The 143184-nt window shown below is 37.2% G+C and overlaps 11 protein-coding genes and 1 long non-coding RNA gene across 18 annotated transcripts; 5 read left to right on the forward strand and 7 right to left on the reverse strand.

Moving 5' to 3' along the window:
• Nucleotides 1-36179: 36179 nt before the first annotated feature.
• On the reverse strand, nt 36180-37786 carry LOC107775825 (major pollen allergen Ole e 10-like). 2 transcript variants are annotated; one of them, XM_016595610.2, is made up of 4 exons: nt 37496-37786; nt 37304-37332; nt 36966-37200; nt 36180-36745 (listed from the first exon to the last, which is right to left on the reverse strand). In XM_016595610.2, the coding sequence occupies exons 1-4, from the start codon at nt 37545-37547 to the stop codon at nt 36720-36722; spliced, it is 342 nt and encodes a 113-aa protein (XP_016451096.1). In that variant the 5' UTR covers nt 37548-37786; the 3' UTR covers nt 36180-36719. The 2 variants fall into 2 exon arrangements, with proteins under 2 accessions (XP_016451096.1, XP_016451095.1); XM_016595609.2 differs by having other exon boundaries at nt 36195-36745; nt 36966-37203.
• Nucleotides 37787-47937: 10151 nt separating this feature from the next.
• On the forward strand, nt 47938-50389 carry LOC107775821 (fatty-acid-binding protein 3, chloroplastic). The gene is made up of 5 exons (XM_016595604.2): nt 47938-48261; nt 49238-49330; nt 49474-49629; nt 49711-49925; nt 50040-50389. The coding sequence occupies exons 1-5, from the start codon at nt 48027-48029 to the stop codon at nt 50196-50198; spliced, it is 858 nt and encodes a 285-aa protein (XP_016451090.1). The 5' UTR covers nt 47938-48026; the 3' UTR covers nt 50199-50389.
• LOC107775819 (receptor-like serine/threonine-protein kinase At1g78530) lies at nt 49877-53431 on the reverse strand. Of its 2 annotated transcripts, none has more exons than XM_016595601.2 (7): nt 53291-53431; nt 52434-52481; nt 52206-52347; nt 51790-52128; nt 51449-51703; nt 51238-51371; nt 49877-50592 (listed from the first exon to the last, which is right to left on the reverse strand). In XM_016595601.2, the coding sequence occupies exons 3-7, from the start codon at nt 52339-52341 to the stop codon at nt 50401-50403; spliced, it is 1056 nt and encodes a 351-aa protein (XP_016451087.1). In that variant the 5' UTR covers nt 52342-52347; nt 52434-52481; nt 53291-53431; the 3' UTR covers nt 49877-50400. The 2 variants fall into 2 exon arrangements, with proteins under 2 accessions (XP_016451087.1, XP_016451088.1); XM_016595602.2 differs by having other exon boundaries at nt 50276-50592; nt 51859-52128.
• A 1089-nt stretch (nt 53432-54520) lies between these two features.
• LOC107775818 (SH2 domain-containing protein A) lies at nt 54521-63045 on the reverse strand. 2 transcript variants are annotated; one of them, XM_016595600.2, is made up of 12 exons: nt 62707-63045; nt 61842-61997; nt 60968-61174; nt 60643-60732; nt 59716-59793; nt 59460-59624; nt 58555-58917; nt 57436-57719; nt 56363-56525; nt 55443-55780; nt 54829-54906; nt 54521-54739 (listed from the first exon to the last, which is right to left on the reverse strand). In XM_016595600.2, the coding sequence occupies exons 1-12, from the start codon at nt 62842-62844 to the stop codon at nt 54721-54723; spliced, it is 2079 nt and encodes a 692-aa protein (XP_016451086.1). In that variant the 5' UTR covers nt 62845-63045; the 3' UTR covers nt 54521-54720. The 2 variants fall into 2 exon arrangements, with proteins under 2 accessions (XP_016451086.1, XP_016451085.1); XM_016595599.2 differs by having other exon boundaries at nt 61842-62006; nt 62707-63034.
• Nucleotides 63046-64649: 1604 nt separating this feature from the next.
• LOC107775816 (peptide methionine sulfoxide reductase B1, chloroplastic) lies at nt 64650-67948 on the reverse strand. The gene is made up of 5 exons (XM_075236123.1): nt 67660-67948; nt 66828-66942; nt 65269-65334; nt 64963-65160; nt 64650-64880 (listed from the first exon to the last, which is right to left on the reverse strand). Exons 1-5 carry the CDS (start codon nt 67931-67933, stop codon nt 64853-64855), a joined length of 681 nt encoding a protein of 226 aa, XP_075092224.1. The 5' UTR covers nt 67934-67948; the 3' UTR covers nt 64650-64852.
• Nucleotides 67949-68674: 726 nt separating this feature from the next.
• On the forward strand, nt 68675-74017 carry LOC107775815 (ribokinase). Of its 2 annotated transcripts, XM_016595596.2 has the most exons (7): nt 68675-69458; nt 70806-70991; nt 71385-71580; nt 71654-71792; nt 72214-72263; nt 72386-72533; nt 73682-74017. In XM_016595596.2, the coding sequence occupies exons 1-4, from the start codon at nt 68730-68732 to the stop codon at nt 71743-71745; spliced, it is 1203 nt and encodes a 400-aa protein (XP_016451082.1). In that variant the 5' UTR covers nt 68675-68729; the 3' UTR covers nt 71746-71792; nt 72214-72263; nt 72386-72533; nt 73682-74017. The 2 variants fall into 2 exon arrangements, with proteins under 2 accessions (XP_016451082.1, XP_016451083.1); XM_016595597.2 differs by lacking the exon at nt 73682-74017 and having other exon boundaries at nt 72222-72263; nt 72386-72598.
• A 979-nt stretch (nt 74018-74996) lies between these two features.
• Nucleotides 74997-79111, forward strand: LOC142172497 (uncharacterized). Its single transcript, XR_012701752.1, has 2 exons — nt 74997-75500; nt 78205-79111. It is a non-coding gene; the product is annotated as an uncharacterized LOC142172497 (long non-coding RNA).
• Nucleotides 79112-90392: 11281 nt separating this feature from the next.
• On the forward strand, nt 90393-95885 carry LOC107775814 (mitogen-activated protein kinase 19). Its single transcript, XM_016595595.2, has 10 exons — nt 90393-91000; nt 91549-91957; nt 92063-92190; nt 92342-92401; nt 93046-93195; nt 93283-93438; nt 93554-93765; nt 93868-93969; nt 94701-94843; nt 95173-95885. The coding sequence occupies exons 1-10, from the start codon at nt 90977-90979 to the stop codon at nt 95598-95600; spliced, it is 1812 nt and encodes a 603-aa protein (XP_016451081.1). The 5' UTR covers nt 90393-90976; the 3' UTR covers nt 95601-95885.
• Nucleotides 95886-97133: 1248 nt separating this feature from the next.
• On the reverse strand, nt 97134-100117 carry LOC107775823 (uncharacterized). Its single transcript, XM_016595607.2, has 4 exons — nt 99830-100117; nt 98390-98988; nt 97534-98052; nt 97134-97435 (listed from the first exon to the last, which is right to left on the reverse strand). The coding sequence occupies exons 1-4, from the start codon at nt 100071-100073 to the stop codon at nt 97307-97309; spliced, it is 1491 nt and encodes a 496-aa protein (XP_016451093.2). The 5' UTR covers nt 100074-100117; the 3' UTR covers nt 97134-97306.
• Nucleotides 100118-100307: 190 nt separating this feature from the next.
• On the reverse strand, nt 100308-102172 carry LOC107775824 (uncharacterized). The gene is made up of 2 exons (XM_016595608.2): nt 101143-102172; nt 100308-100531 (listed from the first exon to the last, which is right to left on the reverse strand). The coding sequence occupies exons 1-2, from the start codon at nt 102031-102033 to the stop codon at nt 100478-100480; spliced, it is 945 nt and encodes a 314-aa protein (XP_016451094.1). The 5' UTR covers nt 102034-102172; the 3' UTR covers nt 100308-100477.
• A 1551-nt stretch (nt 102173-103723) lies between these two features.
• LOC107775813 (protein FLX-like 1) lies at nt 103724-110290 on the reverse strand. Of its 3 annotated transcripts, none has more exons than XM_016595592.2 (7): nt 110153-110290; nt 108151-108771; nt 107908-108071; nt 107155-107255; nt 106911-107013; nt 105434-105488; nt 103724-103896 (listed from the first exon to the last, which is right to left on the reverse strand). In XM_016595592.2, the coding sequence occupies exons 2-5, from the start codon at nt 108750-108752 to the stop codon at nt 106921-106923; spliced, it is 960 nt and encodes a 319-aa protein (XP_016451078.1). In that variant the 5' UTR covers nt 108753-108771; nt 110153-110290; the 3' UTR covers nt 103724-103896; nt 105434-105488; nt 106911-106920. The 3 variants fall into 3 exon arrangements, with proteins under 3 accessions (XP_016451078.1, XP_016451080.1, XP_016451079.1); XM_016595594.2 differs by having other exon boundaries at nt 103724-103892; nt 108151-108775; nt 110153-110285; XM_016595593.2 differs by having other exon boundaries at nt 108151-108775; nt 110153-110285.
• Nucleotides 110291-125861: 15571 nt separating this feature from the next.
• On the forward strand, nt 125862-126596 carry LOC107775822 (uncharacterized). Its single transcript, XM_016595606.1, has one exon. It carries the CDS (start codon nt 125862-125864, stop codon nt 126594-126596), a length of 735 nt encoding a protein of 244 aa, XP_016451092.1.
• Nucleotides 126597-143184: the final 16588 nt, after the last annotated feature.

Consider the following 143184-nt stretch of genomic DNA (forward strand, 5'->3'; position numbering starts at 1 on the left):
TGAGAGAAGCAACCAACTTCCTTGTTCTTTTTGCTTCTTCGTCTTTTTCCTTTTCTCCTTAAAATGGATTAAAGTAGACACTTGTTAGGAAACTTCCGTTTTACTATATTTTAAGCTTCAATATATTATCTTTGTAAATGTGAATAGTTTATATTTGTTTAATTAGATGTGAATGGTATCTTATGTGCTTGGAGACAAATCCATGACCTAAAATACTTTATGAATTCCCTTTATCACTACAAAAAATTAAAAAGAATTGTTTCATGGTAGGGCTCTTATTAAAAAAAATATTTATGCAAATAATAGTACTTTTTCTTTATTCCAAAAAAGCATATTCAATTTACAGTTATAGCATTTTTAAAGATTCCTTACCTTATTAAATGACCATTTATTTCTTAAACATAAACATTTAAACACTAACCCACAATTTAAGGGATTAGTTTTGAGCCATACAAATCTATCCACAATTCTCTCTCATCATTTATCTAAACTTACGGTTTGTCTATGAAATTTTTCTTCAAATAAATAGTTACTTTTAAAATCACATTTTCCATTATTATCTCAAATAAAAATACGGCAAAGGGCCAAATATATCCTTCTACTTTCGAAAATGGTCTAAGAATATCTCTCGTTATACTATTGAGTTATCTATACCCCTTCAGTCATACTTTGGGTTCAAATATACCCCTTATTTAAACGGAAGGACACGTGTCATCATCCTGTTGGTCAATTCTAAATATCTCATAATTAATTAAAAAGACTCATTATCCATACCAGAAAAATAATTTTTTTTTTTGTAAAAACTGGAAAAAACTAAAACAACATTATTACTAAAAATTGAAAAAAATGAAAAATATTTTTTTTTCTAGTTTTTACAAAAAACTGCTTTAAAAAAACTGAAAAATATTTTCTAAAACAATAGTTTTGTAAAAACTGAAAAAAAAAACTGAAAAGCAATTTTCTAAAGCAATTAAAAACTGAAATATTTTTAACTAAAAACTGAAAAAAAAATATTTGTTTTTTCAGTTTTTACAAAAACACTGCTTTAGAAATTTGCTTTTTAGTTTTTTTTAGTTTTTATAAAAATATTGTTTTAGAAAAAAAATTTCGGTTTTTTTAAAGCAGTTTTTTTTTGTAAAAACTGGAAAAACAATATTTTCGTTTTTTCAGTTTTTAGTAAAAAAAAAAAAATCAGTTTTTACAAAAAAAATTGCTTCAGAAAATTGATTTTCAGCTTTTTTGTTTTTGAGTTTTTTTAAAAATATTGTTTACAAAATATTTTTCAGTTTTTTCTAAAGCAGTTTTTTTGTAAAAACTGGAAAAAAAAAAATATTTTCGTTTTTTCAGTTTTTAGTAAAAATAATTTTAGTTTTTTTCAGTTTTTACAAAAAATATTACTTTAAAATATTATTTTTCGGGTATGATTAATGAATTTTTTTAATTAATTAGAAGATATTTAGAATTGACCAACAGGACGATGACACGTGTCCCTCCATTTAAATGAAGGGTATATTTGAACCCAAAGTATGACGGCAGGGGTATAGATAACCCAATAGTATAACGAGGGGTATTCTTAGACCATTTTCGAAAATAGAGGGGTATATTTGGCCATTTACCGATAAAAATAATACATGCATATCTTTGCATATCTTTTTATGTATAGTAGTATATATTTGATGTATAACTATTAAAAAATATATAATTATGTACATATTCAGTGTATATATTATATATTTAATGCATAATTTATCTATATTTAACAAAATCTGAATATATTTTATGTATATTTGACATATAGAATATATATTTTTATATATATGAGGTATCTATTATTTATTATTCAATATACATTATATGTCTAAGTATGGCAAGTAGGCCGGTACGGGCCCGCGGGCTAAGTGTGCTAAACAGACTAAATGAGCTAGGACCATTAGGCCCGCTAGAGGTGGGCTCGTGCCGGTCTCGTGGGCTGGTTCTTAGCTAGGAACCGTTGGGACCGGGCCTGTTTGGCCCGCCAAGAGACCGGGACCAGACGGTCCCTTGGCGGGCCAAACGGGCCCAACAAAATTTTATTTATTTATAAAAGAGCCGTTTGGATTTTGAAAAAAAGAGATGTTGGGGGTTAAAAAATAGTCGTTGGCTATTTAAAAAATATTCATTTAACCCTCCCAACTTAGTTTTAACCCTAAACTTTTTATTATTATATTTTTCCCTATTTTTTACTATAAATACCCCCTCATTCATTCATTTTCTTACAAATTCAATATCAATCTATCAAAATCTCTCTCTAATGTTCTTCTATACTTGCTATAATTATTTACTTTATCAAAAAAAATAGTAAAAAATTTGTGAGGTTGCTACTAATACTTACTTTATTCCAAAAAATAGTCAAAAAATATTGAGGTTGTTACAATTTATGACAAAATTGTGAAGTTGGTGAATTGAAGTCTTCAACGATAATCAATTTTCAACAAGTTATTCGTCAATTTGGTAAACTCGTTCCGACTCTTAAGTCTTAATATTATAATTTTGTTTGTTTTATTTATTTGCTATTACTTGATTAATTAAGATGTCTTCCTTAAGAAATATTTTTGGTAAAAATAAGAATAAGGGAAAATTCAAGACTAGCGAATCTAGTGGTACTGTTGTTCCTCCTCCCCTGCCCCCGGCTCCCCGAACCAAACCACATACCCATCTTACACCTGCTATTCTTGATACCGATAATAGTTTATTACAATTTAACGATATTGAGTTTTGCCATAATATTGCACCCAGTGAACATTTAGACCATGAATTAATGAATGCTCTCTATTCTAATAATTATAATACTATTGATGAAAATGATGAGGAGGAAATTGATCTTGATGAAACTCAACCAGATGATGATACACCCACTAGTCCTGCTCCTGATGTTGACCCAACTATTGATAACCCTGCTAATCCAAGTGATGACCCGTCTTATACTCTTGTTACTGCCCCTACTTTTTCTAGAGAACCTACCAAACGGCAGGAATCATCTCATGTTTGGCCTTTTTTTTACTCAACTAGTTTCAAAAAATAAGGCTAAGTGTAAAACTTGTGGTATGGAGTTAGTTTTTAAATATACCGAATCGCGGTCGGGGACGGGATATTTGGCTAGATGACAAGCGCAAAACACACACTTAAATTGTGCTTGCTAGTCAAAGATAGTATAGTATAATATCGTGTCCACAGAGATTGGAGTTAAACAGTGTTCTCGTAGTGTGTAGCTAGATTGTTATCCAGGAGGATCAACAGTTGAGATTTATATGACTAAGAATCAAAAATCTATAGCTATTAACTAGTGACTATCGAAACAAGGAACAAGCAATGAAGTTATCAATGGGAGAAAATAGGGGTTGATAGGATAGGTGCAAGATAATTATTCGGGATCTGACTCTAGATAATTCACTTCTAATGTTCAAGTGAGTCTCTCGAATTCACTTAATTATTAGTACAATTATTTAGTAGAAGCTCCTCTCTTGATTAAGACTCAACCTCACAATATGAACCAATTTAAGCTATGTGAAGATATGCAAGAATGCATAATGGATTAGTCTTTAGGAGAACCTTTCTCGATTATCCTCCTAACAAGGTTTAATCAATGATTCAACTATCCTATTTCGATTACTTAAAAGAATCCATGAACTCAACCAACAATATAATGCAAAGATATCACAAGTTATGCCTCTTTCGATTACAAAAACAAGTGAATATAGATGCAATAATTAAATCTTTCAAAAACGATTCAAATACATAAATATAGAGTTATAATCCACAAACAATCATCAATATACCAAATCTATCAAAACCCAAAAGGATCTACTCTATAGACATGGAGAAGTTCTTCACAAATGTAATTAAAGTATAGGAAAATATCGATTCAATCCAAACCCGGATCTTAAGCGAGGAAGGAATGATGAAATCCTTGTGCTTGTGTTCTTCCAACTCCTCCTTAGCCTCCTTGGCCTCCTTAGGTCGAAAATCTGCCAAAAGTCCCGAAAATGGTATTTTCCCGTGTATTTAAGCCATCCCCCAATAAACCCCGGACGAAATGCCCTTTTTAGCGAAAATGGGAAGATACTCTAGCATTTTTGTACTACCGCGCCGCACCATGCGACGCGCTTGTGAGGAATTTCAAAACGATTTGCAAAATGGATTCTGGGCAGATTTTGCATTGCCGCACTGCCCCATGTGATGCGGCTGTGCATTTTTCTCGGAGTAGTTTGTTTCTCCAATTTTTGATATCCGGACTTGATCCTCGACCCCCGAAAGCGATCCCGGTTTAATCCATTGGGCTTCTACTCAGACTTCAAAGCTCCAATGTGCTCGAATTTGCTCCGCAATATCTAAATAACTCAGAATCACTCCTACACGGCATAAAACACATAAAAAGTACAAAACACTACTAATTAAAGCTCAACATAAGTAAAGTGTAGTGAATTAGAGTGCAATAAGCGACTAAAATACGGGTTTCTAGCCTACCATCAACACCCCACACTTAAGCCATTGCTCGTATTCGAGCAATCAAACTATACTTCACATAGACACGACCTTTTTAAATAACTCTCCTAACTCATCACACCAACAATAATAGAACAGATTAAGCACAATACTGTAACATCCTCGCCTCAAGAGTTGACTCAACAACATCACGCATTTTTCATAACCTTCTCACTTACTCTAAAACAGAGGTCAATGACATTACCTTTCCTTCATGAATCAAGTGCCCTCACACAACAATAGAGAGTAGTTCCGCATACAATAAAATTCAAGAACACATAGGAACTCAAGATAGAAAGAATTAACTCACTCTCAGAAATAAAATTCATGCACTACAAAGAATGTACCATAAGCTTGCATGTAGTGTACTACTCTACTAATTGAGCTTATTCAGTCGAGGATCAAGTAGGACTTTATTTGGTTGTAATGTAGGCTGCGGGACGGGTAGGATACATTTGGATATATTGACTACACCTCCCTAAGCACTTTAATACATACAATTGGCCGTTCAAAATCCCACCCTTTTGTCAAACCATAACTCCACCCTTACATTCAATATATGTCAACTCCCCACTTCTTTAAGCACATATACATCAAAAGTTACCACTATCAATGAATATTTGCACAATAATGTAACTATATTTTTTTCAATTCACGTGGCTCTTATTTTTTCTCAAAACAATGCACCTTTCTCCTTATTTCATTAGTTCCACTCAAAATCCAACCAACACCCCACACTTTAACTTTTACAAAGTTCATAACAATTTCAAGTGCTCGCGAGAGGTAAAATAGGTTGTAATGTGGTTGCCAAAGAAATAGGATTACAGGCTCAAAGGGGTTAACTAAGATACATAACAATTAGTTGGGTACAACATATAAGTAGCTTAACAAAGAAACGCCTATATCACTTCCAAAACTGAATAAAACTACTATTTCGCTTTGCAAACACACATGGCAAGTTCTAGACATCAAATACAATGCACATAATACACAAAATCTCACACACACATGGCACAAAACTCACTCAGGATTGGACTCATCAAGACACTCTAATCAAAGTAGTTAAGCAAAGTTAAGATCATACAATTTAAGGTGCTTTTACATGAGTCAAAAACTGAGTCTAAGCATCACAACTAAAGCACTTACTATTCTCAAGGCATAATAAAGTCAAGAGATATTGCTCTCATTTAAAATCACTGCACAAGATCTCTTACTCCTAAAAAATAATAAAACTAACTACACTCGGTTCAAATAAAACCCTTGGAAAAGAACCGCGGTACAAATAAAAACCAAAGGGAAATTATTATACTACCTAAATTTTTTTTCGACTTAATCCCTCAACAAACCCGTCGAATGATATCTATCGTCGGAAAAATTAAAAAGTTCAAATGAATTACAAAACACACATAAGAAACGACAATAAATAGTAAACACACACAAGAAACAAAAACAAACAGTTATTTACATATTTACATCCCACCCCATACTTTAAATTATGGCATGTCCCCATGACACACAAATAAAAAGCAAGAGGTAAAGAAAACTCCCCTAGACTTTTTCCGTTTCCGAGAACTTGTGAACTCCACCCCTAATTCTGAATGCATTTTTCACTTTCGCTCCTCAAGATTCCTTATGGAGCTCATCATGCCAAAGTCCTTTAAGGATATTTGTAAGACCCGCTCTTTTCTTTCTTTCTTGGCCTCATTTTGAGCGGTGGATTGTTCTTGTAGGACCATCCTCAACTTGTTTCTGCATTCATTCACAAGATCAATCTCTGCATATTCCTATAAATCCCCAAAAATAAAATCTGCATGATCAAGGTTAGAATAAGAAAATGAAGAAGAAAGGTCATGTGAGTACTCTTCTGGTAAGTCTAAGACCATTTGTTCCTCATTTTCTTGTACTAAAAATTGTAATTGTGGATAGGTGGATGTGGGTTTGAACTCTTCTTGTATTGCTTCATAATCAACCAAAGCCTCATTTTTAATAATTTCAGTTGAAACAGAGTCCTCTTGCAGAGTGGAAAACTCTCTCTGTAGATGTTCATCATCTCGGGTGGGCTCATTTTCATACGATATCTCTTCCATATATTCACCATCACAATGCAACGAGCTAAGTCTATTTACTAATTGATTCACTTGAATTGTTAGGTTGTTAGTGGCTTCATCATCTTGTATAAATTTCTCTTCCACCTTATTTATGAACTTATACATAAGCTCTTCTAAACTACCATTCTCTTCTTGATGTGTTTGTCTCAATTCGCTTTCATTGCAGTCATAATAAGGGTATTCATCCCAACGAGAGTCAGAATTGTACCTATACGAATCCTTATACCTGTACGGACTAGAGACAAAGTGAGAGTGTTCAAAACATGAACCATAAGAAGAATACCTACCTGCTTAACAATCAACCCATAGATGATTTTCACCGCATTTAAAACACGTAGCACACCGCTGATAATATTCAGCCGCTAACTCTTTAACCGTTTTCTTAGGCTGGTTGTACTCCATCTTCACATCATTTAGAGTTCAATAACAAGAATATGCTCTTCAAGATTTCTTCAACAAAAGAAATCTTGAAGAGAAGTTAACATAACAAAACTAAAAAAAAAATTAAAAAAAAAAAATTAAAAGCTAAATCCTGAATTAGCACTACAAACTATTTCAAACACTATTGATTGCCAATCCCCGACAACGACGCCAAAATTTGTCGATCGCAAAACACACACTTAAATTGTGCTCGCTAGTCAAAGATAGTATAGTATAGTATAATATCGTGTCTACAGGGATTGGAGTTAAACAATGTTCTCGTAGTTTGTACCTAGATTTCTATCCAGGAGGATCAACAGTTGAGATTTATATGACTAAGAATCTAAAATCTACAGCTATAGACTAGTGACTATCGAAACAAGGAATAAGAAATGAAATTATCAATGGGAGAAAATAGGGGTTGATAGGATAGGTGCAAGATAATTGTTTGGGATCTAACTCTAGAAAATTAACTTCTAATATTCAAGTGAGTCTCTCGAATTCACTTAATTATTAGTACAATTGTTTAGTAGAAACGCCACTCTCAATTAAGTCTCAACCTCACAATATGAACCAATTTAAACTCTATGAAGATATGCAAGAATGTGTAATGGATTGGTCTTTAGGAGAACCTATCTCGATTATCCTCCTAACTAGGTTTAATCAATGATTCAACTAGCCTCTTTCGATTACTTAAAAGAATCTATGAATTCAACCAACAATATAATAAAGATATCATAACTTATGCCTCTTTCGATTATAAGAACAAGTAAATATAGATGCAATAATTAAATCTTCCAAAAATGATTCAAATACATAAAAATAGAGTTATAATCCACAAACAATCATCAATACACCAAATCCATCAAAACCCAAAAGTATCTACTCCATAGACATGGAGAAGTTCTTCACAAATGTAATTAAAGTATAGGAAAACATAGATTCAATCCAAACCCGAATCTTGAGTGAGGAAGGAATGATGAAATCCTTGTGCTTGTGTTGTTACAACTCCTCCTTAGCCTCCTTAGGTCGAAAATCTATCAAACGTCCCCAAAAAGATGTTTTCCCGTGTATTTAAGCCATCCCCCCAATAAACTCCAGACGAAAATACCCCTTTTTAGCGAAAATGGGAAGATACTCTAGCATATTTGTACTACTGCGCCACGTGTCGCATCGCACCATGTGACACGCTTGTGAGGAATTCCAGAACGATTTGCAAAATGGATTCTGGGCAGATTTTGCACCGCCGCGCACGCCGCCCCTGCTCTTTGCTTTCAAAATAAAATATTTCTTCGCATGTGATGCGACTGTGCATTTTTCTCAGAGTAGTTTGTTTCTCCAATTTTTGACATCCGGACTTGGTCCTCGAACACCGAACGCAATCCCGATTTAATCCCTTGGGCTTCTAGTCAAACTTCAAAGCTCCAATTTGCTCGAATTTGCTCCGCAATATCTAAATAACTCGGAATCACTCCTACACGGCATAAAACACATAATAAGTGCAAAACACTACTAATTAAAGTTCAACATAAGTAAAGTGCAGTGAATTAGAGTGGAATAAGCGACTAAAATACGAGTTTCTAGCCTACCATCAATGAGTGACAGTGTTGAAAGGTGCAGATCGATAACTTCAGATATCAACGTTTGAAAGCTCTGGCCGAGGAAACAAGTGTACCTAGTCCTAGTGAGGCTGACTCTAGTATCGGTTCAAATCAATTTCAACCGAAAATTAACACTGTTACCAGTGGTATTTTATATTATGATCCAAAAAAAGATCAGAAAAAATTGGCAAAACTGGTAGTAACTGTTATGTGCTTACCCTATAGTTTTTCTTCTGACCCTGCGTTTGTGCATTATATTAGAATTGTTTTTAATCCTACTTATAGAGGTTTTTCTCGCACAACCGTAAAGAGCGATATTTATAATTTATAAATATAAGCATGAATATGAATAATATTTGCGCTATTTATTTACTATTACAACTGATATCGGTATAAGTAACAATGACTGTGATTATCTTACTGTTACATGTCATTGGATTGAAGAGGATTGGATAATGCAAAAGCGCATAATTGCTTATAGAATAATTGCTTCACGTCACACAGGGCAGTTTATTGCTAGCACAGTTATAGATATTTGCAGATATTTTTGCATTAGTGATAAAATAATGTCGGTTTCAACGGATAATGCTACTAATAATACAAATGCTATAGATTTGCTTATCACTACGCTAAATCCTACATTTAGTAACATTTTTCATGTTAGATGTATTTGTCATATTTACCATTTAATTGTGGGTGATGGTATGCGAATTTTGAATATTCAAATTGAAAAGGTTAAAATGGCTCTTAACTGGATTTTTTATTCAAATCGTAGAAGTAGACTTAGAGAATATTTTAAAAGATGCGATGATTGTGGCCTAAGAGAAAGAAAGGTTCATTAACCTTGCCCAACTAGATGGAATTACATATATGAAAGTTTGGTTGTTGCATATGAATATAGAAATCCCATAAACTCAACGTTTAATGCACATGTAAGTGATGATGATGATTATCTTACGAATGGGGATTGGGCTAATATTAAAATGCTTGTTGATTTTTAATTTTATTTTCATATTCCTACAAAAGAATTTTCTAGGCAATATTGTTGATACCCAATTTTGCCCTCATATTTTTAAAATAGTATATATACTTTCAAAATGTCATTCCTACATCATTACCTAATTTATAAGAATTATACAAGTATTTTCTATAATTTTTCACATCTTTAGAGCTTCAAAATTGATTTCTGCGCATTTAAATTACTTGATTATTTATTAATTATCCCTTAAATTATTCTATAATGGTTTAATTATCTGAAGTTATTATTTGCATTAACATATATGTTTCAAAATATTTTATTTTTATTTTATGTAAGCATATCTGTGTTTTCTTAAGCTATTTACATAATTTTGCAATAACAGCCTATATTCATGCATAATTGCATTTTATTACATTATTTGTGCTAAAATAGAATTTTTATATTTTTATAATGTTAAGTTATTATTTTCAATCACTTTATTGCACAAGCAATATTTTATTATATATTAAATAGTTTTATAAATTATTTCTTAACAATTTTCGTGTATTTTAATTTATATAGCCCAATTTTGAGTTACTTTTGGCCCAAATCTTTAGCCCAACCTTCCAGCCCAAACCAAATAACCCCTTTAAAATCCGGGCATGACCCTTTTGAAACAACCTGCCCCGCCTTCTTTAAAATCTTGGCCGTTGATCTTAAGAGATCAACGACCCACGATTAACCCCTAACTTTTAATTACCCAACCCCAAACCCTAATCCTCACTATCCTGCGACAGATGCCTCTATTCTCTTTGTTCTTTTCTTCTTCTTCACAAACCCTAGCCTCCACACCCTCTAATTCTCTTCGATTCCGACCCTGATATGGAATCCTCCTACGATTTGCCTTCCATATATGCTTCATCTCCGTGTTACTTACACGATTATGGTATCACTTAGTACTTGCCTATTTTTGGCAAGTACCAGGCCTGGAATCATGTGAAAACCATCTTCAATCTTCAATATCTAGACGATATTCCGTCTGTATACAATCATGGTGAGGTGATATGAGGCCGATTCACCAAGGTCTTTGGTCGATTCTTTGAAATTCTGTCGAACTAGGGTTGAAATTTATACTTTTTCCTTTTACTAGTTCCATTAATGATAGCATGTGGTATTTTCTTCCCTTATTTATGTCTGATTAATTGTTTTCCTTGTTCGTTTATTCAATTTCTACTACTATATAAACCCTTCCCTAACCCCCTAAAAAAAGTGATCACTGATATTACACTTAATACCTCTCTCACCCATTATTCTTCTCTGAAATACTTGGCTCTTTGGCCGGCTGAAAGCCAAGGCCATAATACCATCTACTTGCTCCGGTGCAAGCACTACCCGGGGCCCTTACGAGGCTCTTGTGAACTCTGAAGCATCGAAGACCTGGGGTTCTTGATACCAGTATCCTAAGCTTCTTAATATTCTATTGCCTGTCTAATTTTGCTACTGGTTAGTGCTTTTAACCTTTGCAATGTTAAATATTTTTCTTCTGCATTGCTATATGTGTTTGAATCCTGTGAGCATGATTTAGTTGTGAATCCCTGATATTGCACTACTATGATACCGTTCAATACTCCCATATTATTCTATATTTTGATAGTTGAATGTATTTTAGTACCTGTAATATTTTCCTATTTGTTCTTAGTTTGTGTTAGGTAATATGTGTTCTTCACTATGGCCTGCACTTCTATGTTGGTTTTCCTTGTTCTCTTTTGGAATCAGTTCTGTACCTCTATAATTTTCTAGCATCTGAACATGTTTTAGTTTTAAGTTTTAATGCATGCCTATCTTATGTGTTCTTTTAAATCTGACTGTCATAGAATCCCCTTCATCCCTTGCTTTGGATACTACTAAAGCTCTATGAAAACCTCCCTCTACTTTGAATGAATAATTTAGTGCTGAGTCTTGTGTTTAATCGACCGTTCTTTGTATACTAGCCACAACTATATGGGTTTTATGTTGTAGTACTGCTTCCTTTGTATTTGTAATCTTGATTTTCAGCACCACCTAAGATTTAGATAAACATCCCATTTTCTCTCTAATGTATGTTAATGAGTAGCTAATCTACCCCTTTTATGCCATAAGTTTCTGTACTATAATCTATTTCCCATCATGTAAAGTCTTTCATGATATTGGCCAAGCTGTACCATGAGTATGTTGATATGCTATCTGGGACTTTATTAGAACTGTCATGCTAGAACATTCATTGTACTACACTGACATTTGAAATCCTTTAGGTTAATGCTCTGTGCACCCTTATATGTTGATCTTATAATCTCAGAAAACCTGATTCCCCTAACTCTCAATATATTTTCTTGCCAATGTGTCATCTCTTGCTAAGTGTTTGAACCTGTAATACCAACCTGTCCTCTGAGTCTTATTGATTCTCTTAACTGGCATGTTCTGTGTTTAATCAACTCTGCTATGTCTGCTTCTAAAAGTACAAGTGCACCTCTTTAGTTTCTATCACTTAATCATTGTTCTCTCACTCTCATCTATTATCTACATTATTCTGAATCTATCACTCTTGGCCGGCTAAAAGCCAAGGCCACCAAAACTCTTTCTATTGACCTTCCTAGTATGAGCACTGCTTGGAGTCCATTTGAGACCCTTGTGAACTCTGACACACTAGGATTTGGTGTCCTTTGGCCACCCTCTTTGCTGGTGGAACTTAAACTGTCTCTGACACTTAGCTTGCCTCTCTTATTGTGTTTGTTGAATCTGTAAACGGTGTTGCTTAATTGATTTTTGTGTGATTCGATAATTTATTTGGGTCATGTGGCCAATTTGTGACCGTTTGTCCTGGCATGAGTTCCTTTGTGACATTGGGCTGTGCCGATGGACATAGTCTCTTTTTTGAGAGATATTTGAACCCGGGCATGCTATTTGTGGAAATTGAGCTCGTTGAAGCCCCAGGCAACACTGGGTTACCTTCATTTTTTAGGCCTGCTCTTGGGCATGTAGCCTTATTCACGTGTAATATTTATATTTATATTCTCTGGGCCTATAATAATTTTTAATAACAAACAATTGGGGTGTTAGTGAAATTGAAAAAACGAGTATATTCTAATGTTTGCATAAAATGGTAGAAAAATATGTCTATAGATTTACATGACTTACTTGTTATTTTATTCAACCTGCCATATATGCTATTTAGTTTCCATATACACTAATAGAAACCATGCCTATAGGGAATCACACACTCAACCTGTTTTACTACGCCTACCACTTTGCATTATTAGACAACATGTCTATAGGAAATTTGTGTCAACAATTACTGCGGCATATTCATTAGATACCATGCCTATAGGATTATTATTAACTTATGTCCTACTGATCCTCATCTATATATCATGTCTATAGGATTTTAATTGATTAATTAGTTATTGTTATTACTATTTCTTCATATTGTTCGCCTAGAAAACATGCCTATAGAGATGAAGTATTACAGAATCAGTTTTCAATTCCCAACTATTAGAACCTAGCTATAAAATACTGCTACTCGCTTAGAAATAATGCCAATAGGATCAAACATGAGTAATTCTGAGTATTTCCAACGGTTTTCACTCTCCCTACTGTGTAAATCACTTATAGATCATGTCTATAGGTTTTAATAACTTATAATCTATAACCTCAGTAAAAAGCATGATAGTACCAGATACTCTTAAACTGAGTAGTTGTTTAGAAACCATGTCTATAGAGCTTAATGACTTCAATTTGCCTCAATTCTGAAACTATCTAGTGCCTAACGTAGAAATTTATTTGCGTGCATTTGTTGTCTAGGTATGGAGGCTAACTTGAGCCTTTAACTGTCCTTAAGTGAAGTCCTATTTGTTTTGAACGTCACTTAGTTTTATTATTTTGAGCAGCCTAAGTAAAGTCTAGAACCACCCAAATAGAGGTCCAATGCCTCCTGGACCATAGGCATGGGACGGGTAGTGCACGCATAGGACGCGACCTAGAATTGAATTAGAACGCTCTAATTAAACAACTTCAACATAGTAATCGGGTAGCAGGAGATGATAGTCTGTGCCCGCTGAATAATATGAGCAACTCCTATATAAAAGGAGTTGCAAAGTATTATTTATGTTGCACGGGGTGATCTTTTAGGCTAAAAAACTTAGGACCCTCCTTTTTCTTTATACACTTAGTCATCTAATATAGACCGTTATAGTTGTATCCTTGTAGTCCTTAAGATTTGTACCAATTCTCATTGTGTTATAATAAAACTCTTTGACCTTTTATTCTCTTTGTTTATTTAATCATCTTGCCTAATTATAATCCACATAGTTTTAAGTTCGGCCAGGACCCACAGTTGTAGATCTCGAAGAGTGTCTAACACCATCTGTTTGAGGTAATTTGTGCCCTTACACGATCTTTGGTGTCGCTGACTAGTGAAACAGAGATATTTGTAAATAGGTGCCCTAAAGCACCTTAAAAATTGTTAGGTGGCGACTCTCCTCTTTTAATAACTCCATTTAAAAGAGTTATCACACGTCGAAATCCGATTTTGCGAGAAAAAGGGGTGCGACAGCATGGCGACTCTGCTGGGGATTTACGCTTAGGCTCTTACCATAATGAACTTGGCTTATGTGGATTATTTTCTCTGTTACATGTTATGACATGCACATCCCTTCCCTTCTCCACCTTTATTTGTTTAAATTTGCTATTACATGCACATCCCTTTTCCCGTATTCGCCTTTTAATCGTTTAAATCTGTTATGACACGCACATCCCTTCACCGTTCACCTCTATTTGCTATGACTACTATTCATTGATCTTTATTTTGCCTAAGACTGCCATATCATGCCTCTCCCATCCCTACTCCCTTACTTACTTTATTACATTCTCGCATATACTCCACGAACTAACTTCTTCCTTTTGTCTTTCTTTTCTATGTTTTTCATATTTTACCTTACTACTGTATTTACTGCTTTTATATATTTATCGTGCAAATACTTGACAACGTATTATTATCTCTGCATAAACTCATACTCCATATCATACTCCACTCGTGCCAATTATCAACATACTGCCGCTTGATGAGTGTCTGTGCTCTTCCAAATTACATTTTTCAAATCGGAAAAGCTTATTTGCGGTAGACTAGTCAATCAGCGGTGCAATCGACGGTCCCGTGCCTTTCCCTCTCAATTTTTCCACATGGGAGTACCAATCTAAGCCATTCTAGTATGGGTTAGAACATTGTTAACGTAATAGCCCGCTAAGATAAGCCTTGTCCATTGTCCCATACCCTTGACTTTTATAATCCCAATGGACACTACCATGTTATATGCATTACTTGGAGAAAATGTGCCAATATATTGATCATTATTGTGTAAGTGGTCATATCTGGTCATTATTGTGTAACGATCCGGCCGGTCGTTTCGAGAGTCATAGCCTACTTTTCCCCATTTCTGCTTCTTTATGTATTATTTAGTCGTATTGTGTTGTATCGGGTTGGTTGGTTCGGGTCTGAAGTGGTTTCGGAGTGGAATGAGATACTTAGTCTCTTATTTAGAACCTTAAGTTGGAAAAGTCAACTGGATGTTGACTTATGAGTAAACAATCTCAGAATTTAATTCTGACAGTTCCGTTAGCTCCATAAGGTGATTTTGGACTTAGGAGCGCGTCCGGAATGTAATTTGGAGGTTCGTGGTAGAATTAGGCTTGAATTGGCGAAATTGGAAATTTGGCGATTTTGGTCGGCAGTGAAAAATTTAATATCGGAGTCGGAATGGAATTCTGGAAGTTGGAGTAGCTTCGTGTGTCATTTTTGATGTGTGTGCAAAATTTGAGGTCATTCGGACGTGGTTTGGTTGGTTTAGGCATCGGTTGTCGAATTTGGAAGTTTAGAAGTTCTTAGGCTTGAATCCGAGGGTAATTTGGTGATTTGATGTTGTTTTGAGTGATTCGAAGGTTCGACTAAGTTTGTATGTTGATATATGACTTGTTGGTATTTTTGGTTGAGGTCCCAATGACCTCGGGGTGATTCCGGGTGGTTAACGGATTTGTCAAAGTTGGAAAAGGCAGTTGAAGCTGCTGCTACTGCTATTTCCGCACCTGCGGAAGGAAGAGTCACAGGTGCGAGGTCGCTGGTGTGCAAGGGGAGTCCACAGGAGCGGGTAGTGTTGGGCTATGCAGGATGCGCATGTGCAAAGAATTGGCCGTATCTGCGAGCCCGCAGGTGCGAGACTTGGGGCGCAGATGCAGAAAGGAGGGCGTTGGGCAGGCTTCGCAGAAGCGGAAGAAAATGCGAAGGAGTGCCTTCGCAGGCGCGGGGTTTTGGGCCGGAGATGCGGAACCTGGGCTCCTAAATGAGTTTCGCACATGTGATGGATTTTTCCGCAGGTGCGGTGGCGCAGAAGCGTGAAATTTTCTGTAGGTGCGAAAAACCTGGGCATAAATCATAAATAGAACCCTTCGCGAATTTGGTTCATTTCCACAATTTTCAAGTCGGTTTTTGGAGATTTTGGAGTGATTTTTGAAGGGTGATTCAAGGGCTATCAGTGAGGTAAGTTGCATGAGCCCTAATACTTGTATGTATGGTGATTTTCAGTTGTTTAATCATATAATTAGTGAAAATGAGGGGTTAGGGCTTGTGATTTTGGAGAGTTTAATTTAAGGATTTGAGAGACCAAACGATGCCGGATTTTGATAAATTTCATATGTATCGACTCGTGAGTGGATGAGCTTCCTAGTTTTGTAAATTCTGTCAGATTTTGAAATGTGGGCCCGGGGGGCGGGTTGAGCCAATTTCAGGTTTTGGGCTAATTTGATAGTTTTTCTTGTGGAATTCATTCCATTAGCGTATATTGATGGTATTGTACTGATTGTGAATAGATTCGGAGCATTTGGAGGCCGAGTCGAGAGGCAAGAGCATTGAGGGGTAGAGATTTGATCGGTTTGAGGTAAGTAACGATTGTAAATCTAGTCCCGAGGGTATGAAACCCCGGATTTCGTATAATTCTACTATTTGAGGTGATGCACATGCTAGGTAACAGGCGTGTAGGCGTGCACTGTTGGGGATTGTGACTTGGTCTGTCCCGCAGCAACTGTGAAGTTGCATATTTTGTTGAAACTATATGATACTTATATGTTTTAGAAAGAGTTTCTGTAAATTGGGTTGAATGCCATGTTTTGGGCCTTGTGCTAGTGCTGTTTGGACCCTTAGGGGCCTTTTCTTACTATCCTCTCACTGTTTTTGATTGAAAATATATACTCAGTCATGGTTATACTTGTTTACTGCATAACTCAATTTTATGACTCTATTTTGATGCATATAAATGTTGTTTTGGGTTGAATGCCCTATTTTTACTGAAATGCCCGAGTGGCTTGAGAGGTTTATGACTGAGAAAGATCGAGGGCCTGATTTGTGAGGATATTTATGGGATCGGGCTGCACGCCGCAGCATGTTCGATATAGGCCGAGGGCCTGAGTGATTTATGCCATGATTTGGATTGATATAGCGCTTGGGCTGAAGGAGCCCCTCCAGAGTCTGTACACACCCCCAGTGAGCGCAGGTACCTACTGAGTGCGAGTGCCGAGTGTTGAGTGACTAGGAGGCATGAGTGATGGTGAGGTATGCCCGAGTGGCATGAGTAATTGTGAGGTGTGCCATAGTGGCATGAGTAACTGTGAGGTATGCCCGAGAGGCATGCATGACTGTGAGGTTTGCCTGGGGGACTGTATATGAGTGATGTTTTGCCTGAGGGGTTGTTTATGATTTCATCATTTGTTTCTCACCTTTGCATTTAGCCTCTGTTTAAAAATTGTTGAAAAATATCTTTAAATGATTTTACTGGAACTGGGTTTAAACGAGATGTTTTGATTCAAATCCTGATTTTAAAAGCATGTGGTATTTTATTGAGATTTCATGATATGAACTTTTTATGCTTTATTGCTCGTCACTACTGCTCAGTCTTTATTTATTGTTGTTACTTACTGAGTTGGCATACTCATGTAACTCCCTACACCTTGTGTGCAGATCCAGGTGTAGCTGGACACGGTAGCAGTTATTGATTATTCTGGTTGCAAATTCTCGTGGGGATAGCAAGGTAGCTGCTTGGCGATCGCAGCCCCTGCTCTTCTCCCTCTTATCTTCCTTTAGTTGTATTTAGCTACTTTCCAGACTATGTTAGTCTTGATATTGTCAGACAAATGGTAGTAGATGTTCATGACTAGTGACACCCCGATGTCGGACTTTTCTTTTCCGCACTTTTGTTTTGATTTGAACTCCTTTACGAAGGTTTTTATGTTAAATAGCATTGAAATTATCTTTGAAATGAAAATATTGGTTTGTTTTGGAAATAAGTCGGCTTGCCTAGTTCCACGATAGGTGCCATCACGACAGGGGTTAGTTTGGGTCATGACAAAAGGGCTAAATTTATTTGTTTGCAGAAAATGAAGCACGAATTCCCCAGGTTCGGCATGGTCCAAAACATCCCACCTCTGCTACTTGACTGGTGGAAAGACCTTGTGCCTTGCGACAAGAATCATGTGAGAAGAGTACTTGGTGACTTGCCATCTTTGCTTAATATCCAACAAAATAGAGCTTTGATTGAGGCTGCTACAATGTTATGGGATGAGAAGAGAGCGGTCTTCCGATTTGGTGACATAGAAATGACTCCTCTCTTAGAAGAAATAGGAGGTTTCGCTAAGTTGTTGTGGGATAGTCCAGGGTTATTAGTGCCGGAAAATCGCACCCCTCGCGGTTTTCTGAAAATGCTAGGTTTCAAGAAAAATGATGAGTTGCTTTGTTTGAAGAAATCATACATCCGATTTGAATTCCTTTATGAGCGTTATGGGCACAGTAAGTCATATCGCCTTCATCACGATGAACATGCCATTACTTCATTAGGTTGGACATATCGCCGGGTTTATGTGTTCATCATCTGCTTCTTGAGATTGTTGATATTTCCAATAAAAGGGGGAAGGATCCACACTCGTTTAGCTATGGTTGCAAGAACTTTAATGGAAGGTATCGAAGGGAAAACCTACACCATCATCCTTATGATCCTAGCCGAACTGTACCACGCTCTAGATTGGTACAAACAGGGGTTCGGACATTTCGAAGGTTGTAATCTATAATTGCAAGTCTGGTTATTGGAACACTTTCAGAGAGGCAAATATCGTCAAGAGCTTCTATGGCGTCCATTGAATGACTACATAGCTTACCACCATCCAAAGAAAATGACATTCATCCCAGATAGGTTCACACAACATGAAAGTGATGTAAGTTGGGTATGTTTCTTCAGCAATTTGAGAGACGAGAAGGTACATTGGATGTTTGAGTGGTTTCCTAGCAGTGAGTTCATCATCAGGGCGAGGGATACTACTCATTTGGTATTGATCGGGTTGCGAGGCATTTATCCTTATACTCCTATAAGGGTAATGAGACAAGCAGGAAGAAAACAGGTCATACCTCGGGTTTCTAACATGGTCCAGTATAAGGCAGATTACAAAGGGGACATCATTCCTTTCAAGTTCGAGGTGCAACATATGTGGAACCAGAAGGTCATTGTGGAAAGAGAGACTATCGAGCCAGACAGGTACCATGCTGGTCATGTGTATTTCTATCCATTATTGTTGGTAGATGATATAGCGGGAGACGTCAAATCAGGGGTCAATTTGGAAAATAGGATCATTGATGATGCTGTTGAGGCACAAGTCAAGTATAGAAGGCTTCGCAAAAGGGTTTTTGATTCTGAAGCTAGACATCTGGAACAACATAAAGTGGACATAGAGGAAATTAATGAACGGAAGGAAATCGCCACTAAGTCCACCGAGAGATTGGAATATCTAGAACAAGAATTGATGGAGCTTGAGGGAAAGATGAGAAAGAGGCTTGTGGATTGTCAAAACACGGATGGTAGTGAAGGAGGGCATCTAGTAAAGGCTTATTTATTATTGGATATGCGCGACTTGGGGAACTTGATTGATGGAGTCAAAAGAGCCAAGCACGGAGAAGGTCCTTCAGGGACCAAGTAGACTAGCAAATAATGTCCTTTATTGTTTTCTATCTTAGTTTCTTTCAATTGTAATTAAGGCTAAATTCTATTAGTGGCTTTATTATTATTGTCGATTTAGTGAAGGTTTGGCTCATTTTCACATTAATGAAATGACGCAAATTATTGGCATCAATTTTCTCCAAGTCTGTGTGTCGGTTAGGCCTACCTCGGGCACAATGACGTCCCCAAATTAGGACGTGAATTATTACATGATTTTGCAAAACATGTTTAATATTGCAAGCATTCTTTCAATACCCCTTACTAACTTGGGTACCTTTTGCTTTTTCTTTCTTTTTTGATTATTCTCACTCCCCAAGGTTGGTTCGTGCAAACTGGCATCGTCATCATATTACACTAGATCCAGAGGTCCTCCACCAAGCGATCCTAAAGGCAAAAGCAAAGGGAAAGGGAAAATGGATGATTTGAGTGGTATCAGGAAAGACAACGCCACCCTGGCAGAAAATGTCGAAATTTCGGATGGTGGAAGTACTCCGGCACAGAATGAACTAGTCTTACGTCTGTAACAGAAAATCCTGGAGCTACAAAGAGAACTTGTGCAGGTCCAAAACTTGGCAAACCTTTCTCTCGTCCTCAATGTCCCTGATATTAACCAGCAAAATCCAACTACCCAGAACCAAGCGCTACCACAAAACACACAAAACCAAAATCCACAGCCAAATCCTCCTGCACCACACCAGTACCCCATGCCTCCTCAAAACCTTAACCCTCCACCAGCACTTACTCCTCAACAACACCACCATCATCCAACTCCATACCCACAAACTACCACTTATCACACTCCCCAGAACGCACCGCAACCCACTCCTGATCCCCAAAACTCAACCAATGACCACCCTTATACCCAGATTCCCGAAGTTCATCAAAGTAATCTCATATACGTGGAAACCTTAGCCCACACCCCGCAACAAACCCTATACATACCTGAATCAACCGAGAAAGACCTGCTCATTAAAAATATGGTGTAAGAACTCAAGAAGCTCACTGGCAGAGTTCAAAGTGTCGAAGGTGGTAAATGCATTGAAGGTTTAAACTATGAGGACTTGTGCATTCAACCAGATGTAGAACTGTCGGAGGGTTACAAACCTCCCAAGTTCGAAATGTTAGATGGAACTGGTGATCCGAAAGTACATCTGGGACATATTGTGACAAATTTGTAGCAGTGGGCAAAGATGAACAAATCTATATGAAACTATTCATGTGAAGCCTCACAGGAGATGCTTTGTCCTGGTATATCAGTTAAAATCCAAAGAAGTGGGTGAGCTGGGTAAGCATGGCGTCAGACTTTATGGACAGGTTCAAGTTCAACACCGAGAACGCACCAGATATTTTCTACATTCAAAATCTCAAAAAGAAACCAACAGAGACCTTCTGTGAATATGTTACTCGGTGGAGGTCTGAGGCTGTAAAAGTAAGACCAGCACTCGAAGAAGAACAAATGAATAAGTTTTTCGTCACAGCTCAAGATCCGCAGTACTATAAAAGGTTGATGGTTATTGAGAATCACAAATTCTCCTACATCATCGAGTTAGGAGAAAGAATAGAAGAAGGGATTAAGAGTGGGACGGTGACAAATTTTGAGGCAATGCAGGCCACGAATAAAGCATTACAATCGGGAGGTATTTCGAAGAAGAAAGGAGTGGGAGCCGTAATGGTGGCCCAGGGTCCTAAGTCTCCTCTCACATACCAAACGCCTTCACCCACATACTAGCCTTCACTCCCCAGATACCGACAACCTGCTACCACCTACCACACCTATAACACTCAACCTGCATACTACCACTCGCCACCACTTGCCCACCAAAACTACCAAAACCCACGACCAAACTTCGACTGCAGACCACCTAGACAATACACCCCAATCCTTGAGCCCATAGACTAATTATATGAGAGATTAAAGGTTGTTGGTTATGTCACTCCCATCCCTGTCATTTCTATGGAGAATTCCTCTTAGTGGATTAACCCGAAAAAGACATGTGCCTATCATTCAGGCATGAAAGATCATACAATTGATGAGTGCCGCACACAGAAAGATAAGATTCAAACACTGATTGACAATAAGGTCATACATGCAAAGGAAGTTGCACCAAATGTTTGTAACAATCTTCTCCCGGATCACAGAGGTGGGGGAGTGAATGTGATATAGACCGGTGAGGAATGGGATCAGGAGGGGTCAATCGGACTCATTCGGGAGGGGGATGATCCTAAAACATCTCCGGTCACCCTCACACTCGTTGTGGTACAAACCCAAGCACCGTTTGAAGTCGAGGTAACCACACCAGCACTGTTTGAAGTTGAGGTAACCACACCCTTCACTATGATAGTAGCTTCCATGCAGTCTTACAAGTCTGATGATATCCCATAGGATTATGTTGCGGACGTAAGGAGAAAAGCAAAAGCAAAAATGGAGGAAACAGGTGCGGCGCAAGGCATGACTAGAAGTGGCAGAGTCTATAAACCTAAGCACCTATGAGGAACAAGCAAAGAAGCTGCATCTAAGACGCATGTTGTTGAGACTAGCCCTAATGACCTTTGGAGAAAAGTACAAGCAAGGGAATATTCTATCGTTGATCATCTGAACAAAACTCCCGCTCAGATATCCATCTTGTCACTACTGCAAAACTCCGAGACACACAGGAATGCCTTGATAAAAGTTCTGAGTGAAGCTTATGTACCTACCAACATTACTAGTGGGAAGATGGCCAACATGCTCGGGCAGGTACTAGAAAGCCACAAAATCACCTTTCACGAGGAAGAATTACCACCAGAAGGACTAAGTCATAACAGGGCACTACATATCACAGTGCAATTTGAGGATAAGTTCATCGCCAGGGTCCTGATAGATGGGGGTTCAAGTCTCAATATATGCCCACCGACTACTCTGAAGAGGTTGGGTAAAGGCTTGCACGAGATACGGATGGGAAGTATGAATGTAAAGGCGTTTGATGGATCCCAAAGAGCCATAATCGAAGAAATCAACCTCAACCTACGAATGGGCTCGACCTGGTTCGATGTTGAGTTCCAAGTGCTGGATATATCTGCTACCTATAATCTATTATTGGGACGACCCTGAATACACGCCGCTGGGGTAGTGGCTTCTACTCTGCATCAGGCTGTGAAGTTTGAACGGAATCATCAAGAAGTGATTATCCATGGGGATGGAAGTAACCCCATCTACACCAATCACACTGTTCCAGTCATCGAGAATATGAAGAAGCTGGGTGGAGAAATATACCATCATATTGAGAGATTCAACACAATTGAAAAGGATTGATGGTGTAGTAACAAGATAGAAAGCATATTAATATGGACAGGATATGAACCTGGCAAGGGTCTCGGCAAAAACCTCAAGGGATCATCAAACCCGTACAACTGCAGCGTCATGGCATAACCTTTGGGCTCAGTTATGAATATACTTGGCAAGAGTACCAGGATTAGTCGCCACCATGGCGTGGTCCTTATTATCCACTGGAACAACCAGTACCACCTCTACACCAGATATTTCATCAAGCTGACATAATGTGGGGATCTGAGAAAGATGAAGTCTTAGCTGGCATGAGGAAACTATTTCTGGATGAAGAATATATGGATTGCAGTGCGATAGTTGAGGAGGAGGAGGAGGAGGAAAACCTTACCATTCAAGTCGTGGGGAAATGAGTTGTTCTCAAAAACTGGACTGCTGCACCATCCCTGGCCCGTCGAGTTCTTGGGTAGCTTGGCAGATTAACATCAATATTGCTCGAGTCATCGAGTCGCATTTGTTAACGTTTTAAAGATTTCAATTAATGCATTGCTACTTTTCGTATTTACTATTATTCTCTACATTTTCTCTTTTTACAGCATTATTATTACCTATCCCGATGAACCTGTGACTGTGACATGTAATGAGACAATGCAACATAAGGATAGTGATTCATAAGACCTGGAAGATGATACGATACCTGAGGAAATCGTCAGAGAAGTGAAAAATTTTGAAAACAAGCCAAAGTTCAATTTGGACGAAACTGAAGAAGTTAACTTAGGGGACTCCAAACTGGTCAAGGAAACACACATAAGCATTCATTTATCACCGTCAGAGAAAGAAGAGTACATCAAATTCCTAAAAGAATATGAAGATATCTTTGCATGGTCCTACGATGATATGACGGGTTTGAGCACATCCATAGTAGCTCATAAGTTACCCATTAATCCTACATGTCCACTAGTAAAGCAGAAGCTCAGAAAATTCAAGCTGGATATAAGTTTGAAGATAAAAGAAGAGGTCACCAAGCAGATCAAAGCCAAGGTTCTTAGAGTGGTCGAGTACCCGACTTGGTTGGCCAACATTGTGCTAGTTCCGAAGAAAGATGGGAAAGTCAAAGTATGTGTTGACTACCGAGATCTAAACAGAGCAAATCCCAACGATGATTTCCCGTTGCCTAATATACACATATTGATCGACAACTGTGCCAAACATGAACTCCAACCCTTTGTGGATTGCTTCGCGGAGTACCATCAGATCTGGATGGATGAGGAGGATGCTGAAAAGACAGCCTTCATCACGCCATGGGGAATATATTGTTATAAAATGATGTCGTTTGGTCTGAAGAACGTTGGAGCCACCTATATGAGATCCATGACAACTATCTTCCACAATATGATACACAAGGAAATAGAGGTGTATGTGGATGATGTCATCATCAAATCCAAAAGGAGTACATATCACATGGCAGATTTGAAGAAATTCTTTGATCGGATTCGAAGGTACAATCAGAAACTGAATCCCGCAAAGTGTGACTTCGGAGTCCATGCTGGAAAATTGTTAGGGTTCATCGTCATTCGCCGAAGGATTGAGTTAGACCCGTCAAAGGTCAAAGCTATCCAGGACTTACCACCTCTGAAGAATAAGAAAGATGTGATAAGCTTTTTAGGGCATCTCAATTACATTAGTCGCTTCATAGCACGATCAACAATGATATGTGAGCCGATCTTCAAAATGCTGAGGAAAGATGTTGCAACCAGTTGGACTGAAGAATGACAGAAAGCCTTTGAAAAAATCAAGTAGTATTTATTCAAACCGCCCGTTCTGGTCCCACCAGAGCCAGGAAGACCACTGCTGCTTTATTTGTCTGTACTGGATGGAGCTTCCGGTTGCGCTTTGGGACAACATAATGAAACTGGAAGAAAGGAGCAGACAATATACTATCTGAGCAAGAAATTGACACCCCACCAAGCCCGATACTCTTTGCTGGAATGAACCTGTTGTGCTTTGACATGGATAGCTCAGAAATTGAGGCATTATTTCTGTGCATACACTACATATCTCATATTGAGGATGGATCCACTGAAATATATCTTTCAGAAGCCCATGCCTACGGGTAAGTTAGTAAAGTGGCAAATATTGCTGAGCGAGTTTGACATCATCTATGTAACTCAGAAGGCGGTCAAAGGACAAGCATTGGCAGATCATCTGGCAGAAAATCCCATAGATGGAGAATACGAACCATTGAAAACGTATTTTTCCGATGAGGAAATGTCATTCGTGGGAGAAGACATCACGGAAGCATATGATGGTTGGAAAATGTTCTTCGACGGAGCAACAAACTTCAAAGGAGTAGGTATCAACGTTGTCTTAGTGTTAGAAACCGGCCAACACTATCCGATATCTGCAAAACTCAGGTTTCCATGTACCAACAATATGGCAGAATATGAAGCCTGCATTTTGGGACTCCGGTTGGCCATTGACATGAACGTTTAGGAGCTGCTGGTAATCGGAGATTCAGACCTTTTGGTGCACCAAGGTTCTAGGAGAATGGGGGACAAAGAATACCAAAATATTGCCATATTTACACTGTGTACAAGAGCTGATCAAAAGGTTCACAAAGATAGAATTCAAACATGTTCCGAAAATTCAAAATAAGTTCACAGATGCATTGGCCACTCTATCTTCCATGATACAACACCCAGACAAGAAATTCATCGATCCTGTCCCAATAGGAATTCATAAACAGCTAGCTTATTGTGCTCATGTTGAAGAAGAGAGCGATGGACATCCGTGGTTCCACGACATCAAGGAATATTTGGCAAAATGAGTATATCCAGAGCACTCTACCCATACTCAGAAGCGCACGCTTAGAAGATTAGCCAATCATTTCTTTCAAAGTGGAGGAATTCTGTATAGAAGAACTCCTGACTTGGGGTTACTACGGTGCGTCGATGCCAAGGAAGCATCCAGATTTCTCGAGGAAATACACGACGAAACTTGTGGACCGCACATGAATGGATTCGTCTTAGCCAAGAAAATACTAAGAGCATGGTATTTATGGATGACTATGGAAACAGACTGCATCAAGTATGTTCAGAAATGCCACCAATGCCAGATATATGCTGATATGATACGAGTGCCACCCAATGGACTCAATACAACAAGTGCACCCTGGCCTTTCTCTGCTTGGGGCCTCGATGTCATCGGTCCAATCGAACCCGCTGCTTCAAATGGGCATAGGTTCATTCTAGTAGCCATAGATTATTTCACAAAATGGGTCGAAGCTGCATCTTACAAAGTTATAACTAAGAAGATCGTTACATAATTTGTTCGGGATCGCATTGCTTGTCGGTTCGGAATGCCAGAGTCAATCATCACCGACAATGCCGCCAATCTCAATAGCGACCTAATGAAGGCCATGTGTGAAACTTTCAAGATCAAGCATAAGAATTCCACGGCATACAGGTCGCAAATGAATGGAGCTGTAGAGGCCACCAACAAGAACATCAAGAAGATACTAAGGAAAATGGTAGATAATTACAAACAATGACACGAGAAGTTGCCATTTGTTCTGCTCGGGTATCATACCACGGTTCGCACATCAACTGGGACAACTCCTTACCTATTGGTTTATGGTATTGAAGCGGTTATTCCTGCTGAAGTAAAGATCCCTTCTTTAAGAATTATACAAGAAGCTGAGCTCTGCAATGCAAAATGGGTACAGAGCCGCTATGAACAAATGGCTCTCATTGATGGAAAGAGAATGAATGCAGTATGTCACGGTCAACTCTACCATAACAGAATGGCAAGAGCTTTCAACAAAAAGGTCAGACCAAGGCAATTCACACCGGGGTAGTTGGCGCTAAAGCGGATCTTCCCACATCAGGATGAAGCCAAGGGGAAGTTCTCACCCAACTGGCAAGGTCCCTACATGGTTCATCGAGTATTAACAGGAGGAGCACTCATACTTGCAAAAATGGACAGAGAGATTTGGCCAAAACCTATCAACTCAGACGCAGTCAAGAGATACTATGTTTAGGATTGTTTACATTTCTTCACTTGATATAACTGAACTACGCTTGACTTGATTTCCATTTAAGAAGGGATACGTAGGTAGCCCTGTGGGTTCAGTCACATCTTAATAAAATCTTCATTTCCCCATGGTCAGAAACTAGGGGCAAGATCGCAAGTTCAGTCAACTTTGTCATATGTGGAACAGCTAAAAGTATTGCATTTAAACTGGGGCAGAATTTTGAGGGGAGCCCTCAAAATTCTAAGACAAGGAGGTTGCAATGTCTCTGAAATGTGTCACCGTCACCGGTTCATCTAAATTATTTGATATCACGTACTACATTTCAAATAAATATATTTTCGCAAATAATTTATCCAATGCACGCATAATTTTCGAAAACTTTATTTCTATGACAGCTAGATGTTACCCAGGATAACTCAAACAGGATCTCGAGACAGGAGTAAAGGCGAATCAAGGAATCAAGAGCACGAACCAACCGTCCCTCGGAAAACTCACAATTTTCCTTTGAATGCAGGTACGATAGACACAACAGTAATATTCGCAAATACATACGTACAACAAAATCACTACCTCCATGATGACAAGTTGCTAAACGCAAACACATCAAGCTAAGAAATACTTTACTCTCTAGCAGCTGATCATTGCTTTTCTTGCGTAAGTCTAAGTAGTGCATTTCTTTGAATAAGACTAAGCATTGTCTCCATTTCTTGCATGAGGTTAAGCATTGCCTCCGTAATTGCATAAGGCTAAGCATTGCCTTTCTCTGCATGAGACTAAGCATTGTCTCCATTTCTTGCATGAGGCTAAGCATTGCCTCCTTAATTGCGTAAGGCTAAGCACTACCTTTCTCTACATGAGACTAAGCATTGTCTCCTCTTCTTGCATGAGGCCAAGCACTACCTCCCTAATTGCATAAGGCTAAGCATTGCCTTTCCCTGCATGAGACTAAGCATTGTCTCCTCTTCTTGCATGAGGCTAAGCATTGCCTCCCTAATTGCATGAGGCTAAGCACTGCCTTTCCCTGCATGAGACTAAGCATTTTCTCCCTTTCTTGCATGAGGCTAAGCATTGCCTTTGTAATTGCATAAGGCTAAGCACTGCCTTTCCCTGCATGAGACTAAGAATTGTCTCCCTTTCTTGCATGAGGTTAAGCATTGCCTCTGTAATGGCATAAGGCCAAGCACTGTCTTTCCTACATGAGACTAAGCATTGTCTCCCTTATTTGCATGAGGCTAAGCATTGCCTCTGTAATTGCATAAGGCTAAGCACTGCCTTTCCCTGCATGAGACTAAGCATTGTCTCCCTTTCTTGCATGAGGCTAAGCATTGACTATGTAATTGCATAAGGCCAAGCACTGTCTTTCCCTGCACGAGACTAAGCATTGTCTCCCTTTCTTGTATGAGGCTAAGCATTGCCTCTGTAATTGCATAAGGTTAAGCACTGCCTTTCCTTTGCATGAGACTAAGCCTTGTCTCCCTTCCTTTGCATGATACTAAGCATTGTCTCCCTTCTTTGCATAAGTTTAAGTACTGTCTCTCTTTCTTGCATAAGGCTAAGCATTGCCTTTCCATGCATAAGGCTAAGCACTGCCTTTCCCCACACGAGACTAAGTGTTTTCTCTGTTTCCTGCATAAGGCTAAGCATTGCCTTTCTTTGCATAGGACTAAATATTGTCTCTACTACAATGCATAAAGCTAAGCACTGCCTTTCCTTGCGTGAGACTAAGCATTGTCTCCATCCTCTGCATAAGGCTAAACACTGTTTTTTCTTGCATGAAACTAAGCATTATCTCCCTTCTTCGCATCGGGCTAAACACTGCCCCTCATCTCATACAAGACTAAGTCTTGTCTTGTCTCGTTCTCGCATACGACTAAGCATCGCCTATTCCCTTTGTCAAACAATCAATATCAATGCATCCGCGCATTTCGTGGGCTGAAACATCGCCATATTATCCTAAGGCGTCATAGTCTGAAGGCATCATCCTCATAGTCTAAGGACATCATGTCATGGCCGGAGGATCTCTCGAAACTGCATATCATTATTCAAAGGCGTCATAGTCCAGAGGCACCATCCTCATGGACCGAGGATACCATTTCATGGCCTGCGAATCCCTTATCATACGCTTCGTGGCCCGGGATGCCATGGTCTAAGGATATCATCCTCATTGTCCGAAGACAACTCTCATAGTCCGAAGGGAATTTGTATCATGTTTAAGTTACGCAATAACTATATATATTCGCGTACATTATGTTTTACGTTTTGCAGGTAACTCGGGAGGTAACTATTCTACAAACATGAGCAATTCTCGCTCCGGTTTCTGTTCACAACGCTTACATCCTTTGACTACCTCAAATATAACCGATAACCAGTGATTGATCGTTTCCATCCCGTAACCTCTCAAACATTTGTCTTGTACAGCCATAACGTTCAATTTCACATTCATAGCTCCACCTAAAATTATTCGCTACTTATGACACTACCCTACCCAGAAAAAATCCTCTTCAAAACATACGACCACTCTTACAACAACTCCATCGGTTTCGTTCGCCGTTGGATCCAAAACTACACACGACCTGATTCCCGTAACACCAGGGATATGTAGGCAACTCATGAACCAGGTTTCGGCCCCATTTTTACAAACACATCATGCCCGCTCAATTCGGCCAAAATTGGTCATCATTTTCTTTACCCGATAACTCTTTCATCATTCCCGGGTAAAGAGGGGCAGATGTTGATATCCAAATTTACCCTTATATTTTTAAAATAGTATATATACTTTCAAAATATCATTCTTACATCATTACCTAATTTATAAGAATTATATAAGTATTTTCTATAATTTTCCACATCTTTAGAGCTTCAAAATTGATTTCTGCGCATTTAAATTACTTGAATATTTATTAATTATCCCTTAAATTATTCTGTAAAGGTTTAATTATCTAAAGTTATTATCTGCATCAACATATATATTTCAAAATATTTTATTTTTGTTTTATGTAAGCATATTTGTGTTTTATTAAGCTATTTACATAATTTTGTAATAACGTCCTATATTCATGCATAATTGCATTTTATTACATTATTTGTGCTAAAATAGCATTTTTATATTTTTATAACGTTAAGTAATTATTTTCAATCACTTTATTGCACAAATAATATTTTATTATATATAAAATAGTTTTATAAATTATTTATTAATAATTTTTGTGTATTTTAATTTATAGCCCAATTTTGAGTTAATTTTGGCCCAAATCTTTTGCCCAACCTTCCAGGCCAAACCAAATAACCCCTTTAAAATCCGGGCATGACCCATTTGAAACAACTCGCCCCGCCTTCTTTAAAATCCTGGCTATTGATCTTAAGAGATCAATGGCCCACGATTAACCCCTCACTTTTAATTACCCAACTCCAAACCCTAATCCTCACTCTCTTGGGACATCCGCCATCTATTCTCTTTGTTCCTCTCTTCTTCTTCACAAACCCTAGCCACCACACCCTCTAATTCTCTCCGATTCCGACCCTGATATAGAATCCTCCTTCGATTTGCCTTCCATATATGCTTCATCTCCGTGTTACTTACATGATTATGCTATCACTTAGTACTTGCCTATTTTTGGCAAGTACCAGGCCTGGAATCATGTGAAAATCGTCTTCAATCTTCAAGATCTAGACGGTATTCCGTCTGTATACATTCATGGCGAGGTGATATGAGGCCGATTCACCAAGGTATTTGGTCGATTCTTTGAAATTTTGTCGAACTAGGGTTGAAATTTATACTTTTTTCCTTTTACTAGTTCCATTACTGATTGCATGTGGTATTTTCTTCCCTTATTTATGTCTGATTAATTATTTTTCTTGTTCGTTTATTCAATTTCTACTACTATATAAACCCTTCCCTAACCCCCTAAAAAAAGTGATCATTGCTATTACACTTAATACCTCTCTCACCCGTTCATCTTCTCTGAAATATTTGGCTCTTTGGCCGGCTGAAAGCCAAGGCCATAATACCATCTACCTGCTCCGGTGCAAGCACTGCTCGGGGCCCTTACGAGGCTCTTGTGAACTCTGAAGCATCGAAGACCTGGGGTTCTTGCTACCAGTATCCTAAGCTCCTTATTATTCTGTTGCCTGTCTAATTTTGCTACTGGTTAGTGTTTTTAACCTTTGCAATGTTAAATATTTTTCTTCTGCATTGCTATATATGTTTGAATCCTGTGAGCATGATTTAGTTGTGAATCCCTGATATTTCACTGCTATGATACCGTTCAATACTCCCACATTATTCTATATTTTGATAGTTGAATGCATTTTAGTACCTGTAATAGTTTCCTATTTGTTCTTAGTTTGTGTTAGGCAATATGTGTTCTTCACTATGGCCTGCACTTCTATGTTGGTTTTTCTTGTTCTCTTTTGGAATCAGTTCCGTACCTCTATATTCATCTAGCATCTGAACATGTTTTAGTTTTGAGTTTCAATACATGCCTATCTTATTTGTTCTTTTAAATCTGACTGTCATAGAATCCCCTTCATGCCTTGCTTTGGATACTACTAAAACTCTATGAAAACCTCCCTCTACTGTAATTTAGTGTTGAGTCTTGTGTTTGATCGATCGTTCTTTGTATACTAGCCACAACTATATGGGTTTCATGTTGTAATATTGCTTCCTTGCTATTTGTAATCTTGATTTTCAGCACCACCTAAGATTTAGATAAACATCCCATTTTCTCTCTTATGTATGTTAATGAGTAGTTAATTTACCCTTTTTATGCCATAAGTTTCTGTACTATGATCTATTCCCCATCATGTTAAGTCTTTCATGATATTGGCCAAGCTGTACCATAAGTATGTTGATATGCTATCTGGGACTTTATTAGAACTGTCATGCTAGAACTTTCATTGTACTACACTGACATTTGAAATCATTTAGGTTAATGCTCTGTGCACCCTTATATGTTGATCTTATAATCTTAGAAAACCTTATTCCCCTAACTCTCAATATGTTTTCTTGCCAATGTGCTATCTCTTGCTAAGTGTTTGAACCTGTAATACCAACCTGTCCTCTGAGTCTTATTGATTCTCTTAACTGGTATGTTCTGTGTTTAATTAACTCTGCTATGTCTGCTTCTAAAAGTACAAGTGCACCTCTTCACTTTCTATCACTTAATCACTGTTCTCTCACTCTCATCTATTATCTACACTATTCTAAATCTATCACTCTTGGCCGGCTGAGAGCCAAGGCTACCAAAACTCTCTCTATTGATCTCCCTAGTGTGAGCACTGCTCGGGGTCCATTTGAGACCCTTGTAAACTCTCACACACTAGGATTTGGGGTCCTTTGGCCATCCTCTTTGCTGGTGGAACTTAAACTGTCTCTGACACTTAGCTTGCCTCTCTTATTGTGTTTGTTGAATCTGTAAACGGGGTCGCTTAATTGTTTTTTTGTGTGATTCAATAATTTATTTGGGTCATGTGGTCAATTTGTGACCGTTTGGCCTGGCATGAGTTCCTTTATGACTTTGGGCTGTGCCGATGGACATAGTCTCCTGTTTGAGAGATGTTTGGACCTGGGCATACTATTTGTGGAAATTGAGCTCGTTGAAGGCCCAGGCAACACTGGGTTACCTTCATTTTTTAGGCCTGCTCTTGGGCCTGTAGCCTTATTCACGTGTAATATTTATATTTATATTCTCTGGGCCTGTAATAATTTGTAATAACAAATAATTGGGATGTTAGTAAAATTGGGGAAACGAGTATATTCTAATGTTTGCATAAAAGGGTAGAAAAACATGCCTATAGGATTTACATGGCTTACTTGTTATTTTATTCAACCTTCCATATATGCTATTTAGTTTCCATGTACACTAGTAGAAACCATGCCTATAGGGAATCACACATTCAACCTATTTTACTACGCCTACCACTTTGCATTATTAGATATCATGTCTATAGGAAATCAGTGTCAACAATTACTACGGCATATTCATTAGATACCATGTCTATAGGATTATTATTAACTTATGTCCTACTGATCCTCATCTAGATATCATGTCTATAGGATTTTAATTGATTAATTAGTTATTATTATTGCTATTTCTTCATATTGTTCGCCTAGAAAACATGCCTATAGAGATGAAGTGTTACAGAATCAGTTTTCAACTACCAACTATTAGAACCTAGCTACAAAATACTGCTACTCGCTTAGAAAGCATGCTAATAGGATCAAACACAAGTAATTCTGAGTATTCCCAATGGTTTTCACTCCCCTACTGCGTAAATCACTTAGAGATCATGTCTATAGGTTTTGATAACTTATAATCTATAATCTCAGTAAATAGCATAACAGTAACAGATAATCTTAAAATGAGTAGTTGTTTAGAAACCATGTCTATAGAGCTTAATGACTTCAATTTGCCTCAATTCTGAAACTGTCTAGTGCCTAACGTAGAAATTTATTTGCGTGCATTTATTGTCTAAGTGTGGAGGCTAACTTGAGCCTTTAACTGTCCTTAAGTGAAGTCCTATTTGTTTTGAATGTCGCTTAGTTTTATCATTTTGAGCAGCCTAAGTAAAGTCTAGAACCACCCAAATAGAGGTCCAACGCCTCCTGGACCATAGGCATGGGACGGGTAGTGCACGCATAGGACGCGACCTAGAATTGAATTAGAACGCTCTAATTAAACAACTTCAACATAGTAATCGGGTAGCAGGAGATGATAATCTGTGCCCGCTGAATAATATGAGCAACTCCTATCTAAAAGGAGTTGCGAAGTATTATTTATGTTGCACGTGTGATCCTTTAGGCTAAAAAACTTAGGACCCCCCTTTTTCTTTATGCACTTAGTCATCTAATATAGACCGTTATAGTTGTATCCTTGTAGTCCTTAAGATTTGTACCAATTCTCATTGTGTTATAATGAAACTCTTTGACCTTTTATTCTCTTTGTTTATTTAATCATCTTGCCTAATTATAATCCACATAGTTTTAAGTTCGGCCGGGACCCACAGTTGTGGACCTCGAAGAGTGCCTAACACCTTCTCTTTGAGGTAATTTGAGCCCTTACCCGATCTTTGGTGGCGCTGACTAGTCAAACAGAGTTATTTGCAAATAGGTGCCCTAACGCACCTTAAAAATCGTTAGGTGGCGACTCCCCTCTTTTAATACCTCCATTTAAAAGAGTTGTCACATGTCGAAACCCGATTTCACGAGAAAAAGGGATGCGACAAATATTATCCTACTATTTCTAACTGTTTAGTTTATATTGCAGATTTTGCAAATTTGTTTGTTTATTTTTCACAGGGTGGGGAAATTTATCAACTTGCTATTGATTTTATGAGAAAAAAGTTTAAAAAATATTTTTCCCTATTCCCCCTATTTATTTTGTTATTGCTTTGTTAAATCCTTGTATGAAATTAGGAAGTCCTCAGTTTTGGTATGAAACTGTTTATAATGGTTTAGCACTTGAAGATGATGAGTTGCCTAAACTTCCGTAAGCAATAGCCTCAATTAGAACAAATGCTGAAACTATTTATAATGCTTATCAAGTTGCATTAAATCATGCTAGACCAAATGTTCCAACTTCTTCTTCTTCTGATTCTCAATCTTCTAAAAGAACTGCGGGAATAAGAGGACTTAGTGTTTGGGTGGGATTTAGGGGTTCTTTTGGTTCTAGTAGTAATGATTTTTCACAACTAAATGAGCTTGAAATTTATTTGTCACAGCAACTTGAGGAAGTGAATCCCGACGGCATCTTTAATATTTTGCAATGGTGGAAGGACAAAGAAAAATACTTTCCGATTCTTTCAAGGATGACCCGAGACATTTTAACTATTCAAGCTTCAATTGTTGCATCGGAGAGCGCTTTCAGTCAAGCAAGACTTCAAATCGGTGGTTATAGAGCATCTATGGGGGAGAACTTGAAAAAATCAGTACATTTCAGAGATTGGATCCGTTCGAAAAGAAGAAATTTTGGACTTGCTGAATCACAACCAGAGGTAGACGAAGCTTACGAAGAAATGCTAGCTGAACTTGTTGAGGATGTTGCTTCGCCCGACAATGGAAGCGGCAATAACCAAACTACTTTTCTGCCACCACCAACGGAACTTCCTCCGAACCTTGAAGGATTTATCAAGTTTATAAGAGATAGCATGTAACTTGTATGAACAAAAATTAGTATGTATTATGTAACTTGTATTTTGGCACATATTGATTAGTTCTTTTTTCTTCTCAATGGTGGTATTAGCACCTTGTTGCCTCATTCCATAGGGGGAGAAAAACTAAGAAAGATATTGCCATATTTTTTATTGCTATAATAAAATTACAAGACACTGCTTTGAATATCTTTGTACAATATTTTTGTCTTTAAATTTGAATTAAAAATTAGGTCACAATTCTATAATAAATTTACAATGCATTGTCTTAGATATTTTTTTTTTACATCTTTTTGTCTCTAATTTCTATTTAATTTTTTTTAAAAATCATTGCTTAGTCGTTGGGCCCGTTTAGCCCGTTCGGACCGCGGACCCGACCTGTTTAGCACGAGACCATGAGTTTGTGGGTCCGGTCCCGGGCCGGTTCCTACAAAAAGCTCGTTTAGCCCGTTTATTTAAGGACCGGGATCGCGACCCACGAGACCGGCCCGGCCCAGTTACCACTATTAGTAAATGCTCAGTAATAAAATTTAATATTTATATGATTATGTATACCATTATTAATTCTTATGTATACAGTAAATAAATGTTAAAATATAATATACTGTAAATAATATTAATTGAATTAAATTCTTTTTGTGACAAGATTTTTGCTCAACAAATGGTATACTATGCCTACGGGGAGGAAGGAATTATTTTGGATAGAAATTATCCTCCCAATACCAGTCATATTTGCTTATCTTTAGGACTATTGCTCTTTCTTCGAAAACTGAATCACTTTGGGCATTTTTTTAGAAATGAAATGCTTTGGATATTTTTATTAAGCATGATTATTGATTCATGTTCATTGCTTTCTGATAAGATATTGGCTGCAAAATAATTATTGCTACTAGGTTTTTGAAAAGTTTTCTTAAATTTTTTCTATTTGTGTTTTTTCTCTAATTAAAATCGCTTTCTTCAACAATCAATATATATTAGACACGATTTCTGACAAAGGGATTCATCTTACCATCCTTAGGCCAATGTGGCTCTGGCACTGCTTATGAAATACGTATAAAAATTGAGTGGCTCCAAAGCCAACAGATTACAAATCAGCTCCTACATAGTAAGCATACGCACTCCAGGAAGTTAAATTTTAAACATAAAAATTCAACATAGCAGTTTAGCACGTAATGAGACCCTACGTTGCCGGACTCTCCAAAATACAGTTGCAATCATGTCGGATCATCTAAAAAAATACTATTTTTGAAGGATTCGGCGCGCACCCGCCAACAATTTTAGAGAGTGCGATCGGACCTCCTACCTAAACCATTCGGTCCATATATTTCTCCTCTATTTCTTGCATCGTCCCCACTATCAATAGTCAGGGCCCAAAGAAGAAAGAAAGATGTCAATTGCCAAACATGACGGAAAGCATACAAAACTAGAACGAAATGGTAATCATAATATGAAAAAATTGACAGCTATAAATTAAATGACTACATAGTGCATGTTAATATGCTAACTTAACATGATCAAACCCCTCCTTTAAAAAAAAAAAAGGTAAACAAGAAATATAAAGAAAATTAGGATAGTCTCCTCATGAGTTGCTCCTCCGAACCATGACTTCACTCATAGGTGCAGCTGCCATAACCTGCCATTGTCAAAATTGAATTATTGATAGATTTATAACAAGGTTGCAATGTAAGTCCATTAAGTAAATGAGAAACAGAACAAGGGGCGAATCTAGGAGTGATATTATTATATGTATACATGTAAACATTTGTCATATATGTATATATAGTTCGAGCAAAGTAATGGTCCAGTTGAATTCACAAAACTCGAATCAGCCTCTGAGCAGAATAAGAACTTACTTGGATCGGTCATGACAACGAGGGCAGAATTACCAAAGTGGCAATTCCAAGGGTTCCTTCCTTTAGTTTGGTAATAAAGGTTCATGGCAATAGAAGCATGGTTCATCAAATTGTTTGGGGAAAAGCAAGGGCAACCTTCCTGGAATATACTGCGGCAGTCCACATTAGAACAAGCAAAATTTATATTTTGCTGAAGGATTGCATTATCTGATGAAGGTTTAGCCACACACCAAGTCTTCTACAAAACCAAAAAGTACAAACACATTAATTACCAGTCTATTCGCTTAACTAATTACTTATAATCTACATTAACTAATTCAACTTTTTAACTTAATTACCTGCCCATCCACTAACGTTAGAATCGGCGCTGAAATGACAAGTTTAAAACAGTTAATTAGTATCATTTGAACTAAAAAGGATCGATACTACACTACATTATATTGAACTTGGCTCAACAAAAAAGTTAATTAAATCATAAAAATACAAGAAAAATGACTATTAGCGACAGGAAAAACGAACGTCTTTCAAACCTGAAGAGCAGGACACGAGCAGGAAGAAAATTGTGAGAATTGCTTTAGCCATAGGGGACTATATGAAGCACTGGATTTTATTTAAAGGAGAGAAAAACAAAACTGTCTGTCTAAGTTCAGATTGTAAAGAGAGCAGAGAAATAAAGAGAATATTGTTGATGGTTTCAGTGAGGGAACGTAGTTGGAGAATTTAAGGAGAGAAAAAGGAGGTAAAAGTGGAAGCTTAATCGTTACATATTAGATGGTGAGCCGTTACAACTTACGTTGAATCTTCGGGAGTAAAAAGGACACACAATAGTGTTGGATTATATATAGCAGCAGCGGAAGCAATTACAGTATCATATTCACGTGTGAATTAAACAATTAGCACATACAGAGATTATTCGAGTTACCTCTTGAAGCATGAACAAAGCAAATCAATATCCGTCTCCAGTTCCAGAGTTGCAAGACCTCAGCAAACTTCCACAGTCTTCTACCGTGTTACCCAAATAATATCCGAAAAGAGAGAATTTCGGGTGGGCGAAATTCAAGGAAGAAAAGCGTGTGTTTTTCCAGTGCTCAAAAACGGCCAGCTATATCCCATGTATATATAGCTACGTTTTTAGGTTAAAACCCTTTTCCAAAACATGTTAGGTTTTCTTCTTCCACTAAGGAAAGGTTTCCTTTATTTCCTATTGTTCAGGCACAATAAGGACCACAAAATGTAATTAACAAAGCTTCCTCTTATGGAATTAATTTTGAAATTTTGAAATTAATTTCTTCCATAATAAATTATGAATTATTCCACTAAAAATTCGTAATTGCACTCCTTAGTTCAATTTCGAAATTTTTTCATAAAATCTTATTTAACTTCCCGTGTTAAGATTCAGATACTAACCAATCAAATTAAATTACTGACAATTTAATTTATTGACTACTTCCTTTAGACTTTCGCTTAACTTATTTCATGTGTCGGATACAAAATTCATCGTCCGGGTTTACACATAAAAACTTATAAGCTTTCATAAAGGAGTATTATCAATCTCAAAAATCGAGATATAGATTCCATCAACTAATTATTTCTTCGCCAATGTATATCATTATCGTCCAATTTACCAGGCTTATTGACTCATGAAAGAATCTCGCCTTTTAATAAATCAAAACAATAAATGACATACACAACTAATAATAATTATATCAAGATTAAGAGTATAAGTACATTGAATGGACTAGAGAAATTATTTTATTAAGTTAGTAAAAAATACTTATCTCCACTTGATCCGTTCAATACATACAAAATGTACTAGCACAAGAAGTTGGAATTAGACCATTCCCATAATCAAGATAAATTACTTTTAATCTTGTGCTACAACCATTCCGATAGTTTGTCTAATTCCATCATTAGATTGTGAACATAAACTTTATGACTTATAAGAACCGATGATTTAATCTTCCATGTATAAGCTAAACTCTTACACTAAATCATCTACTATATAAGCAACGGACACACAAACCAATACATGATCTATTTAAAATAAAACTTTATTGATTTGAATAAGTAAATAAACAATTGTTCTATAAAGAATACTATAACAATATGCATAGTTTATAGTATATCCTAACAATCTCCCACTTAAACTCATAACCATGCGTCTACAATTCTGACACCCATTCCGTCTGCATGCCTATCAAAAGTCTTTTGTGGTAAGCTCTTAGTAAACGGGTCCGCCAAGTTGTTCTCTGACGCAATCTTGGTGACCACTACATCCCCTATCTGCACTATCTCACGAATTAAATGATATTTACGCTCAATGTGCTTTGCTCTTTTATGGCTTCGTGGATCCTTCAAATTTGCAACCGCACCACTATTATCACAATAAAGTGTTATTGGTGCTTGAATCGAGGGAACTACACCCAACTCTCTCAGGAAGTTTCCGAGTCAAACCGCCTATTTGGCTGCCTCAGAGGCTGCCACATATTCAGCTTCCATGGTGGAATCAACAACATAAGTTTGCTTGATGCTCCTCCAACTTATGGCTCCACCTCCCAGAGTAAACACATTTTCTGAGGTAGACTTTCTAGAATCTCTGTCTGATTGAAAATCCGAATCAGTATACCCAATGGGCACAAGGTCATCCGAATAGTAGATCAACATGTAATCCCTAGTTCTTTTCAGGTACTTGATTATATGCTTAACCGCTGTCCAATGCTCTCTCCCAAGATTAGACTAAAATCTTCTAACAACGCCAACGGCAAAGCAGATATCACGTCTAGTGCATAACATAGCATACATCAGACTCCCCACAACAGATGCATAGGGGACCGCCTCCATCTTTTCTATCTCTTCATCAGTTTTAGGAGACTGATCTTTAGATAGAGAAATTCCATGTCTTAAAGGAAGAAATCCTTTCTTGGAATCATGCATGCTAAACCTGGAGAGTATTGTATCAATATAAAGAGCCTGGGATAAGCCTAATATCCTTTTCTTGTGATCTCGCAAGAGCTTGATCCCAAGGATATGAGTCGCTTCTCCCAAATCTTTCATATCAAAGCATGTAGACAACCACTGTTTAACTGAACCCAACATGCCCACATTATTTCTTATGAGCAATATGCCATCTACATATAAGATTAAAAACGTCACTTTGTCCCCATCCCACTTTGTGTATACACAAGACTCGTTAAGACACTGATCAAAACCAAAAGTTTTAATTGCCTTGTCAAAACAAGTGTTCCATGCCCGAGATGCATGTTTCAGTCCATAAATGGACCTTTTAATCTTACACAACATGTGTTCCTTGCCACTTTCTATGAAACCGTCTGGTTGTATCATATAGATACACTTATCAAGACTTCCATTAAGGAAAGATGTCTTGACATCCATTTGCCAAATCTCATAATCATAATGAGCAGCAATGGATAAGAGAATCCTTATAAACTTAAGCATGGCTACCGGCGAGAAGGCTTCCTCATAATCGATCCCTTATTTCTGAGTAAACCCTTTTCGCTACAAGCCTTGCTTTAAAAGTTTGCACTTTTTTGTCTACACCTCTCTTTTTCTTATAGATCTACTTGCATTCAATGGACTTAACCCTATCAGCTAGTTCTACAAGATCCCAGACTTGATTAGAGTACATAGACCCCATCTCTGATTTCATAACAGCAACCCATTTATCGGCATCTTTATCATGTAGTGTTTGGTCGTAATTAACAGGTTCGGAAGTAGGCACCTCAGGGATCCTATCATATGATTCTCCCAAGAGCATATAACGAACCAGCTATCTTATTTCTCCCCCACTATGACTGCGCACTACATCAGTTGCAGCTATACCATTTTGATTTTGTGGTTGAACCACATCATCATCAGGAACCTGAGTCTCCATGCTATCCGTAGGGATATCAACGACTTCTTCCTGTTGTGCAGTCTGCTCAACATAACTCCCACTACTTTGTGGTAGTATGACTTTGGACACTTGTTCTTGCGGGACATCAAGTCTATTGACATTTCTCCCACTACTAAAATGCAATGGTATGTCAAAATCGACTTCTGGGGTTTGCATCTGGTCATTTTGTTTTTCAGATGACTGAGTTTCCATTCCTTTGCTGAGTTCCTGTAAAACGATTTTACTTCTAGGAACATGGTTCATCAAATAGTCCTCTTCAAGAAACTTGGCATTTGTGCTAACAATTATCTTATTTTCTTTAGGGCAATAGAATAAACCACATTTCGTCCTTTTTGGATAACCTACAAACACGCATACATCCGTTCTTGCCTCCAATTTATCCGTTTTCCCTTTTAGCACATGTGCCGGATAACCCCAAACTCGAATATGCCGCAGACTAGGCTTGCGCCCAGTTCACAATTCTGTAGGGGTCAAAGGTACTGACTTTGAAGGGACTAAATTCAGAACGTAATTTGTTGTTTCTAAGGCATGTCCCCAAAAGGACGAAGGTAAACTGGAATAATTCATCATTGATATAACCATTTCCATAAGAGTCCTATTTCTCCTTTCAACTATACCATTTTATTGTGGAGTTCCAGGTGCAGATAATTGAGATGTAATCCCACATTCTGATAAATAACCAATGAATTCCGCAGAGAGGTACTCCCCACCACGATCAGATCGTAGTGTCTTGATATATTTATTATGTCGTTTTTCAGTCTCAGTCTTAAATTCTTTGAACTTTTCAAAACATTCAGACTTTCGACGCAACAAATAAATATATCCATATTTTGAGTAATCATCTGTGAAAGTCACAAAATACTCAAAACCACCTTTTTCTTGGACATTCATTGGACTACACAAATCAGAATGAATTAATTCTAATTTATCACTTGCTCGATTTTCTTTTGAGGAAAAATTTCGTTTTGTCATTTTTCCTTCTAAACAAGATTCACAAGTTGGTAGTGCCTCCACTTTCAATGAACTTAAAGGTACATACTTGACCAACTTTGAAATTCTGTTTAGATTTATATGACCCAAACTCAAGTGCCATAAATATGTTTCACTCAATTCAGAATAATATTTTCTCTTATTTGGTAAATCAACATAATTCAGTTCTTTAGGTTGTAACAGTTTAGGAATAGAGTCAACAATAAAAAGACCATTAATTAATGTAGCCGAAGAGAGATAACGCTTATCATGAGTAATAATACATTTATCAATATCATAAAAATTAATATCATAACCATCTCTCATAGCGCTAGAAACCGAAATTAAATTCCTTCTAACTGAAGGTACATATAATGTGTCCTTTAAAGCTAAAACTCTACCACTACCAAACGAAATACTAATATTTCCTAATGCTAAAGCTAGGGCTGCCGAACCATCTGCTTGATAAATATTGATTTCTCCTCTACTTAGCCGCCGAGTTACCTGAAACCCCTACAAATAAGTGCAGACATAATTAGTGGCTCCCGAATCTACACACCATGACATGGTAGAAACAGACGCTAAATGAGTTTCAACGACAAGTAGATGTAAATCATCTGGTTTATTTTTCAGCTTGGTCAGATAAGTTGGACACTGCTTCTTATGATGCCCAGGCTGCTTGCAGTGATAACACTTGCCCTTAGCCTTTTTCACACCAGCAGTTGCGCCACCAACAGAGGGTTTTTGAGCCTTTTTCTTCTTCTACCTGCCTCTCGGCTTAAAAGAAGCACCTGCCTCAAAATTCAATGCCACATGAGGAGCTTGTTGCTTGATAATAGTCTCTGCCGACTGCAGCTCATTCAACAATTTTGCAAGTGACAAATCCATTTTGTTCATATTATAATTCAGGCGAAACTGCTGAAAACTGCCAGGCAGAGTCTGCAGGATCATTTCAACCTGCGTATCCTTATCAATGTTAGCTACAAGGACCTCCAGTGCATTCAGAAGACTCATCATCTTCAGAACATGGTCCCTAACTGATGAACCTTCAACCATTTTGGTATTCATAAGAGCTTTCATGGTAGTCTGCTTAGCCGCACGATTCTGATCTCCAAACATTCCTTTGAGATTTTCTAGAATGTCATAAGCAGACTCCATCGACTGATGCTGATGTTGCAGAACATTTGACATGGATGTCAGAATGTAACATCGCGCCATCTCATCAGCCTTGACCCATTTCTGGTAAGCCTTTTGTTCATCATCCGTGGCATCATCTCCAGGTTTTTCGGGACACACCTCATCGAACACAAATTTGTACTCTTCAGCAATTAGGACAATGTCCAAGTTTCGTTTCCAATCAACATAATTCGGACCCTCAAGTTTGTTTTGAGTAAGAATAGCAGTAAGGGATTGAAAGCAGTCATCGTTAATCTGGAAGACAATTAATTAAATATATCAAAATCAGTCATGTATTATTTGAATATTAAAATTCAAAATACACTACATATATATAATCTATGCACCTTGAACAACAAATTTCGATGGGAAAAGAGCTATTATTGCAATATACATATATAATGACAGATTATTCACTCCATGAATTTAAACAGGTCATACTCAGATGGAGAGTAAACTGTTAATTTAAGTCAAGTGAATATCAACATTTAACATATATTAGTCCCATTGAACCAACATGCATACTCAGATGGAGAGTAAATACAAGTAATCAACAACTAGTATAACGTAGTGATTATCCATAATGAGTTTATCCGATATGGAAGAAGACCTACGTCAACGTGTAAAAATATTATATCACTAGAATTTAACCCTGGAGTCCATAGGAAACGATCCCTACCACCACTAGATTAAAAATAACTCAAAAACTTTTTTGAAAACTTTCCAGAAAATTAAAAAACAAAACGTCCAAAACACCATCTAAACGACCCCAAAAGCCCAAAAAACAGCTTACATCATGAGCAAAGCTCATGGGTATTGCTCACTGGGCCGTTTCGCATGGACCTACCAAGTTTCAGGTCAATCAGAGTCCGTCAACAAGCTGACCTCCGATTTTCTGGCCTATTCGGCCAAATAGTGACTTTTGCGTTTTTCATGGATTAATATAATTTTCAGATTATTCTAATCAAATATCATCAATAATAAGCAGATATTACATGATTTTCAAAATAATCATAATACCCATAAAACATAATCGTGCTAAAAAATAATGCAGTTTTACAGAAAAACAATCTTTGCCTGTAATTCAAAACTTGCATATTAACATGATACTAATTTTTATTATTCATCCAAATTATTTAATTAGACGTGATTAGGCTCTGATACCAATTGTTGGATTATATATCGCAGCGGAAGCAATTACAGTATCATATTTACGTGTGAATTAAACAATTAGCACATACGGAGATTATTCGAGTTACCTCTTGAAGCGTGAACAAAGCAAATCAATATCCGTCTCCAGTTCCTGAGTTGCAAGACCTCAGCAAACTTATACAGTCTTCTACCGTGTTACCCAAATAATATCCGAAAAGAGAGAATTTCGGGTGGGCGAAATTCAAGGAAGAAAAACGTGTGTTTTTCCAGTGCTAAAAAACGGCCAGCTATATCCCATGTATATATAGCTACGTTTTTAGGTTAAAACCCTTTTTCAAAACCTGTTAGGTTTTCTTCTTCCACTAAGGAAAGGTTTCCTTTATTTCCTATTATTCAGGCATAGTAGGGACCACAAAATTTAATTAACAAGGCTTCCTCTTATGGAATTAATTTTGAAATTTTGAAATTAATTTCTTCCATAATAAATTATAAATTATTCCACTAAAAATTCGTAATTGCACTCCTTAATTCAATTTCGAAATTCTTCCATAAAACCTTATTTAACTTCCCGTGTTAAGATTCAGATACTAACCAATCAAATTAAATTATTAACAATTTAATTTATTGATTATTTCCTTTAGACTTTTGCTTAACTTATTTCATGTGTCGGATACAAAATCCACCGTCCGGGTTTACACATGAAAACTTATAAGCTTTCATAAAGGAGTATCATCAATCTCAAAAATCGAGACATGGATTCCATCAACTAATTATTACTTCGCCAATGTATATCATTATCGTCCAATTTACCAGGCTTATTGACTCACGAAAGAATCTCGCATTTTAATAAATCAAAACAATAAATGACATACACAACTAATAATAATTATATCAAAATTAAGAGTATAAGTACATTGAATGGACTAGAGAAATTATTTTATTAAGTCAGTAAAAAATACTTATCTCCACTTGATCCGTTCAATACATACAAAATGTACTAGCACAAGAAGTTGGAATTAGACCATTCCCATAATCAAGATAAATTACTTTTAATCTTGTGCTACAACCATTCCGATAGTTTGTCTAATTCCATCATTAGATTGTGAACATAAACTTTATGACTTATAAGAACCGATAATTTAATCTTCCGTGTATAAGCTAAATTCTTACACTAAATCATCTACTATATAAGCAACGGACACACAAACCAATACATGATCTATTTAAAATAAATCTTTATTGAATTGAATAAGTAAATAAATAATTATTCCATAAAAAATACTATAACAATATGCATGGTTTATAGTATATCGTAACAAATAGTCCCTCACACGCACTCTAATTCTTGCTTTTCGTCTTGCAATAGTTGTAAGTTGTAACCAGTTGTAAGCACGATAATATTACATATACAACTAATCGTGAACCAACTTACACATACTTTGATTTAATTAATTATATTAACAGTCACCGCCATTATGTTCTTATCATTGCTTGCGTGGTCCTGACTCATGCGTAACTGAAACCAAGTGAGCCGTACGTGTCGACAAGCAAAGAGGGAAAACAAAGAAAAGAAAAACTTTTACAAGATTTCGTATATATGAAGTTCATCTGCTTCGGTAAATTTTGATTTCACAAGCAAAGAAAACGTTCTTTTTGAGCATATGGGACAGTCAGGGACGGACCTCCATGGTTTGAAGGAAGTTCAATTGATCTTTTATTTATAATAAATTTCATCGTCGAAAATTTATTGTGTAAATAGGGTAAAAATAATTTTTCTAATTTTTTGTATATGTATATATGTGTTGTTGAATCCTGATTACATAAAAAAAAATAAAAAAATAAAAAGAGTAGTGAAGTAGCAAGAAATATGACTCGAAAGTTAATATAGGTCAGGCGTAACATTACATTATTACATGTTTTTTAATTCATTTTCGTCATTAGCTACAATTCTCTTCTAAATAGTGCCCTATACCAGTCCCTCATATATATCTGTCTTTTACTTTTCCTTGTGTCCGAAATGCTTACAATTTTTTAATTTCTCTGAAAGTGCTGTACATGCACTACGTTAAACGAAAAGTACTTGTACGCATTTTGTAACACCGCATGAAAAGGTTACTAGATCTACTTTCACTTTTTTCTCAATAACTTTATTCTCTATTCCATCTTTTAGATTAGCGTTAAATATAGATATTTCTTACCAAATAGACCAACTCGATTTAATTCATCGTTTATAAATTATATCGCATAATTTTCAAAGTGAAAAAGGGGTTGATCAGATTGGATCATTTTCCCAAGATCTTTAAAAAGTATATGGTGGATGACCATCTGCACCATGTGAGTGAGGATTAAGGAAGTTGTATCGAAACTAATACAGCTTAAAAGTTGATTTAAGGAAAACGAAGCAAGTATAAAAAGACACATGTGCTTTGATCTAAGGCTACAAAGTACAAAAGGCTTGAAATTCTCAAAACCAGCAATTCTCAATAAAGTTGCCACTTTTCCTTCTTTTAGTCATCCCACGATTGGAAAATTTTAAAGGAAAATGTAACTTTATGCTCCTAATATACCTTGCCTAATATAAATTTATTATAAGCAGAGAATCTAAAGAAACATACTGATTATGTATTAGCTTGGTTGGATTTTCAAAAAAGAACTGGATTAATTTGACTTATTCCAAGTGATTAACTTGGGCTTTTTTATTTTTGGTCCGGCAGCCCAAAATAATTACATACAGTAATACATATATACACAAATTATGTATGTGGTTTTATATTTATGTATATTTATACTTAATATACAAAATATATATATTTATCGGTTATTATTTTATTGGACAGCCCAAAAATGTAAGATGTAATTATGTTGTATGTGATGTGTATACCATCCATTCTTTTTTGTATGTTGCTTAAGATTTTGATACACCCACTAAAAAGAACTATTTAATATATTTGATTAAATTATCCTTATTTCTTCTATAAATGAGTAATTAATGATTATATAATTTTTTCTGAGTATTGAAAGTGAAATTGATAAAAAATAAATACTACCATCTTGGTGATAAATATTTTTAAAATATTTTTTGTACTAAAATGACAGAGAAAAAGGATCAAGGAAGCATCTAAGATCAAAGTTGGTTCTATTGAGTGATTGAGTTCAGATTGAACTTCAATTCAATTGAACTTTTCCCCAAAACATGGGAATCAGAGAAAACTCAATTTGACAGCAGCCACACGTGACATGTTCGAGTTGTGAAAATATCAATTAATGCTTGCATTAATGTAGATTGTCTACGTCATACTTCTTGGTGCTGCCTTTCCCTATTCCTATCTCTTTTTTTGGATCTGACAACAACTGTTCCTGAGATTAGATTGAACTTCAAATGACAATAATTCAATCAGAGTACATACTATTCCCTCTGATTCAATTTAATTGAGGTAGTTTGACTCGACACGAAATTTAAGGGGAAAAAAAAGACTTTTGAAACTTGTGGTCTTAAAAGCTTAAAAGGTAAAAGTTTTGTGGGATTATGACATTTGTATAGTTATAAAAGTTTTTCATTAAGGATAAAATACATAAAATAAAGAGTTTAAAGTTAAATTATTTCTAAATTTAGAAGTTTGTCATTTATTTATTTTAAAAAAGGAAAAGGAAAGTATCTATTCTCATTTGAGGGAGTATATAATATGGCAACAGAAGTTGTTGTCCGTGGGCCATCAATCATCATTTTATATCACAGTTTCAATCTATAACATTTTCTGCATAACTACAGGAATATACATACATATACTTAAAATAAACTAAAACTGAAAGTTCCTTGTCTTAACAAACGTACTAACATTTTCAGAATTAAGATGGTTGCAGCTGGAGCTATATCACTACCAATTTGGATTTCAACATCAACATCCACAAAGATCACTGCTTATTATAATGTCAAACCCAGAATTTCTTATCCCTTAAAAACTCCAAGAAATGCAGTAGGCCCAATATTATTCAACAAAAGCCATAGTCTCTATCCCTTATCCACATTTGAGAGAAATGAACGACATGAACACCATTTCACACCTAAAGCTGTTTCTTCCTCTTCGGGTAATACAACTAATTCTTGCAAAAGTTATTGTCTTTAGTTACTATTAATAGATGTTAAGCTGAATTCACACCCTTTGAGCTAAAGAGGAAAAGCCCCCTCAAAACTGTATTCTTTCTGATTTTCGGATTATGGGTAATCTTGATTTCCCAGCAGGATACGTTATTTTTTACTAAATATTCATACAAGTCCCACATTTGCCACAATTGAGTGAGAAAACCCTAAATGGTATAAATGCAAATTTCCTGTTCATTGCCAAATTTACTTTTGAGGACCCTTTAAAATTAATAATAATGAAACAAGAAAATACATGATTCCTGAAGCTGGTGGAGAGAATACTCTATTGCATTACTGCATTTAAGCTAATATTATGTATCTAAACTCAATTATGTTCTCTATGGTAGTGAATAAACAGGATTTACTGTATTGACTATCAGTAAAGGTTGTAGCATTGTAAAGGTATCCGTGAGAAATAATTTTCAGTTATTACATTCAAGTCTAAATGTTCACTGAATTAGGAGATGGTATGGAAGAGAAGATTTGACTTGGCACAAAATGTAGTGGAATTACTGGTTTGTTGAGAGTTAACGCCTAGCTGAACTATTTGGATAATGTGTAGATTAGTTTTGATTTCAGTTTAGGAAGGACCCTCAAAGCTATGAAAGCAGGATTAGACAAAGCCGCAATGGTGGACTGGTAAAAATGTAGCCTAAAGAATCAATTTAATCTGATAATGGACACATTTCCCGCTCATGGTTAAAGCGTAAATACAGCACCATCACTTTTCAATGTTGCAGTTTGCAAAGACAGGAGTCAACCTTCAAAATACTCTTTAACTTGCACCTACTATTTTTAGCCCTTAAGGTTTTTTGGGACAAATCAAGCGAACCAATGTTTCCCTTTTGACGTTTATGAATAAAGAGGAAACCTAATCATATCCTGTGTTTGTTTATGACATGACATTTTTTGTGGATTCAGTTGAAAGTGCAGAAGAACCAGCAACTAAGGTGAAGTTTCAAAGATCACTGAGCCTACCTGGTTGCTCTACTTCATTGTCATTGCTTGGAACTGGTCAGCCGCAATACATTCAATAATCTTTTCCAAATAATTCGAGAATCAATTTTAATTATTGATTTATCTGCACCAAGTTCTTCTAGATCATGATAATGGTTGTGTTCTATGCTCATGTCTTGCTGCTCTTCCTGCAAATTTAGGATACAGGGAAAAGGTTTTTGCAATTATTGGTGTCAAGGTCTATGCTGCAGGTCTCTATATCAATGATTCTGTCTTTAGTAGGTTAGATACCTGGCGAGGACGTTCAGCTGCAGAAATTCAGCAGGATACTTCCTTGTTCAACATGATATTTGAAGGTAAGTGGGTGATGTTTAATTGCTTGGACTACTGGGATGGTAGGAGATGATATCAATTAAAATTGATTTTATGAAGTGCAGCCAATCTGGAGAAATCACTACGCATTGTGCTGGTCAGAGATATTGATGGTAAAACTTTCTGGGATGCCTTAGATGAAGCCATTTCTCCAAGAATCAAGTCACCCACTGCCGAAGATAAGGCTGCTCTTTCCACGTTCCGTGGTGTCTTTCAAGGGAAACCTCTTAAGAAAGAAACTTCCATATTCTTGACTTGGATTAACCCAACCAAAATGCTTGTGAGTGTGCAGCTTATTTACATTAAGATTCTATTAGGCCCATATATGTGGACTTTGTTTATTCTTGGCTTTCTTAATTCTAAGTTGATGCTCTATTTTATGGAAATTTTGAAGGTTTCACTCTCTTTTGATGGGATGCCTTCCTCAGTAGATGCGACAATTGAATCTACAAATGTTGCATCGGCTCTCTTCGATGTATTTCTTGGTGGTGATCCGGTTTCTCCTTCACTCAAAGCATCAGTTGCTAATGGACTGGAAGCTGCGCTCAAGTGAAGGCCATAATGAGTTAGTCTTCCAGTTGGCTTTTACTTCCCTGATTTGTTAATCAATGATTCATTAGGGCAGCTCCATTGGAAAAAATTGTTTTGTTAGCTTCCATGTATTGGGACCGGTAACAAGCATTATGCAAGCCAAGCATTAAAAGTACAATTAATTATTTGAGAGAAATACACATTAAAGCGAAACACCAAGAATCTCATGCTAAAGCATTTACTTTTATTTGCTCAAGCATTTTAACAACTTCAGCCATGGTGGGCCTTATGCATGGCTCTGCCTCAAGGCACATCCATGCAATGGTAAAGACATGGTTAATTTCTTCTATGGGAAACTCCTCTAAGTTTCTGTCAACTACATACTCTTCCCTTTTCTCCTGAACGACCGCCTTCACCTGTAAAAATAGAATGAGATTAAGTGACCAAATATATGTCATCTTGTGAATTAGAAAGAGATTAATGAAGGAATTCATCATATCAGCCTGATAAGCAACACAAGACTGATACTTAATATATGACGTAAATGGTAAAACTATACTTCATTGACCAAATGGTGTAGAAAGTTAATCTGTCTCCTATCATAAGAATAAAAAGTAAGAAAATTTAATCTGCCTATGTTTGTATAACTGCTGACTTTTCAAGTGACATAAGATTGTTTGAGAAAGATTGAGATTTCAGGAATATCTTAATCATCTGCATCTTTAGGTATCAAAAGAGGAACCTCTCAAGCTTTTTGTTCTTTATTTTCTTTTCTTCAAGGCATTGATATTAGGTCAGATTTAAGTTAAGGCTTCTCTGCCCCGCACCCACCAACCCGACCCTGTTATTTCCCATTACCACATTTTCTCATTTCTCGTTTCCCATTGACTTTTGAGTTGGGAATTCTGTTTTCCCCATTAAGTTCAGAGGCTCATGCCACTTATAAGTTATAATATTAGCCATTTGCACCTCACTGATAAGCGCATTGTGCATACGACTCTGAGAGTGTTAAAACTTGAAAAGCTAGCATGAAAAAGGAAAAAAACGAACTAAAAGTTTACCCAGGTTACAAGCTTGGTTCCTTCCTCCAAAAATGATTCATCTGTTGGCTTTCTCCCAGTTAGAAGCTCCAGTAAAACAACTCCAAAGCTGTAAACATCTCCTTTTGCTGTTGCTTTTCCAGTGTCAAAATATTCTGCAGCAGACCATAATATAATTCATAGTTCTTCAAACACCAAGATTAAACTTCTAATGGCCTAATCAGAAACATACCAGGAGCCAAATATCCAAAAGTTCCAGCTACCAAAGTTGAAACATGGGTCTTATCTGGTTCCATCAAAGTGGCTAGTCCAAAATCAGATACTCGAGCCTCCATGTTATGATCCAGCAATATATTGCTCGACTTGATATCTCTGTGGATAACGTGAGGAATGCAATCGTGATGCAGATATGATAATCCTCTTGCAGCTAATACTGCTATTTTGTATCTTGATGGCCAATCCAAAACCTTCCTAGGACCAGATTTTCCTGCATTATAATATTGTCATCTTAAAGTTTATCAGCATATCAAAAACTCGTAAGGTCTGAAATAAGTTAAAATGTTTGATATATACCATGAAGTACTTGATCTAAACTTCCATTAGGCATAAGCTCATAGATGAGAAGGTTATAGTGATTCGTACTGTAGTATCCATGAAGCGTCACTATATTTCGATGCTTTATGTCGCCCATTGCCACCAACTCTCTTTCAAAACCTCGGTCTTGTTCTGCACTTATTCTGTTTAACCTCTTTACTGCGAAAGAAGTTGATTCATCAATTGTCAGTTTATAGACTGTTCCATAGCCTCCTGATCCTATAATATCTTTGTTGGTCAGCTTCATGGTTTTCTTCAACAACATGTTGGATTTCAATGTGTCCATTTTTGATGATTTAAACATCACTAGCGTTCCACCTGAATATGGACATGAAGGAAATGTAAGATATTTTTCATCAATCAAAATGGTATTTTAACTCAATATCATATCATACCAGATAAGCTGTCTTGAACAACCATTTGCTTTCTCCTACATCTACGGTAACAGAGGATTGCCATAATAATCTTCGAGACAACAAAAGAAACCACACATATTGTGATATAGAGTGCAACAACTTTAGAATTTCCCATTTAGTGCTGCAAGTAGTTAAGACCAAGTTAGAAACCAAATCACATCATTTTGTTCTATTGAGCAAATATGTGGGGGTTAAGAAAACAGGTACCTGAACTATTGACAACTCTTAACTTGACTCTCGGCCTCCCAGCTTTAACTGTGGAATTAAATAAACATTGTTAATAAGGAGTGTACCAGAAGAAAGAAAAACAAAGGAAGAACAGATTATTAGTGGAGGGAACAATTTAAACTCCCTCCAGGCTTTTCATTGCATATAGACGCTATAAGAGCAGAGGCGGATGCAGGATTTAAACTTTGTTGCTTCAATCTTTAAAGTTCTTCATTGAATCCATTACATTTTTAAAGTTACGCGTTCATATCTACTATAGTATTTATAGTATTTTTAGTGGAATTTTACACATAAATGTATATTTCAAGCCAAAAGCACTAGGTTCCTTTGTTGCGCGGACTCTTCAAAATGCTGCTGCACCCGTGTCAGATCCTCCAAAAATACACTACTTTTGGAGGATCTGACACGCACCCGGCAATACTTTTGAAGAGTCTGAGCAACATAGCTGAGTTCAGATGAACCCGTTATTACAGAGCTACATCCGCCCCTGTATACGAGCTGTTTGCCTTTTGCTACATAGAGCACATACTCCTTATTCTGCGTCTACTTTGTAGCAGTGGCGGATCCAATAATGGATTCGCGGGTTAAGAATCTAATGCTTCGTGGTCGAACCTTTTTTATAAATGTGTGTGTGTGTCATATGGGAAAAACAAGTATAGATAGAGTTAAATGTACATTTCAGAATCCACTTTCTACACCCAGAAGGCCAGAATCTACAGCGTCTAAGTAATTTAATCCGACAGTTTTCAGCAGATACAATTAGAGCTCTCAATATGATGTAGAATGAAGAAGAATAAATCAACTACACAACTTTTAGAACTTGAGTAGGACTTCACCTTGATACCATGTTGCAGGAAGGGGTCATTTCTTGAAGCAAACAGCACCAAGGTCCGCCAGAAAAATCATGCAGAGTTCCCAAACCAAAATCATTTAAAGAAGTTAAATGTTTCCCTTCAATTTTATTGTAAGAGCATCTCTAAAAGTGGGGTCGTAGCTCACCTGTCAAGAGGAAGAACTGTTCAGTATGAACAAGTCTCATGTGAATATGGTTTTGCTCTTTTTCTAACTGATAAAGGTGATTTGAATCATTGATATGTTGACAAAATTATTAGTTTACTATTCATGGAAAGACTTGCCAGCCTTTGCATGTATGTACTTTTTGTTGGTGACATTAATACTTTATTTGCCATGCCAGCACACTCAAAACATATACGTAAACGTAATCTTGAAACTTATACATACCCAACATTGTCGACAATATATGCAGTGATTTATGGACAGTAACATTTAAAACACATGCAATTCGATATTATGGCAACAGTTGCCATTTATGTGGAAGTTGGGAATATTATCAATCTACCAGGATTGCTTTTCTTGGAAAAAAGATTGAGCTGTCAAACACGCTATTCAGTTTTTATCCAAAACGCAGCACATGAATCTTGTGAAAAGCAAGAAACATTAGAAAAAAGCCTATCTATTTGACTTTTTATAGTGTTTAACTGTTAAATTAGGTACGCTTTGAATTTCTTGCAGTAGGGGGGGTTTTCACACGAGCAAATAACAGATTTATTCACGCCTTGATCTGCTACCGTTTAAGTTTCATCTTTGAACACGTCTCATTCTTACGACGCAATTATGTTCAATTCAAGTGAGAATGCCAAGGTCTGAAGAAAATTAGTTTATATGTAGCAACAAAACTTGTAATCCAAAAAGTGCATAATGTTGTTATTTGCAACTTGCTTCTAATTTTGTATTACTTCTTAACAGTCAACTTTATGTTAGGGAAAAAAGAGATGGCCACTCTTCATGCAGTTTGTGCATCTTTTTGTTTTTGCTTTAGGCATTCGGTATCTGAAATTCACTGACCCGACTAATCAGAATTTGCACCATATATAGAATTTTCCATTTCCAGAGCAATTTGTACATCTTTGCTTTCAATGCAACAAGGATGGAGTCGCACTAAACTCTCAACATAAAGAGTTCCTTCTCTACTGCATTCATTCTTGCTCCAAAAATTCTGATTATAAAGATTAACCGCATTTTGTTAAGAGCCTAAATCAATACTATCTATATGCAATCGGGTAATAATATCATCAGAAATCCACAGGATATACATTAACAAATTGCTCAGACATTCATATATACAAATTAAGGATAGACCCCATTGTTTCCCCTCTTAGTTTATCTTTTTTTTCCCCTTTGAAATCCATTTCCATTTTCCCTTGCTTCTCTGACATGGCTATAAAAGTGCAAATCTTTGAGTGACCTACTGGCTTCTCACAATCCTGCAATTTTAAGACTTTTAACAATCACTTAAAGAAGAATAAAAGAGTTGACTGGCTAAGTGGATAATCAAAAGAGTAAGAAGTCTTGCCTTCCGAGTCGCCTGAGCTCAGGCTGTTCAAGCAGCATATCTTGAATTGGCTTTATCGTCATTCCCTTGGACCCAAAACTGCAATGACAATAGAAAAGGACCCTCTTAGTGATGCTGAGATTGAATCTTATGTCTCACATGTATGCAAGAAATATAAAAGCAATTCAAGATTAGTAAGTACTTCTTCCCAGTGACTGGTACATAGTTGCCTACATGCATGCTGTTAAACTTCAAATATTCGCTGGCATCTATATGTAAGGCTACGGGAGATTGTCTTCTCCTACATGAATTGGTTCAACAGAGATTTACAAGCATAACATCTCATGCTACATGTAGAAGAACTCGACCAGTATTTGACACTGATGTATCATCAGCTAAAAGCATAATTCTGAAAGGAATTTTCTATCTGAGAAGGTGGATGATGTTCTGGTATCTCTTACCCTATACTTGGTCTAAGTATCCCTGCTATGTGATTGGAATAGAAATTAACGAAAAAGGAAAGGAAATACATTCTCTATTTCCCCACTCCTCTCCCAGCCTTCTTTTACAATGCAATGGAATTAGGTAAAAAGTAAGAAAGAAAACATCAAGAACATAAATAGTACATTAATTACCTGTAAATGAAGTCGAGGGACACAAGTCTGTGGTGAATGGTATAGTCACTTCCGACATAAGTGGCGACCAGATTACCAGCGTCAGGGTGGGGCCAGCTCCTTGATGTAGGAAACCGCAGTATAAAAGTACCTGGGCCTTGACCTCTAAGTGAAGATTCTGCTTCTTCCTTGGTAATGAACCCTTCGATCCACACAGGTGATGCAGAACCCCATAATGAAGTAATACACTGCTGTGACAACGTAAAAGCTACTGGGTACAGCCAACACCACAACTTTTCAAAGTTGTCTTGAGAAACTAGATCTTGACAACTAGAGACTCTCCTCAGGAGGTCGAAATCCTACAAGTTGGTCAAATTCATCAGCATATTTTAGCACACCCTCTTTGCAAGATAATTTAAGTAAAGCAATTTAAGGAGAGATCTATGAGATCTTTAAATAAAGTGAAGTCAGAATAACCTACACAAAGGTGAAGAATTGTCATGTGTAGTGTAGCTTCATGCAAAAACTATTTTGAAAGTTTGTGTTTAACTCAAGAATGATATGTACTGGCAAAAGCTGGTGGAATTTGGGTATAGTCAGAAAAAACTGAGATTCACTCTTACAGACTTCCCAAGTATGCTATCTACGCTTTATCCCATGATCACATCTAGTTATAATATCTTCCCACACAAAATTGACATTGCAAGTCAAGAAAAGGAATTTAGTTGGTAAAAGAAAACATTTCTTGCTACAGTGCCAACCCTTCCAATGGGTAGCAAAACCTGTCTCTGGAAGTGTAAAACGGCCTTGCCAAATAGGCGTGTAAGTGGATTTGGAACCTCAGAGAATATGTGGGTATTTTCAAAAAACCGAGGGAATAAGTTTTCCCTCTTTGAGTAGTTTTCCAGACTATGTACAAGTTTAGAGAGGAAAAAGAGAACCTGATGAGTTAGAGATCTGGTACGGCCAAATGTCATCTTCAGGAAATGCTCTTGAAGCCCAGATACCAAATTCATCCAAGGGACATGGTGGTTGTCATCGGATATTAAATTCCAACATTTGATTCCCTCTTCTATCAGCCTCTTTGAAATTGATATTTGATGTCTAAAAAAGTAACGTTATTCATACAAATTGAACAGCAAAATTTTGCACAAAACTAGTAGAGACAACAGTATACAAGGTAACTAAATAGTGATGACAACAATGAAATGAAAATAGAAACGGAAACCTGACATGTATATTTTGGTTTATATCACATGCAATCTAATCCTGATCCATAAATTAAAAGTCAATGTATTAATTCCAATAGTTAAAAAATTCCCAAGATGCATACTGCAAGTGCACACTTTTTACCGTCTTAAATTTATATGCTATCCTATTAGTGATGTCACAGAGAATCTGTTGCTTTTCAGAAAGAACTTTTTCTTTATTTCTAATTATTCAAAAAAAAATTAAACTTCATGAATTAATGAATAAAAAAATTGGCAAAACAACTATGCGTGAGCTAGTCATTTTTCTAGGACTTAGCTTTCTCAGGAGCAGAGTCATTTTCAGATCATTTATGACGATTTCTTTTACTTTTGGAGGCCAATAGCACTTAGGAATTTCCCTTCCAGATCTCCTTTCTTGTTTCTTTTTCCTATTTTACTTGTTTTATTCCAGCAAGTTAGCAATTTCAAATGCTCAGGAAACAAAGATAAAGGAAAACAGGGGGGAAAAGAAATCAGTGAAAACATAAAACATAAGGCACAAGAACCTTTTGATTTTCTGCGCTATGAGATAAATAGAAAACGCTTTTTTGCTTATTGCCACCCTTATAAATGGAACTGGTATTTATGCTCTATACAGTGATTTGGTTCTTTCAAAATTTTTAATACATCCATGGTGATATGAGGAAATAACAGCTAATCAGCTATAACTGTAAGAGAAAGGAATAAATGCCAAAAGTAGCATTACAAACTAGATGGTGTTAGTAATTGTCTCTTTGATATGCAACAATAGAAAGAAAATATACCTGTGGTGTGAACATCCAGAGAATAAAGAAACTCTCTCTGCAAAGGTTGCAAGTTCTTCTTCTTTAGCAGTCATTGCCATTTCCTTGAGAAGAAGACGCCTCTCATTCAGGTCACCAAGACAGTATTTAAAAACATCCACATCTGAGATTGGATCTAAGTTACTTGGCAAGTCATCAATAACAGAGTTTGTGGTTTCACTGTTCTCTGAATCAGAGGAGAAATTTTCTGCCCGACCGCGGCTTACTGGTCTTGCCACCAAAGAATTATGATATGCATAGTTATCCTATTTCCAATGCATGTTTAGTGAGAGATCATAATAATGACAATAATTAAGAAGTTGTAAACAAGACAAGATTACCAGGAAAAAATTGGTACAGGGAAGCAATGACAAGGAGAATAATAATGATGATGATTGGACCAGCAATAAATATTGACGAGAAATTCAGGTAGTAATAAAATTATTCTAGATCACAGTCCCTTGCAATTGGTGACCTAATAGGAAGCACTTGTTGCCAAAATGAGAAGTTTTAGAAGGCATTACTGAGGAAACGGAGTGGCATTGAAGGAAAAATAGAAGGACCAGCGTTTTTAAAAGTGAAAAACGCAAAAAAAGCAGTAAGGTACATGAGGAAGTGAAAAACGAAAAGTGAAGGACACGCTCCTTTGAAGTGAAGCGCATATATATGAATATAACATTGTAATTACCAAATTGCAATTAGAATAACTAAGTTCAACATACAGTAAACAATAATGCCGATGTTAATCCAATTTCTTAAAATTAAGATTAAAAAAATGACCGCTTATCATTTGTATCACCTTGTGCGACATTCTTTTAAGTGCACACTTCTCTGAAGTGCATGACTTCACCCGTGAAGCGATAAGCCCTCACTTCGCATTGCTTTAAGTGACAAATGGATGTTTTTAACAACATGATGACAAAAAGAAGCTTAATTTTCAAAAAACAGCAATAGTTTGTACTTTCAACCTTATTCACCACTTAAGCAAGTAAGCTAGTTATACAAGGAGCAGCATCCATAAGCATATATTAGTTATGTCATCCAAGAAATAGTGTCAGAACATGCTAAAAATAATAGGATGGAGCAGATGTTTAAAAATACCTCAGAGATCCAGGAATGAGATTTTGATTCACCATTAGCTTGCTGCAGCACAAAATCATCCTTAAAATTTGCACATAGTTTCTCTTGTCCTAATTTGACCCGCTTTGATGAAAGACTTTGTTTTGCTTCACGTACAATACTGGGCAGATCAGAAGATCCATCCTCCAATATAGGAGATTGAGATCCATTTAGTAAATGGATTCCCAAAGATGATTTCCTCAACATTAGAGAGGCCGCCCTGGTGTTACGATTCCGAGAAATACACCGGATTGGTCTGGAGAATACCTCAAGGAAAGGATAATTACCCATTTTTGGAATCTCAAACCTAATGCAGAAGAGCCTGTTATCACACTTGGATGAAAGCTGCAATTGAGACAAAAGATCAATTTTCTAAATGGTTTTAATAGAAAGAAGTGATCAGATAGCATTAGTATTTTAATTCATCTCCAAGCATAACCTGTCATCAATTTCCATGTAGACGTGAACTACAACAATACACTACGTAATGTTGTAATAAACCTTACACATGAGCAGCTACAGAAAAGGGTGCTCAAGTTCACAGATTATAAACTAGGAAGAGTTTTGTGGGACAAAGTATATCCACATTGATGTGCTCATCCCATAGAATAATTATCATTTTAACTGTGCCTAAATCTGCAACAGCTATGATCACGTTAAAATAACTCAGCGGGAAGAGGAACAAACACTAACACCTACTAACCAATATTATATTTGCCTCATTAATCACAGATCTTCGTTGCAAGTGGAGATTATGTGTTTCCTGAATTAATATACCTTCTTCCAAAGCAAGTATTTTCTAATTCAAGATTGCAATCAACAGACAGCTTCTGGACACTTTGTATTGCATGTGTTAAAAGAAGAAATACAACTATCCAGTATGGTACCTGAGATATCTTGAGCTTAAAGGAAGCACGTCCACTAATTACTTTGCTTGGTCTATCAGAAGAAGCGTATTCAATTCCATCATAATTCGTAAGAAGAGGTGCCTCATCATCAACTGGCTTCTCAACTGGTGCTTCGTCATCGGCGTACACAAGCAAAGCAACAACCTTTAAAAGCATAACATATATCCATAAGAAACTTGCAGCTAACTTAAGGACTTCATTTAATCTTTTTTGTATGGAAAAATAAACAACAAACCTCCACTTCTTCAGTTATGGGGCGACTAAAGCTATCCATCAGTGTTACATCTAATGAAAAGTTTCTCCGGCAGGAGGCCTGCATTAAACATACAGGTAAAGGAGTAAAAAGAAACTCATACCGAATAACATAAATATGTGAATACCTCAGCAAACTCCCTCTTGCTAATTTAATCTTCATGCGAGCATCAAATGTACCACCTACAGCTTTTCACCATGTTCATCTCAGAATACTGTAGTTCTCTCTCTCTCTAACTCGGTTGCTTTCTCACCACTACCTCAACCAGCACACTAATTACTACAACATATTGCATGGTAATACAGGTCCACACTCCTCCAAGCCCTTGAGAGATGTTAGAATGTCATTGACAACAGTTGAAGATTTAAGATCAGCAATAGTTAAATTCAACATCTTATCACCAAAAGAGGCATACTTTAGAATTTTTTGAAGAACCAGCATTACAAAAAAAAATGCTAAACTATGCCTTTATCATTGATAAGATATCAAAGTTAACCATTTCTGATCTTAAATCTTCAACGGTTGTCAATGACATTCTCGCATCACTGAAGGACTGGAGGAGTGTGGATTTCATGTAACATAGCAAGCTTTCACCACCTAGCTTTTTTTCCATCAATTAAAAATCAACTTAAAATAGAAGATATACGACAAAGTTGAGAGTTATGGCATATGTTTGAGACACTCTAATGACAAAGTTGAGGAGTTATGGCATATGTTTAAGACACTCTAAAGTTACAGTACTCGATCCCGGGAAGACTATTCAAAACAGAACTAGAAGTCTGAAACGGGATGCAGGGATCAACTTTTATAATGTTCCTCGACTGATTTGCATCCAAATAATTTTATCAAGATTATTATTCCCCCTGGATATCATTTCCAAAGAATTTCAAAGTAGTATATCTTTATTACCTTTCCACCAACAATACTCCAAACACCATCGGTGTCTTCTTCAATTTCATACGCGCTTGAACTATCGATAGATAGTTGTACTGGAGGGTCCTGATAGGAGCACAAACCAATTAGCAGAAACTAGTAAATACATGAGTAGACACAACAACAACAACAACAAAAACAACAACAAAAAACCCAAAAGAATCCCACAAGTGGGGTCTAGGGAGGGTAGTGTGTACGCAGACCTTACCCCTACCTTGGGAAGGTAGAGAGGTCGTTTCTGATAGACCCTCGGCACATGAGTAGACACAATCTTCGTAAAATTAATGACAATGTTGTTTACCTTAACATAGTGATTTTTGATAGATGATACTACTGGCAAGAGCTCTGCACTGTACACATAACCATCCAGCTGAGAACCCTTTCCACTAATGCAAGGCAAAGATATTTCAGAACTGTCTGATACTGAATCATTATTGAGTGAGGACGTCAAAGACTTCTCGCCTACAATCTCCCCATCAAGGTAGAGGCGCAAAAGATCTTTTGTGACCTGAAATGCTCCAAGGATAAGGGTTTCTTAAACAGCCATAAAACAAGACAAAGTCACCAAAATTCTGGCAGTCAGAGAAGAGCAGATGACAACCTGATGAGATCTTTGGACTGGTGATAGCTTTAGGATGATCCAATTAGTGTATTACCTTTGTTCCATCTCAGGGCACATTTTATCAAAGATAACACAACACGTCATACCAACAATCATACTAATACTACTCTTCTTCGTGCTGTCAGAACATACATGCTGATGTCACTAGTGTAGTCTGCTGGACCAAACCCAGTTGACGCAGATGACTCGTGGAGCTATTGGACAATGAGTTCACTAATCAATTTAGCTTTGCCAAATTTTGGGGCAGAAAAACATCATTTGGCAATTGTTTTCATTTTGTTATCAAGAAGTGGAAAGCCACTAGGCCTAAGCCAGTATTTTGGTTTCCCTACTCTTGTTAAAGCTCGCTTATTCAGAGCAAACTTAATGTTGAAATCAATATGCCTAATATAGTGAGAATGTGCAAAAAACATTAACTATAGAAGGTAACAATGGCCATTCTGGAGTAAGAAATTAGTAACACGACCATGTAAGAGTAGATAAATGGCAAAACAACGCATCAACTGCTATGAATGTTGACTTGGAGGAAGTAGGACAGGTCCAAGTTATTTACCTCACATCCAACATGAACCCATTTCTTCATAGGAAATTCACTTTCTGAAGTTGCATATGCATCTTCCCTCCACGAAGTTAGTAAAGGATAAAGTAAAAGTCTCTTCTTCTCATCAAGTAACAGGAAAGGAGCATGGGATGTGGCAACTGGATGCTTCTGCATAATCTAACAACCATCAAAAACCATATGAAAGGAAAATGGTGCAAAGGAACAAGTTGTTATCTTGCAGAACATAGCCAACAGAGTGATCATAAGGATTCAAAAGCCTCTTCCTTTAATTTTACTGGAAACAAATGGAGGACATGGTTAGGTTTATGACTTTGCCGAAAAGTACTCAACTCTCAAAAAACTCTATCTGTTAGTAGGAAAGCATGATTTGCAGATAGCTACATGTGGTGACAAATTCAATTACCAAAAATCAAAAGCTAATAGGCAACACGAAGTAATGATGAAATACTATATAGACTTAAAGATAAAGATAGTACTAGGGTAACCCTGAACACAACATAATCGAGACTTTTGCTAAGTTGGCAAACATATCCTAAAGGCAAATGACCAGAAAATATGAACAGTTCACATTAGCCAGAAGACAAAGTTTGCAACTTGCAAATAGTTGCAATTATCTAAAACCATGTATACGCTATAAAGTAAGAATCTTTTCAACAAGAATGAAACCTAAATCAGAAACTTTAAAGTAACCACTACATATAATTATATGACATTATCAAGATTTCATCAGATCAAATTGAAAAGAAGGGAAAAGAGCAAATGAATACATACCAAATAGTAATTAGGATATCTAGAGAAAATAAAGCTGCAAATAAACCGCAAACAACTGAAAAGAACAGCTATAAAAGAGTTTTACCTGCAGAAGAATTGTGGAGGGTAAAGTTGAGGCCTTATTCAAGTAAAACCAGAAGCAGAGAAAGAACCCATTTGTGCCATCATAATCTTTGAATTCCACTTGAAGATCTTCCAAAAAGCCATAATCTTGAATACCCATAATTCCCTTTTCAGCTTTCTTGAAAAACAAAAAATAAAGAATACCAACAAGTCCAAAATCCCAACGAAGCAGTTGTAATATTCGTCACTATCTGTTGAAGCAGTTCTGGGGGCAATGGTGTTTTCTTGACGGCTGTTAAATAACGGTTGGTAGTGTCAATCGGCAGTTCAGGTTCCAGTCTTTCACAGTTCCCCCCAAACCGAAGAAGTATTTGGGTAGAATCGTATGTATCGCGGACTAGCGTACATTTAACAGTTAACAAATAAGGGAGAGACAGGTAGGATTTAATTGGTGTATTAAGTGTAAAAAGTGCGGTAAGAATTGTCATTTTAAATCGGCGCTTTCAACGCGAAAGTCTGCCTTTTTTCAACACGATTTCTGCCTATTTATAGTTTGCTTTTTGCTTGGAATTGCATTTTTTTTAGGGTTACGAAATTATGCTACTATTTACATTTTGAAAATTTAAAGGCTTTTGCCTAGTAAGAAAATTGGAACTTGAAATCAAAAGAAAACAACTTCATGGGTGCGTTTGGCATGAAGAAAAATATTTTTCGGAAAATATTTTTTAATTTTTTTATATTTTGTTGGCTTAAATGTTTTGAAAAATATTGTCCTCGTTAAATTCTTGAATTTGGAGGGGGGAGGGAGAGGGGAGCACAGGAAACATGGGGACTTGGGGTAAGGGGGTGAGGAGAGTAGCATAAAAAATTATTTTCCTAAAAAATATTTTCTACTCTTTAATCAAACACTAGAAAAATATTTTTCGAAAAAAGTTTTTCGCTCACCCACCAAACAATAGAAAATAATTCATAAAACTACTCATTTTCCATGAAAACGTTTTCTAGGAAAATATTTTCCTTCGTACCAAACACACCCCATAATTTAAATACTTTTACATACATATACATCAACAATCACACAAAAATATTTGAATTGTGTGTACATTGTGTCGATTTAAAAATCACCTTAGTTTATGAAAACACTCTTTGCAATATTTTTGGCTCATTTGAATTATTGAATAGAATATGTATGTTAAAATTTTACTTTCAGGCTGTTATTTTTTCACGTTCTTTCTAATATGGTATTCTCTAGCAAACTTAATAGGATATCATTTTGTCTACTACTATGCATAATATAAGTAGGATCTGAGGTTGCTTATTATTTGGCTACCTATAAGGAAGTTAGTTTTCTAGCTGAACGCACAAATATTCCCAATAAGAGGACAATGATAAATCATGAAATGGTATAACTGACTTAGTTCATGAGCTTTTATTTTCACTTAGCTTTCTTTAATCACGGAATAGAAGCAAAACCTTATGAGTTATCTACTATATATGAAGTTCAAACTATTGTTTTAACTCAAAGTCGTGGAAAATCCTCCTGTGTTTTCATTTTAGTTGTTTAAACGGGAAGTGTCATTTTGGTAATGAGGAAATAGAACTCCAGTAAATTGGAGTAAGCGACTCTAATGACAACTTACTCTCCCTTGACATTTACCTGTTCAAATAGTAATGAAATATCTCGGAAAGCGCAGACGTGAACTTGTTCTGAGTTTAGGCATAATTTGTTAAGGTATATTTACAAACTATATTAGGTTCGAACCTTAATTTATTGAGAAAATGCATAGTGTTTTCGTGTTTAGACAACAGATATCCACGGGCAATGTGTAAAAGGGAGAGGATCCCTCAGTATATTTGCCCAAATATACCAAACATCAGAAGACTGCGCCTCTTTCCAAATTGGATGCTACAGTCATCACATGAGCCAATAGAACCTATGAACATGTAGGACACTTACGTAGAGTATGCTGAAAATGTATGTGTACATTTATAACACAAATATTACATATGTGAACATATCAGTAGAAATGAACTTAAACATCACACAGAAGTAACCCTCAAGCTTAAAATAAAAGCTACATCCCTGCATGTGAAGAAATTCTGCAGCTTGATATCTTCTACTTGTCATGAAATCGATACCTTTTGGTCGTCTGCTACACAACACATTTTTACTTTGGCTTCAATTTCAGGGCAGCACTGCACACATAAACAGAGTTGTAAATCTCAGAGAAACACTAAGGAAACAAGAGCACAGCCCACAATAAATGATGTTATATACCTATTGATGCAGTAACGCTTTCCAGTAGGCGGAGGACCATCATCAAACACGTGTCCAAGATGAGCATCGCAAGCTGCACATAGAACTTCTTGACGAGGCATGAAAATGATAGACAAGTCCATCTTTGACTTCACATTGTTGCCTACGGGTTGGTAATAAGATGGCCACCCAGTCCCACTATCAAATTTGGTAGAAGATCTGCAACAAGCAATATCGAATTTCAGATATCACATCTTAACAGAAGTATTAAGTATAGTTTTCTTAAAGAAAATTGAGTAATTAATCAAATACAAAGAGAATACATACTCAAACAAAGGAGTGTCACAGCAGATGCAATGATATGTTCCAGGGGTTTTGGTGTTCCAGTACTCCCTGAAAACGAAAACAAAGAAGAGATCAGTAAAACAGGCAGCAAAAAGAACATTTATAGCAGCATGTTTGCCATCCCAACCTATAGGCAAAAGCAGCAATGCAGTTAGATCTATTCCATAACCGATACAATCATGTTATATATTTTTAATAAATTATGGACCACAGTTGGACGGAACTTAGAAACTTGTCTGCGCATATAATGTTTAAAATTCCTTCGTGCCGAGGGTCTACCGGAAACAGCCTCTCTACTCCTCCGGAGTAGGGGTAAGGTCTGCGTACACACTACCCTCCCCAGACCCCACTTGTGGGATCTCACTGGGCGGCTGTTGTTGTTGTTGCATATAATGTTTAAAATATGGACCATAATTGGACAGAACTTAGAAACTTGTCTGCGCATATAATGTTTAGACATTCCAATTAACCACGTCAGCATCAATAACCATAGCACATTTAGTGTTGTATTCTGAACTCATGGTTGAAATCAATTAGGGGAAAGATGCTCAAAATGTTGCATAGACTAAAGGATATCATCTAGTTCCTGACTCTTGCTTTAAGTAAAATTCAAGAGACACATAATTCAGTATGCTGATTCTCTCCGACTTGTTTCCCTATCCCCGCAGTGTGTAAAATAGCAGCAAGGGGAAAAGAGAGAAAATTAAGTATGTGTTATTGGTCCCAGTACTCTATTCAACACAGTAAAGTGCGTGATCATATCAAAGTTCTAAAGGTGGATGGGTCCAAATGGACAAATCAGCAGATAGTTTTGTTTTTGTAAAGGATCCAAGAAGCTTTGCCAAAGGTTGTTGCCAGTTAGTTGAATCTTGAAAGCCAAGTTTTTTGTAAAAAATTGGAATATCTCACGACCAAGTCGTCAACCTTTTTCTTCCAAAAATGTTGTGGCAAAATCACATATACATACCCAAGTCAGCAACCCTTTTCTTCCAAAACCTAATTCCCCAATTAACCAACCTCCTCATCCTCCTCAATTGTAAATTCAATGTTTGAGCAATCATCGACACAATGGTAAGCATCAAAGTACTTGACAAGCAATATTCAGAGGAATACATAGAGTTGAACATAGTAAAATAAGAAATTGAAAGATTTCGTTGAAATTGTTCGTTTGGAAATTTCCCGAAAAGCTAATCATAGGTTCTTCTCTCCATCGGTCTTAAAGTCCCCTTGAAGTATCAACTAATAAGAAAGATATTAGACAACCCCTCTTTTTTCTTTTTCACAAATAGGAAGCTTCGAATCCAATTTGGATATTAAAAGGATTACCAGATATAACACAAAATCTCTCCACCTATTCCTTCTAGTCGAGCCTCTCGGTCTGTCATTATACCTCGAGAAGTAGAAAGAATTACAATCCCCATTCCACCTAAAATTCGCGGAATTCGTTGATGGTTCCTTAAGAGAGCATCCTAGTATTATTGAAGTCTACTAACAAGCAAAAGGACAAAAGATACAATCCCACATAAAAAGAACAAACATACCCAGTGAATGCCCGTTCTGTACCCTTTTGCCGTGTGATGTTAAATTGTTCCTTTGTTAGCTGCTTCCTCCACTCCTCATCACTTACAGAGCTATAATCTACTTTGCTGGCCCCTGCATAATGTGCATTTTATGTGTCATGGTAAGATGATTCTCACTTCTGAAAGCACCATGCTTTAACTATTTCAACAACATCGCACACGATGCTTAGACAAATATGCCTCACAAAGCTTATTTTATGCCAAACCATTGTGAGACTACTTCACAAAAGTCAATTATCCTAAGCATTCCATTAATCTTATCCTAGTAACATCGAGTCTTTCTTGTTAAAATGGCATATACCAACTGCTATTACTCAGTAAAACTTCAATTTCCAATTTAACTTGGTACAAATTCTGCAAAATAACATCAGAATCTAAAAGAAATAATAACAGGCTTAGAACGAAAGAACTAAAAACTGAACCTTTGAAGTTCTTCATATTCTAACTTTTGCCACCATGTGAAATCATTTCTTAATCCAAAATCCATTCCATATATAGCTCTCCATACAAATAGAAAAAATGGGATATCCTATCACTATTCATCATAAGCAAAAAAATTAAAATTATGATTTGCCTAAGATATTAATTCTATCCTACGCTTTAAAATACTAGTAAAATAGAGTCCCTTCACTATCTTCCGCATGAACTAGCCGTAATATGATCAAAATGAAACAATGATTTTTATATATATATATATATATATATATATATATATATATATATATATATATATATATATATATAGAGAGAGAGAGAGAGAGAGAGAGAGAGAGAGAGAGAGAGAGAGAGAGAGAGAGAGAGTCTGGTTTTGGAGAAGAAGCTGAAGAGCCCATCGCACGAATTGAGACCGAAATTCTGGGTCTGGATTTGTTTAGCGCTCCAAAAGTTACGCAAGACAATGGCTTGCTAGTAATATGGGATTTTGATGAAAAATTCACCGCTGAGCTCAATGGGCATGGTATGGTCCGAGAAGCCATGAACAAATACGAAAACTGATTCTTGAATAGGAATATGCTCGCAATTTCTAGCATTTGTGGGGGTGATGTTCCCCTGCTCCGCAAGCCCATTGACAGATTATGCTTTCATAATCTTAAGCCGTTAAGCTGTTGACTATCATTGATATGTATGCCCTGTAGTATGAGAACCAAGATGCAAGCAATAACACTCCTAGTGATTTTTAGGGATATTTCATACACTAAAATTGTGCATTTATCTACGAACTTGTAAGATAGAGGGAACATATTTATTTTATGTTTATTAATTAATGATACATTTATTTTTTAACATGACAATTTAATTATTTTTTCTATGATTAAGTACGTGTTAGTAAGAATTGAGTCAAGCACTTTCTTCTGCCCTAATACTATAATAAATTACGCAATCACCTTGAAAAGTCTAAATTGCTAGAGAAGAAAAATATTTTTGTTTATGTTATATTTGCAACATTTCATCCCAACTACTACTAATAATTTTAACCTGTCTCTGCTCAGCTCCTATGACGGTATGACCTATCTACAATCAGAGTGGTAATGACTAGCTTTTGCTCATGAACTCGAGTGTAGCTGAATATGCCTTATTTTGACTAGTGGCGCTATTTCTTTTAGCTAAATTATTATAGGTTTATCTCTAGCCACGTAGACCGAAAAGATACCAATGGCCAATGGGCTTTGGTTTCCGCTAGTATTAGATGGACCGGGCCACAATCATAACTGGGCCGCTAATACTCTGACGTGGAACACTAATCCTGAATAGAGAAACCGTGGCATCCACGCATCTTAACAAGCGTGAGTTGTCAGAGTCCACAATAAAATACTGTTTGTCACATGTGGAATCGTCAATAACAAAAACCTGAACACTACAGAAATGACTCAAAGACGAGAGAGAGACAGTGAAGAAGAAGAAGAAGAAGAAGAAAGGGACATTACAGGGAATATGAGGAGTTTAACAACACCTTTACAATCAAAGCATTGGCATCCAACAGCCCAAAACAACCTCAAAAAATCAGAAAGCAACAATCTTTACAGCTACCCTCTTCAATTTAATGTCAACAACAGCAACAACCCGTTATCAAGAAAAGTAAAACCCATATCTTGTTTTGCTTCAGAAAACACAAATCAACCAATCTTGAAAGAATCAAAGCCACCACTAGTAGTAGTTGGATCAGCCAATGCAGACATATATGTGGAGATAGATAGGTTACCAAAAGAAGGGGAAACAATTTCAGCCAAAACTGGTCAAACATTGGCTGGTGGAAAAGGTGCAAATCAAGCTGTTTGTGGTGGGAAGCTTTCATACCCAACTTTCTTTATTGGTCAAGTTGGTGAAGATGCACATGGGAAGTTGATTACTGAAGCGTTAGAGAATGGTGGGGTGTATTTGGATCACCTCACTACTGTTTCTAATGCTCCTACAGGACATGCTGTTGTGATGCTTCAGTCTGATGGGCAGAATTCTATTATTATTGTTGGTGGTGCCAACATGTCTTGTTGGCCTGAAAATTTAGCTGATGAGGATTTGGAGATTGTGAGGAATGCAGGGATTGTATTGCTCCAAAGGGAAATTCCTGATTTTGTTAACATCCAAGTCGCAAAGGTTTGATCTTTGGATTTATTTTTGTGATTTCTCTAAAGGCTTCATTCATTTAGGCAAAATTCAATTAGTGTGTGGACTGTCAAACTAAGGATTGAATTTATATTTCTTCCCTATTGGTGTGTCTGCTAAAGAAGTGTTAGATGTTATTAGAGTTGTTTACAAGAAGTAAAATTTAAAAGTTTTTATCCTAAAATCTAGTGTTTTCATAGAGAGTTGGAGTTTTGTTAAGGTATTACAAAAAGATATTAGAGATAGAATAGCAAAAATGTTGGTCGAACCAAAAATTCTATAAGCTAAAAATTCAAAAGTTGGAGGTGATCAACTATGGTTTGAGCTCTGGATTTATTTCTGATTTATCTAAGGCTTGATTCGTTTAGGCGAAATTTAATTAGTCTGTGGACTCTTAAACTAAGGGTTGATTTATGTTTCTTCATTAATTCTCTTAAGATTTCTTAATCTTTATGTTTTTGATGAATTTGAGGCTATCCTTGATGAATTATTATCTCTGTAAGTAAAGAAAGGTAGATTATAACAATGTGTTTTAGTTGCATCCATGTTGCAAAGGTATGACCTTTGGATTTACTTCTGATTTCTCTAAGGCTTGATTCATTTAGGCGAAATTCGATTAGTGTGTGAACGGTCAAACTGATGTTCGAATTTATATTTCTTCACTATTTCTCTCATGCTGTCCTAATTTTTATGTTTTCTGCTGAAATTGAGGTTCTCCTTTTGAGGAAACATTGTCTCATTTAAGTAAAGAAAGGTACTTCATAATTATGCGTTTTCCTCACCTACCTTTTTCTTGTGGTAAATTAGAATTCGCCTTGGAGACAAAAAGACCAAATAGGGGGGATATCCTTACTAATTGTCCCTTTGACGATTAGGGGAAACTGTCAGATTTTCAATTTTAATCATGATTATCACGTATAGAAAAGGGAATGATATATCCTTCTATTAAATGAAAAAGGAGAAGATTTATTCTCATTCATTTTATGACACACTTTTTGTTTTGGGATGTACCAAAATACTATTCCATTGATGTATTATTTATATAACCTTCAAGAGTTAAAATCCATCTAGCTATTCGAATTAATCTCTAATATGGTATTTTCTTTATGAAACTAACTTTTCAAACATAATTTTAATATTTCTTCTACTACTAATAATAATATATACTAGGCAATTACTATCTTGAACTCCATGTCTAGTCAAACATCGTCATTTATTGAAACAGATGAAGTATATATGTTTTCTTTTTGTCTCTCTTTGTGTGTGTGTGTGTGTGTGTGTGTGTGTATCGAGTGTCTTTGGTTGATATGCTTCTTTAAAACGTCTTGGTATCTTCAGGCTGCCAGGAAAGCACATGTTCCAGTTATTCTAGATGCTGGTGGCGTGGATTCTCCCATCCCTCTAGAACTTCTTCGTTTTGTTGAAATTTTGAGCCCAAATGAAACAGAGCTGGCTCGCATAACAAAAATGCCGACAGAAAGTTTCAACCAAATCAGCAAGGCGGTGGAGAAGTGCTATGAAATGGTTTGTTTTAACTTGCCTATTTTGTTTTTATTGCCTAAAGTTTGCATCCTATTTCTTAGTAGGACACATTATTGCAACGGTTCACTTTGATTTAGACTTTGTCAATAATCCAAAACAACTTGCTAAGTTGAATTTTCCGAGTCCGTGTTGAGGTGTTATGGTTGCCCCCTCATTGATGTTGCAAAATGTAAAGGTCCTATTAGTACTTTTGCTAGGTGAGTTTAAATAGCTGATACATGGCTTTGCTTCTCCTCATAAATATGATGGCCTAGCACTTTGTTGCTTTTGTGGCTCCGGTTTGGTGCACTTACACACAGTAGGGCATTCTGTAAATTTGTGGTTATCTCAGTTTTCATTATGTAGGATGATACTTATATTCTCTTTCATTTCCAGGGAGTTAATGAAGTCCTTGTTAAGCTTGGGTCCAACGGATCTGCTCTTTTCACAAAAGGAGAGGAACCCTTGCAGCAACCCATTATAAAAGCTGCAAAAGTCGTTGATACAACTGGAGCTGGTGACACGTTTACATCTGCTTTTGCAGTAGCCCTGGTTGAGGGGAAATCCAAAAAGGAATGTTTGAGATTTGCTGGTATGCATGCTGCTGCTTTCTTCCAAATTTTTCTTCTCAGTTACCTGTCTGACAAAACCTTCTGCACTTACAGCCGCTGCAGCTTCTCTCTGTGTTCAAGTGAAGGGAGCTATTCCAAGCATGCCCGAGAAGAAAGCAGTTTTCAATCTTCTCCAGTCAGTTTGAAGACTTTGAGTTTCCTTTATCGATGTACTTGTACATAAAAATAAGAGGTAGTCTTCTGATGTTCTTTTTCATGCTTAAAACAACTTTAGTGGGAGATCAACTGATTGGAATGTATGAGGATTATACTAGTTTGTGCTTTGTCATAATCAATAGGAGAAAAAGAAATGATAACACTTGGATGTTGGTTTCCATGTCGACAACAATCTGAAAATATAATGTTGTCTTCACAATGAGGCATATAAATTGGCTACCCAAATTAGTTGAAATAGAAACTTAGAACTTGAATAAAGATGAACAACAAATTAAATCTGAACTTCTCTAAAACTGTGGCATTAATGAAATTTGAAGGTGCCTCATCTGTCGTATATGTGCCTGTTGTATTTGGTTCACTCCAATCTGCAGTTCTGGGTATTGAGACAGAATATCTTATCATTAGTAACACCACTTCTTTTGTTTCTTGAAATGAAGTTTCTCAGGTTAATGAGTTGAAGTTCCAGATTTTTTATTTTCATGAAGAGGTGAGCAATTACTATCTTTGTGTCTCAATTCACTTTTCCTTTTTCATTTGCTCTTTTCTGTGGTATACGTTTTTCCACTTCTCTTTTTCTAAGATCATACTTGTGCATCTGATGTATTTCAGGAGTACCATGGATTACTGGTTGACTTTGAGAAGGAGCGCTGATCTGCATATTTCATTACTTCAGGCAGCCGGTAACAGAGGGGATAGTATTTTGTACTTGAGCTTTCATTACCGATTGGTGCTGGAAATAATGCCAGCTTTGACAAATGTGAGTGACATTTGACTGCTTTTGAGGGTTGAAATGAGCTTCATCTTATTACTGACTGATTCTGCTAATAGTCTTGTGCTTTCTTTTTATTTGTCCATTTAATTTTGAGTTTGATTTAATCAGATGGTCCAAATAATATGCTATTCTACCAATAGATTTTCATACCTGGAAGGCTAGAAAAAGGAAAATATGCCTTCACATCAACCTCAATGCCTTGGGTACTCTATTGTTGTTGGGTTGCTCATCTCGGACTTTCAGTTTATAGATTCTTCAGGCATATAATTTGATCTCCCAATCTGTTTCTAACAAGTTAAAATAAATTATTATTAGATGATTATGGAGTAATGGAAATCAATTCCTAGAGCAAGACTTGGTTATTCCTTCGACAATGCCAGCAGTTTACGGGGTTTGGGGTTCAAATTTATATGCTTCGGCTACCTATAAAGGGCTCCTAATATTTAAAGAAAAATATTATAAATTTGGCACGTTCAGCTGTTAATAAGATTTCTTTTCTTGAGAAAGTTTTTTGTGTTAGGTCAATAATGTTGGTGAAAATCATGAGAGATCAATATTTAAATTTCCAACATTTATCTCCCCTTTGTGGTTTGTAGGCTACTACATAGGGGAAGGTTTACTCGATTCGCACCTAAGTGTAGCGGCTGCGGGTTTCCCTCTTAACAAAAAAAAAAAAAAAAAAATTCCAACAAAGGTACCAAACATTAGGTGATTTCGTTCCATATACCTAAGCTTTGGTAGGTAGAGCTAGTCAATGTTTGTGTTGGTGGTGAGGGGTTAATATAAACTTTGGGTTCATCTAAAACCTTTAGCCAGTAGCTTTGGTTTAGATCGTGTACATGTGAGGGAAAAACTCATGAAAATAAGTAAAACTCATTAAATAAGTACAAATAATAGATTTCTAGGATATCAAAATTAGATAGGATGTGATAAAATACCAAATCCAAACTTATAAAGTTCAAATTCTGAATTCATCTTTGTTAACGAAGGTAACATATAGTTGATGATATAGTACATAAGCTGGCTACACCTCTTTCATTAATTCTCATCACCTCTATTCTGATTTGTACCTAAAATAAATACTACGTATGTGTTTTCCATTAATCTGAATTTAGGCTCTTCTTCCAATTCAGAGAGGATGAATAAACTACACCTCCATCATACTTTGGAAACTTACACAGGCGAAGTTTTCTCCAATTTAAGGACTCGGAGAGTGAAATGATGGTCTTGGGTTTCAATATAATTTTGTAACTAAATTGTTTGATATTGTTTTGATTAGGTGTAACTGGTCAATTAGCTTTAGCCTATATTATCTCCACCAACTCTACTTTGGATAGAATCAACGTTAAATAATGGTTCTCCAAGCGGCTATCCGTTAGCTCAACGATATTGGTGACCTAAAGCCAAACCTCAATTAGAGACCTTAAATTTATATAACAAGATTCAATATATTATTTTTATTTTTATTTTTATTTTTTGTAATGATGGTATACGGACCATCTTGAACGTATCTTGATCATTCATTTATTTACTCACTATCCCTCACCATTACAAATATTTGGTAATTCTACTCACTAAGACTTACATAATATTTTATAAGAAACATATAATGACGGTTAAGATAATATTTTTAGAAATTCTCATAATCTAATAATCTTTATTTTATACCACTAGATAGATGGCAATATAATTTCATATATTTAAAATAGTTCAAGTCGATTTCGAAAAGACAAATGGCTTAATACATTCTTTATAAGAAATAATTAACTCTAAAAAGATACTACAAGAGACTTCGTTCTTTAATTATCAAAGTCGTCATCAAATTATTTATTTTCATATATTACATATTCATTAACTCAAGCTTTTCATTTGAATAACCTTTATCACATTCCAAACAAAAAAGTATAAAATCTAGTATCTTTAATTAATAACTTTATAATATAATATGTAATAGTATACAATTGAAAATATTGTGGCCTTCGCTTTAGTGGCTTCCCTCTAGACCCGTCACTGAGAAAAAGATGGGCCAAATTAAGGAGGCATAATTTGGTAAACATAAATTTTAATAAGGGTATTTAGTCCTATCAAATATTATTATGTTTATGCTTCTATGAGACATTGCAAATTTCAACTTCTTCTTCGCAACAAAACATTACTCATTTTTCTCATGAATCAGTCAAATAATATTTTATCAAAATCTCCGTCAAATAAGTTACTAAAAGGTTATTCGTGGATTTCTTTTAGGGGCTAATAATGTAAAAATTATTTATGGTTAATGTATATTATAAGTATTCTATTGTGGATTTAACTCGGTCGAATCCACGTGCGCTTACAGTGGTAGGTGCGCTGCGAATTTAGGTGAGAGTTAAATGTACACCTATTGTTACCAAAAATTAATGGGCATAGTAATATTTCACAGCTAACCTATAAATTTGTATCATTCTCACCTGTTCAAATCCATGTAGATATTTTGGCAATATGAGATGTACCAAAGCCGCTCAATTGCAAAAAGAGAGTGATAGATTGATTAGCGGTTACTTCTGGTTTTGCTTGTCATGTCATTCTATGAATGACAAATGCAATGATTTGGCTAATAAAACACAAAGTGAATAACGTGCTCTTTTTTTGTTTGTTATTCGGAACGGTGGAAAGAAAGAAAGATACTCCTCAGACTTTTGAATTAAAGTTAAAAACAAGTCCAAAATATCAGTCGCAAAGCCTTGGGAAAAGGTCCAATTATTTCCAATATAACTCACGCAACGCAAGGAGGTCCTTTTGGTTGGAATTTTACGAACAGTTCAGTGGACTCGATTATCTAATCCGTAACGGGAAAATTTGTTGAAAAACTCTCTCTCTCTCTCTCTCTCTCTCTCTCTCTCTCATGTCTTTTTTGTTTAAAAAAGTTGTGCAAATACAACGGCAGCCTATTTCGAGAAATTCTGGTTTTCCCAGGTAAGACGGGTCAAATGACTATTCCCTTCTGTCTAGTTCAATTGATTTTTTAAGCTATTTTTACATAAATTAAAGAATTTATTTTTTAATATTTCATCCGTTCAAATTTATGTGAACTTATTTTTTTTTAGTTCATGCTAAAAAAGAATGACCAATTTCCCTATTTGGAAATAATTTACAATGATTTATAGCCACACAAAATATATGTGCCTCATTTTACACAACAAGTTTAAAAGTCTTCTCATTTTTCTTAAACTTTGTGCCCAATCAAATGAGTTCGCATAAATTGAAATGGAGGAAGTATTAATTAACAATAAAATTGATCATATTAACTTTAATTTGTTTATCGAAAATATAACAAATACTCCTAAGCTCTTTACTCTAAGGGCAACTTTGAAAAAAAAAATTAATTCCTTTTGGATATATAAAAAATCAAATATTATGGACTAACAAAAAAAAGGCAAAATATCAATTAAAATGAATCGAAGAGAGTACAATTTTAACTGAAATATTAATTTGAAGAGCATTTGAGTAATTACATTGATAGCGTAACATTGTTTTTACATAATCAGTATAGTTTAATATCCCAGTGAGATTATATTGAAAACATTGTTGTAGTATAGTTTAATATGTTTTAACAGGTTACTTACTATTTGTTTTTCATTATCAACTATTAAATAGAATTACTTATGAGTACTTTTTATATAATATGATTATCAAAATGTGAATGTGATTTAAGAACTCTTACGTGAAACGACAAAGGGAAAAGTAAAGGGTAACACGCCGTGTTTTTTTGACAGTAAAGTTGTGGTCATCTTTAGTCACGTTTTATGCAATTATGGTGTGGCAAAAAAGTAAAAAGAGGAAAGGGAAAAAAACACACGAGGGCTACATAAAAGCATAGGCGAGTTAAGGTCAATTTTGCAATTGACAAAATAAAAAGAAAATTGTATTCAATGGTTCTGTCATTAGTAGTTCTTTTTAATGATTGCAATTTTGTTTGCATACACTAAATTTTATAGTTTTAATCTAAAGTTTACACTCTTCCATCTTTTCCTCCCAAACTATTTACGAGCCAACTCTTCTAATAAAACAAAACTATTGACGAGATAGGTTGAATTTGAGCAAGTTTTTCCATCTATTAAGTGATTTTATTGGGTGGAAACTTACTTAGTTAACTTTGAGACGCTTTCTAGCAGTTTGAGGTAGTTTGTTTTTGTATCTATCACTTTAATCGGCACTCATTTGATTATAAAAAGTCATATATTATGACATAGTTTCTGTTATTATGTGAATTAAAATTGTCAAAGCTAATAAATGGTGTATAAATTCATTGTCGCTGTAATATATATAGATATGTATAGATATATTTGAAATGTTTTAGAATATTCAAGATTAAGAATCGTGTCGGTAACTTAATAGGAAACAGGATTAATTTCAAATCTTATTAAGGGGATGATGAAGTTCTAACTATTGAATAATTGCAAAGAAAAGAGCAGGTCCTATGTACAAATCATCTTGCGTCTATGCAAAGTTCAAGTAAGGGTAGCAATCCAGGAGTGTGATTTAGGCGCCTGAAAGGTAAGCTTGCCGTTGATCTAGTTTTACCTTGCCTACAGTGAAAAAGATGTTCCAAAAATATCTACGATCGAGTAAATAGCTCTACGAACGAATGGATCGGATCAGGGGCAGATCCAGTTCAATAGCTACGGGTTCCCATGAACCCAATAGCTTTTGTCTAGAACATGTATTTATATTGAAAAATTCATTAAATGTATAAGAATATTTAGCTTAGAACTCAATCCGTTCATCCATTTAGTATTGTATATTAACTCGAAATTTTTATAGGAACTCATAAACCTAAAATCTTGGATCCGTCTCTGAATCGGATTAACTTATCTTAATGTAAATATTAGTGATCAATCTGTAACCTATAGATTACACAGAGATAATTTTATTGGTGGCTCCCCTTCAATAATATTGCAAAAGATATTACACAAACAAGTAGAGAGCAATTGGGGCACAAAAGATATATGTCCCCTAGATGAAGCAATAATTAAGTAGGAAAAGAGTATATATAATTATAAATAATACCCCATAAAATCCACTTAGCATCGAAATGATTATGATTCAGAAGCTAAAAGACAAATAAGGACGGACCACATAGAGAAATAACTAAAAAGTTCTCGTAGTGATGGGAAGAATCCAAGAACATGCCATTTGAATATAAAATAAGATACTCCCACCACCATTGACTCAACAGGAAAAAAAAAAAAAAAAAAGGTAAAAAATGAGCATATTCTAACATTATACGTATTTTTGTGGTTCATATTAGTGCAACAACCAATGTCTATGACCAAGTGCACATACTTAGTTCTTGTTCCCTCTATTTTTATTTTTATTTTTATTTTTGAGTCCGGATTAATTTGCGCACGTCAACTTCTTTCATGCTGCTTCAAAATATATTTTTTAAATATGTTTCAAAAGAATTATCATCATCAATATTTTAAAAGTTGTGTTGAAAGTTTATTCTGAAGAATGAATAGGACATATACTTATTTAATTTATGTGTCAAAAGTTTTAATAATTTATTAAACTATGTTCATACTTTGTATAAATATATTAAGTTCGAACAAATTATTAAAATTTAGTTAAGTTTTTTTTCTTTGATTTTATATAATAAAGAGTGCTAACTGGACGACAGAGACAAGTGGAGGAAAACAAAAAGAAAAGGAAGGCAAAGCAAGGGAGCAAGATCACAGAGAATCGCTTGCCGTTTGTTTGCAAGTTGTTAGAAACACGTGGCTTGTCTATTTACGTCATCACCCCACGCCCGCCACCCAAACCTTTTCTCAATCTACTTCAGCCAATATTTTGGGTAGTCTCTTTCCTATTCTTTTAAATTAAATAAATGTCTGAAAATAGTTGAAATATAAAAAAATAAATATTAGGAGTAGTATTAATCCTATTTCATTTTAGGCCAAATACATATACAGCGTGATAATCGGCTTAATGTATGTATATTTTGATATCGCCTCACATTTTGCTCATGTCTCGACGATTTGAGATGGTTAATATGATTATTTGTGCTAAATTTTTGTATTTCTATGTGCAGGGATCATTCGGATGCAATTTGGGACGAAAGGGCGCGAACTAGAATGAAATCGGGACAAAAAGGCAAAAAGTGAAATTTGAGGGCCACAGCCAGCGTGGGGCGCTGGCTGTGACGCAATTTACAGCAGCTAAAATATTTGAGCGCACGGCCAGCGCCCCACGCTGCCCTGGACGCTCAAAAAACGTGAACATGTCCTATTTCGATCGGGACTCGGTTATTTCGACCCCAAGACGCCCTCAACTCATATAAAAGCCAACCTAAACCTATTTTAAAGGGAGGGGGACGTTTTTTAGGGAAAAAACACAACACAGAGCCGCCGTGGAGGCTGGAATTCATTAAGTTTCATCTTTCTTCCACCAAACTTAGTAATTTTTATGTTTCTTTGTATGATTTGTTGTTTGGCTACCATGTCTATGTGGAGCTAAACTTCACGTTCTAGGGTTGTGGTTCTTTCATGACTATTATTATTCGGATATTGATTTTTCCTTCTTGATTTATCATATTGGTTTATTTATTCAATCTTGCGCTTAATTATTTAATTGCTTGATCACCAATTGAATACTATCTACGAATCTAGAATTGAACTCGAAAGTGGAAATTCTAGATTGCATATAGGATTGAGTAGAGCAAGTTCTTGAACTCGATCATCGGGGAACGGATTCGTGGTTAGGATAGACATATACATAACTACCTTGCTTGGTTGATTTACAGGAATTATAAATGCGTTCTTGTTGATTCTAACTACATAGACATATAGGCGTTAGGTTAGCTTGAATAGGCAAGTAAGAATTCGACAGATTCTCATGAGCAATATTAACCCTATCAACCAATAAGCTAGATAAATTAGTCGGTCAATTCAATTGAATAATACAATAGGATTGTTAGATAGCCCATAACCCTAGATCATTTTTATTACATTGATATCATAAGAATTAGCTCTTTCTCTGTTCAAAGTTTATTATTTATAATTTTTTTATTTAATTAGTTTAGAATCAAATATTTTTAGGTTTAATTCTTGTTTAGATAATTAGGATAGTCTAATTTAGTTAATAGCTAATCACAAGTCCTCGTGGGTTCGACATCCGACTTTTAGTCACTTTATTACTTGACGACCGCGTATACTTGCGTGTGCGTTTGGCCGCAACAAATTTTGGCGCCGTTGCCGGGGACTTAGAAATTAACTATTTTTCTATATTAGGCTTTTACTTTTATCTTTACAAGATTTTTTTTCCTCCTCTTTTTGTAAATATTTTATTTTTATAATTATTTGATTTTTCTCTTAGTGTATTTCTAGTTCTTTCACCATGACATTTGGGAATGAAATATATGGAGGTAAGGTTATTGATGAAGACTCTTGGTTGATGGAAGACTTATATGGCCCGTCATTTTGGGCATGTCATGACCTAAACTCTTGGAAATATGAATTTGAATATGAGAGTAAGGGTTGGTATTGGGACGAATATTCTCGATTAAGGGAATATGCGGAACGACATTGTCTTCTGACAACATTTGTGAATGATTGGTCTAAGGAGAGATATGATCTTGCACATACAATTGATAAATTTGGTTTGACTTTACATAACTTGAATGCAAATTTGAATGCAAAGGTTGATGCGTGTAATGGCCAACAATTTAATGATGAGTTGTGTGAAGCTGAAAAAAATCTTCTAGACCAAATTGAGGAGCTAAAACGAGAAACCAGTCATTAGACCATGTTTTTCTTGAGGATGCCAATGTTGAGAAAAATGATCTAGAGTCATATGAGGGAATATATAACATTACTTTGGGAGACTTGAGTGTGTGTATATATGGGGATATAAATAGTAGTACAATTCATGAATTATGGCGCACTAGATCTAATCATTTTTCCACATTGTGTTTAGATAGTAAGATAGTAATCGATCCATCTGATCCAATGAGGGGGTCAAAGGGTGAGGATGAGAGTGCCTATATTCTTGAATTTGTTATGCCAAAAAGTAAAAATTACATTCATCATCTAAAGGCCGAGAAGTGTAGAGTTAAAAATTTATTACTTTGCATGGTTATCGCTGTAGCCCCACCACTGGAGCATAGCCGCAGACTAGATGCCATGTTAGGGGCTCAATTCATAAGCTCGAGGTGGAGGCAAAAAGCGGTTCATGTCGTGCCGCTACATTAAATTAGGCACTTGTTGGGAGGCAACCCAGTTTTACTGCTTTATTTATTTTTGTTTATTTTATTATTTTTGTAGTGTTGTTTTGTTTTGTAGGATTATGAGCATAGGAAGAAAAGTCACTGGAAGCGTGCAAAAGCGAACCAGATGGTTGGAACTAGTGTGAGGTACCCGCACAAATGACCATCCATGGGAGAAGTGTGAGTACCCCGTGAGCTGCTATTGCTTCGGCCTTTGGTCTTTCAAGGAGTTTCTTGTCCACCCTTGTTATATTTACTTTATGTGTGCATTGAGGACACTGCACTCTTTTAAGTGTGGGGTGAAAGATTCTCTATTCTTTCTATAGTATTATATTAGTATATTGTTAGTTTCTTATCTTTTTATTGTTAGCTAGCTTCTTATTTTTAATAGCATAGTTAGTAGAATTAATGGTGTAGTATAGTAGTAGTAGTAATTAAAAAAAGATTAAAAAAAAAAACAGAAAACAATTGAGAAAAAAAATTGAAAATTTATTTTTTGGACTTTTCCCGACGATGGATCTCCTAGATAATTTTCTTGAGGGATTAAAGTCTAAACAAAAAAAAAAAATCCAAAAATATGTTTTTTTTGTAGCAATAATCCCTTGTGGTTTTTCTTTGTGCCTCGGTTCTTTTCCATGGGATGTAGTTTGAACCGAAAAATTTAGTTTAGTTTTTTTAGGAGTATGATAAGGGAGAAAACTGAGATTGCTTTGAGGTACCTGTTGACATGTTTGGTGTTGGCAAGTTAAGTTAGGGCATGCGCTCTGTCTTCCTGCATATATGATTTGAATTGTAATGCCCAAGTAAATTAAGTAGCCTACTCTTTGGCGCCATTTTCTTAGTTGATTGACTTGTATGCCACCTAGTGCATTGTTGCTTAAAAATTCTCAACTTGATATGCTTGCTTGACTTGAGAGTCACACAGAACCGTCTTGAATGAGTCAAGTGCCATGTGTGTATAAGGATCATTGATATTATGTGCTATCATGTGTAGTCTAGAACTTGCCCTATGTGTTAATCAACGCGAAATTATTAAGTTGTGCTAGTCTAGGAGATGACATAGGCGTTTCTTGCTTGACCATAAAGGTGCTTGTCACTAACAAATAAAATTTTTCCGTTGCTAGCCCCTTTGAGCCTATAGACCATTTTCTTGACAACCACATTATAAACCGTACTCCTAGTTGTTCTTATTTTGAGATTGTTGAACCTTTACCTCCTAAGACACTTAGTCGCTAAAAGAAGTAAGGTTAGAGATTAGGAAGTGACTTTCGAGTGGAACCATGGAAGGGCCCTTAAGGTGCACTAAAATTGTGAATAAAGGTCACTAGCTTATGAACTTCAATGTATGGAGTGTGTGAAAAAAAAAATATTCAACTTGGTCTAATTTTTTATTTTGGCACTCTATCTGAAGCTTGTTCCATTTTGGTCCTCCAACTTTACTTCTTATGTTTTATTTTAACACAAAAGCTGAAATCAGTGCAAAAGAATATAACGCGTATGTATATATAAATTTGAGGTATAATAAATATCCAATTAAATGATGTTCATCTTTGTCAAACGGGTCAATACTAAAATACCCGGCCCGAATTTCTTGGTGTCCATGATACTTTCGGTTCAACTTGAAATCCACAAGAACAAATATCCATTCCATTATGAAAAATTAATTTTTTTTGAGACATGGATTTACTTCAAACTTCAAGCTTATATAAAATAAAGGATGAAAAAACTAGGTGACAATATTTAATTGAATATTTATTACACCTCATATTTGTGTATACATACGTGCTATATTTTTTTGCACTGATTTCAGCTTTAATGTTAAAATGAAACATAAGAAATAGAGTTAGAGGCCCAATATAGAACAAGGTTGAGATAGAGTACCAAAATGAAAAATGGAGCCAAGTTGAATGGGTTGCATATGGGTTTGGCCTTCATTTTATGTGATACTAATTTTTATTAGTATGTTCAAAAAAGAGGGATAGGTTTCTATATTTAAATGAAATCAATTTTAATCTTTTAATTATCTTTAATGGTAGCATGTTTTCTAGCGAGAAAAATATTAAGGGTTGTTTAAGACCAAAAATTCAAAAGTCGACCAAAAATTTAAAAGTCTTTTATAGAGATTTTTACCTAGCTATACAATAATAGAAACATATTTACCAACTTTTATTTAGGTTCCTTATTAATTACTTTGTATATCTATATTTACAAGTTATATACAACATCATAAATAAAAAAGAGAAAATTCAAGATCTCTTAAATTTAGCCTATCAGTCACATGACACCCATCCCCATTTCCAATAACACCTACATTTAATATTATGTTCCTTCTCCAAAGAGATTTCAAAAATATTTTCTCTCTCTTAATTTTTTTATACTTATCCTCCCAAATTGTCGATTCCTTTCCCTTTCCAAAGCTTTTCAAACCCAGTTTTTCTCTTTCTTACTAATCATCCAAAATCTCTCATTTTTATTGACACAATGTAGATGAAATATGAAATATTGCTCTAGAATCAAGTTGTGGGTAAGTTTTGAATCTTGTTTTCTTTCTTTCTAAATTTTTTATTGTATGCGATTTGTATATGATACATCAATACCCAAAACAATACTTGATATAATACTAATACAATTATAATATGATTATATTATATTTTTAGTGTAGACTTCTGATTGAAACTTGAAGAAGATGAAGATCATAATTGTATCACAATTTTTCAGAAATGTATCACGATTGTATTATAGTTGTATATGCATCATAATTTTTGAAGAAATTGTATTATAAATGTATGATAATTATATATCCATTGTATATTATTACGAGCAGTTGTGAGTTCGTGAAAAATTTCACAGTTTGTATCACAAATGTATGATAATTATATATTTATTGTATCAAGTATTATTTTGGGTATTAATATACCATATACAAGTTAGATACAATTGTGATACAAGTATGATACGATTATATTTTAGGCATTGATGTATCTGATACAATTCAAATACAATTATGATACATTTATCATACAACTCCTGAATATTTCTTCATTTTTAGTGTTGTCCAGTCTCCCAGCAAAAGAACGATGTAATTGATAATTTTTTAATAATATAAAGCTGTCGGCAATGATGGGAAGAGAGAAGATGGAGATTTTGGGCATAGATTAAGGAATTTTGATGTAAAAATAAAGGAGAGAGAACAGGAGAGGAAAAAAAAGGAAAGAATGTAATTAAATATCTTTAAGGCACTAATAATGGGTTGGGAGCAATCTACATAACTTGTAAAAAAACCTAGATACTTATTAAAATCTACAAAATATAGAGAACATAAGTAAATAAGTTTCTAATATAGTATAGTTAGGTAAAAATTCTTTTTTTATATAATTATGTCAAATCAAATACGGTCCTATGAGTTGGAAGAAGGATTAGTTCTTTTCTAAATTTACTTATTTTAATTAATGAAATATTGAAGTTTCTTGTAAAGAACATACAATAACTTTAAAATACTGATAATATAAACATACATTAACATTTAATCAAATTTTAATTCACACCAACCCCACAAACCTCACCAACCCTACAATTCTAACCATTGTGGGGGTTGATAGGGCACCTAACAAAGGGGACCTCAAATCTAATGAGCCACGTGATGTTGACTATCTTTTACCTTTATCATTTTTAGTGCCATTTCATTTTAAGTACTTTTAAAGAAAATAATTGAAAGGCTAAACTAAATTATTCAATAGAATATTTCACTTGTGAACACACTTGTAATTGCTCCATTGTTTCAATCACCGACAAAAGCCCGCTTATATATTTATTCTTCTTTTTTTTTCCGATTAAGTTAATATTTTCAATTGTCTTTAGAAAAAAAAACAATTAATGAAGATAATAGAGATGTGGTCAATGGATGATAAGAGAACAACCTTATCTCATTTTCTAGAATTATAATTCGGCCACTTTTATTGTTCAATATATATCCATATGAAACGCAAGGGAAATGTCTTGCCACAAGTTTCTTTCTTTTATTTTCCGAACCATTTAATGCGATATAGACGCTGAAAATAAACTTGAACAAAGACAATTAGGTTTGATTTTACGTCTCTATTATCTTCTTAAAGATAAAGACAAATTAAACTAAGATAATAGTAGACACCAATGGTGGAAAAATGGTTAAAAGAAAACAGATATCCATTCATATTATCTATTAAAAAATTGGTTGGTATGAATTTAAAAAAAAAAAATCAAATAGGGATAAGAATAATAGTATATACTTAGAAAATAGATAACCAATATATAATCAATGTGTTTAACTTTTATCTTTGTAAAGCTTCAAATTAGGGGTTTCTCAAGTTTGGGAGATTCAAGAAGTCATGGATATCCATATTATCCGTGTGATGACCCGAAATGTCATCTTATGTTTTAAAACCTAATTATGCGCTATGAAGCCTTAAATACCCCATTCTAGCATCCTCGATTTGCGTGCACAACCCGATTATTTTTTCGAAAAGCTTTTATGTTAAAAATTAAGAAAATATAAAAATTTTGCCTCAAAATCCATTTGAGTTGACTTCGGTCAACAATTTGAGCAAACAGAATCGGATGCCCGAAATCGAATTCGGAAGTCCCTAGCCCGAGTTATCGCGCTTTGTTGAAATTTGAAAGTTAAAGGCTTAATGATTTTGAAATGTTCGACCAATATTTGACTTTTTGGATATCGGGTATGTATTTTAGTTTCGGAATCCGGTATAGGTCTAATACTATATTTATGACATGCCTGTCAAATTTGGTAAGAAACGGAGTTGGTTTGACGTGATTCGGACGTCCGGTTGTGAAAATAGAAGTTACAAAGTTTTCTTGAAAAATTCGATTCATTTGGTGTTCAATTCGTAGTTCTAGGTGTTATTTTAGCGATTTGATCACGCGAGCAGGTTCGTATGATGTTTTTAGACTTGTGTGCATGTTTAGTTTGGAGACCCGAGGGCTCGGGTGAGTTTCGGACAGGCTACAGAGTGGAATTTGACTTAGAGCATTGCTGGTGTGCTTCAGTTTTTTTGTGTAGGGCCCATACCTCGCAAATTGCGAGGTCAGACTTCGCATTTGCGACCTCTGATGGGTTCGCATTTGCGGGCACCTCAAGTTCGCATTTGCGAACAAAACTTTGCATTTGCGAAGTGGGGCAGGGGGTACAATGATCGAAATTGCGATCAAACGGGCATATTTGCGGAAGGTCAAAGTTCGCATTTGCGAACAAATCATCGCAAATGCGATGACAACATGAATGGAAGGGACTTCGTATTTGCGACTGTTTCTTTGCATTTGCGGGGCTCACATTTACGAATCCTAGGTCACAAATGCGATATCTGCAACCGACCAAATAGCTGAGAAAACGGGATTTTGTTCATTCTCTGAAATTTTCAAACTTAGAAACCCTAAAGGCGATTTTTCAAAGAACTCTTCTTCCCCAAATCATTGGTAAGTGATTCTAACCTATTTTCTTTCAATCTTTCATTACATTTCCTAAGATTTCAACCTAAAATCTAGTGTTTTCATGATGGAAATTGGGGGTTTGGGTGGAATTAGAGATTTTTGTCAAACGGGGATTTAGACCTCGAATTGAGGTCGAATTTCAAAATAAATTACATAACCGGGCTCGGAGGGTGAATGTATAAATGGGTTTTGGTCCGAATTTCGGGTTTGGACCAAGCAGGCTCGGTAGTTGACTTTTGTTGACTTTTTCAATGATGACCTAAATTGAATTCTTTGCAATCGTGGGTAGTTCCTAAGGCTTAATTTGAATCGTTTGGTTGGTAATTTGCTAGATTCTATTGGTTCGGAGGCTTGTTTGAAAGGCAAAGTTGTGGTTGAGCTTTGAGTTGATCTTTGGAGCGATGTAAGTATCATGGTTAACCTTGACTTGAGGGATTAAGATTTAATTATCTATTTGCTACATGTTTAGATATTGGGTACAACGTATATGTGAGGTGACGAGTAGTTATGCGTTGTTGTCGGGTTAAAGCATGCGGGTGAGACTTGTTCCTTGTAGTTTATTGCTTACTTTGATCTTGTTATCCATGCTTAGACTAGTTACTTACTAAATTGGCCGCTCTTATTGTGTTTACGAGCTTTTGTGATAATTGAGTATTGATTCCAAAGTTGAGATTGGTATTATGGAACCATTGTTGAAATAATATTTGTTCTTGTTGATTCTATCTCTCTGCTATTACTTGTTCATCGTTATGTGGTAAGGGAGAGTGTTAATGCATAAAGGGTGATGTCGTGCCATATTGTGAGTGTTAATTCGTGAAGGGTGATGTCGTACCATATTGTAAGTGTTAATGCATGAAGGGTGATGCCGTGCCATATTGTGAGTGTTAATGCATGAAGGGTGATGTTGTGCCATATTGTGAGTGCTAATACACGAAGGGTAATGTCGTGCCATGTTATGAGAGTTAATGTACGAAGGGTGATACCGTGCCGTATCTATTGGTTTACATTGTGAGGTTGAGAGTAAAAGTACGAAGGGTGATGCCGTGCAATTTTCTTCATTGTGCTTAATTGCTTTTTCTGGTTAAAGGCATATTGACTGTTATGGTTATCATTTCTACTGTATTTCTCGTATCTTGTATCCCCTTAGCATGCCTCCCTCCCAATAGCACATATTTAGCTATTATTGTTATTTTCTTGTACATATACTGTTATATGTACAGGTTTATTATGTGGGTGTCTTGTCATAACCTCGTCACTATTTCGTCGAGGTTATGCTCGACACTTACGAGTACATGAGATCGGTTGTACTCATACTACAGTCTGCACTTCTTGTGCAGATTTTGGTACCGCCCTAGCTGATCGCGAGACTCGGCAGTCTGAACTTGCTTATCGAAAAACTCAAGGTAGATCTGATGACATCCGCAGATCTTGGAGTCCCCTTCTAGTTTTCTTATTTTTCTGTTTCTTTTCATTTAGAACAATTGTATTTCGTTTAGATTCTGTTTGTAGAAAATCTTAGAAGCTCGTGAGTTGTGACTCCAGATCCGAATTGTATCAGATATTATGGGCTTTATGTTATTCCGCACTCGGTTTTATTTCATTTTGGTTTAATTGGCTGTATCTATTGAATTGAATAATAATTGACTTAACGATTCTCTAATGTTGCCTTGCCTAGCAAGTGAAATGTTAGGCGTCATCACGGTTCCGAAGGTGAAAATTCCGGATTGTGACAATCTGTCGGTTAACCCATTTTGTATCCGTATTAAATATGGGTTGTGTCATATAATTTATCCGTTTTACATTATCCGTTTTCTATCCGTTCATATCCGCCCCGACCCATCCCTACCCCTAGTAGACACAAAGGCATTTTTTTTTTTAATTTTTCTTTTTAAAGTGAAATTCGGCCCATGAATGATGGGGGAGAGAAGGTAAAACAATGCTCCTAATAATGCTATGACTTCAAAGCTAATTCAAAATATAAATCCTCTAATTTTCACCATGAATCTTTGAAAATTCTATGAGAAAAAGGGGGAGGAGCAGAAAAGGGCATTAATTTTGAAGAAAGAAAAAAGAGAAAAAAAACAAGATCATTTCAATAATATTCTTTTTAAGGTGAAAAGTGGATGTTGGTTCCCGTTCATCATTATAGACTTTTTAAAGGTAGTTGAATGGTTACAATTTAATTGACTCTGTCTTTACTCTTAATAACGCTAGCATGGTTTGACAAAAATAATGTACAGCTTCCGAGATTATGTTACAAAACATTAATTAAGAAGAAATTGACTTTCCATTATAGTGACAACACAACAATACTGTACATTATGGAATAGGATAATGCAAACAGGAAATAAATAAATAAATAAACACGAAGGGATATTATGCTCTGCACCCGAAAATATTAGATAGCAAAAGTAAAGAAATTAATGTACTAATGGAACTTTTGTTAAGTGCATTAATGAACTTGATTTCAGTATCTTTTTATGTAATCTTTACAATAGCTCGCCAATTAATCAAAAATCATTCAACATAATCTTTGTGGATAGCAATTTGATCTACATTTTGTCCTTATACTATTTTAGAAACCTTTTTACGTAATAAGTTGAAGTTTCATTACATATGCAATCAAACTATATCTTATGGTAAAGAGCATAGATATTAGTTTTATATTATTATTTTTATAAAATTAATACTGAATATGATCGCACAATATTCTTGCTCTATTAGTCATTATATCGTGAGATCAATGAATGAGCAGTTCGATTTCAAAATATATATATATATATATATATATATATATATATATATATATATATATATATATATATGTTTGCTAATTAAGGTCAAGAAAATAAACTATAACAAAACCAGTACCAAATAGATTAAATCCCTTTCATCGACCATTTATTCAGCAAAAATTATCTAAACATTCTTTCATCGATATCATGAATAAAATAAAGGAAATACATATTCTCAGTCTCTAAAAAAAAAAAAAAAAAAAAAGAAGATTTCGATATAAAAGTACAACTTGGCTTCCATTTGGCATATACTTCGTACCTACAAAATCCAACAAAAGCAGGTGCCGATGCACCATACATTTATCGAGTTTAGCTGAATCAATACTTTTGATGCGGACCTAAATTTATATGTAAACATTAAAATTATAATAGATAGTATATATGAATTCATAATTGTAAAATATAATATGCTCATAACCAAAATTTTTAAATGTTAAACCGAATTAAAATTTTAAATTCGGGTCAAAACGTAAGAGAAGCAGAGACAGAGTGGCAGAGAGAAGTGGACGGATAATATTATTTACTCCCTTTTCCCTAATTTATAAGTATATCATTTTTTTTTATTTATTAACCGTCCAAAAGATATACTCTCTGCTTTAATTTGTTTTACATTTTTTAAAATAAAGATTGTAAAAGTAAAAAACAAGATATTTGACATATAGGACAGATATAAATAAAATAGTCTTGTACCAAATAATCTGGTTTTGCATTCAACAAATCTTAACAGTAGCATAAATATATTTAACTAGATTTTAATATAGATATGCGCTGATCTTTAGAAACAAACAAAAAGGAAAAAGCGCTAAATAAATTGATTAATAGTATATTGCTTAAACTTCAATTTTTGATTAATTAAATTTAAATTTGGGTAAATTATCTTTTCGAATTTAATTATAGTAATATATATTTCTCTAACAGCTTGTTTGGATGGTTGTTACGTATCGTTTCATTATTTATCGTATCGTACTGTATTGTATTATATTGTATCGTTTGATAAATACAATATTTGGATAGATTGTGTCGTTTGCCATCGTTTCATGATATCACGCACCAGCAATATGAAGAATAAACTTACAATATTATAAAGAAAAATTATGATACATGGTAAAATTATTATATAAAAAAGTAGGATAAATGATAAAATAAAATTATTTAATAATAATGAAGGGTGAGATTGAGAGAAAAAGACAAGGTAACGATGCGATCACACCAAATCGATCGTTTTCGTCATTATGTAACGACGAAATTAACGATACGATATAATAAAATTTAAATAATAATTAAAATAAATATAATATTTAAAGTAACAATAAAAATCAATACAACTAGAAACAAACATCCGAACAAGCTGCAAGCTACATCATACATACAAAATGAAATGTCGAAGTAGAGGAAAAAACAAGGAAAAGTCGAAAAATAAAAAAGAGGGGAAAACACAACCGCAGAAACACGCAAAGCCACAGCCTTTGCTTGCCTTTAAAAAGAACCCAACGCTCGCCCAGTTTTCCTCTCCTTTCTTCTTCTCTTCAATTGAGCCTCCTTCTTTGCCCCATCTCTTCCAAAATCCGAAAAGGGTTACAGTTCTTCCTTTAAAGTTTTGTAGGATTCAACTGATAGTCTTTAATTGTATGTATGTATTAGTGTAAGAAGAGAATCAAAGTTGGGTTAATTGAGAAGTGGATGAGTAAGTTGGTGGTGAATTGGGAGAGAATAACAAGGGACTGCCGTTTTGTTATTCGTAGTTGGTATCGCTGGGGCAAGTGCGGCTAATTCTATTTCTCATTTATTCTCTAATTCTTTTGGGATTTGGTTTTTTCGATCTGATCTTTTGTTTTAGAGAAGAAACGGATACCCTCAAGATATCCTCCGTTTGAATTTATTGGTTTCCCCGGATTGTTTAACAAGTATTGAAGATGCAGCAAGATTATCGCAAGAAGGTTTCTTACTTTCTCGTCCTCTTTCAAAAATTTTTTTTTGTTCTTTTTAAGAAAGGAGAGATCTTAATTTGATATTTCTTAGAGAACCCTAATTTGCCTTAATTAAAAGACAGGATTTTTTCAAATGAAATATAGAGGAAATGGATATAGCCGAACCCATCTAGGTAGAGTTGAGCCATAATTGACTTATTGAGTCAGCTACGAGTCTTCATTTTTGAAATGTTTTTTTTTTTGCTTTTCTAGATTCCAAATTTTGAGTTCATCCTAACTACAATGTTAATTCGAAACGTGATCTGATTCTTAAGTTCTTTGACTGGCCTCTTTTTGCTCTGAAATAGTATTTCATGATTGTGTAGTCTAATTTTCAAGTTGGGTCACATTTTCTATTCAAGTTACAAATTAATCCTTATTTCTCTCTGTTGAAAGGTTGATTATCTAGGAATATAAGTTGATATTGCATGAACATATATTTTGAGCACCATACAAATTTCATCTTATATTTACTACCATGAAATGTATGTTCTGATTCCTTTTTAATGATCATACAGAGTTCCAAAGAAGTGGAGTTCTTCACCGAGTACGGTGATGCGAATAGGTATAAAATTTTGGAAGTTATAGGCAAAGGAAGCTATGGAGTAGTTTGTGCTGCCATTGACACTCATACAGGAGAGAAAGTGGCTATAAAGAAAATAACTGATATTTTCGAGCACATCTCTGATGCAATTCGAATTCTGCGTGAAGTCAAATTGCTTAGACTTCTTAGGCATCCCGATATTGTTGAAATTAAGCGAATCATGTTACCACCTTCAAGACGAGAATTTCGAGATATTTATGTTATTTTTGAGCTTATGGAATCTGATCTTCACCATGTCATTAAGGCCAACGATGACTTGACACATGAGCACCATCGATTTTTCCTCTATCAGATGCTGCGAGCATTGAAGTTTATGCACACAGGTGATAGTCTAGTGAATGTACTAACTTTTAGTATTTATGATATATCATTAACTTTTCCCAAGGATGTTTATTTTCCCCGTTCCGACTGATATATATTCATTTCAGCAAATGTGTACCACCGAGATCTTAAGCCCAAAAATATATTGGCAAATGCGAATTGTAAACTCAAAATATGTGACTTTGGATTGGCAAGGGTTGCATTCAGTGATACTCCAACTAGTATATTTTGGACGGTAAGCTTTCATTTTAGCTCACATGTCATATATAAGGATTATTTGGATTTGGTTTAGATCATGTATTAAAGCTTTACTAAGATGGTGAACTTTTTCCTTCATTTTGACTAAAACATTCTTCATTTTTGTCTCGTTGTGACGCATTATGCAGGATTATGTTGCTACAAGGTGGTATCGAGCACCAGAGCTATGTGGGTCTTTCTTCTCTAAGGTAATATATGCAAATAATGTGCAGCCAGCTTGTTTCAGCTCCCCGATAATAGCTAGTACGTTTTATTTTGTACCTTATGTATGAGTTCCATTCTAGAATTTCGTATTAGGTGGGTTTTTTTTAATGTCAGAATACTTTTCACTTATCAAAAATATACTTGTCAAGTATCGCAACACCCCTCCTTGCGTTGTTTTATTTTGTACCTTAGGATTACATATTTAGTTGTCAATTAATTAGCCACCTTGCAATAGCTCATGCATAATCACAGAGCATTTTCATGCCTGTTTTTGCTGGATACAATTGCTTAGATGCCGTTTTGGCATCATGTAAAGACTCCTTTTCATGCTTTAGAAAGGTGAAAAGGTACTTGTTATTCAGTATTGTTGCCATGTCGTGTATAATGATAGTGTTAAAAGGAAGGGCTTTCTAGTTAGAATAACAGATTTTTGTTCCGTTCCAGAGTGTATTAAATAGTGATGTGTAGATTAAAACCGTTCTTGTTCAGGGAGGACTATTGAACTCTCCTGGAAGTTGATTTTTCTATTCTTCAGGTAACTGTGTTAGGTCTTGGGTCAATTTTTCACCAGGGCTTTACTGATCTTTTTGCTGATTTGTCTTCTAATTCATGCTTGAATTCCTTGCAGTATACACCTGCTATTGATATCTGGAGTATTGGGTGTATCTTTGCGGAGGTCCTGACAGGGAAACCATTGTTTCCGGGCAAAAGTGTTGTGCACCAGTTGGATTTGATTACTGATCTTCTTGGGACACCATCAGTTGATATCGTATCTGGGGTAAGAGACATCAGTCTATTTGGTTTTTGTTGATGTTAGCATTGTCCGACAACAAATTGATTGAAGAGCATTCCCTCTTGAGTGCAGGTTCGCAATGAGAAGGCAAGGAAGTATTTGACAGACATGCGGAAAAAGAACCCAGTTCCTTTTACCGAGAAATTTCCAAATGCAGATCCTTTGGCTCTCGGGCTGTTGCGGAGGTTGTTAGCATTTGATCCAAAGGATCGCCCAACTGCTGAACAGGTAACTCTCCATCATATATTTGTGGTGTTAAGATTACGTGAATGGAATCTCTGTGTGCTTGTCCTTATTATCTAATTTCATTCTCATTTATTGTGTTTTTCCTCCTATCTTTTAGGCTTTGGCTGATCCTTACTTCAAGGGACTGGCTAAGATTGAGAGGGAACCTTCTAGTCCACCAATCTCGAAGCTGGAGTTCGAGTTTGAGCGGCGAAGGGTCACCAAGGAGGACATTAGAGAACTAATATTTCGGGAGATACTAGAGTACCATCCTCAGCTTCTGAAGGACTACATGGCTGGAAATGATGGTGCTAATTTTCTCTATCCTAGGTTGTAATATACTTCTCTACTATTTCTCGTCTCTGTTTTCTTTTTACCATAATATCTTGTCTAAGTTACTGATTGATATTTTAACAATCATTGAATATGCAGTGCCATTGGTAATTTCAGAAGGCAATTTGCCTATCTCGAGGAAAATAGTGGTAAAAGTGGTCCAGTAATTCCTCCTGGTCGAAAGCACGTCTCTCTCCCACGGTAAGATCCATTAGTTGTTTGTCTTGTTGGTTTTGTATCCATGATATTTTGTTGGTTTTGTCTTCATGAATATGTTCTTTTCGTTTATACTTCTGTTTGTTCACTTTATCTCCCACAAAAAGAGCTTTTGTTTATTCTTGTATTTCCTGGAGAGAAGTGGCCTGACTGAACAATAAGAAGATGTACTTTCATGCTTTCTGAGAAAGTTCAAATTTGGATTAATAACTTGTGCATTAAATTGGAAAAGCTGTTGCCTGAGAGCTATGTTGCTCGGACTCAGCAAAAATGTCGCGGGATGCATGTCGGATCCTCCAAAAGCAGTAAATTTTTGGAGTATCCGACACGGTGGGGCGGAAGCATTTTTGGAGAGTCACCACAATAAGAAGATGTACTTTCATGGAGAGAAGTGGCCTGACTGAACAATAAGAAGATGTACTTTCATGCTTTCTGAGAAAGTTCAAATTTGGAATAATAACTTGTGCATTAACTTGGAAAAGCTGTTGCCTGAGAGCTATGTTGCTCGGACTCAGCAAAAATGTGGCGGGGTGCATGTCGGATCCTCCAAAAGCAGTAAATTTTTGGAGTATCCGACACGGTGGGGCGGAAGCATTTTTGGAGAGTCAGCACAACATAGCCTGAGAGCGTGGCTCCTACCCTTTCCCTTCTGCTCTCTCCTTTTCAGTCTGTTTATTTGGGGCTTTCTCACATATGTTCTTATAAATGTGTCGCAGATCTACGGTTAATTCCAGTACCATCCCCCCCAGAACACAACAGAACCCTATGTTTGATCATAGGCAAGTAACAGAAAAGGCAACTGCTGGCGTCAGAGTCACAGACCAGAAGGTTTTGCGACCACCACCTCGAGTACCCACAGGTATGGTTAAACATTTTCTGTGCTGGTATTCCTAGCAATAATGCCCGTTATGTCTACGTCTTCAAAATGAATGTCAAATAGAACTCACTACTCAGCTATGGAGAACGCAACTTAAGGCGTCTTCTTAAGTTATCCCTCCTGTAAAAGGGGGGGTGATGAGGAGAAGATATATATACGTGGTGTCCCAATAAGTATATACGTAATGCTAAAACTTAGAGAATGTTGTATGCTTATTGGATTTGCTTTCTAAAGCCCTTGCCAAATATTATTGATGGTGGGATGCATGTATGTTGGATTCTTCTCTAATAGCCATTTCTATCATTTTTCAGCCAAACCCGGAAGAGTAGTAGGGCCGGTTTTACGATATGATGGTGACAAAAGCATCAAAGAAGTTGCTGATGGAAGAGTATATTCCCAGAACCCTGTCCTCCCACCGCATGGCATTTCTCCTCATTATTTGTTCAGAAGTAATTCTGCAAATCTAGAGAAGTATGGAACCGAAGCAGAGAAGGACCACTCTCAAGTTAAGCCGCAACCTGGGCAGTGCATGGTTGCCAAGTCGACGGCTAGCATGAGTATCGATATGAACACCAACCCGTACTACCATACACAGGCCAAGGTAGCACAGTTAGGAGGTCATCTTGCCATAGATGCAAAACTACTACAGGCACAAACACAGTTTGGGGCAGTCGGGGCTGCAGCTGTTGCTGTTGCTGCTCACAGAGAGGTTAGCACCGTTCAGTATGGTCTAACCTAGCAGATTATCTTTTATGGTCTTTGAATCAAGTGACAACATCCATCTAGTAGTTGAGACAGTTGAAGGTGTGTGCATTTTCCTCAATTAAAGCAGCACGGGAGATTTGAAGAGCAATCTGTTACGCAGTAGATAAGAATCATTGATTATGGCATTAGTCAGGGTCTCTAAATAGGCATTCTTTAGCTTAGTGTGTACCCTGCTGAGTTAGTATTTATGGCCCTGTATATATATATATAGGTACTGCATCATTGATATTAATGAAGGAAAAAAGTAGTTCCTCTGACAGACCTTCACTTTGATGTGCACAACTCTTCTTATTTCCTGCGTATATTGATAAAGATCTTAAGCATCAATAGAGAGCAAGTTAGAAATAATGAAAATGACTATACCTAAAACGACGGATGGCCAATAATTCTTGACTGGTGGACCATCAGAAGCCTGCATTATCGCGCAACTATGGAGAGAAACTGAGCACAATATTCTACACTCTACAGCCTATGATCACAATTATTGGGTAAACCTATCCACCAAAGTTGGAATAAATGTGATTACAGTAGCTAGGATTAGGACCTGACATCTTCATCTTACTATTATATGCCAGTTACTCGGCCATTATTTCGGGCAGCATACTATGTATAGACGACAAGCACAGTTACCGGGTAAATCTGCCATCAAAGTTGGAACGGATTAGCTCACGCTGAGCACTGTAGCCAGGATTCGAACCAGGAATCTTCATGCTATTACTCTAGCCTCCCAACATGAAATATTCTACTTCCTGGACTTCCACTTTTAATCATTTCCCTATTCTGTTAATGATAATCCAATCACTGTATCCAATCTTAGGTATAGCATAATCCATGGGTATTTCTGAGATGAAAGAACTAACGATTCTTCGTATATGATGTATTAGTATCTACTTCTGCCTAATTGACATGACTCCCATATTCCATAGAAACTACTACCACTTAGTTTGGGAAGTCTTCCACACTTGTATAGTTATGATATATCAGTAGCATGTTCATGCAGCCTTTCACCAAAGCAGTATTTATTGCCACACTAATGCGATTACAGGTGTTAGACCACAAGTTTGAAAAGTTTTAAATGTTATGACTTATTTAAGACCACATATCTCAAAGTCTTCCCTTTGTACCATGTCAAACTAAGACAATTTATTTTAAAGGTAGTACTATATTTTATGTCTCATGACCGTCTGAAGGCTTAAGAACTGTGACGTTCATCATGGTCCACTTAGTCATTCAAGTGTTTGATTTTTACTGTTTAAAGATTTTGACACATTTCCTTCATAGAATGATAGTAATCTCACTTGGTAAAAGCACTTTCACCCACGACCGTTATTCCACCCACGACCGTTAGATCCTGGGTTCGAGTCACCCTGGAGGGGAAGTGTGGAAACACCGTAGATCCTCTTAATTTGGGAGGGGTTTAAAAAAAAAAATTACTTTGACTACAATAATTGAAATGTAATGGCCCCTTCTTCACTAAGCATTCAAGCAAGTTTAGTCTGACCTTCCCATTACTGTAATGCGTTAATTTCTTCATAGATGATTTAGCAAGCACACTTATCCATATGCCTTAACTGGTTGATATAAACATAAACAATAGAATGTTGAATCCTTCAGAGTTGTACTAAAGTTCTAAGTGAAACAAGCAAAAAAACTACACACTATTCCTAACCAAAAGTGAAACTATTCATCTGTCACAATAATATCAAAGTCGCTAACGATCCACTCCGCAACTTGATTCCCACTAACATATATCTCAGTACCCAAATCAACAGATGGCCAATGCCTTTCAACAGGTTTTGTGCCAGGATCCTGCAATATAACCATTAACCAAGAAAATATAAAGTTATGAAATGATTCATCCTGTATAAGGGGTTTAATACTTATATTTTGCTCCAAAAATATAATACCTGATAGAAGTAAAGTGATTGTGAGAGTCTGCCAACATCAAGTTCCCAAATTCTTGGATCTCCTATCCATCCTTCCCCTTTCTTAGTTGGATATCCATATTCTCCCCAGACAGGGTGAGGCAGAATTTGTAGTATTTCCTGAGCTTGAGGATTACTGTATTCATCACAATAGTTGAATGGTTCCTCAAGATACTTCCCATTCCCTGGGGAGCAATACACATGATAAGCACCATAAGGAAATCTTGCCTTATCAGTCCGATGAACGCGTGTTCCATTTGCAAAAGTATGGTAAGGTGGACACAGCCTCAGATTATTTGTGGGGTTGCACCATGCTTCAGTATCAGGATTAATGATCATTTCACTGTATCGCGTTACGTCTGTGGTAACATCCCCATCACAAGGCTGCCCATTGTTCTTCCAGCAGCTGCCTATGTCCATTAGATAAAATTGGCTACTTGGACCACCTCCTCTTTTCACATCCAAACTGAACTTCACTTTGAAATTTGGTGACTTTGGAACCTAATTCCATATCAGCAAACAGAATATATAAGAATGTATAACAAGAATAGAACAATAGCAACAACAACAATTATGCCTCAATTCCAGTCACTGCTTCTATATTTTCTATTGGCATATAAATGTCTGACAAGTCGAAAATCTTTAAGCATATTGTACCTAAAGTAAGCGTACTAACATGACTAAAACTTAAACTCAACTATGTGGTATCGCCTATATTGATCTTTTTCATTGTATGCTATATTACTGAAGGTCTTTCAAGACATTGTATAACAAGAGTATAATACTAATGAAAATCTCAAGAATATCAAATATGCAAAGATTTGGAAGAGAAACCTACTATTTTTGACATGCCTCTTGTTTCATAATGATATCCACCAGAAACTCCAGTGGTAGCATCTGACCTCAAATAAAGCATCAACCAAGGGTACTTTGATGAAGTTTTCAAGATATGATGAAACTTCCAGCTTCCTTTTCCAAGTTGCTTATGCCAAGTAACTGAGAAAAAGGAAGTATCATTTTGAGTTTCTGCCTTGCAAATATCAGCATCCAAATCCCATGTCCCATGAAAACTTCCCTTCAATTTATACTTCTTTAGATAGTGCTTATGGCTATGTAATGTGGTGTAGTTATGGTATATCTTAGGCATGTTCATGCAACCTTTGCCAAAACATGGAAATCGCGACTCGGGTGGAAATGGTTGAGATGGTTTGCCATTTTTGGGACAAATAGCAGCTGTAGTGTCCATGTTACCACTCTTGAGCATAATCATCCAGAAATTCCATGGGTTTGGATCATCTTGAACTTGGCATTTGGATCCCAAGAACAATTCTTTCCAGGCTGCATATTTATTCACGTCCAGTTTCTGTAGTCCTAGATTTTTGGCATCGTTTATGCTCAGCTTGTTATCATAATCGTTCACCAAGTGAACCAGTTTCACTGCAAAAGCATATTTTTATGGTTATTATATTTTCTCTTCTTTTGGGAGAAAGTTGATGACTTTAAACAGAAACAAAAGCATGATAACTTGCCATAGACAACGAAAGATAAGAGGTTTTAGTAAGTGTATATAATCTCTTTACAACAATATAGTGGTACTATGTTGTCCTTGAGCGCCGAGTGTCTATCGGAAACAGCTCTACCATCACAAGATAGAGTAAGGTTTGCATACACACTATCCAATTGTGAAATTATATTGAGTTTGTTGTTATTATTGTTTAAACAATGTAGTGGATAAAGGAACCGAATACAAGCCTATATTTTTTTAAGTAATTGACTCCTTTCTTAGCAAGGTTGTGGAGTACTAAATTCGGAGTCACATGGTATACAAAACGAGCATAACACTAATTCTAGTTTTAAAAAAGTCTTTTGATGGTAAAAAATATTTGTATCAATCCAACAAATATATGACACGTATCTTCGCAAATATGATTATCACTTAATCATACTAATTAATACGCTCACCTTAATTTATCACTTAACCATGACAGTATGGTTTGATGCAAACACCAAATATGTATAAATTTTTACCATCTTTTGATAAAGATACAAACTAATTGTTTATAAAAATTGAAGAATAAATATTTAATCCTATATGTTTTAAGTTATTTTCAGCTTTTTCATAAAATCAATTTAGTAAATCAGAATCAGCATATGATTATCACGGAAAATTTAACTTTTAGTGCAAACAACAAACTGTTACTTCAACGAATTTTATTAATTAAATCAATTATTATTATTTCCACCGAAGTCAATAAACTAGGAATGAAGAATGGCTTACTTTTGGATTTAGATTTTTCGACATCAAAACAATCAGCTTGCCTTGGACTTCCCATGTTTGGAGCCTCTTCGTGTACCTCATTGCATTGATTCCAAGCCTCTATTGCCACTCTTAAATCATCCCTTTTCATCCCTGGATCTCCTATTGCTGATTTCTCTTTACAATTACATGATCCAGAAAATAATATAACTAAAACTATTTGGAAATACACCCAAAATCGCAAACTTGAAGCCATATTGAGCATATTTGTGAAACGTAGATGATTACAATGGTAACCCCATTTATAAGATTTGTTATTGTGATTGGATATGATCGAAATTTATAGAGACTTTATCCAAATAAGACTTTCATCAATCTTGTAGAGTACTACAATATTAGAGTTCTCATTGAGTCAAATAACAGTCTCTTTTCAGATTTTCTCGGGTATGAATTAGCCATTTAATAAGTACTACTTAACAATGAAGTTGGAAACAAAATGGAAGACTTCAATTAATGAACTATAAAAGAAAATGCTTACAAATTTAAACAATCACAGAATACTACTGTCTATCAACTACTCTACTAGTCTACCACTAATACACTTCTAAAAAGTAGGATTCTCAATCGTCTGTATCTGCAATTCTGCTTAATCATCATACATGTATAATCTTATCGGTCAACTTCATCTCTTGGCACAATCTTGAACTTCCCAGTTTGTTGTTGCTGCACACCAAAATTTACCCGTTAACACGAAAATTAAATGTTGAAAACTAAACACAACAAAAACAATAAGGGATCGTTTGGTACAATGGATAAAGGAAAATTAATCACGGAATTAAATTTGAAACGAATTTATTTTAAGCAAGATAAAATCGCAATATAACTAATCCTGAAATTATAGTGTTTTTTTTAATCTCAATGGGATGATGGAATAACAATTCCAAAATAACTAATCCAAAGATAATTAATCCAAGGGTTTAACTTATATACTATCAAAGCAAAAAAATAAAAAAATTAAGCTATCAAATAATCTAAATTATAACTACTAATAAATAGTAACTGTCTATAAATAAGATGAATTAATAACCTGAAAAATATGGCAATTTACAATCTACATAAAGAGATTAGTAACCTAAAAAAATGACTCTCAAAAAAAGAGATATATATGAAAATAAGAAAATTTGCCATCTATAAAAATGAAAGATTAGTAACAAGAAATATTAAATAACCTGAAAAATCAGACATTTTACTTGTCATAGTATCAATATATGCAAGCTAAATGAAAGAAGAAGAAAAAAAGATAACAAGCAAAGGTAGAAGGAAAAAGACTCAACCTTTTTCCATAGTTCAGTGTGGCTTCTGCAAAAACCAGCAACAACAGCACCCTTGTTCTTTCCTTCTGTGTACTCGATACAGAGTTCATTTTTCAACCCACAAGTCACATGAAAAGACAAAGGACATTTCGGCTCAGAACAATCAATAGCACAACCATTTCTGGATTTACAAATATAACACTTTTGCTCCCATCTTCTTTTTGGCACTTTACTGAAATCAATTCCTTCACGACCTTCTGGATCGACAAAGAAAACTTCAGGAACAAAAAGTGCACAAACAACATGAGCCCATTTACCCTCATTCACAGTGGGTTTTAGGGCTCCACTTGTTTCGGGGCAGAGATAACAAGTAATGGGCTTTGGGCTCTCTGTTTTTGAGGCCAAACATTGTGCACAAAACCAATCACCTTCTGGTATTCCCTTGGTAAAAGGATGGCCATAGCAAGTTGTATGGACCATTAAATCACAGCCGTCACATAAAACTATTGGATCTGTTGGGTCTCCATCTGTGCTCTCACAAATAGCACAGATAATTCCGTCTTCGTTATCATCATCGCCGTTGTCATCTTGTTGAAGAGTGATGTCAGCTTGACTGATTAATGTTTCTTTAGGTAATTTTTCTTCTTTGGCCTCATCATCAAAAGAAGAAATTGGGTTGTACTCAACATTGAGGTCAAATGGGTGAAAAGCCCAAACACGTTTTTTGGCTGGCAAGCAGAGAGTAGTAACATTGGTGCTATCGGAAAAGGAGGTTGTTTTTTCAGGAGAGAATTTTCGTTTTTTAGCAGGAAGTTGTGAAAATGAAACAGAGGCATTATCTATGTGTTGTTCTTGTTGTTGCATTAGCATGAATCTTTTGGCTGGAGGTAAAAACTGAAGCTTGCCCCCCATTTGATTTTCTTTTTCTTTTTTGGGTCAGAAGGAGGAAGAAAAAATTGGGAGTGAGGAAATGTATGAGAATTGGAAGATGGTGAAGGGTGAAAAGAGAGGAGTGAAGTAGGAAAAATGGGAAGAAAAAACCGGGAAGAGAGCAGCCAAATATTTTTGAGTTTTTGCTAAATTTTTATCTGCAATTTGATTTGAAGTTTTGCAGTTTTAGTTTAGCGGGAAGTTTAAAAGGGTGGCTCCAAAGTTCAGAATTTTGCGCTTTTTCTGCACTTGAAACGGCGTAGTTTCACTTACTACTATTTTTAATTTCACTAGATGAGATGAAGCCCCGTGCATCTGAATGTTTTTAATTTTTAACAAAAATTTGCTAAAGCACATCATTAGCTGAAATGGCGCAAATTTCTAAACTTTGGAGCCACCCTCTTTGAATTTCCTGCTAAACTAAAACTGCAAAACTTCAAATCAAATTGCAGATAAAAATTTAGCAAAAACTCAAAAAATTCCGACTACAGAATAATAATTGAATAATTTCCATTCTCCACATCAAATAGAATGTCACGGAGTTTATGACTAATTAATATGTATATAACTCTTTAACTTCTTTTTTTCCATTCACATAATTAACTATAGTTCAAAATAAGTTTTGTTAGTACGATGATTTTCAACCTATTGATTTCTAGGAGTATTTTGACTTTTTTATAGATTGATATGCCATTAGAAATATAGAGACCTGTAATATTGTTGCTATTATCATTTGTACATTTTTAACTTATTTTTAACTTTTTTTATACGATGATGTAAATTGACCTTAAATTGAGAAATATGGTCAGTGAAAATTCATATAGCAAACTCTAATTTATTTGGAACTGAAATGTAGTAGTAGTTTTTACATTCACATAGTTAACTAGAGAATGCGAAAGAGACTACTCGTGAGGATGGCATGGAAATTCAAACACAATTTTCTCCTCCGAATGCCCAATTTAAACTTTTGACTTCGCCTCAGCTTTTCTTCATTTCCCACTTCTATTAATCATTTATATATATATATATTCTCGACTTTAATCTTAACAACAATGCCAAGTCAAGCCACATAAAAAGTGAAACATACACTCAACTGCTACAAGTGATTTATGTGATCAACCATTATAGGAGGTTACATATGAGTGACTGAAAAAACTCACATGTTATGCCTATAATGTACTCACTCGTTTCACTTGTATAAATAAAAACTTGTTTTCATATTCTACATTTCTTTTCTTTTATGCATCTTCCCAACTGGGAAACCATGGCTCGGAATACAATAGCATGGGATTCTGGATCTGAAAAAGCAAGAAGACTCGAAGTCAAAAAAAACATGGTTCTCACTTATAGCTCATATCTTCGGTGCAAATTCTGAAACAGCAAGATCAATGATGTCCTGTTTAAGTGTTGGACAATGTTCTTTCTGAGTCTTAATCGATAAAAATATTGTCTGATCATCCATTTAAAGAATCCTTCCATCATTTAAGTTGATTTTGAAACGATATCTAAACTCAATATTTCAGTGTTGGAGAAAATAAATTGGTACGCACTTGTTAAAGTAGTATAGACTATAAAGTGTTTAAAGTTGATTTTAAATTCAAGTTAGCACAACTAGTTTGGGACAAAAGGGAGCAGACATCAAGTGTAGGAATTGAAAGAAGAGCCACAAAACTGCTTCACAAGAAGATGAATATCCCGAGCAAATCTTTTTATAAAACAAATACACTGCCATTGAGTAACTGGTACACTGGCTCGTACAAGTGCAAAATAATTGATAAAGTGTGCCCAGTTGCCGCCAGATCTGGCAGACTGAATATAAATACAACTTTAGCCGCTGGATTCTACCTGTTGCATAGCCATAGAACAAATAACTTTTTAGATAATATGGAGAACCAACAATTCTGTCCATAATTAGGTACCTAGACTCTTGCATTTTCCACTTCAAGTTATCTCGAGGGCTGATGCAAGTGAGCTGATAATTAAGGTCTTCTCAAAAACAATGTCTCGCAAAGGGAAGCATGATATCTTGAATTCATGATTAAATTACAATCAAAAGCAGGTGACTTATTTAAGATCATTTTGAAAGAGAAAAAACCAGATAAGATGGAAGTTGCCTCAAGTAAATTGCCAAATATGAGAATCCATGCAGATTTAGGGAAGAACATAATACAACGGAAGCAAAAGACACATATATGCAACACAACTAGTTGGCATTAACTCTTAATAATGTTAGTACGCTGACTTACATTAGATGTTCCTTTCTTGCCATGGGTTTTCTAAAGTTATTTGAAAAAAATGAATGATACTATATTGAGAAGACAACTCGACCAATTTCTGCAAGCTATGACTTTGCAATTGCAGACCTATTTGGCATGACTTAATATGTTCTCCATAAAAGAAACTTCTTTGGGAAGTGCACACAGAAGAAAATATTTTCTTGAAGTTAGCTTCCAGAGTTTGGTTAGAAGCAAAGGCCAATGGCGCATAATTATGATGAAGGGTGAGGATATGGCACTGAGGCTGGTGCTTAGTTATGGTCATTTGTTATGAAGGGTAAAGTGAAAGTAACATTTACATATTAGTGGATCGTTAATGGAGCAGGAGAACAAAAAATGAAGCAATGAGGGAACTTAATAAAAGAATGATGCACCTAGTAAACTGGCAAACTGTGATCAAGAGCAAAAACAGGTGGGGCGGGAATCAAAAATCTTATAACAAGAGCCTTTTATACAAATGGTAATGGAGATTGAATGAGAATAGTGAGGAACTCTGGCAGGAGGTAATTATCATTAAATATGGTAAAAAGTATTGTTGGTGCCAGTGCTTATGCCCGATAAAAGTTGCAGTGTGGAAGCAAATCTGTAAACTGGGAGGGGGTTATATCAGCAAAATATGAAATTGTAGGTGGATAATGAAAAGAGTACTAAGTTCTGGAGAGATGGAGGGCCGATATAGGAAACTTGGAGGATGAGTTACCTGTTTGAAGGAAAGAAGCAACATATTTCTTTTGTCAAGTATAGATGTTCACAATATTTACACTTTTGGTGTAAGGGTAATATGCTGGAAAACTCAGCATACCTTTTAGAACTTTTGGATTCTCTAATGCAGGAGTTTTAGCAGAGAACTTACACTTTTCCTATTATACTTTTATAGTACCTTCTTGGCACTAGATGTTGACAGAATTACCTTAGCTTATCAGAAAAAAAATTGAACAAAATAACTTAGCCCCTTGTATGGGTCTTTTTACCACAGTTGCTGTCAATATTTTCCTTGAGGAAACCGTTATAGAATGTTTAAGACAGTCAATACTCACAATTACTTCATCGAGGAAAACATTTTGTATTTTACCAAATAAAACCTAAAACTTTGAATAAAAACTCACCCAAAATCTCATGCTCAAGTGTCGGGCATTAACTCATTTAGACATTGGTTGTAACCTGGAAATAAAGAAGAGCATTAGAATATAAATGACAACGCACGGGTACTAAAAATTAGCAAGAAGAGTTTATACCAATGAAAGGGGAATATTAAAGCATCTACACCACAATTCATACATCATACATACTGAAAACATCAACTATTGTAAGGATATAAATCAAAATTGGACCTAAAGAACTTCTGAGGTGGAAACAAATCTTTGTACAACGTTCAGTCAGCCAATGCCAAGAAAAAAACATTTATCACACAACTCGACATAAAAGTTTGTTACCTAAATCCACAGTGTAACCTTATACAACACTTTGGGACTAAGGTTATTTTCAGCACACAAAACAAAAACACGGCAGAGTGGAAGTCTTTACATAGTCAACTTTGATACACAGACAGAGTGCAAGAATAAGTGGTTGTAGAAAAATTTGCAAGCAGACTTTAAGCCCCAAGTACTTCAATGACTGTTAAAGTCGAAAACCAGAACCCCAGATAAGTTTTTAAAAGTAAAGGCACATGGAAACTGCTAAAATAAAATCTAAGTTAAATTTACCACATCTGACTACATATAAACAAAACCAATATCCTTTTGGCCAATAGACAGAGTATCCTTGTAATCTTTTAATGACAACACATATCCTACTAGTTTGTTAGACATTACCCACCCCCACCCCCACCCCCACCCACCCCCAAAAAAATATTACGTGAAAGACAGCTCACACATAAGACAGCAACCGTTACATGCCCTCTAGGATCCATGAAACAAGGAGGAACTAACTTAGCGAAATTTAACATAAATGATAAAACCAATGATGTACCCTGTAATGTCGACAAGCAGTACTAGAAACTAGAAAGTTCTGGGAAGCTTTTTAAGTGATCCTCATAAAAAAATGCTCACCCACTTTTAGACGTAACAGACAACCAACACAACAAATGAACCTTTATATTCGATAAAGTGACTTCATCATCTTTCACAACAAAAGAAAACTCTCTTTCCCATTTTCTGGAATCAGTAAAAACAAATGAAATTTTTTATTTCCCATTGCATTCAGGAGAAACCAGATAATTTTTCTCCAGAGGTTTCACATGCTTTTGAATCTGATAAAAGAAAGATAGCTCTAATAGTGCAATGTAATAAAGAGAGGTAAAATTACTTTTCTTTAAAAGTGAATACGAGGCTAAAGTTCAAGGAACTACACATCAAAAACTTAACTCGCAGAAATTTCCAGACAACTATCTAGCTTAGATAAAGCAGACATTAGAAAAACCAACCAGACACCTAAAACTTTTCTCACACGTAGCAATGCAGCAACTACACTAAAAATAATCTCGGTAAGAAAATTTGTTTCTCCAAAAAATCATTCAGGATAAAATTTCAAATCTAATCCTGAGTTACATTTTAAAGTACCACAAAGTAGCAAAACGCAGCCTACATGAACTAGTTTATCTGGGTCCTTGAGCTCGCTGCACATCATAACCACCCCAAGCACCAGGTGCATGTCCATATTGAGAATAACCTTCAGCACCACCCTGCACCTAAAATACAAAATAAACTAAACTTAGAAAAAAAAAGTACTAAAAGGAAAAATGCTTCAGATGAACAAGAGCAAAAGATTCTATCCTTCTGCACACTTTTTCATCCCATCAACACCAAATGCACAATAGAGAATAACTTACAGGATGAGCAGGGTTCATAGGGTTCACTCCGTAACTAGCAAGATAGTAATTTGCTGCATAACCAGGTTCAGGATTCCCATAATTTGCATTGTACCCTGCACCTGCAGAAATAAAGATGAATTTCATGAAACTGGTAGAGTACCAGTATGCCAATTCGTCCAATAAATTTGAGAAAGACTAAAGCAACAACAGCGAGAACATAAGCTTAACTTAGAAATTTCAATGTTAGATGTGTGTGTATAAAAACCAAATTAAACGGGCGCCAATTGGAGCAATCATATCATATTAATCTCTCAGGGATTTGAACCTCCAATAAAAATCTTTCAAAACCATTTCCCACTATTTTCTTATAAACTAGAAATTAAACAACGTTTCTGGAGCAACTTTAATACACTTGAAAGAAGATTGAAGGGACACAAACCACCGATAAAATTTAATGAATTCTACTGTCCACTACAGGTAAACATTCTTAGAAATGACCTAATAGGAACCAATAAATCAAACAGACAATAAGTTGACTAAATGAACCATAGAGCAAGTTAATACATTAAAACAAAAGCACTATTCCTTCACGCTTAAGAGTGCTCTCCAGGTCTTATTTTGCATTACTACCAAGCAAATACAGTTCCACTGAGAACCACAAGTTTTTTTGACAAAGCATCGAGGAAAATTTGCACTTGTCAAAAGCAGATCTTTTGAAGAGCTTTTTCATGTCTGTATTTCACAGTTCTATGATTTCTGGGGAAAACAAACCTGGATTCCCAACAGCTGCTGCTGCTCGAGCTCTTTTTTCTGCATTAGCAACCTCAGCTCGAAGTTTTTCAAGCTCTCGAGCCATCGTCAGTAATTTTTTCTCCATAACCTGACCATGCTCATAGTTTTCTGCATATCCCTTCTTCTCGTTCTCAATGGCGGCCCTATAAGCCAAGAGTACAGTAAGAAACTATCAATTTGGAAATATTCCACATAGAGTAAATTCACTTAAAGAAAAAGTACCTTGCTCGCTGCAGCTCTTGTTTTAGGCCTTCAATTTCAGCTTTTATTGCTGGAGTTTGCTGTATATCTGCAGTCATTCTGGTAAAATCCTGGGTCATCCTTTGCACCTCTACAGTAAGCTCTTGTCTGGCAGCAGTAAACTCTTTGATATCCGAGCGTACACGCATGAGTTCGGACCTCATACCATCCACTGCTTGGAGATCCATTTCCATCTTAGCAGCCTTTTCATATAGTTCTCTCATTTGCACATCACTTTCCATGCGCAAAGAACGGGCATAATGATCAGTCCGCTGAAGTTCATATTGAGCAGCTTCTAATTCCTGCCTTAGTGCTACATGAGTTGCAGCTAACCGCTGGTTATCAACTAATAAACCTTGAATCTCATCATGCTGAGTAGCCAGGTGTTCCTCAAGAGCAGCAGGGTGTGGAGGCATCAATCGCGAGCCCATTCCAAACTGAGACTCTCTCATTTCTTCAAGCAATGCAGGATGAGGCAGTGGTACGCGACCCATAGCAAATGGGGCTTCATGAACTGGCGGAGGCAGTCCACCATGAGGACCACCTTTCATTGGAAGTGGAGGCCCGCGGTTTCGACCAGACATCTTCTTTGTTTTACCTTGTCTTGCTTATGAAGAGATCAAAGATGCTCGTTAGAAGACGGAAACCAATTCAAGCCGAAACATAATGAGAAAACAAGATGATTAAGTTACAGAAACCGTGAAGGAATGAGGGGGAGGGGTGGCCAGGGAGGTAGTATATGACTTTCATCCCCACCTCAAGCCGTGGTCATAAAAATCCACGGCAAGGGAGAGAAAAGGAAATGAGAAACGAAAGGAAATACTCCCCTAACAGGAGCAGATTTATATAGAGCCAAGGGGCTTCAGCTAAATCCTGTGCTACAACAACAATAACATACCCAGTATTATCCCACACCGTAGAGTTTGGGAAAATCCTGTGCTAATAGGGCAAAAATTAATTCTTTGGCCAATATAGTCACAAGATGAGTATTGCATAAATGCGAATGCTAAGATAGATGTGCAATCATACATATTAGATAAGATTGAAAATGACCACATTTGCCGGAAGGTGCAAGTAGCACGCATTGAGGATAAATGAGATAAGGTCGCTTGAGATGATTTGGTCATGTCCTGTGTCGACCAACAGATGCACCAGTTCGTAGATGTGAAACTTTGATAAATGAAGGTGTTAAAAAAGGGGAGAAGGTAGACTAAAATCAAATGTAAGGAAGTTGTCTCGAAAGACCTACAATTTCTTGGGATCAATGCAAACTTAGTTAAAGATGGGACATAATGGAAGTAAAAGATCTGTATATGTGATATCTATTAAGGGGAATATGATTTAGTCTTGTTGTTGTTGTTAAGTATATATATTTAAGTTATATATATTTAACTTAATTTCCACTTTAATTTTTATTTGGTATGATTATGTGGGTTGAGCTTGAATGAAGAATTGAGGACCATATAGCTGATCCCAACTTGTTTGGGACTGAGGCATAGTTGTTGTTGATATAGAATTATAGACTATTGAATCTGGAAAATTCTAGTGTTCTGGCAAAGGAGTTCACAAATTGCTTTAGGTCAGGTTTACACCCCAAGTGTGACATGCTAAGTCTTTTTAATCCCCTTGCATAAATTTATGGTTCCGCCATTGCCTGTGAGCAATTGATAAAATTTTACAACAAACTCAAATGTCCTAGGAGTAATAAAAACTAAATAAAGAAAAAGAGAAACGAAAGTGCAGTTCGATATTTCAATCTGATCAAGAATCATGAAACATGGTTCAAATATTTAAGCACATAGATATAGTTCAAATAGGTGAGCACTGAGCTCTTCAATCGAAAAGCATGAAATATATCCGGAGGCTGATTATAGGATATTAAACTGAACCCTAGAACAAGAACAGCTATAAAATTTGGTAAAATAGACAACATAAAGAAATAAAGGACCAGATTAGGAATATGTAAGGAGATTGAAACACCAACCTTGTTACACAGGTTGCTGTTAGGAGTTGCAAAATACAGGAGAAGTGGTGCCCAGCTGCTGCGGAGGAATAGAATTGGCGAAAGCCCTCCCCTTCTTCTGTAAAAAGAACTGGGTTTGAACCCGGTTTTGCCTATTTTACAATTTACATTAGGCGGTCTTGAGTTTTATTTTGTGTTGGGATAGGGACAAATTTGTCCTCTAGTACCCAAAAATTGAGCAAATTTACCCTCATTTAACTTTTGAGCTAATAATATTACCCGTCATCAGGGAATTGTCTCTTTTTTTTGTTCGTGAATCGATGATATAGTTTTAAATTATAATTAAAAGTTAAGAGGTAAATTCAGATATTATTTTCTTAAAGAATATGGACCTATCGAATTCACTCATTTCATACTAGAGTTCGCACAATGACAAGGACAAATACTATATGATTTGCTAACGTTAATGGTATGAATGAACCAAAAGTATAACTATTGGAACAAGTTTGAACCTTTTCCCTTTTGTTTATAATTTGGCCCTTGAAAATTCGTAATTGAGGTAGGATTTAATTTTTATGTAATGACAGTGTAAATGAATTTACATTATTATTTCAATTAATCTGTTCTAAAATATTATTTGTCTTATTTGCTAAGTTACTAATTTCAATTATTATGAACAACTACTTTAATTACATTTTAATGACTTGATAATATTAAAATATAGGCCAAATACATATACAGCCAATTCAACTTGGTCTCATTTTTTATTTTGGCACCATATCTCAACCTTGTTCCATTTTGGCCCTCCAACTCTACTTCTTATATTTTATTTTAACACAAAAGCTGAAACCAGTGCAAAAAAATATAGCGCGTGTGTATACACAAATCTGAGGTGTAATAAATATCCAATTAAAAGTTGTTCATCCTTGTCAAACGGGTCAATATTAAAATACCCGATCCGGATTTCTTGGTGTCCATGATACTTTCAGTTCAACTTGAAATCCACAAGAACAAATATCCATTCTATTATGAAAAAATAATTTTCTTTGAGACATGGATTCACTACAAACTTCAAGCTTATATGAAATAAATGATGAAAAAATCAGGTGGCAACATTTAATTGGATATTTATTACACCTCAGATTTGTGTATACACACGCGCTATATTTTTTTGTACTGGTTTCAGCTTTTGTGTTAAAATAAAACATAAGAAATAGAGTTGAATGGCCAAAATGGAACAAGGTTGAGATAGAATGCCAAATTAAAAATGGAGCCAGTTGAATGGGCTGGGTTTGGCCTAAAATATATATCCAGCATATAAAAGTTAGTATTATATACATGTTTATCCGAAAAATGGATAGAGTTGAATTTATACGTAGTTCCGAGGATATGTGGCATAACTTAAAATAAATTGTAAGGGTAAATAGAAATGTAAATATGGATTGCAGAGAATGCAAAATAGATAAGGTTGTAAGGAACAATGAATCTTAGGATTCAACAAATAGAATCAATCTAAGAAATCTGAAAGAACGATTCTTTACTGTAGAAGAATATAGCGTTTTTATTACAATGTAAGTCTGAGGAAAAACTTGTCCTCTAGAAATGGTAACCAAGCCCTTTTATAGTGGAGGGATTTGGTTCTAAGCATAATAAAATAAACATTCAGTGGGAGACCCATGATAAGTCAGTTTTTCCACAATTTCTGCCAAGATTCTCTCTAGTGGGATTGCAATGGCTTTTGTCTGCGAGCTCGATTTTGCTTAGAGCCCTCGATTTTGGTTTGAGCTCGAGCTCGAGTCTCGACTCGAGCTCTTGATCTTGGTTCAAGCCCGATCCTGGCTCGATCTCTCGAATTGATTCGAGGTCAATGTTGGTTGGTCTCCGGATTATGAGCATGATAGATTTGTTCTGCATCATGGTTCAATTTGGATTCGAGCTTGATAATGATATCTAACTCAACACGGATCGGCCTTCCCGGGTTTCGAGGTTAGTTTGTTCCACCTTCGGGATCTTACTTCGATGGATCATCGTTCGAACTCGATCGGACGAGCAAAAGCCGAAATTTATTTCGACCGTATACAGATAGACCCCTCGTTTTTCGAAAAGAATGTGGTGAGAAACGATATAATTTTTTAACGGCTCGATCGGATTATAACCTGACGTTTCCATCGGGTTCGACCATGACGTATCTGGTAGTTGTCCCGTCGGTTTAGTCTTTCAAAGCATTTAATGCATGCCAGGCGGTGGTCGGCCACCGCTGATACTGAACCGCCATCGCTTGAACCTATAAATAACCCTTTCTGTTATCCTTTACTACTTTCACATCTTCTATCTTCCAAATTTTTTAAGTCCTTCTTCGTACTTTCCAACTTACCAGTAAATCTGTGATTTCTTTCTGCAAAAGCCCATCTTCACTTCTATCAAATCTTTGTCACTTTTCTCTATTCCTTACTTCTGAACTCGAAAATGGCGAAAATGTCACAAACCATCCCTCAGAAAGAGAAAACTTCATCTTCACACTGTGTTGCCGATGATACGCCGGCAGAACCACGGCCTGAGGAGTGTGTTCCGGGGGCGTGCGTCCTTACTTCTGATTTTAAGGTTGATAAAGGCTCATCGGTCCCTGGTCGATGTGAACCGGTATCGAGGTATATATATTCGATAACCGAGAAGCACCTCCAACAACTAAAGAAAGATTGCAATTGGGATACAAAAGAAATAATGATTCCTTCTTCTGACGAAGATATCACTTCGCACGTGAGAGGTTTTTTGAATGTGTATTCTTATCCTTTCACGTTGGGTCCTCTCGATTTCATTATCATTGATTTCTGTCGTCAATACTAAATAACCCTAGGCCAGGTCCACCCTTCCTTTTGGCAGATCGTTATCCTAATCCGATATTTCGTGAGCAAAATCGAGGGGATGCCGTTGACCCTAGACCATCTTATTCGATTATACCGTCCTCGACTTTTTCGAGGAGGGTTAATAAAACTTCAGCGTCGGGCTACCAAGGCTCTGTTCTCGAGTATTGATGAGGACAGGGACCGGGGTTGGATGGGCAGGTTCATTCGAGTAAGGACTTTGGACCTGATTCCGACTGAAAAAATGCCCTTTCCTGAGGAGTGGAATACGAAATGTAAGTGTGATCCTGTTGTTACTTCTACTTTGTTCTTTCATTTCTTCTCTCATCGACACTCCTCCTTTTGTGATGTAGCGGTTCCCTGGATTCCCAGAGCAGTTCCTGATCTCAAGAACTGGGTACGAGCTTTTGTTTCGATCTCCACATACGCCGAACGCTCATGGCGTGATTTGTCAAAGGGTCGGTGGGAGGCCAAAAATCATGGTAAGCCCATTTCTCATACTCTTCGATGATTTGAACGAGGTGGTTTTCAAAATATTTTATTAAGGTTTTCCATATGCAGGTTTGGGTAAAGATGCGGCTTTGAGGCCCTTGTCCAACAAGGAAGAAATTTTGGCCTCTGTCCCAAAGCCGGTGAAGGAAAATAAAAGGAAATGAGCCTCCGTTCCCGAAGATCCAAAACTGAAGAAGAGGGTGGCTCGTAAGCCAAACAAGAATGCCATTCCTTTGACCGTGGAATCCGTTCTGCGCCTAAGGGATGAAGATGATGAAGAAGAAGAAAATGATGAGTCCGCACTGGCGGTCCGAATGAAGAGAACCACCGATGCCTCATCGGCGGCTGGATCGATGACGCTTCATGAGGCTCTGCCTCGAACTAAGGATATATCGGAGAAGGATTCAGGTAGAGTCCCCGAACTATCGGATATCGAAGATGCATCTCATCGGAGCCAACGGGCAGGGGATGTGACCGAAGGGGCCCTCGAACCTCTTCGAACTGAGGAGAATGCTCCAGGCGATTCATTAGGGGCAGCAGCAATCGAGGATTTGCCTACCTTTCCCGCTTTTACCGCAGGGGTGATTCGGGAAGCCCAAGCTTTGGGAGCCCTCAATCTAGATAGGCCTCACGATGAAGAAGATCCTTTTCGTGACCTGTTTACCGGCATTGAGGACGTTGCCGGTACTGGTGATAAATTGGATCTTTTTCACAGATTGCGGCAGGCTGCTTTTAAAATTATTTTATCGGTACTACCTTTATGTTCACTTTTCGTTAACTTCGCCTTTTGTTTCTTTGTAGGCAGCGACAGTTCATCGAGAAGCGTGTTCTCGATCCCAAAATAAGTTGCATTGCTACGAGGCCGACCTACAACGGGCTACTGATGAGAGGAACTCCCTTAGACTTATCTTAGGGCAGAGAGAAGAGGAAATAAAAGACCTCCGAGCTGAGCTGGCCAAGGCTTATCGAGATTAGACCGATTTGTCTGAGCGGGTAATGATGCTTTTGAAAGCCTATGGGCTTGATATCAGAATGATAGCTAACATTTCGGTCTCACAGCTGCAGCAAAAAATCGAGATGATCGGGAAGCTTCGTGAGGAGGTCGACGTGATAAAAATGGAGTCTTTGCGGTGGAAAGAAGGTATGGACCACTTTGGTGCAAAGAAAGAGACTGCTCTAGCCCAGTTATTATTGTCCGAAACCCAACTTCATAAAATGAAGGAAAAAGGCCTGGTTCAAGCAAGAAGAATAGAGGAGCTTGAGGCTCGGTTGGCCTCTGTACTTGCCAAGGCCGAATCTGATTCACTCGTGGCTGTCTATCGGGCCGATGCTGAAGCTGCCCAAGTCCAAGCAAGAGAGGCAGCCGAGTCCGCCGATACTCGAGCACATTATGTCGCCGAACTTGCTAAGTGCCGATCCCGAAGGGAAACCCTCGAGGAGATCCATGCTCGTGGTTTCGATCTCGTTGTAGAGATAAAAAGGGCCAAAGAACTCGAAGCCGATGCTGAAGCTCTGGTTTCTGATGGCGATGATTATGACGATGATGATGATGAGAGCAAAAGCGGATCCGAGAACGGGGGGGATCCTGATAAAAAAGAGACCGCTTCTGACCAAGAAGTTTAGTTATTAGTTTTTACGTTGTAATCACCCATGCAGATAAATTTGTATATAGATATATCCCCTTTTTTGCCGACTTGCTTCTGTTTTTGTTTCCTGTCTTGTAAGGACTCTATTCACGCCTTATGAATGTTTTCACAAGGATTTAAACAACTTAATCAAATTTGAACTTCGTACCCTCTGTAACCGAGCGAGCGCTTACTCAAACTTGGAGCGATCTAGCCCCTTAGGCTTATTAGTTGAGCCATGATTCGAGCTCGAAGAAATATAGTCCGTAGGCGTAATGGTCGAGTGAGTGCTTGCTCGAATTCGAAATAAAAGTAGCCTGTAGGCTTAGTAATCGAGTGAATGATTCGAACTCGAAGTAATGTAGCCCGTAGGCGTAATGGTCGAGTGAGGGTTTGCTCGAACTCGAAATAAAAGTAGCCCGTAGGCTTAGTCGAGTGAATGATTCAAACTCGAAGTAATGTAGCCCGTTGGCGTAATGGTCGAGTGAGTGTTTTATCGAACTCGATATAAAAGTATCCCGTAGTCTTAGTCGAGCGAATGATTCAAACTCGAAGTAATGTAGCCCGTAGGCATAATGGTCGAGTAAGTGTTTGCTCGAACTCAAAATAAAAGTAGCCCGTAGGCTTAGTCGAGTGAATAATTCGAACTCGAAGTAATGTAGCCCGTAGGCATAATGGTCGAGTGAGTGTTTGCTCGAACTCAAAATAAAAGTAGCTCGTAGGCTTAGTGGTCGAGTTTATCTTAATTTTGATTGCATAATAAATTTCCAAATAGAGGAATTTTTCTTGGATATAAGATATCGGTGAAGAGGAGGACTTTCTTTGCAAGTCATTATACATGTGTTCATGGTTCGCGTCTGGGTTCGGGCCAACTATATGAGCATGGTTCGTTTTGACCATTTTGGCTCTTACAACTTTTCCTATTGGAACCCCGTTGTTGCGAAATAACTTTTTTGCATCAGAACTTGATATATTTGAGGGCTAATTCCCCCAGTATTCGAGGTCGATTGTACAGAGGCCTCGGATATTGTTGTAAGTACAACACGATCATTGGTTGCTTCATTAAAAATCTTGCTGAAAAATCTATGTGGGATAAAATCGGTCTAAGGGAAAAAGAGTGCAACGCGTGCTTTCAGGCGAAGGATCCATCTTAGCTCTTGTCCGGACTTCTACAGGGTCAGTTTTGTGATGTAAATGAATATGAAAGGGTCGTACCTTAGCAGTAGTATCGTTTTAGATGTGACACATTCCAATTGCTTGATAGCTGTTTGCCGTTTATAATGTCGAGCCTGTATGATCCATTTTCGATGTTCTCGAGAACCTGATATGGTCCTTCCCAATTTGGTCCTAGTTTTCCTTCGTTCGAATTTCGGGTATTGATAGTGACTTTCCTTAATACTAAGTCCCCGAGCTTGAAATGGCGAAGCTTGCTTCTTCAATTATAATATCTTTCGATTCGCTGCTTTTGGGCGGTCAATTGGACTAGAGCAGCTTCTCGTCTTTCGTCCAATAATTCGAGGCTGGTATTCATAGCCTCGTTATTTGATTCTTCCATCGTGAATCAAAATCTAGTACTGAGTTCGCCGACTTCGTTTGGTATCAATGCTTCAGACCCATATACTAAGGAGAATGGGGTCGCCCCCGTACTAGATTTTGACGTTGTCCAATATGCCCAAAGGACTTCGGGCAGGATTTCTCTCCACTTTCCTTTAGCGTTGTTCAACCTCTTCTTTAGGTTTTGAATGATAGTTTTGTTCATTGATTCAGCCTGTCCGTTCCCACTGGGGTGGTATGGTGTTGATAATATCCTTCCTATTTTGTGATCTTCGAAGAATTTTGTTACTTTGCCACCAACGAATTGTTTTCCATTGTCACATACTATTTCTGCGGGTATCCCGAATCGGCATACGATATGATCCCAGATAAAGTCTATAACTTCTTTCTCTCTTATTTTCTCGAATGCCTGCGCTTCAACCCATTTAGAAAAATAGTCAGTCATAAATAAAATGAATTTGGCTTTACCTGGGGTCGATGGTAGAGGGCCGACGATATCCATTCCCCATTTCATGAACGGCCATGGGGATAGGACTGAGTGAAGTTGCTCTCTGGGTTGATGGATCATTGGCGCAAACCCTTGACATTTGTCACATTTTCGAACAAATTCCTTCACATCTTTGCCCATATTGGTCCAATAATACCTTGCACTGATTATTTTTTGGACTAATGGATCGGCACCGAAGTGATTCCCACAAGTTCCCTCGTGCACCTCACGTAGGATGTAATCGGTATCTCCTGGACCTAGGCATACTGCTAATGGTCCATCGAACGCCCTTCGGTATAGCGTTCCATCTGAAGCCAACGTGAATCGAGCAGCTTTAGTCCGTAGGGCCCTAGAATCTTTAGGGTCCGATGGGAGCTTTTCGCTCTTTAAGTATTCAATATACTTATTTTTCCAATCCCAAGTTAAGCTTGTAGAATTTATCTCGGCGTGACCTTATTCGATTACTGATCTTTAGAGTTGAACGACACTCCTCGAGCTCAAGTCACCTTCCTCGATCGATGATCCCAAATTTGCAAGTGCATCAGCCTCACTGTTTTGCTCTCGTGGAATATGCTGTAAAGTCCATTGTTTGAAATGGTGCAAAGTGACATATAGTTTATCCAAATACCGTTGCATTCTATCCTCTCGAATTTCGAAGGTTTTGTTTACTTGACTTACCACCAGTAAGGAGTCACATTTGGCTTCAATGACTTCTGCTCTCAAGTTTTTAGCTAACTCGAGACCTGCAATTATGGTCTCATACTCGGCCTTGTTGTTGGTCAACCTGGTAGTTTTAATAGATTGCCTAATAGTGTTACCCGTGGGTGGTTTCAAAACTATGCCTAGCCCGGACCCCTTCACATTCGAAGCCCCGTCCGTAAAAAGGATCCATACCCCCGATGATGTACCCAATTTCAACAGGAGTTCGTTTTGGACTTCGGGTACGAGGGTTGGCGTGAAATCGGCCAAGAAGTCTGCTAAAATTTGAGACTTGATGGCCGTACATGGTTGATATTTGATATCATACCCACTGAGTTCGACGGCCCATTTGGCCAATCGGCCTGATAGTTCGGGCTTGTGCAAAATATTACGAAGCGGGTAAGTGGTTAATACGTATATGGGGTGACATTGAAAGTACGGTCTTAACTTTCTAGAGGCGCTTATCAGTGCAAGTGCCAATTTTTCTAGGTGCGGATATCTAGTTTCTGCTTCTCCTAAGGTTCGACTTATATAATAAACTGGAAAATTGCGTACCTTGCTCTTCTCGAACTAGGACACCGCTTACGGTGATTTCCGATACTGCCAAGTACAAGCAAAGTTTTTCGCCTATTTTTGGAGTGTGAAGTAGTGGTGGGCTCGATAGATATCGTTTTAGTTCCTCTAATGCTTGTTGGCATTCCGGGGTCCAAGCAAAATCGTTCTTCTTTTTGAGTAGAGAGAAAAATTTATGACTTCGATATGATGATCTCAAAATGAATCGGCCTAAGGCTGCAATCCGTCCCGTTAGCCTTTGTACAGCTTTCACGCTGTCCACGATGGTGATGTCTTCAATGGCCTTGATTTTATCGGGGTTAATCTCGATTCCCCGATTTGACACCATGAAGCCGAGGAACTTGCCCGAACCGACCCCGAAAGCATATTTTTCGGGGTTGAGCTTCATGTTGTATTTCTTCAAAATCTCGAACGTTTCCTGCAAATGGGTCAAATGGTCCTCTGCGCGCAGGGACTTAACTAGTACGTCATCAATATACACTTCCATTGATTTACCTATTTGTTTTTCGAACATTTTATTTACTAGGCGTTGGTAAGTAGCCCCTGTATTTTTTAGCCTGAAGGGCATCACATTATGACAATATGTTCCATATTTGGTGACAAACGAAGTATTTTCCTGGTCCTCCGGGTTCATCTGGATTTGATTATACCCGGAATAGGCATCTAGAAAAGTGAGGATCTCGTGGCCGGCCGTGGCATCGATCATGCGATCGATGTTGAGCAGCGAAAAGGAATCTTTGGGGCATGCTTTGTTCAAATCCTTATAGTCCATGCACATTCTAAGTTTGTTCTCTTTTTAGGCACTACAACTACATTAGCTAACCATTTAGGATATTTCACCTCCCGAATGGACCCTATCTTGAGAAGTTTGGTTACCTCGTCCTTTATGAATGCGTGCTTTTCCTCGGATTGGGGTCTTCTCTTTTGCTTCATTGGTCTGAACCTAGGGTCCAAGCTTAGCCGATGCATCGTTATGTCCGGTGGGATACCTGTTATATCTAAATGGGATCAGGCAAAACAATCAATATTATCGATAAGAAATTGAACAAGTTTCTTCCTGAGTTCGGGGCTCAACCCCGTTCCCAAGTATACCTTTCGCTCGGGCCAGTGCTCGATTAGTGTGACTTGCTCTAGTTCCTCAATTGTTGATTTGGTGGCATCAGAGTCATCCGGAATCATGATCGATCGAGGGACCCTTTGATCATCATCTTCTTTGATCTTTTGGTTATCTGGCTGGGTCGAAGCCGACATCTGTGATTGCTATTTGGTGTCATGTTCTCCTTCTGAGCCCGATCCCTTTATCGACGAAGGTGAGGATATTGATTTTGCTTCCTCGACGGCGGACATTTCTTATGCGGCTGGTTGTTCTCCATACACTATTTCGACACCTCTCGATGTTGGGAATTTGAGGACCTGGTGTAAGGTCGAAGGTACGGATCTCATGTTGTGGATCCATGGCCTTCTGAAAAAGGCATTGTATCTCATGTCGCCTTCGATCACGTGAAACTTCATTTCCTGGATGGTTCCGGCCACGTTTATTGGTAGGATTATCTCGCCTTTGGTGGTTTCACATGCCATATTGAATCCGTTTAGAACCAGAGTTGCGGGTATGATCTGGTCCTGCAGGCCGAGCTGTTCTACGACCTTCAATCTGAGCTGGATCGATTAACACACGCTTAACTTTAGTTTTTTTCATGAGTATGAATATTACCAATGCATCATTATGAGGTTGGATGACTCCTTCTGCATCTTCATCATCGAAGGACAAAGTCCCTATGGGTGCGTAATCTTGAGTTTGAGATCGCTTTTCCCTCACAATCGATGTTTTAGTGCGTTTAAGCACTGGTCCCTGAGGGGTATCGGCACCGCTGATGATCATGTGAATGACGTGCTGTGGTTCTTCTTGCTCGTTTTCTTGTCGAAAGCCCTGTTTTTGAAATAGTTCTTCGCCCTATCACTCAGAAATTCCCGAAGGTGCCCTTTGTTAAATAAGAGGGCTACTTCCTCTCTTAGTTGCCTGCAATCTTCCGTTCTGTGGCCATGGGTGCCATGATATTCGCACATTTGATTGGGATTCCTTTGGGCAGGATCGGTCTGCATGGGTCGAGGCCATTTAGTGTCTTTGATGCGTCCGATAGCCGACATGATGGCGGATGCATCAACGCTGAAGTTATATTCTGATAACCGACGTGCTTCTATAGGATCAACATATTTATCAAAGCCGCTCTTGCTCATAAGTCCCCGAGAATTTTGCCCTCGATCAATCCTTCGATTGTTCCGAACTGTATTGCGTGTTGAACCATTATTCATCCGATCTGCGACGTACAGTTGATATCGGTCTCTATTCGACCTTTGTTCTCTGTCGATCTCCCTTTGGTTTTTAGTAGTTGTCCTGTTCTGATGCACGGGTCCATACGGAGCTCCCAACTGGTCATTCTCGACCCTAATTTTCAATTGATATCGGTTGTGTATATCTGCCCAAGTTATTGCTGGATACTCGATCAAATTTTGCTTCAGCCAACGTGATGCTATTGAACTTTGCTCGTTCAACCCTTGGGTGAAAGCTTGTACTGCCCAATCATTTGTGACCGGTGGCAATTCCATGCGTTCCATTTGAAATCGGGATACGAATTCCCTCAGCATTTCATTACCCCTTTACTTTAATTTGATGAGGTTTGATTTCCTTGTTGCAACCTTTATGGCACCAACATGTGCCTTTACGAACGAATCTACTAACATGGCAAAAGAATCGATGGAATTTGGCGGTAGATTGTGATACCAGATCATTTCTTCCTTCGAGAGGGTCTCCCCGAACTTTTTCAACAACACGGATTCGATCTCATCGTCCTCCAAATCATTACCCTTGATGGCACATGTGTAAGAGGTGACGTGTTCGTTAGGATCACTCGTACTGTTATATTTGGGAATTTCGGGCATACTGAGTTTTTTCGGGATTAGTTTTGGGGCCGCACTCGAAGAGAAAGGCTTTTGTATGAATTTTTTTGAATCCATCCCCTTTATCATTGGTGGAGCTCCCGGGATCTGATCGACCCTAGAATTATAAGTTTTTACTTTTTTATCGTTGGCTTCGACTCGCCTTGTGAGTTCCTCGAGCAATTTAGCAATTTCGGGAGTAGTCCCCGATTCTTGCTCATTTGACTTCACTATGGCTGGTTCAGTTCTGTGGGTGATTTCTTGGGGTGGATTGGGCTCCGGCCTGCTTTGTAGCTGGGTTTGGCTTTGCAATTAGGCTATTGCTGCCTGTTGGGCTTACAACATTTCGAAAATCATACGCAAGCTAACACCATTTTCGTTGACGTTATGAGTATCTCGGACCGCAAACCGAGTTCCACCATGGATGTTATTCTCGGGTACAACATGTAGGTTCGCCTCAATGGCTACATGCGAATTGATATCAATTGGCGCTCCGATTCCAGATCCAACGGTGTTCACAAGTGGTCTTACAGTACTGGGTGTCAAGTTGTTGTTTTCGTCTTGAAGACCGCCCCCGTTATCGATCGGTGAAGCTATTTGATTGATGGTTATTCGTAGCTGATCCGAAATTCAAGATATTTTCGGAAATAAGCGCAAAGCACAATTGCGTGTTTTTCAGATTTGTATCAAATAACCACTATTATCCTCGGCCACACGGTGAGCGCCAAACTGTTTACCCGAAAAATGGATAGAGTTAAATTTATACGTAGTTCCGAGGATATGTGGCGTAACTTAACACAAATTGTAAGGATAAATAGAAATATAAATATGGATTGCAGAGAATGCGAAATAGATAAGGTTGTAAGGAACAATGAATCTTAGGATTCAGCAAATAGAATCAATCTAAGAAATCTGAAAGAACGATTCTTTACTGTAGAAGAATATAGCGTTTTTATTACAATGTAAGCCTAAGGAAAAACTTGTCCTCCAGAAATGGTAACCAAGCCCTTTTATAGTGGAGGGATTTGGCTCTAAGCATAATAAAATAAATATTCAGTGGGAGACCTATAATAAGTCAGCTTTTCCACAATTTCAGCCAAGATTCTCTTTAGTGGGATTGCAAAGGCTTTTGTCTGCGAGCTCGATTTTGCTTAGAGCCCTCGATTTTGGTTTGAGATCGATCTCGACTCGAGCTCTTGATCTTGGTTCAAGTCCGATCCTAGCTCGATCTCTCGAATTGATTCGAGGTCAATTTTGGTTGGTCTCCGGATTATGAGCATGACAGATCTGTTCTGCATCATGGTTCGATTTGGATTCGAGCTTGATAATGATATCGAACTCGACACGGATCGGCCTTCCCGGGTTCGAGTTTAGTTTGTTCCACCTTCGGGATCTTACTTCGATAGATCATTGTTCGAACTCGATCGGACGAGCGAAGGCCAAAATCTATTTCGACCGTATATAATACACCAAATATAACTTACGATTCTTCTTTCAGCAATGTTTAAGCGAAGTGACATTTGACGTAGAGAATTATGCTTAAGTTGTCTGTTCGAAGTTTGGATAGTAAACCATAAAAAAGATGAAATTCAATGCTCATCTAAATCTAGTGTGAAGATTGAAAAAGAGTAAAAGTATTTGAATGCTCAAAACTAGTGAAACGAGTTTGAATGCATGTAAGTGAATCTGTGAGATGGAGTGATATAACTCCCATAGGCCAAAATAATGTAAATGACAGACCTTATATAGAATTCATATGTTTGTTAAAACATATAATCTTTTTCCAATATGTTAGCATTTTATATGCCATAGTAAGTGACGTTATAGTCATGTTCGTCATGCAATAGAAAGACATTTTTTTTCTAGAAAATATCAAGTTATTCTATATGCACTTCTAAACCAACGGTGAAAATATATAAGCTGCTAAATCGTTATAAAGGCAGCAAAAGAGTTGTCCAGGGAACTGTATAGGCCAAAATCCGTCCTTAGGATATTTAGCGTAATATGACATTAAAAGAAAGAGTCGTTCGAGCTCACCCAAGATGCAGCGAAGTCATTGGCCGAGGTGCCGACATGAATCATAATTGAGATATTGACAGACATCGCAATCGAGATGTCAACAGGGGTCGAGGTCGAGATCGATCATTGATGATAAGACTTGTAACGACTAATTTGTCAAGATAGGATACTGAAAGGGAATATTCTAATGGATATTACCTGTATTTGTACTACTAGGGTTTCCTAGAAAAAAGGTCCGAGATATATAGAAAGAAGTGACAATGATAAGGGCATGAAATATTGATTTTGATAAGAACACTTTTGAAAAGAAGACTTTCTCTCTTGCAAAAATACAAATACTACCCTTTGATAAAGATTTGGGTCCATATTATTCCCACTTTTCCACCAGATCCGAGGATTGTTCATACGAATCTTGGACCTATCTGTCATTTATTATTATCAGGAGAAATATTCGTTCAACCCACTCATTATTGGGTTAATCTTTCTCCTTATTTACTTAAATGTCACTTATTATCATTTATTGTTAGTTATACCTCCATTAATGTTCAGGCTTGGAGGATATTTTGCATTCATTGTCATCAATCATTTACGGGATCTGTCCCATCTATTATACGTTTTCAAAATTAGTGTCTAGAGCTATTATCCTTAACTAGATTTAACCCCTTGTTACATAAATTTAATAGTTTAACCGGAAATTATACTTTTTGGTCAAACAGGAACATTATGAATTGAAAATGAAAAGACCGATTTAAATTGTAAAGCTAATTATACATTGTAATAGTTAGGAGATTTAAATACTTAAGAAACATAGGAAACAAACAAATATCTAAACATAATGCATAATCTATGTGCTAGAATTTATAAATTTTCATGTAAAAATATTATGTTTATCTCTTAAAAATTAACACTGATGATGTATTTAGAGTTTAACTCGTCATCAGTTCAGATTCGGCAGAAATAACTCGATCCTCAAATATATATGAAAGTACTATCTGTTTCTGCAGTTTTTGTTGATGCAAAATCAGTCTTAAGATAGTTATAGTACAGAGTTCAGATTCCCATTTTGTTACCAATTACTTGTAAGGGAGGTACATAGGTTGGGTTGATTCCTAATTGTGTCAGATTTTTAAATCCATGGCAAGACAACCTCCACATCCGCATGAGGTGAGACACCACCAGCGATAAAGAAGCTCCTTGAGGCTTGGCTAACTGATACACTGACCAAGATCTTTCATAAGCTCATTCAGGACACAGCCGCAGTAAAGGCGAGAACATGTGCCGCAACACCAGTGGACGAGCAGCATGATCAGCCTCTTCCTCCACCCATGATGACAGGTATTACTCACAGTATTGTTAACAGTGCAAGCAATGACGCTCTTACAGCCATTCTGAAAAGGATGGAGGAAATGGAAAATGAGAACAAGACACTTCGGGATCAAATGAGAGAGCACCAAGAAAGGGTCGATAAAATACCGGGCGCTCCTAAGTTATTGCCGAAGAGAGATGCCAGTCGGTTCGTCGAGCAGCAGTACAATGACAATGCTGCCCCACATACCATACCAAAGACTTTTAAAATGCTGCCTTATCTGAAAATATACGATGGCACAACCGACCCCGAGGATCATGTGACCCATTACCTCACTGCCGTGAAAGGAAATGACCTCGCCAAAGAACAAGTATCCTCCATTCTGCTAAAGAAATTTGGCGAACCCCTCATGGGAGGTGCATTAACCTGGTACTCGCAACTGCCAGTACATTCTATCAAAACCTTTGAAGAAATGGCCAATAAGTTTGTGACGGCCCATGTCGGGGCCAAGAAGGCCGAGGCAAGAGTGAATGACATCTTTACTATTAAGAAGTCCCTGGGAGAAGGACCGAGGGACTTCCTCGCCCATTTCAACTGAGTAAGAATGACTTTTCCCAATGTATCAGAAGGAATGGCGACAACTGCTTTTCAAAACGGACTGAACTGGAATGGTTCAAGGGCGACAAGAAAATTATTAAGTCAGCCCCCAACAACTTGGGACGAAATACATAATTCGTATTATGCCGAAGTCCGAGCAGACGAAGACAACCTCAATGGGCCGACTCATCGACTGACCTCAGTACGAGCAGAATCCAGAAAAGATCAGAGAAGTGATATCAGAAGAGATCCAGTGGCCCCACGGCCAAACTTCGAACGACATCTCCCATATGTTAGAACTACCGCTTTATCCTCATCTCGCCATGAAGAAGACCCACCCCGATCAAGAACAGAGACTCACTGGAATGAGAAAGGTATGCAACCTTTACTATCTGCTCATAATTTTTGCGTGTCACCTATAGAGATCGTCTACGTCTTGGATAAGCTCAGACCAAAGGTAAAGTGGCCACAAAAGATGAGGCCAGACCCGAATGTCAGAAAATCAGATGCCCTCTGCGAGTTCCATCAAGAGCGAGGACAGAAAATCGAAGATTGCATCGCCCTAAGATAGGAGGTCGTAAACATGTTGCGACAAGGATACCTCAAAGGATTACTAAGCGATTGGGGAAAGACCAACTTTACCAGGGGACGCGAACAACATCAAGGGCCGCCGAAGCCGCCCTCGCCAGCCCACACCATCCACATGATCATCGGTGGCGGGAACGACCCTTCCATCAATAGCGCAAACTTCACCACAACCCATAAGCTAAAACAGTCAATCACCCACGAATGGTATGACGAACTTGAAGAAAGTATCACCTTCGATAAGTCAGATACCAACGGTTTGGAATTCCCTCACTATGACGCTCTCGTAATTACTTTACGAATTTTAGATACTGACGTAAGACGAATTATGGTGGATGTTGGGAGCAACGCGTGTATTATCCATCCCCGAGTACTCACACAAATGAAACTTGATGATAAGATAGTACCACGCTGCATCATACTAACATGCTTTAACAATGCAGTTGAACGAACATCTGGCGAGATGACACTCCCCGTCCTGGTGGGTGGCGTCACTCTGGAGACCACTTTCCACATCATGGACCAGGACACGGCATACAATGCCATAATAGGGCGACTATGGATACACATCATGAGAGCTATACCCTCCAGCTTGTACCAGATCATCAAATTCCCAACTCCATGTGGCATATTCAGCATTCGCAGGGAGCGACGCATATCCCGAGAGTACTACCGCATCGCCCTAGACTGCACGGCTACCCAACAAATGAGAGATAGAGAGAAAGAGGCATAGCAATCAATAGGGTACAGGTCGGTAAGCGATGATAGCGGGGACGTCATAAGAGACCCCGATATGGCCGAGGCCACAGGATCAACAATAGAGGACATCGACCCCGTTCAACTAGACAGAAACGACCACAACAAGAAAGCTTACATCGGCTGCAAACATCAAGAACCGGGTAAGTTTCATGAATTTTTAACTGCTAACGCGGACTTGTTCGCTTTTAGCCACGTAGATATGCCAGGCATCCCAAAAGAGATTGCCACACACAAATTAAATGTCGATCCACTCTACCCCAGTGAGGCAGGTTCAACGTAAGTTCAACTACGCAATCAATGACGCAGTGTGGGAAGAAGTGGAAAAATTATTGGAAAACGACTCTGTCAGAGAGTCGAAGTACCCCCAATGGGTCGCCAACGTGGTCATGGTGAAAAAGAAGAACGGTAAGTGGCGGATGTGTGTAGATTTCACCGACCTGAACAAATCTTGCCCCAAGGATTCGTTTCTATTACCTCATATCGACCAGCTCATCGACGCGGCAACCGGGTATGAGTTACTAAGTTTCTTGGATGCCTACTCAGGCTACAACCAGATCCTTACGGAGGAAGAGGACCAGGAAAAGACCACCCTCATCACCAACCAGGGGACGTACTGCTACAGGGTCAGGCCTTTCGGATTGAAAAATGGGGGGCAACTTACCAAAGGTTGTGACGAAGATGTTCAAAGAACAACTTAGAAAAATGATAGAGGTATGCATCGACGACATGCTGGTCAAGTCCAAAAGGAAAGAAGATCACATCGACCACTTAAGAGAAGCATTCAGCATACTCAAGCAATACAACATGAAACTGAACCCCAAAAAATGTACATTCGATGTGGCCTCATGGAAGTTCCTGGGTTTTCTAGTATCGCAGCGGGGTATCGAGGTCAATCCCGACCAAATCAAGGCCATCAACGGGATACCACAGCACTTGACCACCAAAAACTAGGTCTAGAAGCTAGCCGGCCATATCACTGCTCCTTCGAGTTTCATCTCACGATACTCCGATAGGTGCCACAAGTTCTTCGGCATACTCAAAAAGGATAATGGCCTCCAATAGACCTATAAGTGTGTCCAAAACCTGAAGGAGTTAAAGGTATACTTGTCCTCTCCACCGCTGCTCTCAAAACTAGAACCAGGACAACCTCTCCTTATCTATCTCGCCGTGTCCGAAGTAGATGTGAGCGCAGTCTTAGTCCAAGAAAATAAAGGTACGCAATCTCTCGTCTATTACATTAGCAAGACACTAGTCGACGCCGAGACCAAATACCCTCATCTTAAAAAACTGGCTTTGGCCTTAGTCGTAGCTTCACGAAAGCTTAGACCGTATTTCCAATGCCATCACATCTCGGTCATCACGACTTTCCCCTTAAGAATCATTTTACACAAACCTGAATTATCAGGCAGATTGGCCAAATGGGCCATCGAACTAAGCGAGCAGGATATTACATATCGATAGAGAACGGCGATAAAGTCTCAGGTCCTCGCCGACTTCAGTGCGCATATACTGCCCGAAGTCGAAAAGGAAGTCGTCCACGCTTCTTCCCAAACACAACACCTCTTGGTCCTATACACCGACGACACATCTAACGCGTCAGGGTTCGGGCTGGGACTCGTACTCAAAGTCCCAACATGCGAAGTAATTCGCCAATCCATAAGGTGCCCGTACATGACTAATAATGAGGCCGAGTATGAGGCCGTAATTCTAGGACAATGACTAGCACTCAAATACGGGGCGAAGCGGCTAGGGTTGCGCTATGATTCTCAGCTCGTGGTCAAGCAAGTCACATGGACTTTCCAAATCATGGAGCAAAGGTTACAAAAATACCAGACCGAAATCTACAAACTACTACCTGAGTTCGACGAATGTCAGTTCGATCAGATTCCCTGAGCACATAATATCAAGGCAGATGGCCTCGCCAAATTGGCAACAACCACCAAAAACATTACAACCGGAGACCAAAATGTGATCCACCTCCTCAACTCGTCGATAGACCAAATCGAGGTAAGAACTATAAACCTGACTTGAGACTAGCGCAAACGTATTATTACATATTTGCAGTGCGGCGTACTCCCCAACAATAAAAAAGAGGCCAAGAAACTTTGAATGCAAGCGGACAGATACAACATCGTTCACAATGACATGTACAAAAGACATATGGCGGCCCTCTGGAGAAATGCTTAGGCCTAAATCAGACACGCGTCCTTGAAGAAGTACAAGAAGACCACTATGGAGCTCACTCACGCAATTGAGCTTTGGTCAGGTGCCTCAAACGAGCACAGTATTACTAGCCCATCATGAAAAAGAAGGCCGCGGATTTTGTGAAAAAATATGAGCAATGCCAGAAATACGCCCCAATGATCCACCAAGCAGGCGAACACCTACACTCAATAACTTCTCCTTGTCCGTTCATCAAATGTGGAATGGACATCGTGGACCCCCTCCAGGCGGGACGAGGTAACGTACGATTTCTCTTGGTTTTAACTGACTATTTCTATAAATGGGTGGAAGCAGGAGCAGTCGCCCAAATACACGAACAGGAAGTGATCGCCTTCATATGGAAAAATATCATATGTCATTTCGGTCTCCCCAACGAAATCAGATGCGACAACGGACCTCAATTTGCAAGAAAGAAGGTCGCCGACTTTTTTGAAAAATGGCACATCGAAAGAATACTGTCAACACCTTACCACCCCACGGGCAACGTACAAGTGGAGTCCTCCAACAAGTCAATACTGAACATCACGAAGAAGAGGCCAAGGGACTGTGGCCAAAAATATTACCAGAAGTACTTTGGGCCTACCGAACAACGCCAAAAACGAGCACAGGGAAAACACCATACTCGTTAGTCTATGGGACTGATGCAGTAATACTAGTCGAGGTCGGGGAGCCCAACCCTGAGATACTTCCATGAAAGCGGACCCCAGAATGATGACAGTAGAAGGTAGGGACTCAACAAAGTTGGGGAACGAATAGATATGGCCTACGTGAGGATGATCTCCCAAAAGCAACAAGCAAAATGCTACTATAACAAAAGAGCAAAGATCAAGCCACTTAAAGTCGGGGACTACATGCTTAAAGCTAAAACACAAGCAAGCAAAGATCCACGGGAAGGCAAACTAGGAACAAATTGGGACGGCCCTTACAAAATCACAACAACAACAAGAAAAAGGTCATTCACACTAGAAACAGTGGAAGGAAAGTGATTACCAAACAATTAGAACATTACACACCTCAAGTACTTCAACTTTTAAAGGATGAGGTTCCCAAGGTCGCATTCTTTTTCCCTCACCCGAGTTTTGTCCCAATTGGGTTTTCTCGAGGAGGTTTTTAACGAGGCGATGACGGGGTGTAACGACCCGGCCAGTCATTTTAGTGAATTAAAGTCCCGTTCGGTGACATAAGATTTTGAAAAGCTTCGTATTATGTGCTATGACTTGCATGCGTGATCGAGTTCAGTTATCGAATTAATCAGAGTCAATTTGGAAGAAGAATTCTAGTTTTGGAAGCTTAAGCTGTAAGAGTTGACCGAAATTTAGCTTTTGTGTAAACGACTCCGGAATGAGGTTTTTGATGATTTCAACAGCTTTGTATGGTGATTTTGGACTTAGGCGTGTATTCGGATTTGGATTCGGAGGTCCGTAGGGTAATTTGAAGCATTTCGACGAAAGTTGAAAAAGTTAAAGTTTTGGAAGGTTGAGAGGTTTGACCAAGAGTTGACTTTGGTGATATCGGGGTCAGAATATGATTCTGAGAGTTTTAACAACTCTGTTATGTCATTTGCTACTTGCCTGCAAAATTTGACGTCATTCCGGGTTGATTTGATAGGTTTCGGCGCGAGTTTTAGATGTTGGAAGATTTGAAAGTTCATGAGTTCGATTCATGGTGCGATTCATAGTTTCAACGTTGTTTGATGAGATTTGATGCCTTAACTAAGTTCGTATCATGTTTTAGGATGTGTTGGTATATTTGGTTGAGGTTCCTAGGGCCTCGGGTGTGTTTCGGATGGGGCTATGGGCCATTTCCTTCTATTTTTGGACTGTTGTTTTGCTGGTACCTAGTTTCCTTAATTGCATTCGCGTCAATTCCCCTGCGTTCTCTTAGTGTAATTTTGGAGGATGAAATATTTACTCTTTGCGTTCGCATGCTTCTGTCCGAGATCGCGATGCATTAAACACCTTGGCAGAATATATAGTACTCTATTCTAAGGGTTAGCCATTTAAAACATTTTTGGAGTTCTAGAGCTCGGTTTTGAGCGATTCATTGTGGGTTTTTCAATCAAATCAATTGGGTAAGTGTTCCTCACCTAGAATTTATTATATTTCATGATTCTATATTTATTTTTATCATTAAATTAGTGTTTTGAGTTGAGGAAAAATAAGGATTTTGAAGAAAAGTTTCAAAATGTAAAATGATGATTTGAGGGACGAATTGCTATCAGAATTTGACAATTTTGGTATGGTTGAACTCGTATCGAAATGGGTATTCAAATTTTATAAAATTTGTTGGTTTCCGAGGTGTATGCCCGGGGCTCGACTTTTGGGTTGATTTTTAGTTTTTGATAAAGATTCAAGCTTCATTATCCGGAATAGTGTCTTATGAGTTTTATTTATGCTTTAAAGTTATTTTGGCTAGATTTGAGCCGTGCGGAGGTCATTTTACTTGAGAAGTTTGTTTTAGAGTGTCGGTCTATCTTCTTTGAGGTAAGTATCTTACCTAACTTCGTGTGGGGGAACTACCCCTTAGGATTTGAGTCTTCTATGCTAATTGTATCATGTTAAGTCGGTGTACGTGAGGTGACGAGTACGTGCCCGGGCTTATTTGTGTAAAGTTGACCTTTTAGGGGTCTTAGGTCTTTATGTTCACTAGATATGAAGTTGTTTTGCCATGATTGAGTTTCCTATTTACTAGTTTCACCTCTACGTGTTTTAATTGGAATTAACTGATTCATGATCCACCCTTATTGCCTATTTGACTCTTATGTGCCTTAACCGAAGTTGTTACCTCTTCTATTGTCATGCTATCCCTCCTTAATCGTTCTTCCTTAATTAAAATTATAATTATATCTTCTGTAATTGTTCATCCTTAATTGAGGTTATGATTATCTTTTCGTTGCGTACCCTTAATTGAATTTGTCGTAACTCTTTCGTAATTTCTCAACCCTAAAAGAAGTTTAGCTATCCTATATCTTAGTTGACTTATCCTTATTTTGAATTATTGACCCGTGATAACTCCCTTGTTGTTGAATTGTACTTTGTGGGATCGTTGTTGCATATCATTTCTCCTTTGTTGCACTATTCTTATTGTGACTAGTATTCTATGTTGTGTTTATTATTTGTGAACTCGTTCTACCGTTTCTTTGTGATCGAAAGCTCTTGATTTGGGTTACTTGCCGTACTTTTGTGTTATTGTCATTATTGCTGTTGTACTCAGTATTGTGTAGCACGAGGTTTCTGTTGTGCGGTTGTTGTTATGATGCATGAGGTCTCTGTCGTGCGGGTGTTATTGTGTTGCACGAGGTTTCTGCCGTGCTATTGTTACTATTGATATGTGCACATGCGACATGACAAGGCGGGCTATATTTGTGGGTTGCGCATGTGGCGAGACAAGATGGGAATATTATTATGCACATTGTCGTGCCCCGTTTTCTCGCAAAAGCCGGGCTTCGACGTTCTGACAACTCCTCTTAAAAGGAAGGGTGTTAAAAGAGAGAGTCGCCACCTAACGGATTAAGGTGCGTTAGGGCATCTATTTTGCAAATAACTCTGGATTAACCAGTTACGTCACCAAAGATCGGGTAAGGGCTCAAATTACCTTGAGGAGAAGGTGTTAGTCACTCCTCGAGGTCCACAATGGTGGGTCTCGGCCGAACTCAAATTATATGAATTAGTCTAAGAGAAGGGAAGCAATTCGAACAAATAAAATGATTGACTTTAAACAAAGGTGGGGGAGGGGGTCCTAAGGGGGTAAGTTTTTTAGCCTAAAGGATCACCCCGTACTACATAAATAATACTTCGTAACTCCCTCAAGATGGGGTGTTACTCATATTATTCAGCGGGTATAGACTATCATCTCCTGCTACCCGATTACTATCTTTAAATTGTTTACCTAAAGCGTACTAGTCAATTCTAAGTCGTACCCTATGCGTGCACTACCCGTCCCATGCCTACGGTACATGAGGCTTTGGACCTTTATTTGGGTAGTTCTAGACTTTACATAGGCTCAAAAATGGTAAAACTAGGCGACTTACAAAAATAAGTTGGACTTTATGTAAAGGCAATTAAGGGCTTAAGTTAGTCTCCACACACAAACAAACAAATGCACGCGGGATGTTTAAGCAATACATAGTTTTAGAATTTGAGACTTAGAGTCCTATATGCATGGATTCTAGGTGATACTGAATTCAATATCGTATATGTGGTGCTGCTGTCCCAAGTTAACTGATTTGCAGATTATGGGGGGGGGGTCGTGAAACCTATAGACATGATTTCTAAGTGACTATACAGTTTAGGAGTATTTGGTATTACACGCTGATTATTGAGACTACATGTTATAAGTTAATCTCTAGGTGATTTACGCAGTAGGGACAATAAACCTATTGGAAATGCTCAAAATTACTTATGCCTCCTAATAATCATGTGGATGACAGCGTTTGAAGAGCGAGTAGTGAGGTCCTATAGGCATGATTTCTAGAGACTCGTGATTGGGGCTGATTCTCATATGTTTTGCTCCTATAGGCATGCTTTCTAAAGGTTGACAGTTTGAGCTGATTTTATACATATTTAGCTCCTATAGGCATGCTTTCTAGTGAATAACTGAGTAGTCATGCAAAGTGCTCACTTCATATAGATATGCTGTCTATAACCACGCAACAGTAGACATAGCGTCTGAATAATAAACAAGTACGGTGTGTGCGTGCTTCTCCTAATATCATAATTTCTATACGGCTCATGTAATCGAACAACACATGTAGCAAATACATTGTCAAGTCCTATATGCATGTTATCTACCCATGGCATATAGATATAGAATTCTACCCATTCCCTTTTCATTAACACCCCGATTTCTTATACAAAGTATTATTACATGCCCAGCCTTGTTGGGCCTTCAACATTTTCGGCCTAGCATACCACACGATCACAGGTCCATAGGGGAGTTCAGACCCCTTTAGTGAGCCACAATACCAACTATTGCATCACTTGGAATCAACACAATACATGATAATGAGGTAGGGTATTAGGGACAATTTTTTTTAGAAGTTGAAGAATGACTAGAGCCTAACCCTAGTGTGTCAGAATTCACAAGGGCCTCAATTAGACCCCGAGCAGTGCTCACACTAAGGAGGCCAACAACAGAGCCTAGATAGCCTTAGCTTTCATCCGGCTAGGAATAGGAATTTGAATGTCAAAGTAACAAATAAGGAGGGTAGATAGAAATCACTGAACTGACCATACAACACAAATAGTCAAGCAAGCCAGTAGATTTAGCAAGGTGCACATAGCAAAATATCACATAAGCACACATCATAGGAATTAGGAGAAGAGACAGGTTTGCAAGCATACATAGGTTGCACTGGTGGACATCTAAAGGTCTAAATTAAATTTAGTCTAACCTAATGCCACATTAATCAACACTTGAATACAATAGAGGGATACACTTGTTGATAACCACAAAAAGGAGAAAACAGTAGATAGACCAAGACATACTAGGAAACATGTTATCACAAGAGTTTTAGAAAATAGAGTTAGAAATCTAGGATTACATGAAACGAGTTTGAACAGGTCTTAAAACACTCCAATATACACAGGATTCATTGAAAGTTTATTTAAGTAAAGGGGTTCTCATAGAGCTAGGGCATTATCTAAGCATAACATGCAAAACAACATACAACCGCAATACTGAAGTCCAAATTAACATATTAAGATGCTACATAGGTATAGAATTAATCCTAGGATATAAGAGATCACATGGTGCAAATTATGGTGAAGCATGACATGAACAATAGACTATTCTGAGGCATCAATTAACACAGAATGATATCAAAGATGAACACCATCATAATTGGGCCAAAGTTCAGATACATGAACAGAAAGAAGGAAAGAAACTAAGCATTATGAAGGTTTAAACACTAACCAGTAGCAGAATTAAAAGAGTGTAGAGTGTAGTAGCAAAAACCCAAAATCCCCGATGCTTTAGAGTTCACAAGAGCCTCGAGAATGGGCTCTAAGCAATGCTTGCACCGGAGGAGGTTTTTCAATAATTTAGAGAGCAGTTAAGCGAAAAAATAAGAAAGAACAAAGTTCACAGTAGCAAGAACCCAGAATTTCTGGCCTTGGCTTTCAGCTGGCCAGGAACCAGAATATAGAACAAGAGTATTTAGAGAACAAAGAGCGATAACTTTAATTTTTTAGTAAAACATTAACGATTCCCGTCGTCCCCCAAAGGGGAATGGGGAGAGGGTTATATAATAGTAGAAATTAACATCTAAACAAGAAAAATCATAAATCAATCAAGAGAAAGGAAAGAATCATCACATGCAATCAAATCAGTAAGGAAAAGAGAAAAATCTCAAACCCTAATTTTAGGGAAAGTGTAAAATCGGCAGAAATCTAAAATAAATAAGAAGTAAAAATCACATGCTGCATAGAATAAGATGAACATAGACGAAAATACCTTTTAAAAACAAAGAATTGGACCTGATTTGGTTCGATTTAAAAGAATCTGAAACCCTAATTTTAGGGTGAGTAGGAATCACAGAAATACACAGAGATTCATACCATAAAAGAACAAGAATGAACATAAACGGAAGTAGGTCAAGGAACTGAACCAGCTTTGGTTCGAAGTTGATGAGATACACTTGCCATGCTTAGGCAAGCGGTATATAGAAGGTTCCAGTACCAAGGGGGAGTCGAATATGGCAAGAAGTGATCGTATAATCCTATGTTCGGTGGGATTAGGAGCAAAATTTGGGGGGAGATGGATAGGGTTTGAGAGATGAGAGATGAGAGATCAGAGGATTCAAGGGTGGCAGGCGGTGAGGAGTGATTTAGGGTTAGGGGGTGTTAGGTTAATTAAAAAGGGATGGGGTAATATGGACCGTTGATCTCGGAGATCAACGGCCATGATTAGTCGGGGGTTCTGGGTCGGGTTGGTTAATTGGTCGGTTCAGAGGGTTATTTGGTTTGGTCTCAAAGGTTATTGGGCTGGGATTGGGTAGTTTTAGGTCCGAAAATAGGTTTAAAATAGGCTATTATTTAAATACCCAGTATTTTTATCAATAAATAATTTATAAAAGTAATTAATAAATATTAAAAATATCATTTATGCATGAAAATGATTAAAAACAATTATTTAATATTATAAAAATATAAAAAGTTATTTTCTGCATAAATAATATAATTATACATGCATATGGGCTATTATTGCAAAATGTGCAATTTGGCCCTAAAAATGCAAATGTAGTTATAAGAAATGATTTGAAAATATTTAAAACCTAATATTGGTATAAATGATAAGTTTATATGATTAAATCATCATAAAAATAATTTGTAGGGTAATTATTGGATATTTATATAATAAAATACAGAAATAAATTGATTTAAAGTCTTTAAAAATTATGAAATATTACGAGAAAATACTTGTGTATGCTTGTAAATCAAATTATGATGCATATGCACTATTTTGAAGGTATATATATATTTGGAAAATATGAGAAAAAAATCGGGTATCAACATCTGCCCCTCTTTACCTGGGAAGGATGAAAGAGTTATCGAGTAAAGAAATGATGATCGATTTTAACCGAACGAGGTAATTTTGAAAAATATAGGCCGGACCCTAGTTTCTGAGCTGCCTACATATCCCTGGTTTTACAGGAATCAGGCCATGTGTAGTTCTGGATCCAACGATGGAATAAGCCGATCGAGTTATTGTAAGAACAGACAAGATATTCCGGGAATGGTTATGGGTATTTGAACGGTTATCAGATGGAAATGGGTAACAGACAGTGGTTGGTTACATTTGAAATAATTGCAAGATGTGAACATTGAACGGAAACCAGAGCAAAGATTGCTCACGTTAAGAGAACGGTTACTTCCTGGATTACCTGCAAAACTTAAAACACAATGCATGCAAGTATATATGGATTATTGCGAGAAATTAAACATGATGCAAATTCCCTTTGGACCATGAAAGCTATCTTTGGACGATGGGGATGGTGCCCTTAGACCATGATGTCCTGGGCTATGAATTGCGTGATAAGGGATTCGCAGGCCGTGAAATGATGTTCTCGGGCTATGAAGATGGTGCCTCCGCACTATGATGCCTTTGAATATTGATGTGCAATATTAAGAGATCCTCAAGCTATGGCATGGTGTCTTCCGGTTATGAGGATGATGCCTTCGGACTATGACGCCTTCGGAAAATTTGGCTATGCTTTAGCCCATGAGATGCAAAGACATGATGCTTGATATAAAACAAGACAAAGCTTAGTCTCGTGTAGGATCGGGGGCAGAGCTTAGCCCCGAGGTAGAGAATAGTGCAAGGTTTCAAATAGCCTAGCATTTGTAGTTAGGCAAGGAGAGACAATGCTTAGTCTCGTGCAAGAATGGAGACAATGCCTAGTCTCGTGTGAGGGAAGGCAATGCTTAGCCTTATGCAATTAAGGAGGCAGGGCTTAGCCTCATGCAAAGATGGAGACAGTACTTAGTCTCATGCAATTGGAAAGGCAGAGCTTAGCCTTGTGCAATTAAGGAGGCAGATCTTAGCCTCATGCAAAATAGAGACAATGCTTAGTCTTATGCAATAGGAAAGGCATAGCTTGGCCTTGTGCAATTGAGGAGGCAGGGCTTAGCCTTATGCAAGATGGGAGACAATGCTTAGTCTCATGCAATAGGAGACAGTTCTTAGTCTCATGCAGTTGAGGAGGTAGGGTTTAGCCTCATGCAAAATAAGAGACAGTGCTTAGTCTCATGCGATTAAGGAGGCATGGCTTAGCCTCATGCAAGATGGAGACAATGCTTAGTCTCGTGCAATAGGAAAGGCAGAGCTTGACATTGTGCAATTGAGGAGGCATGGCTTAGCCTCATGCAAGATGGGAGACAATGTTTAGTCTCATGAAATAGGAGACAGTGCTTAGTCTCATGCAGTTGAGGAGGCATGGCTTAGCCTCATACAAAATAGGAGACAATGCTTAGTCTCATGCGATTAAGGAGGCAGGGCTTAGCCTCATGCAAGATGGAGACAATGCTTAGTCTCGTGCAATAGGAAAGGCAGAGCTTAGCCTTATGCAAGGAAAGGCAATGCTTAGCTTAAGCAGGAAAAGGAAATGAGTGATAGCGGAGTATTTCTTAGCTGGAGATATGTTTGCGTTTGGCAGCTTTGTCGTTATGAAGATAATGATTCCGAGGTGTGCCCGAATTTGAGAATATTTCTTATTCCTGCATGCAAAGGACAATTGTGAGTTTTACGGGGGAAGGTTGGTTCGTGCTTCCGCCTGCCTGCTTTGCTTTGCTCTGTATCGAAGTCCTTACTTGAGTTACCACGGGTAACATCTGGATGTTTCATAAAAATAAAGTTTTCAAAAATGTGCATGCATATGATGAATGTAGTTATTTAAAATATATTAGTATGCAATATCAGATAAATTAGATGAACCAATAACTGTGACATTATCAGAGATATTGTGACCTTCCTGCCATAGAATTTTGAGGGTCCTCCTCAAAATTCTACCCCAGTTATTTAGACGGTTTTCTGGATATTCCGCACAAGGTGCTGTTGGCTGAGCTTGCCCCGGAATTTTGAGGGTCCTCCTCAAAATTCTCCCTCAGTTTTTGATTGTGGGGAAAATGAGAATTTTATTGAATTATGACCGAACCCATAGGGCTGCCTACGTATCCCCTCTTAAATGAGAATCAGGTCAAGCGTAGTTCAGTTACATCAATTGCATAAATTTAAACAGCTTTAAACATAGTATCTTTGACTGCATCTGAGTTGATAGGCTTTGGCCAAATTTCTCCATCCATTTCTGCGAGTATGAGTGCTCCTCCTGTTAGTACTCTGTGAACCATATAGGTTCCTTGCCAGTTGGGTGAGAATTTTCCTTTGGCTTCATCCTGATATGGAAAGATTCGTTTCAGCATCAACTGCTCAGGTGCAAACTGTCTAGGTTTAACCCTTTTGTTGAAAGCTCTGGACATTCTATTCTGATAAAGTTGACCATGACACACTGCATTCATTCTTTTCCTGTCAATGAGAACTAATTGTTCATAGTGACTTCTTACCCACTCTGCATTACTGAGTTCAGCTTCCTGTATAATTCTCTTTGGAAGAAATGGTTGGACAATCTTCGGAGCGTGCATTTTTTAGTATGATTTGCATGCTCCAAGTACTCTCCTTTTGCCAAGTACTCCTTGATATCATGGAACCATGGGTTCTCGTCTACTTCTTCTTCAACATGAGCGCAGTAAGCTGGCTGATTATGAATCTTTACCGGAATGGGGTCGATGAAATTCTTGTTTTGATGCTATATCATGGAGGACAAAATGGCCAATGCGTCTGCGAACTCATTCTAGATTCTCGGGACATGTCTAAACTCTATCTTTATGAACCTCATCATCATCTCTTGCATATGATATAGATATGGTAATATCTTGGTATTCTTTGTAGCCCATTCTCCCCGCACCTGATGTACCAGAAGATCTGAATCACCAAATACTAGTAATTCCTGGATATTCATATCAACGGCCAAATTGAGCCCCAATATGCAAGCCTCATATTCTGCCATATTATTGGTGCACGGAAATCTGAGTTTTGCGGATACCGGATAATGTTGACATGTGTCTGACACCAAAATGGCTCCAATACCCACTCCTTTGAAGTTTGCGGCTCATCAAAAAATATTCTCCACCCGTCGTAGGCTTCGGCGATATCTTCCCATACGAATGATACTTCTTCATCAGGAAAATACGTTTTTAGTGGTTCGTATTCTCCTCCTACATGATTTTTCGCAAGATGATTCGCTAATGCTTGTCCCTTAACCACCTTCTGAGCCATATAGACGATGTCGAATTCACTCAACAATATCTGCCATTTTGCCAGCTTCCCTATAGGCATGGGTTTCTAGAAGATGTACTTCAGAGGATCCATCCTTGATATGAGATATGTTGTATAGGCACAGAAGTAATGCCTTAATTTTTGGGCTATCTAGGTCAAAGCACATCAAGTGCGTTCCAGCAAAGAATATCGTGCTTCGTAGGGTGTGAACTTCTTACTCAGATAGTATATGGCTTGTTCTTTCCTTCCCGTCTCATCGTGTTGTCCCAAAACACAACCGAAAGCCCCATCTAATACGGAGAGATAGAGTAGTAGTGGTCTACCAGGTTCTGGTAGGAGCAGGACTGGCGGTGTGGACAAATATTCTTTGATTATGTCAAAAGTGTTCTGACAGTCTTTAGTCCAATTGGTTGTGGCATCCTTCTTTAGCATTTTGAAAATCGGCTCACAGATTACGGTTGATTGTGCTATGAAGCGGCTGATGTAATTAAGACGTCCCAAGAAGCTCATCACATCTTTTTTGTTCCTTGGAGGTGGCAAATCCTGGATAGCCTTGACCGTTGATGGGTCTAGCTCAATTCCTCGACGGCTGACGATGAATCCTAATAATTTTCCTGCAGGGACCCCGAAGACACATTTTGCAGGATTCAATTTCAAATTGTACCTCCGAAGCCGATCAAAGAATTTCCTCAAGTCTGCTATGTGATCTGTACTTTTCTTGTATTTGATGATGACGTCATCCACATATACCTCTATCTACTTGTGTATCATGTCGTGGAAAATAATTGTCATGGCCCTCATATAAGTGGCCCCAGCATTCTTCAGACCAAACGACATTATTTTATAGCAGTACACCCCCCATAGTGTGATAAAAGCTATCTTTTCGGCATTCTCTTCATCCATCCAGATTTGATGATATCCCGCGAAGTAATCCACAAAGGATTGGAGTTCATGCTTGGCGCAGTTGTCGATCAGTATGTGTATGTTGAGTAACGGGAAATCATCTTTGGGACTTGCTTTGTTTAGGTCTCGATAATCGATGCATACTCTGACTTTCCCATCCTTCTTCGGAACTGGCACGATGTTAGCCAACAAAGTTGGATATTCAACCACTCTGAGAACCTTAGCTCTGACCTGCTTGGTAACTTCTTCTTTGATTTTTAAACTCATATCTGGCTTGAACTTTCTGAGCTTCTGCTTTACCGGCGAACACATTGGGTTGGTAGGTAGTTTATGAGCCACTATGGACATGCTCAAACCGGTCATATCATCATAGGGCCATGCAAAGATATCCTCATATTCCTTCAGGAAACGAGTGTATTCTTCTTTCTCTGATGGTGACAGGTGAATGCTTACACGTGTTTCCTTGACTGTTTCGGAGTCTCCTAGATTAACTATTTCAATCTCAACCAAATTGGACTTAGGCTTATTTTCAAAGTTTTCCACTTCTCTGACAATTTCCTCGGGTATTATATCTTCTTCCAGATCCTCTGAATCATTATCCTTATGTTCCATTGTCTCATTACATGTCACAGTCGTAAGTTCATCGGGATAGGTAATAATAATGTTATAGAGAAAAATGTAAAGAATAATAATAAATACTAAAAACAACAATGCATTTAGATAAATCTTGCAAAATGTCGAATAGATACGGCTCGATGACCCGAGCAATTATTTCAAAACAAAACATGCTTAAAATGTTTTAAATGCTCATAAAAATTGCTTTTAAAATAAATGATGCTAATTACTAGGCTACCCAGGAACTCTACGGGCCCTTGATGATGCAGCAGTCCAGTTCTTGAGAACAACTCCCTTCTCTACGGTCTGAATAATGAGGCCTTCCTTCTCCTCCTCCTCAACTATTGCACTGCAATTCATGTCTTCATCATCCAGAAACAGATTCCTTATACCGGCTAGAACTTCATCTTCTTCAGGCTCTCATATTATGTCAGCTTGGTGAAATGACTGGCTCAAATGTGGTACTGGTTGCTCTAGCAGGTAATAAGGACCACACCATGGTGGCGACCAATTCTGATACTCGTGCCAGGTGTATTCATACCCAAGCCCAAAGGTTGTGCCGTGTCGCTTTAGCTGTATTAGTTTGGTGATCCCCTGAGATCCTTACCGAGACCTTTACCAGGCTCATACCCTATCCATGCCAATATGCCTTATATATTACCGCTCCACCATTTGTCCCTTTCAATTACGTTGACGGGCTCGATACGATGGTATGTTTCTCCACTCAACTTCCTTCTATTCTCGATGACTGGAACAGTTTGACTGATGTAAATAGGATTACTTCTGTCCCCATGGATGATCACTTCTCGATGGTTCCACTCAAACTTCACGAACTGATGTAAAGTAGAAGCTACGGCCCCAGCGGCATGTATCCAAGGTCGTCCCAACAATAGGTTGTAGGTAGAAGATATGTCCAACACTTGAAACTCAACATCAAACCAGGTTGGGCCCATCTGTAGGCTGAGGTTGGTTTCACTAATTATGGCCCTTTGAGACCCATCAAATGCTTTCACATTCATACTTCCTCCTCGTATCTCGTGCATGCCTTTATCCAATCTTTTCAGAGTAGTTAGTGGACATATGTTAAGACTCGAACCCCCATCTATCAGGACTCTGGCAATGAACTTATCCTCAAACTGCATTGTGATATGCAGTGCCCTGTTATGACCTAGTCCTTCTGGTGGTAGCTCGTCTTCATGAAAAGTGATCTTGTGGATTTCCAACACTTATCCTATCATATTGGCCATTTCTCCACTGGTAATGTTATTGGGTACATAAGCCTCATTCAACACTTTTATCAACGCGTTCCTGTGTGCCTCAGAATTCTATAGTAATGATAGAATGGATATCTGAGCAGGGATTTTGTTCAAATGATCAACCACAGAATACTCCCTAGCTTGCACCTTTCTCCAAAGGTCATCCGGGCCGGTTCCAATGATGGGCTTCCTGGAAGCGGCTTCTTTACATGTTTCCCCTAAATGCTCAGGCGTGTAAACCCTACCAGTTCTAGTCATACCTTGTGCTGCACCAATTTCTTCCATTTTCCCCTTTCCTTTCCTTCTTACTTCAGCGACATAATCCCATGGTATAGCATTAGACTTATAAGACAGTGTAGGTGCTACCATCACGGTGAAGGGTGTTGTTACTTCAACCTCAAACGGAGTTGGTGCAGCTACCTCAACTTCAATTGGTGCCTGAGTTTGTACCATGATAGGTGTGAGAGTGACTGGAGATGTTTCGGGATTATCCCCTTCTCAAATGAGTTCAATTGACCCCTTTGAGTCCCATTCTTCATCGATCTCTATCATGTTTACCCCTCCGCCCCTGTGATCCTGGAGAGGATTGTTACAGACATTGGGTGCAGCCTCCTTTGCATGTATGACTTTGGTGTCGATTAATGTCTGAATCTTATCCTTTAAAGTACGACACTCATCAATGATATGACATTTCATGCCTGAGTGATAGGCACATATCTTATTTGGATTGACCAA

The sequence above is a fragment of the Nicotiana tabacum genome, chromosome 2, assembly GCF_000715075.1.
Source record: "Nicotiana tabacum cultivar K326 chromosome 2, ASM71507v2, whole genome shotgun sequence".
Classification (NCBI taxonomy): Eukaryota; Viridiplantae; Streptophyta; class Magnoliopsida; order Solanales; family Solanaceae; genus Nicotiana; species Nicotiana tabacum.

Coding starts and splice junctions, on each gene's coding strand:
- LOC107775822 (XM_016595606.1), top strand. CDS start 125,862: ATGTTGCGACAAGGATACCTCAAAGGATTACTAAGCGATTGGGGAAAG.
- LOC107775813 (XM_016595592.2), bottom strand. CDS start 108,752: ATGTCTGGTCGAAACCGCGGGCCTCCACTTCCAATGAAAGGTGGTCCT. Junction 108,072..108,150: donor CAAGAGCTGCAGCGAGCAAG/GTACTTTTTCTT, acceptor CTTGGCTTATAG/GGCCGCCATTGAGAACGAGA. Junction 107,256..107,907: donor AGCAGCTGTTGGGAATCCAG/GTTTGTTTTCCC, acceptor TTATTTCTGCAG/GTGCAGGGTACAATGCAAAT.
- LOC107775819 (XM_016595601.2), bottom strand. CDS start 52,341: ATGGGAAATTCTAAAGTTGTTGCACTCTATATCACAATATGTGTGGTT. Junction 51,704..51,789: donor TTTAGATCAAGTACTTCATG/GTATATATCAAA, acceptor ATTATAATGCAG/GAAAATCTGGTCCTAGGAAG. Junction 51,372..51,448: donor TTTTGGATATTTGGCTCCTG/GTATGTTTCTGA, acceptor GGTCTGCTGCAG/AATATTTTGACACTGGAAAA.
- LOC107775823 (XM_016595607.2), bottom strand. CDS start 100,073: ATGCTCAATATGGCTTCAAGTTTGCGATTTTGGGTGTATTTCCAAATA. Junction 98,053..98,389: donor CAAGAGGCATGTCAAAAATA/GTAGGTTTCTCT, acceptor ATATGGAATTAG/GTTCCAAAGTCACCAAATTT. Junction 97,436..97,533: donor AATCACTTTACTTCTATCAG/GTATTATATTTT, acceptor GTTATATTGCAG/GATCCTGGCACAAAACCTGT.
- LOC107775815 (XM_016595596.2), top strand. CDS start 68,730: ATGACTCAAAGACGAGAGAGAGACAGTGAAGAAGAAGAAGAAGAAGAA. Junction 69,459..70,805: donor TTAACATCCAAGTCGCAAAG/GTTTGATCTTTG, acceptor TGGTATCTTCAG/GCTGCCAGGAAAGCACATGT. Junction 70,992..71,384: donor TGGAGAAGTGCTATGAAATG/GTTTGTTTTAAC, acceptor TTTCATTTCCAG/GGAGTTAATGAAGTCCTTGT.
- LOC107775824 (XM_016595608.2), bottom strand. CDS start 102,033: ATGGGGGGCAAGCTTCAGTTTTTACCTCCAGCCAAAAGATTCATGCTA. Junction 100,532..101,142: donor ACACTGAACTATGGAAAAAG/GTTGAGTCTTTT, acceptor TTTGGTGTGCAG/CAACAACAAACTGGGAAGTT.
- LOC107775814 (XM_016595595.2), top strand. CDS start 90,977: ATGCAGCAAGATTATCGCAAGAAG. Junction 93,196..93,282: donor CAGTTGATATCGTATCTGGG/GTAAGAGACATC, acceptor TCTTGAGTGCAG/GTTCGCAATGAGAAGGCAAG. Junction 93,970..94,700: donor AAGCACGTCTCTCTCCCACG/GTAAGATCCATT, acceptor AATGTGTCGCAG/ATCTACGGTTAATTCCAGTA.
- LOC107775816 (XM_075236123.1), bottom strand. CDS start 67,933: ATGGGCTTGCGGAGCAGGGGAACATCACCCCCACAAATGCTAGAAATT. Junction 66,943..67,659: donor TCCAAAACCAGACTCTCTCT/CTCTCTCTCTCT, acceptor ATGCACATTATG/CAGGGGCCAGCAAAGTAGAT. Junction 64,881..64,962: donor AAGCGTTACTGCATCAATAG/GTATATAACATC, acceptor TTATGTGTGCAG/TGCTGCCCTGAAATTGAAGC.
- LOC107775818 (XM_016595599.2), bottom strand. CDS start 62,844: ATGGGTATTCAAGATTATGGCTTTTTGGAAGATCTTCAAGTGGAATTC. Junction 60,733..60,967: donor TCAAAAATCACTATGTTAAG/GTAAACAACATT, acceptor TGCTCCTATCAG/GACCCTCCAGTACAACTATC. Junction 57,720..58,554: donor CTCATTCCTGGATCTCTGAG/GTATTTTTAAAC, acceptor CATTGGAAATAG/GATAACTATGCATATCATAA.
- LOC107775821 (XM_016595604.2), top strand. CDS start 48,027: ATGGTTGCAGCTGGAGCTATATCACTACCAATTTGGATTTCAACATCA. Junction 49,331..49,473: donor ATTGTCATTGCTTGGAACTG/GTCAGCCGCAAT, acceptor CTGCAAATTTAG/GATACAGGGAAAAGGTTTTT. Junction 49,630..49,710: donor GTTCAACATGATATTTGAAG/GTAAGTGGGTGA, acceptor TATGAAGTGCAG/CCAATCTGGAGAAATCACTA.
- LOC107775825 (XM_016595609.2), bottom strand. CDS start 37,547: ATGGCTAAAGCAATTCTCACAATTTTCTTCCTGCTCGTGTCCTGCTCT. Junction 37,204..37,303: donor TAACGTTAGTGGATGGGCAG/GTAATTAAGTTA, acceptor TTGGTTTTGTAG/AAGACTTGGTGTGTGGCTAA. Junction 36,746..36,965: donor CGTTGTCATGACCGATCCAA/GTAAGTTCTTAT, acceptor TGACAATGGCAG/GTTATGGCAGCTGCACCTAT.